The 139,818-nt window shown below is 44.1% G+C and overlaps 11 protein-coding genes across 19 annotated transcripts in view; 6 read left to right on the top strand and 5 right to left on the bottom strand.

Moving 5' to 3' along the window:
- The first annotated feature begins 8,004 nt into the window (after window positions 1-8,004).
- dll4 (delta-like 4 (Drosophila)) lies at window positions 8,005-18,161 on the top strand. The gene is made up of 11 exons (XM_062411864.1): window positions 8,005-8,463; window positions 8,602-8,862; window positions 9,273-9,330; window positions 9,997-10,260; window positions 12,370-12,430; window positions 13,849-13,979; window positions 14,204-14,373; window positions 14,490-14,709; window positions 15,157-15,895; window positions 16,351-16,459; window positions 16,920-18,161. Exons 1-11 carry the CDS (start codon window positions 8,410-8,412, stop codon window positions 16,923-16,925), a joined length of 2,073 nt encoding a protein of 690 aa, XP_062267848.1. The 5' UTR covers window positions 8,005-8,409; the 3' UTR covers window positions 16,926-18,161.
- Window positions 18,162-22,984: 4,823 nt separating this feature from the next.
- Window positions 22,985-24,745, top strand: chac1 (ChaC, cation transport regulator homolog 1 (E. coli)). Its single transcript, XM_062411441.1, has 3 exons — window positions 22,985-23,639; window positions 23,772-23,807; window positions 23,928-24,745. The coding sequence occupies exons 1-3, from the start codon at window positions 23,463-23,465 to the stop codon at window positions 24,330-24,332; spliced, it is 618 nt and encodes a 205-aa protein (XP_062267425.1). The 5' UTR covers window positions 22,985-23,462; the 3' UTR covers window positions 24,333-24,745.
- A 2,251-nt stretch (window positions 24,746-26,996) lies between these two features.
- Window positions 26,997-64,290, bottom strand: ino80 (INO80 complex ATPase subunit). 5 transcript variants are annotated; one of them, XR_009924568.1, is made up of 39 exons: window positions 64,149-64,290; window positions 62,623-62,687; window positions 62,058-62,249; window positions 61,523-61,680; window positions 61,298-61,365; window positions 60,963-61,109; window positions 60,739-60,859; window positions 60,440-60,648; window positions 60,259-60,312; window positions 59,905-60,108; window positions 59,591-59,795; window positions 59,284-59,351; window positions 58,964-59,179; window positions 58,310-58,390; window positions 57,757-57,852; window positions 56,897-56,956; window positions 56,642-56,784; window positions 56,143-56,227; window positions 55,930-56,047; window positions 55,641-55,726; window positions 54,336-54,503; window positions 53,931-54,064; window positions 53,616-53,683; window positions 53,236-53,329; window positions 52,774-52,990; window positions 49,751-49,891; window positions 48,848-49,073; window positions 40,605-40,732; window positions 35,155-35,249; window positions 34,598-34,670; window positions 33,537-33,695; window positions 33,282-33,384; window positions 33,066-33,154; window positions 32,344-32,502; window positions 31,742-31,913; window positions 29,172-29,390; window positions 27,895-28,675; window positions 27,209-27,326; window positions 26,997-27,083 (listed from the first exon to the last, which is right to left on the bottom strand). XR_009924568.1 is itself a non-coding variant. In XM_062411150.1 (37 exons), exons 3-37 carry the CDS (start codon window positions 62,207-62,209, stop codon window positions 28,464-28,466), a joined length of 4,722 nt encoding a protein of 1,573 aa, XP_062267134.1. In that variant the 5' UTR covers window positions 62,210-62,249; window positions 62,623-62,687; window positions 64,149-64,290; the 3' UTR covers window positions 26,997-28,463. The 5 variants fall into 5 exon arrangements, 2 of the variants coding, with proteins under 2 accessions (XP_062267134.1, XP_062267133.1); XR_009924567.1 differs by having other exon boundaries at window positions 26,997-27,326; XR_009924566.1 differs by having other exon boundaries at window positions 27,209-28,675.
- Window positions 64,291-65,415: 1,125 nt separating this feature from the next.
- On the bottom strand, window positions 65,416-70,942 carry vps18 (VPS18 core subunit of CORVET and HOPS complexes). The gene is made up of 9 exons (XM_062411433.1): window positions 70,520-70,942; window positions 70,236-70,377; window positions 70,025-70,116; window positions 68,925-69,175; window positions 68,411-68,764; window positions 67,047-68,309; window positions 66,698-66,907; window positions 66,378-66,614; window positions 65,416-66,267 (listed from the first exon to the last, which is right to left on the bottom strand). Exons 1-9 carry the CDS (start codon window positions 70,620-70,622, stop codon window positions 65,971-65,973), a joined length of 2,949 nt encoding a protein of 982 aa, XP_062267417.1. The 5' UTR covers window positions 70,623-70,942; the 3' UTR covers window positions 65,416-65,970.
- A 732-nt stretch (window positions 70,943-71,674) lies between these two features.
- rhov (ras homolog family member V) lies at window positions 71,675-74,917 on the top strand. The gene is made up of 3 exons (XM_062410700.1): window positions 71,675-72,166; window positions 72,466-72,524; window positions 73,057-74,917. The coding sequence occupies exons 1-3, from the start codon at window positions 71,962-71,964 to the stop codon at window positions 73,501-73,503; spliced, it is 711 nt and encodes a 236-aa protein (XP_062266684.1). The 5' UTR covers window positions 71,675-71,961; the 3' UTR covers window positions 73,504-74,917.
- Window positions 74,918-87,261: 12,344 nt separating this feature from the next.
- Window positions 87,262-89,538, bottom strand: pigh (phosphatidylinositol glycan anchor biosynthesis, class H). The gene is made up of 4 exons (XM_062410931.1): window positions 89,130-89,538; window positions 88,049-88,258; window positions 87,839-87,922; window positions 87,262-87,701 (listed from the first exon to the last, which is right to left on the bottom strand). Exons 1-4 carry the CDS (start codon window positions 89,304-89,306, stop codon window positions 87,630-87,632), a joined length of 543 nt encoding a protein of 180 aa, XP_062266915.1. The 5' UTR covers window positions 89,307-89,538; the 3' UTR covers window positions 87,262-87,629.
- A 1,065-nt stretch (window positions 89,539-90,603) lies between these two features.
- zfyve1 (zinc finger, FYVE domain containing 1) lies at window positions 90,604-96,851 on the top strand. 3 transcript variants are annotated; one of them, XM_062410927.1, is made up of 13 exons: window positions 90,604-91,080; window positions 91,183-91,794; window positions 91,881-92,124; window positions 92,242-92,502; window positions 92,604-92,818; window positions 92,944-93,050; window positions 93,172-93,280; window positions 93,359-93,456; window positions 93,663-93,780; window positions 94,061-94,231; window positions 94,606-94,786; window positions 94,884-94,994; window positions 95,293-96,851. In XM_062410927.1, exons 2-13 carry the CDS (start codon window positions 91,306-91,308, stop codon window positions 95,523-95,525), a joined length of 2,337 nt encoding a protein of 778 aa, XP_062266911.1. In that variant the 5' UTR covers window positions 90,604-91,080; window positions 91,183-91,305; the 3' UTR covers window positions 95,526-96,851. The 3 variants fall into 3 exon arrangements, with proteins under 3 accessions (XP_062266911.1, XP_062266912.1, XP_062266910.1); XM_062410928.1 differs by having other exon boundaries at window positions 91,244-91,794; XM_062410926.1 differs by having other exon boundaries at window positions 90,604-91,794.
- A 57-nt stretch (window positions 96,852-96,908) lies between these two features.
- wdr21 (WD repeat domain 21) lies at window positions 96,909-103,092 on the bottom strand. Of its 2 annotated transcripts, XM_062410929.1 has the most exons (13): window positions 102,627-103,092; window positions 102,381-102,526; window positions 101,931-102,088; window positions 101,423-101,505; window positions 100,844-100,946; window positions 100,548-100,691; window positions 100,308-100,357; window positions 100,035-100,114; window positions 99,674-99,766; window positions 99,164-99,261; window positions 98,836-99,012; window positions 98,353-98,467; window positions 96,909-97,560 (listed from the first exon to the last, which is right to left on the bottom strand). In XM_062410929.1, exons 1-13 carry the CDS (start codon window positions 102,737-102,739, stop codon window positions 97,295-97,297), a joined length of 1,626 nt encoding a protein of 541 aa, XP_062266913.1. In that variant the 5' UTR covers window positions 102,740-103,092; the 3' UTR covers window positions 96,909-97,294. The 2 variants fall into 2 exon arrangements, with proteins under 2 accessions (XP_062266913.1, XP_062266914.1); XM_062410930.1 differs by lacking the exons at window positions 100,844-100,946; window positions 101,931-102,088; window positions 102,381-102,526; window positions 102,627-103,092.
- A 445-nt stretch (window positions 103,093-103,537) lies between these two features.
- Window positions 103,538-125,884, top strand: dpf3 (double PHD fingers 3). 2 transcript variants are annotated; one of them, XM_062411843.1, is made up of 12 exons: window positions 103,538-103,695; window positions 111,618-111,778; window positions 112,812-112,919; window positions 115,473-115,606; window positions 116,435-116,530; window positions 116,840-116,909; window positions 117,411-117,452; window positions 118,933-119,070; window positions 119,183-119,311; window positions 122,018-122,130; window positions 123,032-123,113; window positions 123,275-125,884. In XM_062411843.1, the coding sequence occupies exons 1-12, from the start codon at window positions 103,664-103,666 to the stop codon at window positions 123,340-123,342; spliced, it is 1,173 nt and encodes a 390-aa protein (XP_062267827.1). In that variant the 5' UTR covers window positions 103,538-103,663; the 3' UTR covers window positions 123,343-125,884. The 2 variants fall into 2 exon arrangements, with proteins under 2 accessions (XP_062267827.1, XP_062267826.1); XM_062411842.1 differs by lacking the exon at window positions 117,411-117,452 and having other exon boundaries at window positions 103,555-103,695.
- Window positions 125,885-126,808: 924 nt separating this feature from the next.
- LOC133973282 (protein LEG1 homolog) lies at window positions 126,809-129,805 on the bottom strand. The gene is made up of 8 exons (XM_062411036.1): window positions 129,429-129,805; window positions 129,163-129,249; window positions 128,988-129,061; window positions 128,719-128,823; window positions 128,136-128,254; window positions 127,682-127,823; window positions 127,478-127,574; window positions 126,809-127,372 (listed from the first exon to the last, which is right to left on the bottom strand). The coding sequence occupies exons 1-8, from the start codon at window positions 129,724-129,726 to the stop codon at window positions 127,221-127,223; spliced, it is 1,074 nt and encodes a 357-aa protein (XP_062267020.1). The 5' UTR covers window positions 129,727-129,805; the 3' UTR covers window positions 126,809-127,220.
- Window positions 129,806-132,209: 2,404 nt separating this feature from the next.
- Window positions 132,210-139,818, top strand: part of stx7l (syntaxin 7-like) — an 8,033-nt gene continuing 424 nt past the window's right edge. Inside the window, exons 1-10 of the mRNA XM_062411038.1 lie at window positions 132,210-132,322; window positions 134,069-134,162; window positions 134,365-134,434; window positions 134,696-134,786; window positions 134,945-135,082; window positions 137,237-137,283; window positions 137,370-137,460; window positions 137,574-137,646; window positions 137,915-137,997; window positions 138,932-139,818. The exon at window positions 138,932-139,818 is cut by the window's right edge and continues 424 nt beyond it. Of these exons, the coding sequence (XP_062267022.1) occupies window positions 132,239-132,322; window positions 134,069-134,162; window positions 134,365-134,434; window positions 134,696-134,786; window positions 134,945-135,082; window positions 137,237-137,283; window positions 137,370-137,460; window positions 137,574-137,646; window positions 137,915-137,997; window positions 138,932-139,030 (870 nt within the window). The 5' untranslated portion in view covers window positions 132,210-132,238 and the 3' untranslated portion in view covers window positions 139,031-139,818. The remainder of the gene's footprint in view (window positions 132,323-134,068; window positions 134,163-134,364; window positions 134,435-134,695; window positions 134,787-134,944; window positions 135,083-137,236; window positions 137,284-137,369; window positions 137,461-137,573; window positions 137,647-137,914; window positions 137,998-138,931) is intronic.

Consider the following 139,818-nt stretch of genomic DNA (forward strand, 5'->3'; position numbering starts at 1 on the left):
CACGGACATCCCTGCATTTGTTTTGCTTTACATATTAAGCAGAGATAGACGTGTCCTCCTCTGGCTGTATCTGTTTAATCCATTATTTGGTTTAAGTCGCCGCAGCCCACTCCCCGCCGGTCTATCCGTGGTGTTTTCCTCGGCTAGCGGTGGGCCAGCTTGGTGCCGCTGCTGGGAGACTATTGGGATTATGCTGCCGACTGACACTAATCTCATTGTGGTAAAGCTTGGAGGACTGTGTTCACCCACTTCACTCTCACTCCCAAACACCCGCATTTGTGGCACCAATCCGCTGGGACGTTTGTGCCCGAGGAGGGATTTGCGTGGCGGGTTCTCTCGCTCACTGCTCATCTTATGGGTGTTGGATTGTCAAATGTGATGTATGAACTCTTTCATGGCTGCCATTAAAATCGATACTAAACACATGCTTTACATCACTGTCGCTTTATCTTTTTTTTTTACATTAAAACACCCAAATCAAGCCGTGACACCGCAGTTTGTATTAACCAAGTACATTTCCATTCACTGTATGCTAACCAGCAGGATTTCTCTCTAACCTACATACATGATCCTGGACTACAAGCTTCAGAAATGCATTATGAGCATCAATTATCAGAGAGCGGTGTGAGTCCTTCCATTTATCTGACTGCATAATGAAGGCTCTCTGTTCATGATGAATGATAGTCCGATGCTTTTAAGGTCTTGAGGAGCCGCCGTCACTGTATTTAGCCTATATATAGCCAGTGTTTCCATGGCTACAAGAGTTAAAGCTTGGGGAAGGGAGCAATTTACACACTATATACCCTGAGACATCATGTCAGTAATGACAGCGTGTGGTGTGTGTCTCTGACTTTTGGATTATTTCCATCCGGGTCCGTTGACACAAACCCTCCTCAATGTGATTTAATTACCAACATACTGCAGCCAATTTAAAGGGGCTTTCCAAAACTCTGTCAGGCCTCTTTCCCCTTCATACTCAGTCAAGATGCTCATTTTCCTATTTTAAATTAGTTCGATAAAACACTAAGCTTCGTCTACGCTTTACGCTTTCTATATATATGTATAAATGTATATATTTACTTTTCAGCCACAACTAAGCTTCAATTAAGACAACTTTGTCACAAATAACTCCATATGAATCCAAAGTCATAACTAACCCTTTTGAAAATGTTTTGCACCCCATGAACTGTACAAGTCAATTTGACCTCGATCACCTCCTCCGGATCACAAGGTTCTCAGAAAAGGTGAGTTACGGATGAAGATGACGCCTTCCTTGTACTTCACAGGCGACGGACAAACAGCCCTGTTGCTCATGTTGCCAGTGTACTCGTCAAAAGGCAGGTCAGTGCTGGTACAGCGCTGTTTGTAGTAAACACCAAAAAGTCAGAGAAAGGAAATAAAGTTCCAAAACAGAACAACGGTGAGCACTCGGTCAAGGCGGACGTCTTTTGAGGCGGCGTGCTCCTAAATGTCAAAAGATGAGAATGACGGGTTATCCTCAGCCAGCAATAGTGATTTTAATTATTTAGTAACAGGTCTTACATATTGATGTCACTTTTCCTCTCTGAAACGAGTCACTTTTATTTTGAAGGGTCCCCACTGAAACATGTTCATATCGGTTTGGATACAAAAAAGAAAGGTTTTCAGGTCATAAAAACACATTCCAACACTTAACTTCCACATTAATTGGCGTCATATTTCAAGAGGACCACAAATCTTTACTGTAGGTCATTTCCCCTTCACCTGCAACTGCGGCAAATGAGAATTGCAGAGAGACTCTGATCCGATTACCGATTTTCTCCGACTTCTTTCATGTGGGTCACCGGTGACTTCCTGAAGCGCACTCTTTACAGGTGTGGCTCAGAGGGACCCCGCGTTCGGCCGGGGAACCGAACCTGTGCCACTGAAGAGCAGGTCGTAAATCTACCGTCCCCCTCTGGTCTTACTGCCGACGTCACTGACAATCTGCTGCAACATATTGGCCTCCCTTCACTTAAATCAAGATTTATAATACTTTTTACGATAAAACCCAGCTGGACTACAAACATAAGCTTCAGCGGGGGATCAAATACAGACGGGGTCCTCCTGATCAATATAACAGGTGGCCCGACCGCCAGCTTTACGGATCAGATGAAATGAGCGACTGCACAGACGTGAAGTGCCAGCTGAGTCTGCTGTCACATCTCACGTTATATGAAGTCTAGTTCAACTATTGTGATTCTATTACTTTCCTGTAACATGTGTCCAAGTCATGTCTGCAGCTCATACGTGTACGAAACTGTCGAGCTTTAAATGGATCCACGTGTCGGAAGACGACAGGGTCTGCTCCTTTCTCCTCCTTCGCGTCTGTAGACCAGGAGGCCGGAGATGGTTATGGTTTTATGTTTACATGAGAAAGAGTTTAGTGACGTCTGTTGAACTGGATTCGATCGATCTGTCATGAAGGCAGAGTCACATGAAGAAACCTCCACCCATCCATCCACAATGATGCTTGTCATTTGAGGATCAAAAGGGGGCTGGAGCCAATCCAGTTAACATTGAGTGAGAAGCAGAGTACAACCGGGACAGATGAACATATAGCAAAAAATCCATACCACTTTGTTTTGCGTCAAATCTCCTGTCGATGTGTCTGATTCGTCAGACTCCCCTTCCGTTAGAAACCACCGGCATTGGCTTCAGTTACCAGTAGAACGTAACATGTATATCAATTACAAGCACCGCTGATCCTGTTGGCTTTGCTAACAGCTGTTGAGCACTTAAATTCTGCATTTTGCAATGACACAACTGTTTACATGGGTCGGAGACGTGCTATCATTCAAGCTACCTGTCACACGATATGCGTTTTCAAAACTGTTAGTATGAACAGGGATTAGAACTGATACAGAGCCCACACTGCTGGAGTGAACAGAGGTCATCTTGGTCTGAAAAATGCCATTTTAATACTAAAATGTAGTATGGATGTAACCACGAGACAAACGACTATTCACAACAACATTAACATCACTTTAAAGTCTCTTATTCACCTAGGAAGCAGAACACGGGAAAACCCAAACAGACGTGTGGAGAACAAGCAAACTTCCCACAATAAGACCCAGGCCAATGTGAAGAGCTGTGGTGTAATAATACACAAGACTTTGACCAATGAGCTCTTTGTGTTTGTATTTTGTGTTAATAGTTTTTATGTGTTTTATCTCAAGTTGCACAACCAGTTTCAGATGACTCATAAACAGCAGGTGACAAAATGGGAGGGCTGATGTCACGGCGGCGCTCTCGCTTCATATTTAATGCGGGCAGCATTCTTCGCATTCCGTCCTCAAGCAATAGATATTCTGGTGTCCGCTCGCTGACCAATAAACCGGAACTGTTTACACTTCCTTGTCAGAACATCGTGGTTTATTCATGAGAACGGGACAGAATGGTGAGAACAGGAACCGGCGCTCTCTCCACCGCAATCCAGTCGAAGGCACAAACAACCGCAGAGGCAATGGGCCAGAGCGGGCGGGAGCAGTCTGAGGAGGACCTCCGAGGCCCCGTGGGCTTTCTCTCTGAAGAGCAGAGACGAGGGGAAGCAAATGAGACATGAGACGAGATTCTTTCTTCACGGTCTATGACCCCACATACGAGCTTGTGTACACATGGACACACACACACACATGCAAACATCAAAGGTTTGGGATAAAGACTTGAGCCTGAACTAAAGTCTGATCAGTCAGACCCTGCTGTGCTGCCGGAAAGCAGAAATGGCTTTGATGGTACATCTTAATATATGCAAGGTCCCAGCCTGTGTTTAGTGAATGGGTCGAACTGGCCTTGGGCATATGAGCCACACCGGAGCACTTGGTTTTGCCGTAAGCTCCAGTTGTTGCCTGGCATTGCTGTGGAGCGCATAATACAATGCTTTTTCAGGGAAGCATGTTATAAATAAAACCACAGAGAGCTTTTGTTGACAGCAGCTCTCCCTCAGCTCCTCTTTTGGAAATGCTTGTGGGCGCTACGGACATCACGCAACATGTGTTTGAATTTTTGGAAATTGAGATTTAAAATTGCTTTGCCTTTGATTTTTGCCTTAAATTCTTAAACCTATTATTATTAAATACATACAGGGGTCGGGTCGGACTGAAGCGACCATTTACAGATACAGATCTAGTGTATTGACTTTAATAAAAGCAGCCACCATCGGACATTGATATGAGTTTGACATGAAGGGCAGCCAGATTGTGTTGAAAAGAACATGTAGGCCACGTGTCTTTCAATATCCCTCACTGCAGAGGGAGTTTTGTGTTATCAGCTGCCCTCACCTGCTAAACCCACTATAAACTGTTATTGCCACCTTTTTTATGGCAGTTTCATGATGGCTGGTGTGGAGCATGAGGCTATAAAAGGAGATAACCCGGGTAATATTCATCATTAGGGGCCATTACTGGCAGGACGGGCTGTGGCATAATGAGGGCAACCCTGGAATCACCAACAGAATCATCGATCCAGCGTGAAAACACTAACACATTAGATGCAGATGAGCGCCCAGTCATTCCCGAGGTTTGAAATCAACCTGAAATATCACTTTATGGTATCACAAAAGAATCAGCCAAAGTGCAGTGTCAACATGTAACAGAACCAGCAGCCGAGCGCATATAGACACAGAGGGGAGCTGCGTGGCAGGCAGGCCCGCCGGCCCAATGCCATTGTGTCTCTGTGGACCCATTGGAAGCACAACAGGTGTGTCAATATGACAGGCATTCAACCGATCCACGACGTCTGGCTCCCATAAACACTGAATAAATATAGATGCTCTCCGTTTTCACTCTCAGCACACAGCTCCTGTAAAGATACAACAAAAGAAACGCAAACGTTCGGGGGAAACACTCGGAGATCACGTAGAGGTCAAGGAAAAATCAGGATAATTATTTTCTCTTAAGAAACAAACAATTTTACGTTAACTTCGTCAGGTCCGGGGCCACACTGGATGCATGAGCATTGGGAGAGTCGGGGTTTGGCCTTTTTTCTCAGGGCACCGTGTCCAGTTCACGGCAAAATAGTAAAAATTATCTTTCACCACAGCTTCAAGGTCTATCTGGGGAATATGTCACCAGGATAAATATCTGCCACACTTCCTGTGCCTGCATCGGTGTAAAAGCATTTCTGTGGAATTAATCTATTAATTTGTTTTAACAAGCTTTTTATTGATATTACTGCAGGACCAGAAGATGCACAGCTTCATACCATAGAGTCCTGGCATTTAGTTGAGCACAAAGCCTTAGGTTGATTTCGAGGAAACACAGTATTCTTACCAGGAACCTCACATGGCAGCTCCACAGCAGACACGAACAACAGAGGAGCGCGAGACTGAGCGATGCAGCTGTCAGACGCTGCAGAAGCACTGTGGCCCAGGCTCAAGCATTATATCATCCAAATGACTGAGAGCTTCCCAAATGTGTCAGCCCTAAAATAACACGACCACAATTATTAACATAAAGTTACCAGTGAACACATGTGGAAATGTTGTTGCTGTAAATTAACCGGCAGCATTTGCCGCTCTCAATAATCTGTCATAATCACCTCAGGAGTCACATGGAGATGAAGAAAAACTGAAAGCAGGTGATTGTTTTGTGTGTTTCATTTTGAATTTAACATTGTTTGGATAAAATATGATATGGAGAATTCTTGTTAAATTGTGTTTGATACCTGGAAATCATTTTTACGACCCTCCTTCTTTGTCTCATTGCCCCCAGAGAGGCTCCCGACCCCGAGTTTCGGAAACCATAGAATAGACAATACAAACCATGACGGAGGAAGTGACAGTTTGCGTGTCTTTGTCATGTAATGTTTTTTTGATTTACACGAAAGCGATACAACTTCATTTTAACAAATTAACAAAGAAGAATGATCACAGTTCAAACCCCAAATTAGTCTCAGACACAAGAAACATTAAGTACAATAGGTGGATAGATTGACCTGATGAGATGAGTGTATCACAGAATAGGTGAAAGGGTTTTCCTGTCATTTTATGCTATTTATTAATAACATTTACATCCAAAATTTGGTGGACAACTTCACAATATTGGCTCAACAAATGTATGTTTCATGTTTTGGTCATGGATGTCTGTAATGACCTTGTTGTCATACTTACTGGCTCATTTCATGTGAAATATACACATTAAGTTGTGTGACCTTTCCAACAATATGGAATACAACGCATCCTTCTGATTGTCATCACTGGATTATACTGTAGCTCCTTTTTCATTTCTTTTTTATCCCCTGCAGCTGATGCCAAACAGAGTCGAGATGAACAGGTTGGAGGAAATTGGCTCGTCCCTCCCCGAGAACAGACGACAGACAACGGTGCACGCGTCGGGGGCTGCCAGTCTCCCACCAGATGGTAAATCAGAAAGACACGGGCGATCGAATAACAGATATGACCAATCAGATGATCGAAAACAACCCAAGTATAGACTATTGGGGGAAAGCGCGCAGAGGAAGTGCGTTTATTTGCCAAATATCCCCACAGTGCATCCTAACCAGATCTTATTTGTTTGTGATGGATTTCTTTGAAATAATTTGAGAACTCCCCTTAAGGCTGTACTGTTGGTATTTATTCATGCGTGAAATTCAATATACATATATTATACATTTGAAACGATGAGTTTGTTTCAGTGTTTTAACGGCACTGGAGGAAGTTATTTTTATTATCGTGGCAAACTGAAAAAGGGCGAAATCGTCAGTTTGGTGTTATATTAGTCACGCATATCAGTCAATTTCAGGCCATCAAATGAAATCCTTTATCTTCTTCTGTGGGACCCTCGCTGCGCACGAGCCCCCATTTCATTCCCATTAGCTGTAAAAAGGCCACGCGCCACAATCAGTGGAGAATAAACCAGTTTTACGCATGGCGCATGCAGGTGACGCGTGTATGTGGGGTGCGTGTGTGTTTGAGTGAGAGAGATGGAGATGGAGAGAGAGAGAGCGAGAGAGAGAGAGAGAGAGAGAGCTCATTTGCATACAGCTGAATAGTTTATGTCTCCCGTCCCGCACATCACACCCGCAAGACGGAGAGAGAGAGAGAGAGAGAGTGAGAGAGAGAGAGAGAGAGAGAGAGAGAGAGAGAGAGAGAGAGAGAGAGAGGGACACGCGCCTCAACAATAGGAGGCACACTGCCACTAAACCGTAAAACGCACGCGGGTGGGCATGAAGGAGCACACGCCACCAACGCGATGAACCACACCCACGATAACATCTCAGTAAAATGTGGGTTCAGTCACTCAATGTGGGCCTATGTGCATCCGTACGTAATTAAAAAAAATGTAATGTTTTTTGTTGTTTTTTTCATATATAGAGTATATAGGTTTCAGTGATGTGTTTCCATTCGGAAATTTGATCTGGTATTTTATGGATTTCATCTGTTTATAAAAACAAAAAACATGTAGCCTCTAAAGAAAAGTGAATCTCATCACCAACTTAAACAAATACCTTAAGATTGATCCGTCATATGCAATTCTGGTGCCGCTATTTAAGACAGGGCAGGAGGGAGAAGCACCTCGGACCCCACTGAGAGTTAGGGTTCGAAGGGAAACAGTGCGCACGGCTCTTGAGCTGCAGTGCGCGCTAATTAGGCGTGCAATTGAGTGGAACCGAGGGCAAAAAGGGGGTGCGCGGAGTAAGACAGTGATTGAATTCCTGCTTTCTGTTCCCCCTCAAGTTTTCGGCTCCCCTTCATTGTCCTGACCCACTGTCCATAATGTGCGAGTGTGCATCCGGCGCATTGTGCGCTAAAAATAAGTCAACAGATGTTGGGGCTTGTTAATAATCGCCCAGTATCCATGGTGGTCAGTCAGCACCGTGCCAGTGGGTATTAAATCTGGATAATTGTTGTTGGGTTGGAAGGGAAGGGGGTTGACTGTGCGGAGTGGGCGGTGTCACGGCGCTGACTGACAGTTTATGTAATGAGCACACGCAGTGCAAGTCTATATATCTGGGAGGAGACGCACCACGGTTCATTCACTAGTAATAAGGCGAGTGATGAACGTCCGTGGCGCACTGACGCACCGACTTCAGCACCAAAACAAGCTCCGAGCAGCGCACACGCAGCGACAGGGACCATTGTGGAGTACAGCACTATGCAGGGAGAGGACGCCTGCTGACACACAGACTGGATACTAGGCTTCCCTCACCTTTGGATAACTTGGAGCTTGGAGACGCTTTCTTCTCTCTGGACGCTTTTGACGCACAGGAGCTACAAGGAGAACTCCCTGGGAGGGACTATAAGGATTTATCTTTATTTTAGATTTTTTTTTTTTTTTTAACCCCACTCTCGGTCTCTCTACATTTGTTTCCCTCGGGGTAAATACTTTGGAATAGTGAGGTTTTGCTGCTTTTATTGGCCGGTGACGCGGCTGCCCTGGAGAAGCGAGAAGGATGGCAGCTTGGTTCACCTTTACCATCGCGTTCAGCACCACGTTAATAACACAGGTATGAAGGAGGATAAGGCATCTCCCCCCTGGTGGTCCTGCAGAACCCGCTTCACATCCAGTTGGGGGGGGGGGGGGGGGGGGGGGGGTTTATGTAACCATACCTGCGTTTCTTACATGATCTTTCCCTCTCTTCTAGGTGATCGGATCGGGCTTTTTTGAGCTCAACCTGCACGAATTTAAAAACCACAAAGGTTTGCTGGCAAACGGGAGCGCATGCAAGCCCAGCTGCAGGACTTATTTCAGAATTTGCTTGAAGAACTATCAGGCCGTGGTCTCGCCAGGTGACTGCATCTTTGGGAGTACAATGACACCGGTGCTGGGGACCAACTCTTTCAGCGCCAGGGACAGTGGCACGTTACCAAGACCCATTCAGATACCGTTCAACTTCGGCTGGCCGGTAAGAGTGTGGAGCAGTGCATCCACTTTAATTGTCATTACCCCCCCACCCCCCCCCCCCCCCCCCCCATGCAACCACTGTTGTGTTGTTTTCGTGGAGCTGCTGTGCATTTTGGGAGTACACCGGTTATTGGTCAGCAAATCTAATCCACATCATTAGGTAATACTCTGTGGACGAACAGATTGGACTGCCACCGCGTTGTTTAATTCAAAACCCAGAGGGCCACTGTGGCACGGTTCTCCACGAAGCCTTTACATTGAATTATATTTAAAAAAAACTAGAAGTCTTGTAAATGAAACAGGAAAAAAAGAGAAGATGTAAGCTGCTTTTCCTGATAAATTGTGAACTTTCTATGAGAAAAGAGTTCATATTAATTAGAAATTAATTATCTACTTGTGTTTTCTCGTCAGGGGTCATTTTCAATAATAATCGAAGCCTGGCATTCACCTTATGGAAATCTACCTGTAGGTAAGTGCAACCTTTTTCTGACCACAGGAGGGAGCTCTGTCTGTACATTTCACACACGAGGCTCTCCAGCCGTGTTACATGCAGTTTATATCCAGATATATCTAAATCAAACATTTAACTCTGAATTTAAATGCAGCTTCAACAAAGTTCCTCTGCACCTCTTGTTCAATTCCTCACGTTTTCAAACATTCTCCTGCCCATATGCACTTCTTTATTATGAACTTCAGAACACCTTTTTCATTCTTATACCCAATACAATTGAACTTCCTCTGGTTTATTTTTGGCGTGGGAACGAGCTGCAGGCTTCGGTGAGAATATGCAGTGGCTGCCAAAAACCCCTGACTGCATCTTCCTGTATTTTACACCTTACTCTGTTCCACCCTGTGGAAGAGGGGGCCGGGCCTGGGAATGTTTTTGCTGACGGAAAAGAAAGAGGAAATTTCAACCTGAGTTTATCTTTCATCTCGGCTGTATGGGATTTGATAAGGGATGCAGCTTGGCACCGGGCGGATTATTAAAGCGAAAGTGGGTGACTTTTGAACCCAAGGCCCATTTATGATGCAGTTCTTGACACAAACCCATATTTATCACAGGACATACACACATTGCATGCCTCGGTATCCCACATCCCTTCTGATTGCCCCTTGTCCCTTTTCCTCCCTCTAGATACCAACAACCCAGACTATCTGATCAGCTCTTTGGCCATCCAAAAGCAGCTGGGTGTGGGGACCGCCTGGACCCAGGATACGCTGAGCGCAAAGCTGATGGAGCTGAGTTATTCTTACCGGTTCATCTGCAACCAAAGTTACTACGGAGAAAGTTGCTCCCAGAAGTGCACGCCCCGGGACGACCGATTCGGCCACTACACCTGCACCCGAGACGGGCAGCTGTCCTGTCTGCCTGGCTGGAAGGGGAATTACTGCGAAGAACGTAAGGAAACAAGAAGTGGTTCTCTCTTTTGGCAGAGTTGTGTGTTGACACTGGGGCTTTGTGGTTCGATGTTGCTCCGAGCTTGTGTGTTTGCTGCAGGGTCACGCAGACGCTTGCCAACGACTGATAAATATTGGAATCTGTTTTTGCCCATATCCTCTCCTGACCTTAAAAGTGTTTAAATGCAGGGTCCTGACAATCCTCTACGATGTTTGACCCTTGACCTTCATTATGCGCTGTGCCTTAAAAGAGAAAGGACGTGTGAGCGTGCACTATAGTTATAGATCGCAGCAGTTAAGATATAAGACGTGTGACACACAGGTTGTCATCACCAAGGCCACAAGATGTCGAGCACTGGAAGGAGACATGGCGTAATGATAACTGGCAAGTTCCATCGGTCATTTTGGTGAAGAAAGAATTTCTCAGCGATATGTGCCACATGTAATTTCATTTAAGTCTCACGTGTAATTGCTTGTGGGTTTGTGAACACTCGTTGACTACGGGTTGATGGGCGGACAGCTTAGCGTGACAACAGTTACTTTATATGTGTAAACCCACTTGGCCTCACAGTCCCATGCTGTGGACAGGGCCTCCGCTCAAAGGGGGGCGTTGCCATTTGGCTTCACAATAACCAAGAACCCCCTTTTCTCACCAGAACAAATTAATCAAAGAGTGGATTGGAAGGAGGCCCCGGGAGAGTAATAGTTACCATGTGCCGGATACGTGACCACGCGGGTGACAGCGGATCTGTCATCCGTCGTCGCTCGGTGGCGAGAGAGAAATTGGCATGTGCTATTTCGACCATGGCGCCAAATTCTAACCAGATGGGCTCACGTGTTGCAATTACGGACGCATCAATCGTCGGCGACTACAGAAAATATACATGAGAAAGATAGATTGGGCATCTTTCAGACACTATAATTTCCCTCCTCTCACACTCCCATGCATCAGTTTGAAACCAGCCTTGTCATTTAGGGACCGGCGTACATTCTGGAGGGTTGAGGCACAGAGCAGCAGAAACACACTTATCATTTGAGACAAGTGGAGTGCTGGTGATAAACAAAAGCATGATAATTCACCAAAGGAAACATAGATAGACAGATAGATAGATAGATAGATAGATAATGGATGGAAAGAGAGAGAAGGATGGATGGATGGAAGATAGATGGAAAGACAGAGAGTGTGATGAGGGATGGATGGAAGGATGGAGGGATGGCGAGAGAGCAAGATAGATAGATAGATAGATAGATAGATAGATAGATAATGGATGGAAAAAAGAGAGGGATGGATGGAGAGAGAGTGTCACAAACATATCCTAAAAAAAAAAACAATCTTTTGGTGGCTTCAAGAACTATACAGTTCCAGCGCATGCCTAGGTAACCTAATCCGGAGAGGGCGGAGGACAGTGTGGGGGGGCGCGCGGGCACTAGCCCCTACAGGAGGAACGCGGGGCCGCTGCACGCGCCAAGGTTAATCGCGGCATTATTATCCGCCACGCGCCGCCGATGTTTCAGTGCGTGGCCATTGTTGGCTGCAGCGCGGCGCGCGGGCGGCAGCTGCAAATACGGACGAGCGGCGGGGCAGCGACAACAATGGTGACAGCTGTCTGCTATAGAGAGCGAGCATCTGTTCGGCTCTAACCCCGCCGCTCACCGCCAGCAGCCTGATATGCTGCATGGCCCTGGCCCTGCACAAATCAGTGTCTCACACACTCACACACACACACACACACACATACACACACACACTACCTCAGACTGGGGGGTGTAGTGGTTATCCGACAGGGTGAGATCACACCCGGGACTCACCCCAACACGTGGGAGGTTTCGAGGAAGTGATGCTCTGAGGCCTTGGTTGTTCTAATGGGAGTGTGATGTCTTTAATATGTTCCTTTTTAAATAAATAATAGATATAATAGTAATGATAATAATACAGTCGTTTGAAAAAAAGTTGCTTTAGGGGTAAATTGCTAATTGAAATTCAGAGATATAGCCTGGGCCCATTGAGAGTCATCAACTTTTATTTTTTAAATCTCATAACTTTAAATCTCATTCCCTCATTGTTAAGTATGTGCAGCAGGCTCATGTGTGTTTCTTTCCCCCCCCTCAGCTATCTGTCTGGAGGGCTGCAGCGAGAGGAACGGAAACTGCTCCAGACCTGGCGAGTGTGTGTAAGTGCTCCTTCTTCTCCGAGAGAGAAACTCATGTGGCAGCAGTGTGAGTTGCCTCCATGTGGAAACCTTCACTTGCCTTCTGTCAAACTCCCACTTTCATCTTGGAGTCCCATTTCTTTTTTCTTTTCTTTAGAGTGATGTTTATGTATAACTAATCAGAGCGCGGATATTTCATCATCTGAAGATTCACATCGGCCTCCATCCCACAGATCATTCGTCAGGTTTTCCCTAAATCAACAAAACCCCTGCTCTCGTCTGCCTGCATCACTTCTCCGCTTCCCATGTCGACCCCCCCCCCCCCCTCCTCTGTTGCTTGTCACTAGCCGTTCTCCCTCACTCACCAGTAAAGATAATTCACACACACACACACACACACAAACCCACTCGCTGTGAGAAAGTCCTCTTGAAATCCCATTTTGCCCTCTTTCTCAGACACAAATCCACCGTTCCCACCGCTAAAAACAGAGCCGAATCGAGGTTAAACCCTGTAGATACCCGACACGCTGCAGTAAAGCTGCTTCCATGTCTCTGCTCACTCATCAGAAAAATCGTCGGAACCCTAAAAGCACATCTTATGTCCCACAATCTCACGGTTTGTCAGGATTTCGCTGCACATCCTGGTGAGAAATGGATATTCATGGGAAACATACACAAAAAAAAGCTTCGACCGTTGGCTTGCAGCCAGAAATATTTAACATAAGGAATATATTATGATTATACATTCTTATACTGTACGTACCCCCAGCAACGTTTCTTGATTCACACTCTAATGAAGAAAGAGCTGATATCATATATAATGTTATAACTTATATGTGTTGACTAAAAAAGTGGTGGGAAAATGTCACGCTCCACTTATCGTCTGCTTCCTGAAAAAAAACCTAAACAATTATAATTTATTACCATTATACAGCACTTCTCTAAAACAAAGTTACGAAGTGCCTCATAAATTTGAAAAAAAAGAGTAAAAATACATAAGAAATAACTTAAAATAAACAACTCCTTAAAGCATACATCGAATAATAAAAACACAACAGTTCAAAGTTCCACACCAGAGGATCTCAAAGTGCGAGCAGGGTTGTACAAGGATAAAAGATCAGAGATCCACTGAGGAACCAGACCATTAAGTGCCTTGTTAGGAATACAAAAAATTAAGATAGATTCTAAAACTGGAAGTGATCACTCCAGGCCTCACGAAGAGCACGCTCGGAAATGTTTTCCATTTTCTTCAATGGAAGAAGTCTGTGATGCGTCCCACTGCGGAGAAGCCAGCTAATTCGTGACAGGCCTGTGAGGCATGTCGTCTGCTCCCATTCAGTTCGAAGTGGCCCGGCTGTTGTTGATTTTACTGTTTCTATCAACTTGTGTATTGAACGAAGACTCATGGACTGTATTTGCTCTTGTTTGTGGTTTTGCAGATGCAGGGACGGCTGGCAAGGCACGTTCTGCGACGAGTGTAAGAAGTACCCGGCCTGCAAGCACGGCACCTGCCAGCTGCCATGGCAATGCAACTGTCAGGAGGGCTGGGGAGGCCTATTATGTGACCAAGGTACACCAGACCACTTGGACCACTGCTGTTGTCCCTCTTTGAAAGATCCTCTCACGTTACTTGCACGCTGTTTTCATTTGAATGCGCTTGAAAGCATTAGTAAATTAGGTTTCCTCTGAAGTGCTCCATCCTCGTAGCTTCGACCACATCCAGGGGAAGATCTTCTTCTTTTTTTGTTTTCCGCTGCAGGCCCGCTGTAAACAAACCCTCCTCTGTTTCCCCAGATCTAAACTTCTGCACCCATCACCATCCCTGTGTCAATGGCGCCACCTGCATGAACACGGGCCAGGGGAGCTACACGTGCACGTGCCTGCCGGGTTTCACCGGGGTCAACTGTGAGCTGGAGATGCAGGAGTGTGACAGCAACCCCTGCAGGAATGGAGGGATATGCACAGTAAGGCTCCAAAGAAACAAAAAACCACTGATTATCATGATATGTATCTTTTTATACCCGATTTTATTTGACAGTGTTTTGACCAATTTTATCCCGCGTATTTCCATTTCCCCCAGAATTTGGAGAGCGGCTACAGGTGCTCGTGTCCCCAAGGCTTCGAGGGCTCCCACTGCGAGCACAGCCTGCTGACATGCGCCGATTCCCCCTGCTTCCACAGTGGCAAGTGCTGGGAGAAGGACAATGGCCGCAGCTACATGTGCGAGTGTCCCCGGGGCTACACCGGACTCAACTGTGAGAAAAGGGTGGACAAGTGCACGTCGCTTCCCTGCGCTAATGGTACGGCCTTCCTCCCCTCTTCGGCCCCCCCTTTCTGAACTTCCCCTCGCTCTTTCTCACCCCCTTCGAATTCCTGCAACTGGAAGCCGTGCGGAACAACAGGAATTGGTGGGAACTTGGTGTCTATTGTCCTCCGTATAAACACTCGGCAGCTAGGAGCAGCGGCCTGTAAATGTCACCACGGCTCGCTGGGGTTGTTGATGAAAGGGGACAGATTTCCAGCGTAGCTCGATTTCTGTCGTCTTGTAAACACGGAGGGCTCTGGGATTGGGAGAACAATATGCATTTAAGAACACAGTACACTGAAAGTGCTGCGGTCAGAGCAACTGAAAGGGCCTCCTGGGAAGGTTTAAGGACATATGGTGTCTCTAAATTATTAAATAGCTTGATGCAGCAGGTTTTTGTTCTGTACTTGTTGATGCTAACTGTTCCCCTCCTGTCCTCTAGGTGGTCTGTGTCTGATCCATGGGGGTATGCGTGTGTGCAGCTGCCGTGCAGGATTTATCGGCCAGCGCTGCGAAATCAACATCAACGAGTGCGCCGGCAACCCCTGCCTCAACGGAGGCACCTGCCAGGACCGAATCAACGACTACACCTGCGGCTGTCCTGCGGGTTACGGCGGACGGAACTGCGAAAGACTCCTGGACGAGTGCTCCCTCCGCCCCTGTCTCAACGGGGGTCTCTGCACCGGTGGCGGCGGGCCGGGGAAGCCTCCCGTCGCATGCATCTGCCCCTCCGGCTTCACCGGACCCCGCTGCGAGTTCTTTGCCGCCGTGACCTCTCCAGTGACCAACCCGGAGATTCAAGATGGCTTCCAGTGGGCGGCGGTGTCTCTGGCTGTCGGGCTGGTGGCCCTGCTCGTGCTGCTGTGCATGGTGGGCCTGGCTCTGAGGCACATCCACAGGCAGGCCCGGAGGGAGGGAGGGGACACGGAGACAATGAACAACCTGTCCAACTTCCAGAGGGATAACCTGATCCCGGCGTCGCAGCTGAAAAACACCAACCAGAAGATCGGCCTGGAGGTGGACTGCGATTCGGAGAAATCAAACTTTATCCATAAAAACTATCACTTGGACTCGTACAACTCGAAATCGAAGGAGTTCAAGGACGAGAAGTCACAAGAGGATAAAAGTCTCATTTACGACAAGTGTTTAGAAGACAAAATGCCCTTGAGTAGAATGTACAGGTAAGAGAAATCTCGACTCACCGTACTTAAGTTGTTCCTGACGTTTTTCACCATCGTGTAATTGTAACCCCCTGCTTTGCTCTGCTGTAAAAGCAACTATTTTTCCCTAGGCCTCCTCAGTTAATAGTGTGCATGCAAGTATATATATGTGGAGCCCTGCTGAGTGGAAATCACTAATAATCACTCACACATTTCCACTGTGAAGGTGTTTGAACCTAACACTGAGTTGTGCTTCCAAACTGGAAATTAGATCCTCCAGTTCCTCAGACATGTTGAGTTTATATACATGTATATATATATATATATATATATATATTTTATTATTGCTTTACAACAAACCTCCCCTTTCCTCCTCCATGTATATATATATATATATATATATGTGTTTGTGTGTGTGAATGTACCGACATGTGCTTCTCATTTGCGTTAACACAATGTGTGATTTGTGTCCGCAGTGAAAAGCCAGAGTGTAGGATATCAACAATATGTTCCTCAAGAGACTCCATGTACCAGTCGGTATTCGTTATAGGGGAGCAGAGGAGGGAATGCGTCATAGCAACAGAGGTAAGCCCCCCAAAAAAACAAATCACTTCTTCGTCAACATATTTGAAATGATAATGCACCATCCTTCACCGGTGCACCAACATGTATGACAGTGGGGTGATGCTATTTGTAGAAAGGCTGCGTTGTGGTGTTTGGATCTAAACTGGGCGATAGTTCGATCATCAATGAATTATTGGTTTGTGTAAATTACGCTGGCTGATCTTTATCTTGGCCGTGTGATGAACTAGAGTCAGCGCTTTATGAAGATTCCTCCCATGTTTGGCTCTGCTTGGTCTCCGAGGTGCAATTTTTTACCACCATGGAATTTTTAAGATGTTTACATCCAGGCCAAATATAACAGACAATACTGCCGATGAGATATAACAGTGATAAAGAGCAGTAAAATATGAGAGTTTTAGCTGTGGGATTATTCTGGTTTGTAACATATACCTAATTTTTTTCCTCTCTTTTTTATCTTTAGGTATAAACTGAGGGATGTGAACGCGAGGGGGGACGAGGAGAACGACACAATCGAGGCAGAACACAATATTCTGGATTGTTTACAAATGCTGAGAGGAGACTGGAGATTGTTTTAGATGTCCGCTGCTGCTCTGGAACACTTGAGAACTAGAAAGGGGCAGAAACCTCTTGCTCTGCAAAAAACTAAAAAACAGAACACAACTGAGAAAAAAAAACTCTGATGTTGACCGAGTGTTTGTATGCAGAACATGTACAGTGAAGGACCTCTCTTGGTGGTGACAATGGTTCAAAAAGGACTGACTGGCGAAAAAAGACGTTACAGAGCATCGGTGAAAATACTAATTTATCTTTTCCGCCATCCTGGACAGCGGGAAGGAAGCGCTGGTGGAACGTCCCCCCCCTCCCCATACCTTACCCGGCCTTGTGTGATAATCATGATGACTTTGACAGCCAACCAATCAGTTATAAAGGTGCCTAAGAAGTGACCCCTCCAAACATAACCCCCCTATACACACACACACACTCCCGCCAGCTTCGCCTGCTATGCAAGACTCAGGGTCGAGACGCGTGAACTCACCCACCGTCGCAATCCAACCTCACGAACACTGAGAGTTATGAATGTCTGAAACTAATCTTCAACTGTCAATCAACGTGAAAATGACTGGTTGGAATTTCTCCGTGCAATGGTGAAGATTGTATGCAGCCCAAAATTCACTAGAAGCCTTAAAAAAAAACGAGGGGGGGTCTGAATGCTAAATTTGAGCCCTTGTCTGTTCCTGGATCATTTGCACTACAAGAAAAAAAACTAAACAACAACGGGGGGGGGGGGAATACTTTTTAATCAACAGACGATTTGAAGAGAAAACAACAGGAGTCAGTGCTGTGCCAGCAACATCCAAATGAAGAGGCCGTGTGCATAGACGAGCGTTTTATGCAACCCGACCGAGGAAGACGAAGCGAGAAAGACTGTCACGCCACTGCCTGCCTATAATACGTTTCAAAAACAACTACAGAACCAATAATGTAATTTTTTTAAATGATTATTTCCAGAGTTTAATTTAAATATGACACACTGCTCTTTATAATGTTTTATAATATTATTTTGTATATAATGCATATTTATAAGGACCAAACTTCTGAAGAATAAAACTTCCTTGGAGACTGTTGTTAATTTGATGTCAGCAAAAAAGGAAAAGGAAATTATTTTTGAGGTGTTTTTAAAATAATGAAATTGACAAATGATGATCAAGTGTGTTGTGTATTTCTTCTTCATCTCAGGTTAATGAACGGGGAGGCTCAGAAACACCGTGCAGTTGTTTTTTAACAGGATCATGAATATGACATCCAGCTGTTTTCTTACATTCACACATCATCTGTCATGTTTTGGACTTGAAGAATAGAGACGTAGAGCTGCCTGCCTGTAGGATCACTACCTTGAGTAATTCCTGGAAACGCCTTTGGCCCCCCCACTCCACTCCCCCGCCCCCTTGTCCTCTCTCTGGCCCTAAATTGGCTTGAAATTCAAATCCGTTTCCAGGGATACCAGCCCCTCAAGCTGGAAATGGCGAAACAAAGCCAGGCGCAGGGCAAAGGGTAACACCCCCCCCCCCATCTCCCCGCGCACATTCCCCTCATAATGCTTGCACGCGTCTGCGCACAACCATACGCACACAGCCAATCAAACAGATGCCGTGGGGGGAGCACAGAGTGAATCTGTAGTGCCATAAAAACAGCAGCATATGCTAGGCCTCTCGCCCCGTGTGCATGACACACTGAGTGCACAGACCCCCACCCAATCATAAAAAAAGCACACACACACTTGAGCACTTACAGGCTCCCCAACTGCCTCTGCCTGCCCACCCTTCAGGGTTAAGAGCAATATTTCAATGCCCGGTTCTGTACCACCCACTCCTGCAGACAAAGCTGCGGTGAGGGCCTGGCACTGGGGGCAGTCAGTGGAGGGGTGGGGGGGACCAGATGGGAGCCAGTGGATTTGCTATGAATCCACATAAATTAAAAAATATCTCTATTTTTGAAAAGTTGACCTGTGCTGCACTATGCCCCTCCAGGCTTCTTGTTCTAAACTGTTGGCTCATGAGATGCACCACAATTCTGCAGAATTCTTAAAACTGGTTCCAATATATTTGAGATCCTTTTTTGTGTCTAGGCAAAATATCATCTGTGCTCGGACAAAAAAAACAACTCTCCTGCCTCCAATTAACAGGAATCCTGCGTCAACACCCCCTCGTCAGGAGCAATCAACACTCAGTGGAGAATCTGGATGCTTGTTCCCTCGCACACATCCTGTTTGCCTGTTGACCTATAGGCACCCTCATCTGTGTGTGTGTGCGTGTGTGTGTACGTGTTTTTGAACCTTTTTCAGTATAAACACTGATCACGTCAGGGGAACTAAGGCCTGATTTTGTGAGGTAAAGCTCATTTTTGAGGTCCTTGTTAAGCCTCGAGGTAAATTGTGAAGTGTGTTAGGTCATGGTTAAAGTTAAATTCAGGTTTAGGTTGAGATTAGGTTTAGGTTGAGGTTTAAATTAAGGTTAAGGATTGGGTCAGGTTTAGGGTAAGGTAAGGTTATGGTCAGGTTAAAGTTTAGGTTAGGTTTAGGAAACAGTCAAGGTCAGGTCAAGTATAAGTTAAGGTTAAGGTTAAGGTTAAGGTTAAGGTTAAGGTTAAGGTTAAAGTTAAGATTAAGGTTAAGGTTAAGTTAGGAAAGTAGTGGGTTAGGGTACAGCACTCTGTGTGTTTGTGTGTATCTTATCCCAATGATTAATCACCTGTTACCTGACACAGCCTGACGCGGCTTCAGAGTTTCTCTCTCGCACCTAACGCAGCCTCTCGCCCTCATTCCCACTCCATCCCAGTGCTAAGAAGACACACGCTTGGGGGGGGGGCTCTGCTCTTTGGCCTCTGGGCCTTCGTAGCACGGCCAGGCATTTTCATTGTGTTATAATCACAGCATCCTGTTTGTGACCCAGTGACATCAGTTCCTGTTTCCTCCGTGATTAAAAAACGCAGAGGCATGCCGGCGCTGCCCAGCTGTCTTTCTCACGCATTCGCTCCTTTCAGTCTGCACTCGCTCTCGCAGATGAATCAGGGGGGGGGTGGGGGGGTTGAGGAAACAACCTCGAAACAAATAAGACACAAACTAATCAGCACTATTTAATCTGAATACGAGGAAACAGGGGAAAATGACTGAATTGATGTCATGAGTGGGGAATCCGGAAGCAGATCTGTGATTCCTAACTTATCTGTTTATGCGGAATGCGGAAGTCGCTCTGCATAACACGTTTGTCCCCGAAAAAGATTGTGATGCTTTAATCACAATCAAGAAAAGGGCTGTACAGCTCTGGCCCCCGCGGGCTCCTTTAACAGCTGGAACATCTGCTCACTTGATTCAGAGTCTCATTTGTCTCATGCATGATATTGAATATGAACACACAGTGTGTATGAGGCTGTTATCCAGTATTCAGAGACCCTGCCCTGCCCTGGCCTCGGAGTTGTCTTATTAATTAACACTAGGTGTCAGTAAGAAACCCACATACAGGAAATAACTAGATGCCGAAAATGAAAAACTCCAGACACACTCAAGTTCAAGTCTACGTGTACAGTGACATGATTAAACAGCAGCATAGAACTATATAACAGGAGTTGTCAACATGTTACATTTTCCAATTTCGTCCACTAGCTTGAGCATATGGGTATTCTTTGTTGAAATGGTGAAAAGGTTTTTATTGTAAGTCTAATGTCTTCGTGGACATTTCTCTTGTGTTGATTGTTCACATAAATAAGTCTTAACGTCAAAGATAGGATATGTCAAACTATTCCAATGGGGTCACTCTCTGGAATATCCTCGACTGTGAAAAAAAGCAGAACCTCTGGTGTAAACCTAACCCATGTTCAGGTGAATTTAACTGTAAAACATAAAAAACATGTGGCATATGACACGTAGTTGAAATGAAGTTGTTTTGCAGGATCAGTTTTTCGACCTGCCCCTCAAAAGAATGTAATAAAAAGAACAACCTCCAAAGTCAGTGCTGCAGGGACATGTCTACAGTATGTATATATATATAGTGCTTCCCCTCCCCCTCTAGCCACACAAAAATCTTGTTAGTCCGGATATACTCCACCTCTTTAAAGATGGAAAAACTAGCTATGGAAAAGTTATCAGCTCAGATTAAGATTTGAGTTTTGGATTAGTGGGTCTATTTTAAAATCAAAGACAAAAAGACAGGTGAGCATGTGATAAGTCCACTAGTCAAAACATCGCTGCAGTGCACTGGATTAGATTACAGGCCGTGCTGTCAGTGAAAGCCTTCTGCGGCTTGTGGTGAGAGCAGCGCTGAGGAGCAGCAGGAGCGGACAGACATGAAAGGCCACGCCGTGGTAGGACGGAAGCTCTGGTCACGACACAGGGTCGCACAAAGGCCCTGGATCGTGTGGTGCGTTATATTCACGAAGAGCTGATACAGTTGTCTGCCCTCTTATCAAGGCAGGTAATGCCAGCTATTTATAGATAATCTATTTAATGAGCACAGATAATCCTCTACTATTATATCAGATCCACAAGGAGTGGTGGGCATTCCTGTATCAGGTCTGACGTCGTTGAGATCATGTTTGTGTGCGTGCTGCGTTTCCGATGTGGTCGACGCACACTTTTGACTTGTCTATTTTTCTGAGGACTTTGTTCAAAGTTCATTGGTTGTCAACACATGGTCCAAAAGAGCTCAGAAACACCTCTTGTCTCATATGACCTACAGCCAAAAATCCTTATATAAAAACGTTTGCGTCAGTATGAAAAACAAACATACTCCACCTTTCACTGCTGCAGGTGGAACATTGCCGTTCCTCCCTTTTCCTATAACCAGTGAAAGAACTTGCTCGTCCGGATCCACATAACAACTTTCAAGTTTGAAAAAGTACCTAAGGACATGAAAGGAAACGTTAACAACTAAGATTTTGATTTAAGATTTAGTTTATACTTCAGATCTATCTATTTAACAGTAAAGACACACTTCTTTGTCAGCTTTTGTGATGAATACACTTTGTAAAATGTAAATATCTGATTAAAATGAAAAGATTTATCAAATTATTTTCCAAATGGTGACAAGTTGACCCATTGGTGAACCAGCTGATCACACATGATCTGTCAGGGTGACCCTAGTGGCTGGATCAAAGTGTAAACAAACAACAAAATTGTACTTTAATACATAGAGTACATTTGAAAAGAAAAATTAAAACTTTCTTCAACATGTCTATTTCCCACGTTTCAGGGGGACTGACCTGAAGTGAGAAGAGGGATCCTCACTTGTTAACGTCTTGCCATTGGATCTTTGGGTGGTGGGGGGCTAGAGGTCAGTCCTCACAGGCTCTGGCATCCATGTAGGGGGGCAACTCCCCCACATGTCAGATGTGAGGCCCTGTGTCAGGACAGACAGAAATACTTTATTAGATATACGTGTTGTTCTATTTCAAAACAAATACATGAAGTTTATAGGTCTTGGCGTCGTGGCGTGTGAATCTCAGACATATCTTAGTCCTATTTGTCGTCTAGATACATCTCACAGATATAAATATCACATGAATCTTATATATCATGCATAGATCTAATATATATGTCAGATTTTATGTATGTATATGGGGTAGAAAGCCTCGCTCCTATTATGGCCTGTTTCCTGTGACTGATCTGATGCAATATCTCTGTGCGTAGCTGTTGCTGCGGCCCTGAAACGCTCAGGGAAGTTGCATCAGCCAGAGCAAGTAGGACAGACACGTAAATCTGTCCAGAGTGACGGGGCAGGCGGCCAATCACAAAACGAATAATTTTGACTGACGTCTTATTGGCCAATCACCTTAAATGGTCGATGCGTAGCTCGAGCCCGATTAGACCAATAGAGTACCTAGTTTCACTAGAAACCCCGCCCAATTTAGCGCACAGAATTGCCATTGGGTGAAATGTGATCTGGGGCGGGTGCTGTTTAAATGTGATTGGCTGTAAGCGCTCCACTGGACTCGCCCGCCCGCCCTTCACTGTATAAATACATGTACGCAGCTGCGCCATGTTGTGGAGGAAACATCGAGAGAGAGGCGGGAGCCTAGAAGAGAGACAGACCAGGGTTAACATCTAGAAACTGCGCCATCTCTAAACCACTTTGTTGTTAACTTGTATTCCTGAGTTCCTCCTCGACTCTCTCAGTAGCAGCCGGCGCAGAAGCTGGCTGCGGCGGTTCCCCAGCTTTCCTCCATCGTCGACCTGAAGGCCTCAGAGGCTGCCATGGATTTTTAAGGCATAATGCGGTGCATCTAAGGCAATGGCAATGCATCATGCAAGGCATCACCACCCGCGAAACTCCATCTTCGCAACTGCCAAGCAGTTGGGCTCGAATACCGTCCGCGGTATCCCAGCGAGCCAGCCGGTCCCCCTGCTCTTGGACAGGAGGAAGCTAACGCTAGCAAGCTAGTCGCCCCCCGCCCCGAGCTAAAGTAGCATCGAGTCAACGAATTATTCATCGCTTCATCAACTATCGAAACAATGAAGCCTAAAGACATCGTCGCTGGGAAGAGCAGCAGCAGCCTGTGGATCTTCGGGTACGGGTCACTGGTGTGGAAGCCCGACTTCAAGTTCAGGAGGAGCGAGGTCGGTTACATTCAGGGCTACAAGAGGCGTTTCTGGCATGGAGACAACTTCCACCGCGGGAACGACGAGTCGGTGAGATGCTTAATGTTTTTATTTTATCACTGTCATAAATGGTCGGAGTGTTTTAGCTGCTTCTTGTCAGTACAGACCGGAAACTAGGCGTTGTCCGTGACGTGACGCATTTCTCTTCCTCTTTCTCTGCAGCCCGGAAGAGTGGTGACGCTGATCGAAGATGATGACGTAAGTGCAACACTTGTTTCCTATTGGTTCGTGGTGTCTTAAACCCACAGGGACATTCCACCCTGAAGAATTCTCCTCCTCTCTGACTTGACTTAACATGTCTTCTGTCTGTTTCCACAGGAGAGCACATGGGGCGTGGCGTTCGAGGTCACTGGCTCCCAAGTCGAGGAGTCCCTGAAGTACCTCAACGTGCGCGAGACGGTCTGCGGGGGCTACGTCACCAAGATGGTGGATTTCTTCCCTCAGGGGGAGAACCAGCCGCCGGTCCAGGCGCTGGTGTACATCGCCACCACCGAGAACGCCCTGTACCTGGGGCCGGCCAGTCCGGAGGAGATTGGCGCCCTAATCGCCGTAAGCCGCGGGAAGACTGGCCACAACCTGGAGTACCTGCTCCGGTTGGCCCAGTTCATGAGGAGCTGCTGCCCAGATGTGGAGGACCACCACCTGTTCTCCATCGAGGCGGCAGCCCTGGCAGTGGTGTCCTGTCTGATAGCAACCAGTAGTTCGTACCCTTTGTCTGAGTAGCTTAGAGTGGATGAGCCCCAACACACAACTGAGGCTTTTCATCAACATCCCAGCTAACTCCATGTATAGCATTGTGACGGTTCAGCCTCAAAACACCATCCAGTGTACTGACATCCCATTACACACTACTGACATGATATCAAAGGAACGCACATCAAGTTCTTTTTACATCATGTTCACATTGCACCGGCTCCTTCACCTACAAGAGCACGATCACTGACTTGTTTACTGTAAACATCTGTTTTAAAGTCACCATACTGTTTTTATATATTTTATTTCACTTGCACAAACCTAAGTCCGTCCAGTACATTCAGACAGAACAGCAAATGAATGTGGTAGTTCATGCAATTCACCCAATGGCTGATGTGCTGTGGTAAACACCTGCAAATGTCAAATAAAAAAAGTAAAAGTTACTCTTGTCGTTTGTGGTTTTTGAGCTTTACAGTAACTGCTGTGTAGCTGGTGGGCTGCGACTTCAACATAAGTTAACTGTCTTTATAATCAACTTTATCTTATGCTGAATGGTACAAAAAACACTATACAGTGTTAAATAGGTTTTGATCTTCAAGTGAACCTACATTGTTGGGTTGATTTGCTCTGGTGAGAAGGTTACTGGCAGTGGGTCCTTTTTCACTTCCATATATGGAAATGCAAAGTAATATAGAGCGCACGTGGCCTCAACCAGTAGCTAAGATCCCCTATAAGGTCCGACAATAGCACGGGGTGATGACAAAGAACAAATCATTGGTCTCAGTATATTAGTAGTGCTGTCTATTTTCACCTACCGTTTTTTTTTAAATCCTCCAACTTAAAAGATACAAATTCCAACTTTAAATGAACATATTCACACTTCGACTCAAAGCAGTCGGTGAGTTATTTTTTCAAGCGTTAGGAAAAACAAAGCAATCACATTTTTGCAGGAGTTTTACTCTTTGCTCAGCAGCGTTCTCCAGACACCCTGGACTTGTGCACACACACACACCCAGATACGTTGGACACTCCCAGACGTTGGCTGGAGCAGCTTGTACCTTGGATGTGAGTCAAGTCTGAAGAGTCTATCTAGGTGCAGTGGCTTATACAACCACTGGACCGGGAACGAGCCCCAGACCCGGAAGTCCTGTGTTTATGTCAGAGTATAGGGGGGGGGGGGGGCAAGAACATGCTGCTGAGGCTGCTCATCCAGATCCTGCACCAAGTCTTGTGAACATAAACTGAACGGGGTTTCCGCTGCACTTCAGAATATTCATTTCAGACATTTTGATGTTTTTTGCTAAAGGATCAGTTCACCCAAATCACATGAGCTCAATCTGTTTCCATCTAAGCACCATCGAGGTGACTGGAGTTTGGCTTCTTGCTACTCAAAACACTTAAAATCTCAACATCAGTGTGTCCTACAAAAAACTTTACGACAACAGCTTTCACAGGGACTATTTCTTTTAAAAGAAAGCAGTTCCAACACAAATCGTCCACAATGAGGTTGGTAGATTGTCCTCAGGAGCAGGGACATTGCTTCATGAAACGCTGCTGTTGAAATCTGAACAGCGAGAGCAGCACAAATGAAAGATGAGATGTGACCCGTGGGTACATAAAGAAGTCTCATAAATGGAGCTTTTAATATTTGCCAAAGATGACAATATTATGTTTTTATTAAGCCACAGTTGATTCAATGCTTCAGAGATAGTCTCAACAGACCATTTGGAGACAATTCCAGCAGCAGCCAATGATTCAGGAGAAATTGAAGAAAGTAATATGACCTCACAAACTCTTTGTCACCTCTGTGCTGTATGAAGAACAGGGTATTTCAGTCACTGACTCCATAGAGCAGTTATATTAAGCCTTGTTTAAGTACTGGCCTCAGCAGTTTTAATACATCATGACCGAATACATACATTTTAAAGTGGCCTAGAATATCTCCACTGAACCATCTTTATAAATCATTTTCATGGACTTTATCTACAAATAGCGGGTTTCAGTTTCAAGCTGCGAAGGCTGAGGTCTGAATCCAGCCTGATGGACTCAAGCCTCCATGAGGCACCAGTTATTAAAGAACTCTCCAGATTACACCTTTGACCCCTCCATAGTGGATTTGCTCCTTATTTTAGTATTTAAATAAAATTTGTTCATGTTCCCATTATTTTTTCGTTAATTGATAACAGAGCTTATTAACCCACTGCCCTGTACTGTGCCAAACAAAGTTGCAGATATTGTATCAACTAGAAGGCAACCCAATATAAAAACACATTTTTATATGGATCTAAATTCCCCAGATCCAGACCTTTATTTGGATCTGCACCAAATTGCACACACACTCGTCAATAGCAGTCTCCTAGACGGGAATATATTTTCATCAAGATCCATGAAATTTATCGACCAGTATTTTTTGTGTAATCTTACTAATAAATAATCCAACAAACAAACGGACAGGGGTGCATCATTACCTGATAAATTCACAACAATGCCCACTCTCACAATGTCCGTGAAACTAAATTCTGGATCCACACCAACATTTTATGAGATTTTCCAGACCCATGCTAGATGCTTTCCACCAGGTTTGGTGGTAATATGTCCTGCAGTTTTTTCAAACAAACAAACGCAGACGAAACATGACCTCCTCAGCAGAGGCAATCAACAAAACCAGTCCAAAAAAACACGTGACAATACAGATTTCGGCTGATTAAGCACTCCATTTATTTCCAGTTGGCTCCTCCTGTTAGTAAATTGCAGATGCATTTCTTCATATGTACACATGACCTATAAAAATAGACAGGCGAATGAGGGACAAGCCAGAGGAAAAGTTGCTCTCATCATTATTTACATCAATATAGAACATCATATTTTAATCACACTATTAACACAAAAACAAACAATGGACAAACCTATAATATAACAGATGTAGTGCTCATCGTAGGACACTGCTGCAAACCTTTCTTTTTTTCTAAAACATCGATGACATCAAAGAGAACCACAGACGCCTCATCACAAACAAAGCAACTTCTGAAAAATAAAACATGGCTTCAGTACAATTTACACTGTTTACAGCTGAATATCCTCGTTCACCATAATCGTGAACTGCCCACTTAACAGAAATAACTTAAATATTAGAAAACCAATGATCTGAGTGAATTCATAAATTGACCATTAGCAGCGTTGCTGTATCAACCAGAACCCTTAATTTGGAATATCATTTTTTACATTATCCTTTCATTCATTTTCCTATCGGGCAAAAAATATATAACATCAATTCTTATTTGCATCTGCGCTGTGATACATTACTGTTTTTTCCCCAAAACATTAAGACCTGTCATGTTGATTTGGGTACTTGCATGTTTTCTTACAAAAATAAGAGCTTTAGTAGAAAAGCTGTTGTACGGTAGGTTGGTCAGCTGTGGGTTCACTTTACGCTCTATAAAATGCAGAATCATTCACCAGTTTGCACTGAGCTTATCTACAGGACAATTAAATAACCTAATGTACATGTATGAGGGTCAATAACACCAAAAACAAAGAAAAGGAAAACGGAAGACGTGGCTCAGTGCATTTGACAGAAGCTCTGTTGCCTCACCATGCTGGCAAACACAAGGAATCCAAAGCCCTTTAAGCTACGCGTGTTGGTTCACGTCTCGGTCTGTATTGTTACTGCTCGGCGGCAAATTGAAAGAGCTTCCTGTCAAGAATAGAAAAGTTCAGTTTGTCTTCTCGGAAAAAAAAAAAGCACTTGGAAATACTGTTGTCACGATGCAAACCAAATAACTCAAGGCAGATTTCCGTCCACTGACTTGGACACATTAAAAATGAACCTGACCAGGACAAGGGGAGGCTGGTGGGGATGTACCTTCAAACGAATGAGTGTGTGTGTGTGTTAGGATGAGAATGTGTGTGTAGAGGGTGGTTGAGCCAGCACACACAGCATGGTCCTTCAGGTAGTGAGCCTCAGTTACTATAAACACTGTTCGCTCTATTTTCATGTTTTAATGTAGGTTGTCTGTACGGATCACAGTGAGAGAAGGTCAGTTATCTCTGTGTGGTTATGTGTTTATTTTCTATAGTGAGACACTTGCAATAGTGTGTGTGTGTGTGTGTGTGTGTGTGTGTGTGTGTGTGTGTGTGTGTGTGTGTGTGTGTGTGAGTGTATCATCGCGCCCCAGGACCACCGGGACCCTTGCCCTTCCTGACTGCACCGGGACTGCTGTGGTGGTGGCTTTGGGCCAACTGTTTGTGGGGGCTCAGGGCGGTGGACGTGCCTCCTTTGGCCTGGGGGGACGAGCTCCTGCTGGGGTTGAAGGCCGGGCTGGTACCAGACCGGCCCAGAGAAGGCTGCAGGGGACTGGAGGCAGCGAGGCCAGCTGGAAGGGAGGGAAGTGTCAATTTCCATGTCAGCCTTATTTATAAAGCACATTTAAAACAACTCGGTGGACCAAAGTGCTTTACAAAGTACAAGGTACAGCAAGAAGACAGCAACACATCAAAATACCAACAGTTAAAATGAAATATGATAAAAGAAAATAAAATAAGAGTCACAGAGCACAGTTACTCTCATTGAAAAATACGCATGACAATTCCTCTACAATTTTAACAATACAAGCTGCTTTTATTCTGAAAAGCATGAGCATGTGTTGATTCAAGTTAAAGGTACCTCATAGGGGTCTAAGGATTCTGATATTAACTCCAAAACACATTTATATATGTTAAAGTCTTAATACACTTAGTTTGGTCCCATCAAGATCGAGTGGTCATGCCTGCAGTAAAAGTCAGGCCACTATTGGCAGTTTGGAAACACTTTGGTTATCCCCACAATACCCAACCTATAATCTGAATCAATACAACACAATATTCACAAACCTCCGGAAACACTGTAGCCGTAAGCAGCATAAGCAGCAGCTGATGCAGCTGCCGCACCAGCCATCGCTCCGGCCATTGCTGCCGCGCTGCCCGCTGTCGATTTGCGCCCACGTCCTTTTCCTCCCGACTTGGTCCCGCTTCCCGTTCCTTTGGGCCGTCCCCTACTCCGCCCGGATCGGCCCCCCCTGCCAGGACTGATGTTGTCCGAGGTTGAAACACCTAAAGACGGAAGGAAAACACATTAAATGAGAATTGCCACAATGTTAATCCACTTCTTTTAGCTTATTTGGATAATCCCCTTGGTAGACTGTTATGTCTCTTTTTAAGGGCGAACTGTCAAATTCATACTCCCAACAAATAGGGGGCAGCATTTTTTCCTGGAAGTTGAGCACTATTGTCGTAAATCCATTCCTCCCCGAGAAACGTACATGATAAACAGCTTAGATTTTAACCAAAACTCTGACATAAGAAGCCTTTGTCAGAGAGTTAGTGGCATGGGGCCCCATTAGGGAGGTCTTCGGTACATAGCCCATCATAGAATTCAAGGCTTTTTCCAAAATCTTGGTTTCTATAGATCAGCCTTTCCCAGGGCCCCTTCTCAGCTTGGGGCCCCAGTCACTTCCCTGCTCTGCCGGTCCTGTTCCAGCAGTGGACACTCACAACCATGTTTCAACCGTTACCCTCATGTTTAGCTAACGTTAGCTTGAATAATTGGGACTCAGCATAGCATCAAACCTGCGTGGATTGGGACGGTACAGGCCAGGGCTCGCTGGTTAGCATTCAAACCTCAATTGATATCTCTTTAAAAAACAGAGACACAGTATCTTTCAGATAACATCAAAACTTAATATCTATTTTGAAATCTTTTAACGTACACAATGCCCCTTTAATACTTTAAATACATTTTGAGTAATTGATCCGTTTCAGTCAGACTAGACAGAAACAGAGTTCGTCCGGATGATGTTCTGTCTGCCCTGGCCTTACCCGAGTCCTTTTTACTGTAATACAGAAGAATTATTACACGTTAAACTATTACTTATCATTACCACAAGTGCAGGCTCCAGCAAAAACAAGAACCGTCCTCTCATTTTCCATACTGTTTGCACAACTGGGGCCAGCGTCTGCCTCACTGGTAATGTGCCTAATCCTGACTCCTTGCGTCTCTCCACTCGTCTGCATGTTTTACTCCACAGGCTGCGGTGAGAAACCCCTCTATGCGGGGAGCTGAGTCCACCCTATCACTCTTACACATGCAAGGATGGAAAAAAATTCCACAAATCCCTTACTCTTCGTCTTGCCCTCCCTCCAGAGCCCTTAATCTCACTCTTCCTCCCTTTTCACGTTGTGGTCCAAGTTCACAGATCGCTCCCTGATTCTAACCGGTCACGCCGTTTTGCAAACCTTTCATTACGACTTTATCGGCATCTCTGAAAGCACCGACTTTCTCCCAGCTCGTTGGGCCTGGTTAGCATGGGCCATCAATAATCCTACTGGCAGCAAAAAATGGGTTTCAGTGAGGCAGCATGTATTTAGGAGGGATTAGCTGATTGCAAAGCGTCCAATACACAGACGTAGAGGAGAGAAAAAACTATACGTTCAGTGTTTATCTAGCTTTCATGGTACAGAACATCCTGACAAAATAACACCCTCATAAATCCAAATAATCAGCTGCAAAATACATATGAGATAACAGACTATTTGTCTCAGTGGACTGTAGCCTATTCATGTTTTCTTGTTATACCCTTGACTTTGTAAAGCCCTTTGGTCAGTCAAGTCGTTTTTTAAATCTGCAATATAAATAAAGTTGACATTGACATATTAAAACACGGGTCCTGATAGTGAGGGGAACACAACAAGTCTGACTTCTGTGTGAGGCGATGACCTTCTTGTAAGTCGCCCTGGTTTGCTCCTCCACCCTTGCTCTTACACGATAGCGCTATCTCATCGATAACACACAGGTCACGTTCTGTTTGGCAAAGTTGAAGCTTGTAGAATTAAGGGCAGCTGAAGAGATTACATGTGCAGAGATTATCTTTATTTCCACCATCAAGTATGACCATGTGGACAGTATGGGTTATACTATTCGTGATGAGGTATAGGAATGTCCCGAAGTCCACGTGACTTTGGGTATGTTGAGTTTAAGCTCCCAATTTGTGTGGATTCAATGGTGGAAGACCTTTATTCAAGTGAAAGTATAAATACCACAGTTTCTATAACAAGCATACCACAGCAGCAGTTGCAGTGGTAGTTCAGCAAAATAATTTTAATTTAAAAGCTATTTCAAGTACGACAGATATGAAGGAATATCAGAGTCCAACTCACTTATTTAGACTTCACCATAAACGCCAAGTAATCCTCGAAATGAAAAATTATTCAGATTATCGAATTTAAGACTCTTTAAGACCCGTTGGAAATCCCTGATTTATTGTGGTCATACACTTATGATTTGTTTAAAAAAGTGATGATGTAGCTGTCAGATAAATGTATTGGATTAGAATTATAGAATTGCATAAACTAAAATGTGCAAATTGGTCAAAGGTAAACATTTTAAACTTAATTCATTCTCTCACCATTCATGTTGTCCGAGACTGATCCAGACACGGAGGAGGGGGAGTTGGTGGCGCGTGACTGCGGCGCAGAAGACACCGGGTCGTCCACGATGACCAGCATGTCGCTGCTGCTCTCGTCCGCGTCGGCGTCCGGCGGCAACGAGCCAGGCTGCAGCTCGCTGCTCAGGGAGATCTGGCCGTGCACAGGAGCACACACAGACACACACACAGGCTAGGGGTCAGCACCGGAAGGAACGCAGGCAATCAGGCCGGTACAGTAAAGGGAGGAGAGTCGAGGAACGTTGCAAGGAACAATTAGGAGATGGAGGATAAAGGATCATCAGGATGTCAGGGAAAGACGGAAGAAAAAAGGGAAAGCAGGAGTGATAGAAGGAAGTAGAAGGAAAGAAAGAGGCAACACGCGGAAGGAAAGAAATCAATAACAGATATAAAGAGGAGGAGAGGATGAGAAAAGAAAAAAGGGGTAAGAGAAATTAAAAGCACGAAACGCAGAATAAGAGAGTTTGTGGATATATCATTTAATAAACCATTAACAATCCCCTGTAAAATCGATCACAGTCATATACAGCAGTTCCCTCCTCAGTCGGTTGGGATCCCCTCACCTCACTGAAGGGACTGGGCATGGCCGAGTCCATCTCCACGCTGATGAAGGAGTCGTCTCCGTCCGCAGAGAGGTTGGAGTTGTCGGCCGAGGGTGCGTGGGAGATGACGAGGTTCATCTCCTTCTTCCTCTTGATCTCCGACTCCTCGTTCTTCTTATGCTGGTTAGTATCAGAACATGGGAGCAGGAGAGACCACAGAGGGCCGTGTTAGTTTTGACATTTTTTAATTCCATTTCCTTCATGGAGACACATCTCAAATCCCCTAGTCTTCTCTTCAAGGCCTGTATCGAGTGCTTGGCCTGTCCGTCTGTCCAACAAACTCAGCAGCCATGGGCCAGATTGCTGTGTAATCTGGTCCGGGTACGGTCCCCAGAGGCAGATCTCTAATGATTCCATCGACCTCCTGACCTCACATCAAGCACTAATTTGGCCCATGACAAGGAATCTCAAATGAACACTTGGATTTCTATCAAATTCACTGTGGATGACTGTGATCCCCGGACAATAAATGCTTTTGGGGGCCACCATCTTTCCATTAGGGCCAAACTTACAACTTAAAACATACGAAATAATAAATCTAAGTCAGAAGTCTTATTTAAATGAAGAAACTGTTTTTGGAGAGAGATGGAAGGAAATAGCCTTTTCATGATCTCCTTTCCTTCTCACCAATTTAGTTTCTTCTTTTTTATCCTCAACATTCTTCCTCGAGCTCACACACATACCTTCTCGGCGTACTTCTCCCTCTTCCTCTTGCGCTCCTTCACCTTGCTGCACTCCTCCTGCTGCCTCTTCTCGTCCTGTCTCTGCCGCACTGCAGGAGGAGACACGATGCATTATTTTAGATTCTTCATTCCTCTGTAAGGTTTGGCTTTTGTGTAAAAAAGATATATATGTATGTGATGTATAAGTGTGTGTGTGTGTGTGTCTTTAAAACTCACATTTCTTCTCCAGCTCGTCATCGTCCAGCAGCAGGCTCACCACCTCCTTGGGTTTGAGTGCGTCTGGTTTAAAGTTTCCTCCAGAAATCACCACCCTTTGGATCTTATCACACAAGAGCAAACAGCCTTAATGCACTTGCATCATGATGTTCACTGTTTAAACACTGTCTTACTTATATGGGCTGCCTTTTTTAAACACTCAAATTCAAACTGTCATAGTTGTTGTGTTGTGCTGTGTTGGCTTGTGTTTCTGACCTCGCTCTTCTCCTTGGCTCGCTGCAGGATCCGCTCCTCGATGGTGCCCTGGCAGATGAGGCGGTAGACGGTCACCTGCTTGGTCTGACCCAGCCTGTGAGCCCTGTCCATGGCCTGTTGGTCCACTGTGGGGTTCCAGTCACTGTCGTAGAAGATAACCTGGAGGGGGGGGGGGGGGAAACGTACATGTTCAATAAAAGACGTCAAGAAAAACGCAAGTTCGGTCCGGTTTCACATTTTTCTCTTTCAAATCGTTGTTTACTACGTGGTTCGATTTGATTATTGTGATGATGCGAGGGAGCCACTCCCCTTTCTGTGACCTCTGAGCCTAATTACAGCGGCGTGTTACCCCATGTGAACTGGCCTTCAACAAGACAGATGTCCCGTGTTAACCATCACTTCAAACTCATTGTCAGGGAAAGCTAATCCCACTTGATCGGGGCTACAGGGACACAAAGGGACATTATGCTGAGAGATGTTGATGAGCGCAGAGATCATCATTTATGCATGCATGTTCACCCCGCCCCCTCAGCGCACACACACCCGCACTATATCATCATCACTTCAACGCGGTATTACTTCCGCCATTTTCACCCCTGTCCATTTGCTTTCGGTTGGTTTATTTGTAAATTGGCAGGATTACACAACGAGAACAGAACGGATTACCACTTGGTGAAAGGATGTGGTACGGCTCAGGGAAGAAACCATTCATTTTGTTCCCCTTTCCTTAATTAACATTGTGATATGGTGTTTTTCAACATATTTACTCCTGTCCCAGGGACTAATTCAGGGATGTTGATGAAAAAGAAAAATCATATTAATCTATTACTTTCTTTTATATATATTAAGAGAACTGATATCTATGAGTTTCATAAATCTGCTGCAGCTCGATAGAATTTAAAGGCACTGTTGGACCTAGGCGAAAGTATGTGGCCTAACGATTGCTAATTCTAATTCAAACGTCCTGAAACACTCTTTTCTGGCTCTGTTCATTCCAAGAAAAATACTTATGCTGTTATTTATGTGCTATATAAACTTCCTTGAGTGTGTCAGTGACTCACGGTGTCGGCGGCAGTCAAGTTGATGCCGAGCCCCCCGGCCCTCGTACTCAGGAGGAACACAAAGATATCCGTCCTGTGAGGTGGTGGTGGTGGTGGTGGGGGGAGGGGCGGAGGAGAGAAACAAAGAGGGAGGGAGGGAAAGGCAGAGACAAACATAACTCAAAAGGATATCGTTTACAGGTGGGGTTAGAAAACAAATACCCATAAATAAAAGGCATTAAATTAGGTTATAGTGGAATTTTAGAGCCGTCCTTGGGCATGAAATTCTATTAAAACTTATTGGAGTAGAGTGGCGTGGGAAACGGGACGTGCAGTTGATACCAACAGTGGAGTTCTGCATCTACACCCTCTACAACAAGAGTCAGGATAACGCACATGCCTCAGAGCTGCGTGCTAATGTAAAACAGAACCTGTGGGATCGATAGAAAATCCAAACGCACACACGCAAGATTAAACTGTTCTCTTATTGCCGCAATATTCGAAAAAAGGGAGATTTGCAGATAGTTGGTGAGAGAGGGAGTTTGGTTTCATGCACACGGTCGATTGCATCTACCCACCGACTCTGGAAGTCAGCCACCATGTCTCTGCGCTCGGAAATCTTGGAGGATCCGTCGAGGCGCATGTAGGTGTGCTTTCGATAAACCATGTACTCCTGGAGAAGAAAAGGACAACATAATTAGGAAACCCAATGAGACAGTTTCACAATGTTGACCGTGCCAGCGTGTCCGCCGTTTGCCAGAACTAGGGTCGAGCCCAGTACCAGCTCCGAGAGTTAATATTGAAGAATGTTTGCAATAACAAAGTGGTCACATACAATCAGTGTGACGATTTACTGAAGCTGCAGTTGTTGCTTTTCAACCTTTTTTACTTTCCCCCTGCACAGAATTCAGGACTAAAGCTTTTGAATTGTACCAATGATTGAGAAACCGACAAACCAAAGACCCGTCATCCAAAACCTGAGGAAACAGGAATCTCAGGCTGTTACTGCTCAGGGAAAATAGTCATTAGAAACTGTAATGTTGAATTTCTCAAACATGCAATTCTCTTCAAGTCACTCTCTGAGGAGCAGATACATCCTGAAGGTCTACCTCTTAAGTTCCAAGGGTTGAGAATTGTGAATCCTTATTGTTAGAATTTCTATCCAACAACAGGATTTGTCTCCAAAATAACAAAACCCTACATTTCATATGCATATTTACTGGAGCTGAAACCTCACTACCAGCCCACAGAGACACTGAGAAATGCAGAAACTGATATTCTATCCCCCCCCAAAGTCTGCTAAGCTGTGCTCTGTGTGAGCATTTGGGTGTGTATTTGTGCGTGGGTGTTGGGTCTAATGGGAAGAGGTTCTCCATCGCGGGGGTCAGGGCAGCGGCAGTGATGAGGTGCCGCGTTGATCTCTCTTTAACCGCTGCCCTGAACCCGCGACCTCCTGCCTGACACATGTCAGTGCCCCTTGACCGATGAGCCAGTCACAATTACTGCCGCACATCACAACGCACCTAACACACTCATTACCGATGATGTCAATGATTTCAGCGACCTCCTCAAGCCGGAGTCACGAAACTCGGGGGCCCGCCCTCTCCCCTGCACGTGTGCCTGGCTCCGCTCCCGCCAGCCCCATCTGCTCCGAGTGAACGCTACATTAGGGACCATTAGCCGCAGAGCTCGCCAAAATGCTGCTAACCTTGTTGAATCAGGTTTTGATATCTCGCCAGCAGGATGCTGCTCTCACAAAAAGCCTTACTCAGCCCTCCTAATGTACATCCAAGTCATCGGAATCAAAGTTTGAAAGATCTCCCCTGTCATGTTTTAAATTTGGTTACAGCTTTGCGTCACTTCTGCTATACGCAATGAAATCTATACCTCAGCAGCTGGCTAGTTTCTCTCACATGTTGTTTGAGTTGTTAGTTTATCACAAGTGACTCTGCTGTAGTGTACTTCTGCAGTTTGTAATGTGTTGCAAATGTTTTACAGATGCGGGTCCAACCTTTAACAGACCAAAATGTTCCTCTTGTTCAACTAACTGTCAGCAGCCTATTATAATCCTATTAGCAGAAAAAATCGTTATGGGTGTGATATTTGACAAGCAACCTGAAGTGATGTATGGGAGGAGAAAGACGTGGGAATACAGACGTTTCTTTAAAAGTGCTAAGAAACGTCCTGTTTCGGTCTCTGCATTTCTACTCTAGGTCTTTGGGGTTGGAGCTTTTAATGTGCATGAAAACCACCTCTGAGAATAATCAAAGAGTGGCAGCCAGGTTGAGCTCGACTTCCCAAACAATAACGAGTCCCACAAGTCCGAGAACTGTGTGGTCACATTGCGTATTGATTGTAGTTATTAGGTCGGGAACACAGCGTGCGTGGCCACGGTCTGTTCCCCTCCTCATAAATGGAATAACAATTGATGAGAAAAGAACATCAAGGGCTGGCTCTATAAATAAATGACTCAACAGTTCAACAAACTGTTGCAACATATTCAACTAGCCAGATCTCTGGGTGCGTTGCGTTGTGGGTAACATCTGTGGCAGATGTTGCCTTGGAGGAATGTGTAGAGTTAAAAAAATTATGTATTTGCTTCTGATATATTGATTATAGGAGGTAGATGCCAATACTTTAAACCTTTTATATACAGAACATTGTACCTAAAATGTCATGTCATGGCAAAAAAAATTTATTCGAGAGTTGATATTTAACAGTTTAACATCAAATAAAATTAAAAAGGAATACACAAATACAACCAAATATATAGATCTGAATTAAGAAAAAATCTAAAAAATGTTAATGTAAACATAAAAGTACCTCTTTTGTGCCTTGTTTATTTTGTAGGTATTGAACAAGGATGATGCTAAATTGGTCTTTAAAGTAATTGCAGATAAGCGAACAAGCACATAGTGGCCGGGGGGGCACTAACAGCCACAGGGCTTCTGCAAGGCTCACACTGTTGAATTTATAATATCGAGATAGGACTTTATGATTCCACATAGAATTAAATGGTTCGCCATTATTCTCATCGAATTATGAGGGGAAACCTTTGTCTATACCTAATAGTATTCATCACTATGTCACATTTTCAGTCTTTTTCAGTCAATGCACAGCCTCACATTAATTACTAATCTGATAATTAATTAAATCAATTTGTCCAGATCCTGGATAAGCAGCACAATGGATGGATTGATTAGCCAATTAAAAATACAGAATTCCCTCGGGAGCTGCCAAAATCAGCCAATTGATTGATTAGATAATTGTTTCAGTCGTTTCTCAAGGTCAAGTATCAAACATTTGCTGCTTTCAACATTTTTATTTTAAGATTTGGAGCCTGTTCCTTTTGCCAAATAAAAGCAAATGAACAGAGATTAACTAAAGGAGAAAAAACAGCATGGGTCACAGTTTTGAAACTGAACGTGTCCTGTAGACTTTTTGAAAACTGCACTGTTCAGATTAGTGTGTGTATCAAGGTTGACGGCCGCAAAACAAAAACCTCAATGACTCATGAACCCAATTGCATGGCTTTTCATTCACTGTCACAGTTTACACATTATGTTTATACACACAGCAGGGCAGATATATATGGTCAAATAATCATAATGTTTTAGACTTAAATCCATGTTGCATATGCATAATGAGTCACTCTATCCCACTTTGTTAGTTGATTGAATTCAATCAGAGCTGTAATCTAAGCTGCAGACTTGTCGTACAGTAAAGTGCCGTCTACACTGCCAGACACACAACTCAAGTGAGAGGGCAGTGACTTGGCGGTGCCGCTCTCCAGTCGACCGCTGCCAGAGCGAGCCAGCCATGTTATTTTTCCTCCGGGCCACCCGGATCCCGATGATCCATCACTTGACGACGTGATGTCACCAGAGGAACGGGCAGCGGACCGGCGACGATAACAATGACGCTAATGACAGAGATTAGCATCGACCTCTCCTCCGCTCGTTCACTCGGCCACAGTCTCGTGTTCGAGGAAATCAACTCCATCTGCAGAGGTTTTTATCCCCCACGACCAATAAGCGAGATGATATGTTGGGAGGACAACTAAAGCCAGATTGGACGAATACAGCGTATGATTTAATTTGTGGGTTTATTTAACCCATTAGAGCAGGCGACGCTGTCACAGACCCATTTAACGTATGAGGTCACTTATTTACATGGCGCTGCTGTATTGCCCCATTAGGACAGGAAATCATAGCTCGGAGAGACGACTGAAGGTGGAAGTTTGACGAAAACCAACACCGAAAGTCTGGCCTGCTTTTTGGTCCTGAGCATTCTCACCACCGCTGTTTTCCTTTGGCCTCAAAACACAAGGCATTGCCACTGTTTTCCAGACACACAGGAAGAGGATCCTTAACCACCTGGGCTGGGTCCATCAAAAGATACGGCCATGAAACTACGGTTCAGTGCTGCACCACTGTATGTGTGTGTGTGAATGGGGGAGAAATTCCTTCTGACATCATGCCAGAGGCCCGTCCCTAGATATGTTTGCAACAAATATGGAAGCCACCACGGAGCCCAGCACTCAGGCTGTCGAACACAAAATCACTGGCGGAATTTGTTTGCGCCATTGTTTTCTGACGGAAAACAGTGATGGAGATTTTAAGTCAAGATTTAGTCCGAGCTTAAATCAGATGAAAGCAAACAGAGAAGTGTAAAACGCAGAGAAAGTGTCTTTGAGTGTGGTGGAGTGGTATCCTTCAACGTGAATTCAATAGATCTTGTTGATAAAAGACCTCAAATTACATCAATGCCTCCCTGAGCTTACAGCACTTATCTGTGTAGATAAAAGTAACAAGTCTCGCAAAACAAGAAAGAGAATCATTCTGTATTTATCTTTATTTTGTCCACATCTTCCGTCCCCTCATCTAGATTTGTCTTGGGTTTCCCTGCGTTATTTGCATCTCCTCAAGGCTCTTGCCACTCCCAGCTCCCCCCTCCCCCCCCCCCCCCCCCCCCCCTTCCAGCCATCCCTCCCATCTGGCTGCCTTCCCTGCAGATATGAGCCCACTAATTTGCCCTGACCTGTTAATTAGCCGTCTAATGAGAGCACTGACGAGGGACAGGCAGGCTGATTAGAGGAGCTCGATAGCTCGCCAGCCAAACAACTTGCTTGGCGGATAATATGCAAATGACACGTTCAAATGTGTGGATGAGGCAATTTTATCTTTTTTTTTTTATTTATATGAAGACATTTTTGATGATTGCTATGTGTAAGTGTGCACTAGCAATTTGATTTTTTTGTCTATAATAATAAAATAATAAATCAACCGAGAAGACCAATGAAGAGTTGAGGGGGAAAAAAAAATAAATCACAACATTAAACCGTACAGTGAGTGTTATGATGTCAATATGATACATACTTAAATCTTTCAATATCAATACGGATACAAGATCACAGCAAAATCCAACAAACATGATGGAAAGTATTGGAATAATAAGCCTGCTCTCACTGGTTTGACTAGGCAGACCTCTGCCAGCAAGGTTTAATGAGTCATTTGTTTCCAATCTATTCTAGTGCACTACAGTGATGTGCTGGCTAACAAACCATTGCCTCTGCGGATGATTATAAATGAATCATTTGTAACTGTCTATGTAGGCTTCAAACATCTCTTACTGATGGGTTTTCTGGTGACCTTTCAGTGCAAAATAAAGTCAAATTTCACTTCTTGTATTTGCTTCTAGACGATCAGTATAACTATTTGTAACCGCAGCCATGCTCCTTGTCTTGTGGATGCGATTGAAGCTAATAAATGGTTGACACACCCACTATACCTGCAGGGGGTGGAAGCAGAGCACTGCACACACACATACTGCCACACATTGACCCAACTCATAGGAAATACAGTACTTGTTAAAACATCATCGTTCTTAAAATATCAATACTATTTGATTTGGGTTTGGTACTGGAGGTAATGGCAGGATTTTGAGATTATCTTCTGGTATAGATATACTGTACAACACTTCCTGTGTGTGTGTTTGTATATGTGTGTGTGCGTGCGTGTGTACATACCTCCAGCAGGTCAATCATGCGTGTCATTTGGGAGTAGATGAGGACTCGGTGTCCATGCGCTTTTAGCCGACACAACAGGATATCCAAGGTGTGGAGCTTTCCACTTTCTGTGATCAGACTCTCCTTATCTGAAACAGAAAGAGACAAAGAAGTGAATGCTCTGACCAACCTGAAGCCTGAGACTCTGGTGCCTACAGCTTTATTTTTACAATGGCAGAATGTCCGGCACAACATGGTTTGTTGTGGTGGTTGTGTCCAAATGTGTAAACTTGCACATCATTATATTTTTCTCATGTAAAGTAATCATCAACCAAAAACCTTTTCATGTAATTTTGTTATTCCTGATTGCATCTTCCACGTAGTCTTCAACATAATATGTTTTACATCTGCTTACTGGCACGATATATGAAAGCAGCCCACTCAATTCAGAGGTTATCAGGTGTTTCCTAATCAATACAAGTCTTCAATAAGACTGTATTCCCTTGGTTACAGATCAGCCCGAGCATTGATCCCCCTAAATCTGCCCCTGATTGGCTGATTGTTTAAATAAGGCTTGTGCCCTTATTGATTGGACTGCTCTCTGAAAATCACAGAGACCGAAAGATATTGCGGGTAAAGGTGATTTACACTCTGTTTCACACATCGGCACAAAGGATGAACAACCAGGCCTAACAGTTGGTGTCGGTCATGTTACTTCCAACAACACGTCAGGTGCTGTGCAGCCTTCAAGTGATTGACCATGGAGGACAAATGGGGAGCGATCTGACCCAGGGTCTGCTGTTGAAGTGGCGCAATCCTTGTCGAGCTGATGAGGAATTAACGTCATCCGACACAATAGGAGAAAGAGAAAAGCACCAGGGCTGCCATCGACCCGGTGACAGGCACACTATGGTGTTTGACCGAAGGGTCGTGACCCTGAGTGGGGAGAACCTAAAGGCCAGGTCCAGGGTCGGGTGACAGGGTCGGGCCAGGGCAACTAGAGAGTCCCTATGGGAGAGTCAGGCTTGGCCGCCTTGCGCTTGCATCTCGGTTCCCAAGCCCCCTTTTGTCAGAAAACTGGAGTTTATAAATATTTCCATGTCTTGTTTCCTTCCTTTGTCAGTGTGATGTAACCAACCGCGTTAAAATCACGCTCCGCTCCTCCAAAACACAAGGTCGGATCGTTCAAACTCGGAGGAGGCCGGAATAATATGAACATGACAAGGTTCAACCACAATATCAGCGAACCACTGAAAAAAACAATTTCTCTAAGAAAATCGAATTTGAACCATGATACAGCAAAACCCACTGGATCTCTCTGGACTTTGAACCGCTAGCAGTCAATGCTAATGAGCACTTAGGCTGAACCCTGACCCATGACCCTTCAGTTTCCCCCCCAAAAAAAGGTCAGGCCTTGCCGAGGTGTTAAAGAGGAGCTAATAGAAGAGACGAACACTCTGGGGATGTATTGGGAGACCTCACCTCCAGGTCACTGTGGAGTGTTGTCAGCCCTGACAGACACACAGACCTGAAGCTCGTGAGAAAGTGTTGACACGAAGCGGTTTGATTCAAAATTGTATTTATAGCTTTAATTTAGCTTGTTTTGGTTCCCGACCAGACAGCTAGTTCATTGCGGGCACAGTAGATGTGCTTTTCATTATTGGGAAACTGAGATGAACTGGGTTATGATTCTGAAACTCCACAGAAAAAGCAGAAGTACAAGAAATTGGAGGGAGAAAGCGGAAGCGGGACAGAGTGAGATAATAAAAAATGTAATAGCAAGAGACAATAAACTAAAGATACAACTTTACTGCAGATTTATTGGAAGATACACAGTTGGTAAGACATTGCTGTGGCTCAATCTGGTGCGTACCAGGAGACCAGCACACCACAAGCCCAGAGATACAAAAACACTGTATCCCACCATCAAAGGCCTATAATTGCCGCTGGCGTCAAGGAAGTGGATCAGTTTGAAAAGTAAAAGGAGGAAATAGTGATACATAGAGGGGATTAGACGTGTGCTTGAGAGGAAAAAACGGTCCAGACAGAGGGGGGACAGACGGAGAGCGAAGGGGGTCTGTGGTGGCTCCGGCTCCGGTGAAGCGGTATTAGTGCGGTGGTGGCGGTAATGTCGTGGCTTCGACCAGACGGGGGCCCTCTCACCACAGGTGCCAGTCTAACCAGGGCCTCTGCTTAGTCAAGGGCACCGAGCAGCGCTGCGGGCCCACGCTGCCAACCACCCAGATGCAAACCGCCGCTTGGCAAAGGTGCAAATGCTCATATAAGCATCAATCTGTTTCTGTTTAGCAGATTTTATTTCAGCCTCCAGACTCGGGTGTTATGTTTGAAGATGGGTTAAAATAATAATCGTCGGATTCTTGTGGCCTGACGAGACTAAATGTTGCATGTATTTAAATTAATTCTAGAAGGGCATAAACTTGAAATGTAAAAATCCCGCATTAAGCAGTTTGACAGTATTATTACATGTCCCTCAGGCTCAGATAAGAGCAGCTCTAATGTTTGACCACAGTGATCTGACGATATATCCAATGATTTGATCTGTGACGACATCTTCTGATCACCAACCTATTTGAATCTCAGTGGTATTCAAGCACTTATCAACAGGGAAATGATGAGTATAAAAAATATGCTAAATAATCAAATGAAGACAGGGAAACAGATGTCAAAAAGAAATGTCCAGATTGGTAAAAAAAATAAATAATAAAAAAGAAAACAGAAAAATCCTAATGCCCGGCGATGTGGCTTACACAGCGAGGTGGCCGGGTTCAAAACATTTAGTGCCGCATACAGAAAATCCCTACTTCTAAATAGCGCTGCCATACCCTACGAAGCCAAGCCAAGAGAATGAATAATAGTGATTTAGGGAGGGCGGATTTTGGTGGTCTGTCTCATTCCAACATAACACTTGTGGCTTACATTATAAGCTACATGTGGCCACAGGGAAATGCACGGCGATTGGTCCCAAATGAGAGCAAACTGGATGTAGTGACCACGCATGTAACGTGATTATGAATACGAAGGGATTACAGTGGATGTGTCTATACATGTAACTTGGAATGCTTCAAAATACACCGGCCAGTTGAGATTCAGTCCAAAAAAAACGAGCCTCGTGATCTCATATGAGTGGCACATTTAAGATCACATATATCTTTATATGAATTACTTACAGCGCAATAAAGTTTGGTAAGTCGGCGTAAAAAACAAAGCACACAACAAGAGGGGGAATAAGAATTAATCATATCAACAGAGAGGTAAAAGACGAAGGGTAAAAAGGCAAAGGGAATAAAAAAGAAAGGGGGGGGGGTCATAGTGTTTGTCTTAGAGATATAGATATTAATCGCAGTTGTATTTGTATGTGTGTAGGCACGTGTACCTGTGTGTGGATGAGTGGAAGGGTTTTTGGGTAGATGGTAGGAGAAGTAAACATAAATGTAGAGGGTAAGGGCAGAAGCTTGGAGACAGTATTTGCCGGAGAGAGAGAGAGAGAGAGAGAGAGAGAGAGAGAGAGAGAAAAGAAAGACAAGAGGAAAAACAGAGGTGGAGAAGAGAAAAGGTTGCGCACCGGTGACAGAGGGGAGCCGGGGTGGATCCGGAGGTGAACGAGAACATATATCTGTCTGAGTACATGTGCCGCAAAAAATAATTGTGGGTTCAAATGCAATGAAATGGAAACACAACAACTTAATGATCACACACCCCGACAAGGACATCGTTAACACCACACCCCCCAAAAACATGAGCAAATCCCATGTGTTGTCACACCACTCTGTCGTTGCTATGGATACGCGTATCAAGCTCTTTGCCACCTGCCCCGCTTTCACAGCCCCCCCCCCCCCCCCCCCCTCAACCAGTCTGACTGCGGTATTCCCCCTGCCGGCCCTCCCCATTTCTTCCTATCCGTACCTCCTGCTGACAGATTAGTCTGCACTCCCCTGTCCTTCATCTCTCCCCCTTTCTACCACATCCACTATGCCTTCTCCATCCTCCTCACTTCTACCACTACCACCCGGCTGTCCCCCATGCACGCCCTCTCTCCCTCCCCTCTACTGTCTGTCCCCCGGCAGTGTAATCCAATCCCTGTAGGGCCAGAGCCAGGGGCCTGACACGGTCCTGACCCAATTAGAGGCCTGCTGCCAGCTAATTAACCCCGGCCCAGCCCTGGTGCCTGGCGCCTGATGCTCCCAAACCAACTACTGCGCTAATTTCATTAATACGCCACTGCAATATTCTGTCCTGTCCTGTGCTCTCTCCCCCTCTGCTGGGGCTGCCAAAGCAAAAGTCAAGAGCGGAGCAACCCATCAACAGGCTGGGAGATGGGCCAGAGGCCATCGAAAAAGAGGAGACGCAGAAGTGAGACCGCGAAGCAAAGGAAAAAAAAGAGTCATCAAGAGCTGATAAAGAAGATGGATGGATGGTTATGTGAGAAAGAGAGACAGATGGGGGGCCAATGAGCAGGTCGAATCAACGATCGGACTGAGCGCCGGCCCCTCACTGTATAATGATACATTACACTGCACAATCAATAAGTCAATGAGCAACACTTGTTCAGCACCGCGGATGATGGAAATATTAGCCTGACACTACTTGGCTGCTTCTGCGCGTATTGACAAAAATCGGACTTAAACTTAATTTCCTCGCAGCGGCAGCATCAGGACTGCTAAGAGCCAGATGCCAGGAGGAGGCTTTGGAAATCTGGCCGACTGAAAACTGGAGAGTGTAGTTCCTTGTGAGGCCCCGATGAAGTCTTCACAGGTGCGTCACCAAAATCGGAACAGTAGCCCCACTCTGAGGAGCCAAACAGACAGACATGCATTTCACAAAGCCACAAAAATGTGACAGTGTGCGGTGTAAAGTGAAGGATGGACTCTGTGTGTTTATATATATATATATGGAACATGTACATTATGCACATACATCCCAGTCTGCCCTCAAACATGCCCGAGCAGCACTTCTCCTGCTTCTCTGAAAGCCGGGGAAGAGACACACAGTCTGATGCGCACCGTGGAGTCTCGCGGGGGGGGGGGGGGGGGGGGGGACCTGACCACACCACGCCACAGCCCCCCACTGTGAACTCTGTCATTAAGATAGATCACTGCTGGTTAGCCTTGCCCAGAAATGACTCGACACGCACCGCGGATGAAAGCGAGCTGGCTGAGAGACATGGATGAATTAGATATTCCTTGGCTTCCATATTAGAAGAGCTCATCAGAGGGGCATAATGCAGCTAATGTCTCCCCCTTCAGTCGACTTTGGGACTTTCTTACTCGCCAGCGAGCACTAGTTTTCCTTCTTGATGACATATTAGCAGCCATAAATTAGAGTGGGGAAATCAAAACATCTGCGTCCTTTTTCTTTCACTGGGGGTGGGGGGGGAAATAAAAGCTGCAGTCCGCAGACAGTGAGCAGTGCCAGTTTACTGCAGATTGAGGGAGGGGGGGCAGAGTCAGGCGGTGGTGTGGTGAGGCTGCCTGTCTGTGTTGTTTTGCGCCTGTCTATCAGAGGCCCGGGGAAGTTTCCTGCCATTTTGCTGGAGAGCAGGGTTTCTTTGAAGGGACAGGAAGGCAGGACTGCATTTCCCACAGCCTGATGTGGGCTGCAGGGCCAGACCTGACTGCCCTCCACCACCACCTCGCATACGCACACGCGCACACACACACACACACACAAATAGTTTGCAAAAGAAGCACACATAAATACCAGGTTCTTTACCATCTCCGTCACACTCTCCACAGCGGCGGCAGTCAATTCCCGGCTCACAATAAAATGTGCTATAGTGAGAAGGCCGTCATTTTGTGGAACGGCTCCTTCAAATTATTCTAAGTGACACAGGGGCCACACAGACGGCGAGGAGGGTTTATTTCTGTGGGACTGGACTGTTCTGCAAATAATCCTTCAGCAGAATCTATTCCCTTTCAAATAGATCCTCAACCTGACACAAAGTGACACAGTGTGAAACGGCTCTCTGTTTTGAGTCGGTTTGTAATTTCATGTGAAGTTTCCAGAGAGAGGCGGCCGCAGAAGAGCGGCAAAACTAGCAAACAAACAGGCCAGGAGCGTCTCTGTAATTACAGTGGAAACCTCTCTCTGCTGTCGTATCCTGGCGGCTCAGACTGGGCGACTGCATGGGTACACATCTTGGCTGACAGGACCCTGAATGCTTCTCGCTTTCTCAGGAGATCAACACGGATGGCGTCTCGGAAGAATATATGGCAGTATCACCTCATCTGTGTTAATATAAGTGAACCATTCAACCTTTTTTTTTTTTTTTTTTTATTAACAATGGCTTTCCTTCAGTGAAGTCCTACCATCACAAAAACATCATGAATAAAAAACATATCTGAGGCTCAAGACGTTGCTGCTTCAATTGTTTTTTCCTCCTCTGTGGCCGAATTCCTAATAAGTCTTCTGATTAGATTCCTCCGTCGATATCAGCGGGCAGCCGTACTCACGCCATGGCGCTCAAAACAAACAGTCATTCGGCTCTGCCATTTGTTCTAAAGGTGTGGGGCTGGGAGTGCGGTGGAGAGGGAGGGTGGGAAACTTCAGCTGAGCTACTGTACATATCTGGGCCTTGATGTGGCAACAATGTGTTCGGCGGAGGACGGGTGCCGGAGTGTTGGGTCACTTCCTTCCTACTGAGGCTGAGAAAGAAGTGGGAGACCAGACGGACTGAGCGGCTGAGGCCAGATACTGATTCCAGATCAGTGCGTGGCCCTGTCTGTTTAAGGAGAGACGGAGGTGAGGCTTGTCCTCGGCCTGTGTGTGAGGGGAGGCAACGCCACCGAGCGTGGGAGAGTGTGCGAGGGAAGAGGTGAGAGACACCTCGGGCCCCATGTGAGCACTGTACAGTTCCCTGAATGGAGTCAATGGTACACAGACACACACAAGCACACACGCACAGACAAGCACACACGCACTCTCCCGCTCTCTCTCCCTCACACACACACACACACACAAGTACGGACGGACGGGACCATCTATTAGTGTTACCTAACGAAGCACTTGAACAATGACCAGTAGCTAAACTTCCTCGCTTTGTCTGCCTCCGTATAACTTCACAAGAGCGCTCAGACGGTTCTCACACAGACACACAAATACTTGTTTTGTTTGTCACTTTTGCACACAAACACTTTCACAAGCACATGCACACAGGCAGGCAGTAGAAAGGAAAAATCGACTATTAGAATATTGCAAACTGTGAGTGTGTATCCACAGGATTTAAAGGGTATTTAACTATTCAATATTAGAAGTGGAAAAAGCTGCAGGTAATGGGTCTTGAAGTAAGACAATCTACAACCGTTGTGCACTGCAGGCTTATCAAACAAGTACGAAGAGGAAACACGTCACGCGTGTTTTGTGCTGGGAACCTGTGTTACCACACAAAACAAAAAGAGGGTCGTCATCAGAATCCCTGACAGAGACAGTTTATCAGAGGTGGAGAGGCTGAGCGGGTCAGTGAGAAGGGAAGTGTTGTCTGTAAAACTGAAATGGCCCCTCTCACCCTGGACATCCATCAGTCATCTGAATCCTGGCAGCGAAATCAGCCCCCACTCTGTTCCAGCTGAATCTTAACTCGACAAGCCGAGCTCCTCTGATAAAGCGCTCGTAAGCACACACGTACGCCCATGTACACACACACACAATTATGTATTCACACCTTAATGGGAATTGCTGGTATGTGTTTATACGAGTGCAGTGCTCTTTATCTGAGCCGTTCCATTAGACTGTAGGTTTTTGGCTGCCTGGCAGACAGACAGACAGAGACAGAGGAGGGTGATGTACCCGGCTCTGCCCCGCCGACCCTGCGCACCGGCCTCTGTGCATTCTCCCACGGGCCATTACCTCTCCCTTCGCTCCCTCTCCATATCCACCGTTTGATAAAACTGTATGTACAATTAGACGATAACAAACATGTTGACAGAATTTTCGAAATGTGGACCTTTGCAGTCTGTTCCTAGGGCAACACAGACTACTGCTGTGGACATACACTACACAATCAGTCACTATTGTTTCGATAACACAAAGAAAGTCCTCACAGGTGCATAGAAACCCACAGCTAACTCACATTTTGGCAGAATAATTGCAGTACGACAACATAGGCCAGAGTGCAGAGTGAACTGGCCTTAGTTATTTATTGGTTGTCCTGATAGTCACTTACTAGGGGATGCTCATTTATTTGTTTCCCTTTGGAGAAAAATGGAAACACACAAACATACACATGCACAAACACACACAGCTCCTACCAGGTATCTGAATGTAGGACCATCCGTGGCGAGGGTAAACTGCCATCGCACCCCCAGGGCATTGTGGGTGGAAGGTATTGGCCCTCGCACGCCAGTCCGACGCGAGTTCGGGGGAGCCGTAGAGGAAGCAGTGTTTGAAGACCGTGCCCCCCCCACCGCGTGTCACCAGCCACTCGTACCCAGCACTGCGGTCTGCACAATAACGCTCCATGGGAACTGCCGTCACCTAGGAAACCAGAGGAAAAAGGTTTTCTACATTTGAAATAGATAAAAATAGATGATATCCTGCAGAGACGAGATAAGGAGGATGACATTTAGGACAACGTGTTACAAATATGTTGACATGGGAAGGTTTTGACAGGAAGGTAATCATATTTTGACGCATTCTTTGTCATTTCTAATCTTTCCTATCATTTCGCATGTGGCATTTTAATTATAAATGAAAACAAAAACCCCACGGAACCTGGAAATCTTCCCATCTAAGGATTTGCATTATAGACGGAGTGAAAGCTCCACATGAAGGTTGGTTTCGATGAATCAGCAGGTTCTATGTATAAGTGTGTGCGTGTGTGTATAGCAGGAGGGCAACAAGACACAGAGCGACCTTAGCTAAAAGCCCCCATTTGTCTAAATGCAGCTGGAGGTCTCTATGGTCACCTTCACCCTCACCCTCACCCACACAATAAGAGCTAGCTTCTCATTGTTGAAAGCCTACAAAAGGCAATGTACACAGCGCTCCCCCTTTCCTTTTCCACGACCACCCAAATGCTCGTCCATCTCACACAGAACATCGCACACATTTACTCAAACTGTCCACATTAACACAGAGGACGTGCATGAGGGCCTTTCTCAAGCTCCTTGTCACTCAGACACACACAAACACACATACACACACGTGCGTACCCTGGGTGTTGCGGCGAGCAGGAACTTCGGTGGTGGTATGGGCCGGTGGGGCAGGATCTTGGAAGTGGTAGAATTTCTGTTAAGGATTTTCACATCACCGTGTCCCACCATGCCGGGCGTGACTGCTGTGAACACCAGATCCTGAAACAGACAAACACAAAAAATGAAATAACGATCCTGTTACACGCTCCTGAATCATTACAAACGTCCCAATTGATTATATTGGTGTGAGAAGTGATTTACAATGACAAGTGATGCCTGCGTTGATTTGTGTTAAAAACTTAATACTCAATAGAAAATAAGACAAACAGCTAAATCATCAGAGGTTAGTGAGTGCAGCTCAGCATATTCAACTTTCACTGGCTACAAGCTTTAAATGTGATATAAAATTTTAGCTAAATGCTTAAAACATTATGTAAAATGTACAATTAAGCAGCTTATATGATTTAAGTTGCACGTGTCACAGTAGCACAGGATAAACATCTTCTATGGCGTAAGCTCACATTTGGGCAGGACATGGTGTGATTTGAACATACATTTTTCAGAAAAGGTTCATCCTGAACAAATAATGATGAATTTGTCATGTACTAAGCAGGGGTAGGTGCCAAAAAATGATATCCAAAGTTTATGTTCATGTTACAACAGTGGTGGATACACAGTGCCACCTAATGGTAAAAGTTTGAAACAACATCCTCCATCTCTCACATCCAACGCTTGTTAGCAAGAAATTCTTTCTGTTTTTCAGAAAGTTTGAAAAGCCGGAAAAAAAAGCCTGCAATGTTTCAGAAACCATTTATTTTTACTGGGATATGACACTTGGATGCTAAAATGTTGGAACCTTGAAAGTTTCAACATCTTTGGAAAAACAGGAAGAAGTTACAGCGCTTTTGAAATTGCCTTCTTTTCTCAGTATCTAAAATGGAGCAGCAGGAAAGCGGAGAGCAATACTGAGCACACCGCGAAGAAGCAGCCAGAGAGAGATGCAGGGAAGAAAGAGGAGAGAGGCACAGCATGCCAGCTACACAGCATCGAAAGAAAAGTGAGGAGTTGAAATAAAGTGGCAGAAACTCTGGGAGCGAGAGATTTCTAGGAACTCAGCCGGGAGCCTGGGGTCAGCGTGGTGACACAGGGACACATTCAGAACCAGCTCTCCAGGTGTCTGCAAGTTTCTCTGTCTCTTTCTCTGTCTTGAACTTTCTTCTTATAGTTTTCTGCTCCTTCGTTCTTGCAGCCGCTCCGGGGGAGGGCAGCTGCCTGACTCAGTGGGATGAGGCCAGCAGAGGAAGAGGAGGATGAAATTACCCTGACGGCCTTTTCTCCTGAGTACGTTCCGCCCAACACGTTGAGTTAGAATCGGCGGAGGATGATAATGTTATACATGTCTGGTTTGCAGAGGGAAAGGTTCGATGAGATTTTCTTTCACTGATCTGCTTTTAACCAGGCAGATGGGCCAAAACACGCTTGAAGCCGTGACCCAAAAGAATCTGCAGGGTGCAGCTGTTTCTCTCTTTTTTTTTGGTAGTCTGTATATTTGTGTCCCTTTCCCGCTAACAACTCCATTTCCACATCGCCAGGAAGTATATCTGCTGTCTCAACATAATCCTGTTGTGCTCGGCGGCACGATCCAAAACATACGAGTGCAATTGAAATCTACCGTGGCGTGCTCCATTTGATCCCGTGTGATACCACCCTGACTGCTAAACTACAAGAAGGCTATTGCCAGATTATCAGGGGCTCCCAAAACAATGGTGCTGCATAGGAGCCTTTATTTCTCTAATCCACTCCAACTTCAACCTCTGCTACAGTGTCAGTGTCCTCAGAACCCACTTCCCCTTACAGGGGCATTGTCTCCGAGGCCCTGAGGGAAGAGTGGTAAGCCAGACTGTTTAAATATTACACAATAACACAAACGAATGGAGGTGAGTTTCCACCACGAGAGGCTTCCCCTGAGAACAAGGATTTTAGAGGAACTCAGCTCCCCTACACGCTTTTCCACCGGAGGAACAAGAGTCTAAATAAAGTTCTAGGTAAAATATTTCACCCTCCAGAAACTCCCTGCTAAGCGATGGTACATTCTGAACATCGCCGATCACTAGCGTTGTTACACACCAGGTATTGCTTTACAAACTAATGTTGTTTGTCCTATAATTTGTGGCCAACAATTATCAGGTTGACGCAAAGCCAAAAAATGTTCTTCCCAAGGCTTCATCCATGTTGTGGAAACACAAATCACAATGAGCTGGAGGAAATTTTTTCCCCTGGAAATGGTCCCTGGATATTAGTTCTTGAGAAATTAAAGTTCCTGGAACCGTTAGTGGAAAAGCACCTCCGGGGGATTGTTGTGATTTAAATAGCTGATTATTAAGCTTCGATATGTGTGAGAGATAAAACGAAAGAGGATGAAAATAGCATCCAAAACAAAAGGGATTCCATATTGATGGGAAAGAGTTAGAGCGGCGTGACATATTTTGTTAAACTTGTCACAAGTGTTTTTTAAAGAATTGCTGTTAATGTATTTTGAATTTATCTTTTGGCCTTTGAAAGAGACAGTGAGGGAGGGACAGGAAAACCGGGTGAGAGAATAGGGGAATGACATGCAGTACACGTTCTGGCTGGGTGGGCAACCTGCTGCTCAATATGTCTGGTATTCACTCGTCTTATCAGGTCGTCCAAAAGACATTTGATTTTCCATCTATTTAAAATGTGTGTCCTGATTCCTGGAGCTTGTGACAGCAGACACACAGACAGCCTCTGGCGTGCACACACCCGGGAGACAGGCAGAGCGAGGCAGGACAGTGTTACTGGGTCACGAGGCTACACAGGGATTAGGTTCCACACTGGAGCCCAGCGGAGGGAGAGGAAGCGTGGGGCAAAGAGCACGCTGTGTGGCCCAACACAGCCTCAAACCCTGGGGACAATGTCGGCATCGTCCGCGCCACATGCTGCTGTCACTCGCCGATATGTACCGCAGATGGCTACTTGAGTCTTGTGTGTTGTTTGAGTGCATCTTGTGTGTTTCCTACCTGGAGGACGGGACTGTTGTGCATGTTGGGGAAGGCGGTGGGTCTGTTCAGCCACAGAATCAGGTCCTTGTGAGACAGACACATAATCCTGGACTTTCCACTGCCTCCGTCCCCCTCGCCAACGCTGACTCCCTCCTGCCTCTCTTCTTCAAGGCCGAACAGGCGTTGATGGTGGAGCCGGTAGGCAGCTTTCAGGGACAGAAAAAGGGCTAACCATCTGTGGAGGAGGACAAATACAATCACAAAGAGAACTAGAGAGAAAAGTAGCCATCGCTAAGATGTAGAGCTGGACCTTATTCGATCGAATGTAATAAATATATAAAACACAGTATGATTGAATAATTATGAGAATCTCTACTTTAATCTCTTCTACTGTACAAGGAGAACAGAGTGTAGCCCCTCCAGGCTTGGTGGACAACAATCTGTGAATTAGGTCTGAAGTTGGAAAAACTTAAAGCCCACCTCGCTAAGGTGCCTTGCAGCATAAGGTTGCACATCTCAGCAGGTGACACGTCGATGAAGCGCAGGAAGGAAAAACAACTTCCTTTGTCATCACCTGGGAGAACAAATACACAGAATGAAGAAACTGTTATAGATAAAATCTGGAAATACTGGAGGAAGGCAGAAGCGTGACACTGGGGTTACAGCCGTACTACTGTGTTTTCAAACTAAAACACATCCGTTTTTATCCCAATCCATGGTAACACATCTGAAAAGCATTAACAAACAAAAACACAGCAGTATTGATGCAGCCTGAGTTTTGAATGTCAAATGAAAGAGATCATCCTCGTTCTATCAAGAGCCTCGTATGAGTCAGGGATCCCAGCTGGATTTACGCTCACCTTTTCTGTGGAAGAGAGACTGCTGGATGTGGTTTGGAGAGAAGGGGGACAACAGCACTTGCAGTAATCTGAGGAGGACGAAGCGAGAAAGTCAAGGTCACACCACTGAATATGAGGTGGGGGGAATAAGAGACTACATTTGGGCGATAATCTGATCCCCATCCAAAACATAACTGCGTGAAAGCTAAAATTTGGATAATTGGGCCTTTCGCAAATGTCCCAAATCAGCAAAAAAAACTTTGGTTCGAAAACAAATACAGTGGATGTCTGTGAATGTGTGGGCCGGTGCTACAGTATCTGTGCTGTACGACTTACTTGTTCTTGGCCTGGTTGTGTGCATGGAGGAGGCCGTGGCGGTAGAGGAACTTTGACATGATGTAGGGTTTGATGGACATGTGGAAAGGCGAGCGAGTCTCTTGGCGCTCAAACAAGTCGGGGTGATTACACACCTACAGAGAAACACACAGAGAGGGAAGTAAGTAAAACGTGCAAAGGAGGAAGCCTTGTTCAAGCTCTTGTTTATTCTGGGACAGCAAATTCATTTTTGAAGAGAGTTATGTTTCCACAGGCAGAATGTAGTGCCTTCATTACAAGTTCCCCTGTTGAAATCCACTATAGCTAGTGATCAATCATTGGGACAAAATAATCTCAACTTAATAGCTGCTATCATTTTATTTAGCGTGTTTTTTTTAGAACTGGACACCGAAAGGACAACCCTACCTTCCTGAACTGCATGACCAGGTTCATGAGGGACGAGGTGGTGTTGTGAGACTGCTGGGCCGTGCCCATGGAGGACTGCAGCAGGTCCTCGATGGAGATCTTGTTCCTCAGAGCCTGGTAGAGGAGCCTCTGGCGGGACGTCACCTGGCAGTAGGTCAGGATCTCAATCTGCGTGAGAGGAGGGTTGGAGAATGAGCCAACTGTGCTGCTATTGTTTTTGCTGTGTGGTGAACCAGTGAATACTGAAGTAAATGTTTGTTTGTTTTGAGTTCAGATCTCCAGTCACTTTACATTTTCATAGAATGTTAAAAAAAAAATCTGTATGTAAATGAGACATTAGAGATATTCCTGTTCCTTTTGAGGAAAAAGACAGATGCTTCAAATAAAAGTATAAAACAAGTTTTCAGCAAGAGCAAAAAATTCAGTTTTTGCACCTCCTTGAAAAACGCATAACAGCATTTTCACATGAATGAATTTATGGCAGCTGCCTTCATGGTCACATTGACCCACATTCTTTAAACGCACATTAAAATCTCTGGTTTATTGTACTGTCATGTTTTATTAAAGGCAGTGAAACTGAGCAAAAACATGTCCTGTGTATCGTCAGGAAAGTCGAACGGTTCCTATTGGTTTCAACGGGCCAGACAAAACACGAGAAACCAGCTAAAGTGCAGAGGAAAACTGAGGCGGCTGGCAAGGCTGCATGTGGGCGCGGAGCAGAGTGAAAGAGACAGATGTGGGGGTGTGGTGAACTCTGCCATTCCTCTGACTCTGCGTATCGAGACTCCCACAGCGCATGAGTGTGTGTGTGTGTGTGTGTGAGTGTGTTTGTGTGTGTGCCGCATCTGACAGCAAGAGACCCCGAGTCCAGCATCTGTCATGTGGATCTGCCAGCACAAGCATCACTCAGGGGCGTATTACAACACGCCCTGTGTCAGGGAGGTGTAGAGGGAGACAGATGGAGGAAGGGCGCCGGGAAGAAGCGGGGCTACTTTGGTCCTGATAAAGTGCCATAGGGCATTTTTCAGAAAATGATCTTCGTACCCTCCTTTTTGAACATCCAACATACTACGTTTAGTTTTTTTTGTCCATGAAATATCAAATTTTCTTCTCTAGGACCTAATCTTATAAATCTTTCCCTCAAATTATTTCAAAGATAAACCTCTTTTAGTCTTGAAAATAACATCTGAAAACTGAGAGTAATTGCTTGGGCTCCCGTTTCAAATGTTGTACCAGCAAAATGTGCAATTCTGGATCTGACGCTTGTTTTTCTGCGATTAGACAAACAATCGTGTGCTCTTCTACCTTGTCCGAGAGCTCGTTTTCCACGTCCTTCTTGATCCTGCGCAGCATGAAAGGCTTGAGGATCATGTGCAGTCTGGAAAGTTGGTCTGAAAAACAGACATCAAACAACTCTGTTTAGCTACAAAACATATTACACGCCCCAGTGAGCAGGAACAGAAAGAATTGGCGCTGGCACACCGATTGTCAAATTTCCGCTCAAATGAGGTGGAAAACATTCTGTGTCGTCAGCCGGAGAAGTAAGCAGCCAATAGTAACATTTCTTTTTCTCAGTGCTGAGAGTTGGACTCACTCTCGTCGATGGCCGACTTGTTCTCAGCGTGGCTCTCGATGTCCTTGGAGAACCACTCGTTAAACTCATCGTGGGAATCGAACAGCGTGGGCATGATGAAGTGAAGCAGCGCCCACAGCTGAGAGACAGTAAAAACATACCCCGGTCAAAACCAACAGCAGTTGTGTCTTGTGCAAATCAGCTCACATCTACGCACACAAACACACCGCCCACCTCGGCCATGGTGTTCTGGATGGGCGTCCCGGTGAGCAGGAGTCGGTTTCGACACTGGAACTGCAGGAGGATTTTCCACCGAACGCTACAGACGGACAGAAACAGTGACTGGTGAAACAACTACACGGGTTTATCATCATTGTACCTAACAGAGCTATAATCCCACACATTACTCAGAGTGCAGAAGATGGGTAGTATGTGTGGGAGTACGTTTCTCAAAACACTTTCTGTCTAGATAAGTCGATTCTGGCCGGCTTCCAGTCAAGCAAAAACTTTTGTCTACATTTTTCAGACATTCCAAAATGTTTCGAAAGAGGTTTTCTGTTCCGACCAATTTATCGCAAATAGTACTTTGAATTACTGATAATAACTCCTAAACAATACATTTCAACAGTTTTGAGGACAAACTACTGGGCTCTGTGCATTTTCAACGCTCTAAATTTCAAGTGAGACTTGAAATTCATCTTTACAGCAGTACTTTGTTATGCTAATGTTTCACCTGGTGCTGCTTTTCAGTGCCTGGGCCTCATCCAGGACCATGTACTGCCATTTGACCCTCTGGAAGTATTTGACGTCCTGGACCACCAGCTGGTAGCTCGTGATAACCACGTGGAATGGTGCATTTTGTGTATAAAGGGTTTTCTGCACAAATACAAATGGAAGGAGAGACAGAGGTATGAGAAGAAGAATAAAAAAGGAGCAAAGCTTCCATAGTCCAAACAATCATATATATATTTATTAACTTCCTCCTCACCTGGCTCCAGAATTTCCGAATCACCTTGCGATCATGAGGGTTTCCCCAGTATGGCAGCACCTGGCGGAAATATCAGTGAGGTTAAAAACAAGTGAACTATAAACTATATTCAAACTAACGTCTTCCAAAAACCCTTTAGTGTTGCACTGAGCAGAGTAATACAAACAGAGCTCGGCTGATGTTCCCAGAGGAAACATTTAGGCATGGCTTTCACATATGAATCACTGCTTCACTTGTTGAGTTGTTGATGCAGAATGTGATGTGAAAAGATTTACACATCATTGCATCACTCAACACAAGCTGCCATTCCATTGTTTTCAATCAGTCCTGCTTCGAGAGTTCAGGAAGCTTATCTGCAGATTGTGTAATCGGGTCTTTTCACACTTCATTAGCGAAAAAGACGGGAATTGATTTACTTTCATGCTAGTGCACAAAGTGGGCCAAGTTGAGTGCTGTGCACAAAATGGGTCATTTGTTTGTGTGTTCGTGTGTGTGTGTACAGCTGACATATTGATGTGTCTGATAAATTGTATTTAGTCTGGAAGAATGCTCAGAATGCAAAAGAAGGCAACAGCCACTCAAAGTATTAGCTCCTAAGTTTGGCGTCAACATGAGCAATGCTTCAAATGGGCTGATACAACACTGCCCCCTAATGGTTAGTTATAGACATGCTTGCACCTGACGACTAAGTGTGTTGCTTTTAGAAGTTTGACAGCATTTCTCCCTGGAAGAAAAAAAACACTGCGTTCATTGGAGGACTGCAAAAGAGCAGTGGGAATTATAATGCCAGGATTCCTTCCGACATGTTTTTGCAGGTGTTTCCGTTGGCGTGCTGACTCAGCAGCGCCGCAGGTCCTCACCTTGAATTGGGGCACGAAGCGGGTGAACTCCTGATGCCAGTTGTTGAGCGTGGACGCAGGAGAGATGATAAGAAATGGACCCCAGATGTTGTCTTTCTACACAGGAACAGGGGAGAGAATAAACCGTCAGCCACCACAACAGCTGGTCTTTGTGTGCGCCCTTGTGAGCAGCACCCAATAACAGGAAACCCCGGAAGAACGCAGCATGCATCTTCCTGTCAGTAAGAGCTCGACACTGAAAAAGCTCACAGTTCCACTGAATTCCAAGTTCTCTCCCTGTGGAGATTGGGGACCACAGGATCTAAAGAGCTTGCACATCAGCTGTTCACAACAATGGACGAAGTCATCGGACTTATTCAGTAAAATATTGCAGCACCTGCAAAAAAGCTCAGCCAGAAAACTGGGGTCTCTTTAAAGGATGCAGGTGCACAGTAGAAGAAACTGGTTGCCAAATGTTGTATTAGTCAGCATCAAGAGAGCAGACAATTTAATATTCCACACAGTTCTTTGGAAAACGTGGTGAATGAACCCATTTGACCCGGCGCTCTCTCACCTCTGCTAGGTGAGCCAAAAGGGCAATACTCTGGACCGTCTTCCCCAGCCCCATCTCGTCTGCCAGGATTCCATTGATTCCCTGCAGAGACAAAGAAAATGAATAATTTTGCATGTACAAATACAAGTTATAATAAAAATCATTTGAAAACCAAAAATCTGAAGTGATTTTAAAGCCAAAAAACACAACTAATAGATTCAGAAACTGAACTGAGCAGTATTGCAACGACGGTATTAATGACAATTAGGTCCAAACTTTCTCATTCTCTACAGAACTCAGCAGGAGATTGTTCGGGTCAGACATCTTCACAAAAACTCGAAAATCTCTGCAGCGTTCAGGTGAGGGGTGGCATCTGGGTAGAGCGAGCAGGAGGCAGGATGTATAAATTCTGTTATTGTCAACAGTTCTTTTCACCAGAAGCTCTTATATCTCTTTGTTTTTAGCTTTAGGTTTTACCTCTTCAAAGCAGCAGAGCAATAAATTCTTCAAAGGTTATTGGAGTTCCTGATTAGACAGTCACATTTTTTATCAATTTATACCTCTTGCCACAAAATAAGACGATACAATGTCAAACATAAGGAGAATCAAAACAACAGCCAAAAAGGCAAAATATTCCTATAATTAAAAACACAGACCAGGGACAGACGGGAGTACCTGTTCATAGAGGTTTGCCAGCCAGTTCATGCCTTTGAGTTGGTAACCCTTGAGTTTGCCATCGAAAATGATGGGCTGAGGAACTTCTTCACCAGCAAGGATGGATGGGTTGGCAAGGCTGTAGCTCGCTCCAAAACCAGAGCCCGAGGACGGGCCAACGGCCGCATGCAGAGACGCACAGCGGCTGTCTTTGGCCTCATCATCAAACATTCGCGTCTACGGGGGGACATTTAGAAATAAGAACAGAATAGGAAAGGTAGTGGTAGCAGAATGTGTGTGTGTGTGTGTGTGTGTGTGTGTGTGTGTGTCTTTCAACCTACTTTCTTCTGATGAGCCTGGTAGGCTTCTTTGGCGTTCCTCAGGGCCTGAGCCTTGTAGTATTCACTATCTGAAATGACACACAATCAACTTGTGTATAAAACTGTAGAGTTCAATTTAATCTGACATTTCTTTCCAAACAAACATAACCTAGAATTCTACAGCAAAGTATTAACATGTATTTCCTAACTATTCAGAAAAATTCTTGTATAACATCAGTGTTAATAAAGTATATATTGTAGCTGCTAGTAGTCAGTGATTTGTTTGTTGACACCACCAACACAACGAAGGTTACAGAGCCGTGCCTACCATAATCCTCCTGTCCCATGTTGACCATTACGCCTCCTCCGATATCTATTTTTCTCTGACCCGCGCTGTCGTCCAGCTTTTGAAGAATTTCCTCCTGCGCCTTGTCTCCTCCTGGACCCGCCAGGCTGGCCTTACCGCTCATAAAGTGAGCGTACAGCTCCGTCTGGGTGATGAGGAAATTTAGTTTGCGCTGCTGACGCTTGGCCTGAAAAAAGACAAAAGAAACATGGATGCAATTATTGAAACAAAATATCAGTTGGATAAAGAAAAAGACAAGCGACACCTCTGGAGAGAGAAGCTGCCTCTCGACCTACCTCTTTCATCTCCTCGTCCAGCTTGCGTTGCTCCAGCGCCTCCTTCTCTGCCCTCTTCCTGTGCTCCTTCTCCACTTTCTCGTATTTCTTCCAGTAGAGCATCATCTCCTTGGTGAGGCGCCGGGCCCGGGGCAGCGTCTCCTTACAGTTCTTCTGAGCCTGGATGGCCGCACGCCGCACTTCTCGCATGCACTGATGAGCCAGCTGTTGCAAGCAAGATGGACGTTAAGTATTCTGATGAAGCTACTGTTAAATCGTTCATATTCAAATCAGCTGAAAAAGATTTGATAGTTTTTAAGAATAACCCTTTAAAAGTTAGTTCCATCAACACAGCAGTGTGGTTGTTTGACTTACCTTTTTAGCATTGGTCAACACTAGATTCTTAGCAGAAGTCTTCTGCTTGAAAGTCTGTAAATCAAGTACAAATGGGATTATTCAGATTGTGATATAAATGTACCGAACATTTCAGCACAACACAAACATCTTGAGCATTCATGTGTGACCTCAGTGTTTCATTAGCCTCATGCACACTAACCTTGGGGATCTCCTTTTTGGCGATGGTGAGCCAGACCTTACGTCGTCGTGCATTCAGCTGCTCAATCGTCAGATGTTTCTTCTTCACCACGGGAAGCGGTGCATCATGGGAAAACTTGGCGAAGACTTTGGTTATGTAAGGTCGGCCCTCTTCATCCAGAAAGTCTACCTCTCCTCGTTTCTTCTTCTTCTTCACTTTTTTCAGTTTGGCTGAAAGACAAACAGTCACATCAACCAAAAAACCTTTAATTTCCAGAATAGATTGCAGAGATTGATTTATTTATTTATTTTTTCCCTTACCCTTAAATTTCTTCTCATCTTTGATTTTCTTCTTCTTGGGGCCCAGAAGGTGGCGCTGCTGCTCGTAGAAGGGGTCATGAGTAGAGAGGAGCCCAGTGCTGTAGTACTGATACTGGTGAAGCTGAATGCAGACAGGGAAAGAAAAACACAACGATGACACTTCAAAAACACACATCGGTTGTTTTCTGGATATCTGTTAGCACTGTGTTAGATGTTCCGTGTACCTCCCGCTCCGTGTGGAACTTGCTCTGATGCTGCCTGGTGTGGCGATGCAGCCTCAGCATATCATGCAGCTCCTCCCGAGACAAACAGAAATCAGAGTCATCGGAGTCGGTGTCCGAGTCTGTGGTGTCGTCACTCAACAGGACGCTCTGTAGGAGGCAGAGGGTAGGGAGTGAGAAAAGGTGTTAACATAAGAGGGAAATGTTCTAAACAAAATAGTGCAGTGGGGAGAAAACAAAGAGTAGGGCTGTGATTTAAGCCATTTCATTGCAAGTTATTTGTTTAATCTGACTGAAAGCTTAAATCTGCAGAATGTTGTGGAGTGTTTATACAATACCTTGAGCCATTTCCTGTTTTTCTTCAGCTTGGAGAAGTTGTAGAGGCTCGTTTTATCAGCCTTTGGGTCTACGGGGGTTTCAAGAGAAGAAAAACACTTTGCGTTTATAATCTGACAGAGTGAATACAGACACATTAACCATATCTGCCATGCCAGGGTAAATTAGTCTAGTACGCAATGGCGTCTGTAGTAACATATTATAACATGTGTCTGCATGCGTCTTACCTTTACCTTGCAGCAGAACTCCATTGAGGGGCTTGCCCTCGGCCAACCCATCCCCCTGTTCACATGGCTCACTCTTCACTGTCAAGGCTGCATGTTGAGCGGAGTGGTCCAGAGACAGCCCCGTCCCCAGCACATCATCGCTGTCGTCACTGTCTTCACTAGAACATGAGAAATATGTCACTGTAAGTCCACCATTTACATCCTGTATCTAATATTTATTCTTTGGAGATGTAACAGTCAAGCATTCTAACAGGGGGATATATTGTGGTAGATAATTAGATACTACTTTCATGATGTAATATAAAACAGACAAGAGTGCAAATCACATTTTCCTTCATGTATAAGTAAAATTGGTCAACAAATGGGATTAAAGATTACTAAATTGTTTTTTATCTATTTCGCTGGAACTGATTCGCTTTGCAATCCTGTAAAGCAGAATTGCATTTAAAGTTAAACTACAATGGAACCTGATCCCAGAATGTGTCCAGTGGTTCGGTGTGTAGGATGCCCACCACAGACTCCCCTCCACCTGTACCTGGTGATGTCTCTGTTGAAGATGGTTGCGGTCTGGCGGAGGAAACTGTCCAACCTCAGGGATCGTTCCAAGCGTTGCAGGTAGAGAGGTTTGGCCAGGCTAGAGCTCCCAGGCGCCCCAACCTCCAGCTGGCCATCCTGCTCTGACGCCATGCAACCCAGACACCACTGCCCAGCAGGGCAGCAACTTTTACTGGAGAGTAAGAGGAAGCAAGATAAGAATGAGATGCACAGGTCCCTGCAACCTACACGATGAGTAGTTGTGAGTATCTTAAATTGACTTATGAAGGTTCATCAAGTTTAAAATAGTTGGACGTGGACCATGTGAAGCTCAGAAGCGAAAGCCAGGTTTTGCCAGATTTTCAAGAAAGTCAAATCTGAGATACAAGAGATATTCTTCTTCTAGCCTGGTTCCAAAACCCTTAAATCACCACCCACAGCTCAGATGTTGTCAAAGTAATGAAACAGTCATTTATTCCAATTCACCCTCCTTCATTGGCAGCACGTGCAGAGAGGCAGCAGCTCATGGTTTGTACAAATCAAAATACAACACACAGTGGACCCACCTTCTCAGTACAGGATGTCATGGCTCCTCATTCCAAGATAATTATCAGACAAAAGGTGAAAAACCCTAAGAAACAAGACAACACACAGTCACACACTGAAACTGAAAATGTTTTTATTAAGGGCATTTGCTCTTTCACGTGTTATGTGCTTATAGGGAGATTGGTTCATTGCTGCAATACTGACAGTATGTGTTCATAATTTCGAATAAAATAAGTTTCTATGAAACACATTTTGATGACAGGGGTTAAATAATATATAGTATACTACTCATATATAGTAACATGTATACACATTATATTATAGAAAGTGTACTTGGTTGTGCAAAACATTTATTTTTCCTTATTTACCAATCCCATACACCTAGTTATTGCACTAGACAGTAATATAACTCAGCTCCATTTTATTGTATATTCCTGTAATGTCTGAGTAATGATTGTATCAATGATTTTAACTCTCTTAACTGTGCTATATTCATCTGTTTGTGCAATATCAATGGCTCATTTGCAATCCATTAACTGAACATATTGTCACGCTGCACAATGTTGTCCTGTTTTTACACAGTATAAATATATATATATATCAGTTTAATTCTAATTCAATTTTTTATATTTCTTAGACTTAAATATTGTTAATTATTAATTAGTGATGAATAGTTTGACTCTTGCTGCTGTGAAACTGCAAATGTCCCCATTGTGGGACTAATATTGATTATCAAATATAAATGTCTCATCTAAGTGAACTGATGGTTGTTTCACTGACATGTGTTATGTTAACTTGTCCTCTGTAATTACTACTTTCGGGAACCCGATCACGTGGAAGAATGACAACAACTGAGGCCCAGCAAGAGTTTAATTTATCGGGTTTAAATTTAACAAACGACCCGACAGCTGCATAGCCCTAAATAACACTTTTGCTATCGTTATGTTATCATTAGCTTAGCCGCTAGCTAGCATTCGCCGGGCTTTGCTAGCTAACCTTGGATGGTGCAGTGGGGGGGACTGCAGCTCCCGGGCTAGCGACCGTTAGCCGCGTCACTATGTGAGCTACATCGGCTCATTCAATGATAGTTAAGGGTCAAGGTGGCAGATCACTGGTAGAAGTCAACCACACTTTACACACCGGTGTTGTTTTCGCGCTAACGCGTTAGCCTTCGGTGCAGCACGGCTGCTATCTATGCTAACTCTAATGTGGCCGCTCATCACCGACGTTAGCTTATGGAACACTAACGCGTTTGACCTGGACCATTAATATGAAGTATTCAAATCGGCCCTGTCTCTTTAAGGCCACCGCCTCACTTCCTAAACCATGTATTAAGAAATGATATTTGTTTCACGGAGATTCTGTCGCTAAGTCGACGCGGCCAGCGCCAGGCCCGCCGCCCGCGCCTCTCGTAGCCTCGCTGCGGACACGAGCAGGGGGGACTCGGGCTGCCTGGTGGAACGAGTGATCCCCGTGTTTTAATTCTTTCTCCCTCCCGGCCATCTTCCCCCCCCATCGCCACAACAACCGCGGCGGAGTGTCTCACCTCGGGCCCCGTGTTCCCCCCTGGTCGCCTCTCTCGTCGCTGCTGCCGACTCTCGGTTCTCTCGCTCCAAAATGGCGGTTGGAGGCGCCGGGCGAGTCCGCGAGCTTTGAGTCGGCAGCGGCAGCGGAGAGGCGGCCACTTTCTGTTACTGAGAGAGCAGAGACACGACGCCATGGCGAGGGGACAGCAACGAGCAGGCGCTTTAATCGATCCCCGAGACAGGGACGCTCGCTCGGCGACTTCTCAAAGGTCGCGACGGTGACAACAAACAAAAAGAACAACTTTTACTGAAAGTCAAAACACATGTCCGCCATGTGTGTTGATTTGAGCTGCGTGTACACATATATTACAGGGGCATCGATGAGTTTCCGATGTCGATTAGTCGCGTCTGCTCATTGCGAAGATTACCGAGCTACGTCTGACGTCACCAGAAGGGAACTCCGTTTAAGGCAGTTCGATTCCCACAGAATATGAATATTATAAATGTATCCCCCTGACTTCAGGCGATGTCAATTAAGTTAAGATATATATTTTTTTAAATGAGCCACTTTATTTTCTATATTCATTTCATTAAAATTGTGTAATATATCGCAGTAATGATAGTGTTGTAGATCATCAGAGAACAGACTTGAGTCGAGCAGTGGTCCAAACTATTCCATCTGTAATCCCAAAGCACCAATTAACATGATCCACATGTGTTTATACAGGATGGCTCATATTCAGCCTTTTTTCCAGATGTTTTCTTTTCCTCCACTGAACAGGAAACAACCTTCTGAGGAACCGTGAGGAAGGTAACCTCTGAAGAGTCATCCAGGATGTTGTACAGTGAGAAATCTGAGTCCGAATTTAACTTTAACTTTAGCCCCAGCGTAAGCGTTTTGACTCACATCGTTGATTACAAGGCCGAAAACAGTTGAAGCTCAGGTGAACAACTCAAGTTATGTCCCTAACATCTGCTGGTGGTCACTAACACTTGCTAACTGATGTTTTCTCTTCTTCCACTGAACTGTAAACAGCCTTCTAGGGATCTGTGAGGAAGGGTGTCAGTGAAGAGTCATCCAGGTCACGGTATCTTCAGACATTGTAAAGTGAACATTGCAATGTCTTGCTTGTGTTTCTCGAAGCCGTCAGAACCGAAGATGTATTTTTGGACGAGAGGTGAATCGTCTTTAAGCACAGTCGCCTATGTTCACTTTTACAACTTCTGGCAATGTAATGAACGGGATTGATTTTATTACACTTCAAACAATCAAAATAATGTACTCCATTAGTATTGACAAGCTTTAATGTGCCACAACGGAGCTGCAGCAGGTATATGAAATAACAGTTTGTTAATTTATCGCACTGAATGCAACATGAACCCAGAGCTGGAGATCGGAGAGGATGAACGCAGCTAAGGCGACACAGACAATGTCCAAGTGCATGTTATGTTTTAAGTGGACCAAACAAGTGCATAAGCTAATGCAGTTAGTAAATGTATAGTGCAGTCATATCTGAATCTTTTTCTACCACGATATTCAGAGGTTCAGGCACATGTATGTAATGTACAGCCCTAGCGTTATTGTTTCACATATCATCATCATCATCTTGACTCATAGCCCACAGCTCCATTCATGTCCACATTTCACTAAATGCTCCCATACAAAGTGCAATGGTCTTAAAGCCGGCTTCGAAGACGACCAACAAAAAAGCTTTATTGTGTAGAGAGAGATTGAAGCGTGCAGTTGGCAACAGTAGGAATTCCCACTGTGCAGTAATTAGAACCCCCGAACGGGTCTGCCCTACGGATGATGCTGTTTCGTTGACACAAAGATTCACTCATTCATAGCCAGCTGGACTTTTCCTCCTCAAATTTAAGCGGGTCGATGAAAGGCTTGTCGATGGATTTGATCATCAGTTCGCCGCAGTACACGCACTCGGACGCAATGATGTCGTCAATGTCTGATTTGATCTGCTCCCGGCTCGTGCCCGCGTTGCCCTTTCCCAGGCTGGCAGTGTCACCTTCGTCCTTGGTCGCCGCCCGCTGGCGAGACTTGGACGTTTGCGTGGTCGCGGACAGCTTTTTCTGCAGCTCCTCCAGGCGACCCTGCTTGTAGGTCGACATATGAGGAGTCACTTCCTAGAAAGTGGGAAGGGGGGGGGAAAAACAAGCATATAGGGATTGTTACTACGCTGGGAGTGTTCAGAGATGTTTGAGTGAAGTTGAGTGATTTTCTATAAAATGGTTACCTGGAAGAGGCAGTCATAGTGGAACATGTGTCCACACAAGAATAGATAGAACTGCCTGTTGAGCAACGGGAAGTCACAGGCAGCACATTTCTCTTGGGAATCCACCACACCATATTTGTTCCTCATTTCTTGGATGTCTTCTCTTATTCGCTTGGCGCTTTCCGTAGCCTCCTCCATTTCCTGCTTCAGCTCCTCGATGTGCTTGTTGTACTCCTCCAGGGAGCTGCAGATGGCCTCCTGAGAAAGCAAGGAATAGAACGACATGACGTACAGAGCTCACTGTCCATAAAACACATTAAGGTAACTACTCTGTTACAAACCTTAAAGTGGTCAATGGTGACAAAGTCCGGGAAGAAGGGCAGGATGTCCTCGATCTTCAGCAGGTCGCAGCTGGACAGACAGTTCATGGCCTTCTTCACGTCTTTCTCCTCCTGGACAACGTGCCGGGCGATCTTCAGCCAAAGCTTTTTCCTCAGTTCCTCGTCATCCTCGGGCAGGTCAGCGCATGACTTGGCCAGGTCTACATCAACCTTTGGGTGAAAAAAGACATAATTATCTAAGGTAGTGGCATGGGAATATTTTTCAAAATCCACGATTAAAGAAATTTGGAATTCTAAACAAACATTTGCAAAATTTGTGATTATCTATTTAGATGCATTGATCACTCACTTGTAAAGCGAGATCCACTGCCTCCTCGTAGAGTTCCATAATCCTGTAAACCAGGACACAGGCGCGGAGGTAGCCATGTTCAGCGCACAACCTGAGCGCATACTTCAGGTCATAGTGTATCTCTGAGGCGTGTTTACCTGCCTGCTCCAGATACGCCAGCAGAGAGTCCGGCTTGTACTTGGCATAGAGCGACAGCAGGTAGTTGTGGATCGCCTCCTCGGTCACATTGAGCTCGTACACGCAGAACTCCATGTAGCGGATGGTCTCACTGATCTGCTGGGTGCTGCCCATCTGGCTGTAGTTCATAAGGGCCGGGATGAGTTTCTTTGGCTCCAGCTTCTTGCCCATCTGGATCCACGCGTCCACTACCTTTTTGGGAATGTGCTGCATGAGGACGGGGGAGAACTTGTAAAAGAGCTTCTCGTCACAGTGCTTGGAGAGCACGTCCAGAGCGGCGCTGTAGTCGTCGTGTTGGCAGTAGTGGGAAATCACCCTCTCGTAGTCCTGCATGACGACGGAGAAGTACACCATGTCGTCCACGTTGCCGTGGCTGGCCAGCAGGTCGTAGATGGTGCTGCGGTTGTTGAACAGGCACTCCTTGTGCTTGGAGCAGCTGAGGAAGTTGCGGAACTCATCGCGGGTCTCCTGGAAGATGATGCTGTTACCGTCGCTCTCCAGCTGGCCGAGACTGTTCAGATAGAGCTCTGCTAGCCAGGTGACCAGCAAGGTGATCTGCGTTCGCTCACTCTGTTTCAAGTTATTCAGTTTCTTCAGTAAGAACTCCTTCAAGGCTTCCTCTTGTTTGGCTTCGATGAACTTGAGCGCTATTTCCTCAAAGTAGTTCTGTGTCAGCGCGTAGCACTTGGCGCTCTCCAGGTATCGCTTATTCTGGAAGCAGTGCTCAGCCTCCTTCGCCAGTACCATGTCCATGCACTCGGGTCGGTCCCGGCAGTACTCCTTGGCCAGGTCAAATTTATTCATGCTCATGTACATCTGCCAGACGTCCCTGGCCTCGCGCTGGATGTGATAGCGGAAGACTGCCCGCTCGGTGTAGATCCACACCAGCCCACCAACTGGGTCCTTAATCATCCTCTTGAGGGAGCCAAATTTATCTGGGAACACATCCTCATAAACAACCTGTCCATTCAGAGTGCAGATGGCCTTGACCCGGTCATGGAGCAACAGCAGGAAGTGGAACTGTGTCAGCACAATGGAGATGGGCTTCTTGAGAGTAATGTCAATGTCCGGGGTGTAGTCCCATACCTGATTGCGAGGGAGAAAATAAAGGAGAAATATGAGAAATGAGGGTAGAACTAAACATTATTGAAACATCGGAAGATTGTCCCACGCACACAGACATTTACCTGCACATCACTTAGCAGAGAATCAGGCCTCACATAGTCCAGCTGACCATAAAGAACCCCATTACCCATCATCCAGGCAAACGCCTTGGGGGAAGTGCGCAGCTTTGAGGTGTAGAACGTGATCTCGCTGTAGCCCATGTTGGCCGGGAACTCCTGGAAACTGGGCAGCAGGTCCTGGTTCTGGTTGAAGATGGAGCTGAAGCCCAGCTGCTCTGACCCCTCGGGTATCTTACCCACAAACTGGAACAGGCGTTTGCGTGTGGTGGCGATGATGAAGTACTTGTTCTCCAGGCCGCGCTCCACCTCCAGGCAGCAGATGGGTGCTGGCTTCCCATCCTCCTCCAGGGAGTGGACCTGTCTCAAGATAACAACGTGATATTGTTTAGGATAGGAATAAAATGCAGATCGGTATATTTTACAGTTTTAGATTACCAACCAAACAGTATCACCAAACATAATATCTTAATTTTAATGGTAAAATAGTGCTTTCCCAGATAATCAGCCATTCTCTGACCTGTCTGAAGTACTGGTCTGGATTGGTGTTGAACAGGCTGCCCTCGCTTGCGGAGATCTCAGCCTCAAAGATGATGCCCTGACCGGTGCCAACCAGGATGGGTCCCGTGCTGGTCTCGTTGCCCAGCAGCTTGTTCCAGCCAACGCTCTCGATGAGGTGGCCTCTCCAGCGGGACAGACTGCGCACCTTCTGCGTGTTCCTGTTGAGGTACAGACACTCACTGGTGCTCAGGCTGATCAGCACATGGGCGCCTGCAGTGGGAAAGTATGGAGGTGGTTGTTAATAAGTCATAAGCATGACACAATCAGAGTAATGTCATGAAAAATGCAGTAGTAGCAGAGAGCCTGGGCCACCAGGGCTGATAGATTATCTGAGACCTGTACAGAACCCATTCAGTTCTGGTAAGCATCCACCCTGAGTATTCAAATAGCTAGTGGTCAGCACAAAGTTCTGGTCCGAATCGTCTTGAGATCTGATCACTCAAACCCTATTCAGAGTTGATCTGGGGAACATTGGATCACATTGTTTGCTTTGTGAAAGTAAATGCATCTTTGGCCACATATGAGTGATCAGCTGACGCCTCTAACACGCAACAGTTTCACTGGGAATCAAACATATTTTTAACGACTCTCTGTGTCCATAAGTTGATTTGTTGACTCCTCTCTCCCTGCTGCGCTCTCTTTCACTTGCCCTGACACACAGATTAACACATAGACAACAAATACGTCTGTGAACTCAGCTGGGTCAAAACAACATCATCTGATCTTGACAAAGAGAAATCAGACACTTGGTCATTTGCATATAGAGCAGGGGAGTGACATCACAAGTGGCTACAGGAGACACATTCACTTGTAATAGTTCATTGCAGTATGGATACTAGGTCTGAATAGGACCTCAGGCATTTTTGCTGGATCGGGAAGGGATTATATGCATATAATAATTTTGCATTATCCGAGGCACAACTTTAATGGGTGGTAATATTCAAAATGATGTGTATTTGAGTTCTAACTGAATACCCAGACATAAACAATATGTTGTTTTACTCCTCTAATTATAAAAGCAGTGCTTGAAATTAAAATCTGAATAAGCAATGGCTTCACCTGTGGGATCCAGGAACAGTTTGTGCACTTTGCTGTCGTCTTTTCTTCCTAATTCGGTCTGATTAGGCTGATCTGGCTTGGCCAAATCAATCCTGCACAAGAGAGAACATGGAAAACATTAGTATCAGCAATAGCAGGCTTCAACAAACAACGATGACAACAAATGAGCACCAATCGCAGTGACGGGCAATCAGAACCAAGTGTTATTTGCCTCAGCAGGGTGTCCTTCCCCAGACTCATGCACAGCTGATTGTTGCAGACTGCAAGATGGTTTATCTTCTCCGGGGGTGTGAAGTCGATCCTCTGCTTGTTGAATATCGGCTTCTCTTCCTCCAGTCTCACGTTCACAAAGCCTGGTGTCAGGGAACAAGCTGGTTATCAGTGTTATCTAGTATTTCAACAAAATGGCTTCTGAGTTTCAAAGATTTATCAGCGGTAATGATCCGGAAATGGATCCCTGTATGTATTCGATGAGCCTGGAGCATCTCGACCCACCTGAGTGTGTTATCCCGATGTTGGCACTGGACAGGCGGCTGTGCTGCTGCGCACTCTGCCTCGTGTTCTGCGAGTCCTCGTACTCGTCGAGAATCGAAGCCATGGTTGAATCTTCTTATTTCAACACCTATACATAAAATCGTCTCCAGACGAGAAATCGGGGCAGAGTCTGTTCTAAGACGACATAGCTGAACTAGCTAGCTAGCCTAGCACTGTTTACTTCCGTCCAGGGCTCACCAGCGCATTTCCTGTCGCCGCATCCGTCTGCAGTGACCAGGGAGATGTCGACTAGATGTTACACTGCAACATAAACAGAAGAATACTTCAGTTTTCACTCATTCAGTCCATCTTAACTGTTAGCTTAGCTTCCGACTGCACAGCACAGGGTGGACTCCAACAGTCAGGTGACACTAGGAATCATGTGATCACATTTGGTGTAGTGCCCGTCTGCGCCACTGGGGGGCGACGGGCACCCAACTTAAGAGCAAGGACTGGAAACATTCATTTAAAATTACATTAATGATAGTGATATCGTACTTTATATAGAACCTCTCAAAACAAAGTTACAAAGTGCTTCATCAATACAATATTTAGTAAGTGAGGATACACGAAAATAACTAATGAAAACAGTCATAAATAAGATCCATGAAAAAAAATCGATGGAAATTTTAGAAATGGAACTCAACTACATTCAATTCAATCAATTTTTTTATTAAAAAATAGAAGGAAAATTGAAAACTTTACAGTTGAATTATCGCTCAATTAAAAACACCAATCTCAAAATGAGAAGAGATGATTTATACCAGATTTAGCTATCATCTAACAGTCCTCGAGCAGGTACACACTAAATCTAAAAACACAGCAAACACAAAGACATTCAACAACAACATATACACACAACACCATCACAGCACACAAATGTTATTATAAGAACTTAAGTTTAGTGCATGGTTCCCCCCTCCCCCTCTCCCTATCTATCTATCTATTTAGCCATCCATCTATCCACTTTTTGGAAAGTCAAGGAACTTTTCGTATATGTGTGTGTGTATGTATGTATGTATGTATGTATACATGTAATGTAATGTAATGTAATAATGTATGTATGTATGTGTGTGTGTGCGTGTGTGTCAGTGTGGGTCAGTGTGTGTGTGCGTGTGTGTGTGTGTGGGACGTGTGGGTGCGCGTGTGTGTGTGTGTGTGCGTGTGTGTGTGGGCGCGTCTATGTAAATCTGCACCTGTGTGAGCTCCACCCCTCTCCTCTTCACGTCCCTCCGGCTCATGTCTCCAGTCAGTCCCAGTAGAGCAGAGGCTCAGGCAGAGGGAATGTGAGGCACATCGAACGCACAGCTGATCTTCACACTGACACACTCATCTGAAACAGAAGGAGCAGGGAGTCTGAGGCCTGAAGTTGTTGGTTTCTTTCTGTTCGTGTGCTGCTCGACATGCCACCTCACATGGATTACTTCTACCACGAGTCCCGAGTCCCCTCCGCCTGCGGGCTGACCCGGGAGGACGGGCTGGAGCCCGGCGCCATCAGCTGCATGCTGATCGGGGACGGAGCCGTGGGCAAGACGAGCATGATCGTCAGCTACACCTCCAATGGTTACCCGACAGAGTACAAGCAGACTGGGTTCGACGTCTTCACCGGTGAGTGGTCTCAACTCTCACATCGTCCATCACCAGATTGTACCAGTACAAGTTTATTATTACTGGGTAATACCAGTATGGAGCTGACATACCTGTATTATGAATTCATGAGCTGTGATGTGTGGCTGTTGAATACCAAGTAATGCAACATTTTAAATTAGTAGTATTGCAAAGTATTTTATTCTGAAAAAACGTTCTGATATTGATATCTGCTGATACCAGACTATCATGTGAACACTTTTAGACTTCATGTATTCATCAAAGTGAACTAAATTTGAACTGTCCCTGGTTTCCAACAGGTCAGGTCCAAGTGGAAGGATCACCGGTCAAAGTGCAACTTCTGGACACTGCTGGACAGGTAAGACAAATAAGACATCTTTATTATAAATAAGGTCACACAATGTTTGTCATAGGCTGGGACCCGGCCATGAAGAGCCTTAAAAGTAATTGTCCAAATTTAAAAATCAATTCTAAAACAAACTGGTAAAATGTCAAATGTAAAAACAATGTAACAATCACATATCTCTTAGTTCTAGTTAATAACCAAAGAATAAATTATGTAGACAGGTACCACCTTTTTAATTTAAATTTTTTAAGAATGAGAATATCTCAAGTGAACATGGTTACACATAAACTATAGCGTCAGCATTGTTGAAATACAGTTTTGTGCAATGTTAGATGAGATGAAACTACGAAGCTGGAAATGGTGTCACATGGTTGCTTAATCCGACATGTGACTCAGCAACCAGATTTCACCATCCATCAACATTTGAATGGATGCTCGTTTTTCTCTGAGGTTTTAATGAGTCAGCGACTCTTCCCATTTCTCAATTCTGTCTGTTCATGGTTCGCTGGACACTTACACATATTCTCTGTTTTGATCCGTTCAGGAGGAGTTTGATGAGTTCAGAGCTCTGTCCTACGCCCACGCCGACGTCTTCCTCCTGTGCTTCAGCATGGTCAACCCCACATCGTTTCACAACATCACCAAGAAATGGGTCCCAGTGATCCGGGCTCACAACCCATCTGCGTCCATCATCCTTGTCGGGACCCAGTCGGACCTCCTACTGGACGTGAACGTCCTCATCAACCTGGACAGATCTAACGTCAAGCCCGTCTTGAGCTCCAGGGCCAGAAGCATGGCGGAGAAGATCAGGGCCTCGGACTACATCGAGTGCTCGTCTCTCACGCAAAAGAACTTGAAGGAGGCCTTCGATGCGGCCATCTTTGCCGCCATTAAGAACAAAACTCGCAAGAGCAAGAAGAGGAGGTTTTCCGACAGGCGCACCAAAGCGTTCTCCAGTGGCAGCTGGAAGAAGTTCTTCTGCTTCATCTGAACTCTGTTATCTGCTAACCCTGTGGGTTATGGACTACAAATGAACTTATTTAAGTGTTTCACTTTCACTTGATGTTACAGGTACCACTTGTGGTAGTTTGACTTCTTGTCCTTGCAAGATATTTGGCTTCTTTCACACCGGGATGCCAAATGGTGCAAACCCCAACAAGTCATGGGCACAATGAGCATTGGAAACAAATATCAGCTGAGCGGGCAGAGAGGATTCTGGGCCTGGATTCATCCTCCTATAACTTTTCATGACAGCAGAAATATTTACATTATATTCATGCTATGTTCCAGAGCAACAGTAGAGCAGCATCTGCATATTAAATGACTGTATGTATGCTTCCATGTGTGTTAAAGAGAAAAGGGGCTGTGAAATGGGACTTGAGAGGAAGTGAATATATCGAGTGAACTCACTCCAGACCATCATGTTAATGATGTCATGTCAATGCTATGAATTTGCATGATGAGCTTTGCTACCGACCCCGACCTTTTAATTCAAGCGAGAGAGAAACAGAAAGTGTTGTGTTTGAGCAGAAGGGCGTTAGCCGCCTCTGTTGTGTTCTTGCTGTCTGGCTGCTGCAGCTTATTTATATGCAGCAGCTGCAAGTTCAGCTTGCAGTGCGAGGTGACACATTCTTACCTGTGTGTGAATGCTCTCCCGGCTGGTTTTGGGAGGGTGTTCCCTAGCTTGTGAGTCAAACAACTGACAATCCTGCCACCCCAATCGGAGTTTAATCAACTCTTGATGTGACAAATATATTTCCTCTGTGTGAATCCTCTGATGTGATCCCAGGAACTTGTTTGAAAATCCTCTTGTGTGTTGTGAAAGGTTTGCACGGGAGCAGTAACCTGTGGCTTTTTTGTTCCCGGCTCTCATCAATCTGCATCTGTAAAAGCAAGCCCTGCAGGAGTCCACCCTGCAGATCCTCCCACCACCTCCACCAGCCTCTTTGTTTATATGCTCAATACACTCCTTATCTCCTGAATAGCCCAGTGTGTACCGAGTGTGAGGATGCTAAACAGCCCCTGTGTTAATGTAAGTGTAGACCACGCACTTTTTGAAAACAAAAGGCTTTGTGCTTGTGACAAATGTGCCAAAAGAAAATCTTATATTGCAATGTAGTGTAATGATCATTGGTGAATATACAAGTGTATATATGCGACAATGTTTAAATACGCTTCTTGTGGAAGTCATTTTGATGTACATTATATTCTGTTTGTAAAAACAGTTAATTTTTCATGTTTATGTTTATGAAATATTCACAAATACATGGATTTTAAATGCATTTGTCTGCGCCATAAACTCTGTTTGTCAACTTTTGTATCACTGTCCATCTCCCTCTCTAAACCTGTTTGTCCTCTTTCTTTTTACATGTCGGAGTGATGCAAATAAATGAAGTGCAAATACAGCTTGTTGTTATGTATATTCTTTTTAGAACAGCATGTGTTCAGCAGTCATAATCTCCTCTCACATCTGATAGTAGCAGCTACTTTACATTCAGGGAAGAGCTTTCAAAAAGAGACACCAAACCTATTGGAAAAGCAACAAGCACCGTTCACCACAGGGAGTCTGAGTAATCCTCACCGCCCCACCAGGTAGCTTTCCTGAAGCGGCTCCCGGTCCAAGGATATGATAAGTAACCTCAGGCCTCCAGCCGGGCCGTGGGTCGACCAATTCTAATGCAATCCACATGACTTGCTGATTGGGTCTGGCAATGCCATACTGCGACTGATTGCTGTGTCATGTTTCTGCCTTTTTTTCTTAAAAGGGCTTGGATTGAGTCAGATTCACTTCTTGAGAAAAAGCAGCTGCATGGTGCTGGTTTATAACACTGGCGGCGTAAAGGCACATTGCTCCATAATAAAGTTACCCAGCATCGGGGGCTTTTAAAAAACTGATTTGGAGTCAGATGCAGAAAAATTGACAGGGACGGAGGATTCTTTACAAGACAGTGAGACACATAATAACAGAGCATCAAGGGCTGCTTGGACCCGGCAGCTCTGCAGTGCATTTGTTCTGGGAAGGGTGGATGAGTCACAGATGAGCGAGAGGCTTGAAAACACACCCCGATACATCAGCAATCTGTTTGCCATTAGTCAGTGAGCCCTCCATCATGCTGTCATGTGTCAGGGTTCTGTTTGAACGGCTGTTATCAATGGGTTAAAGCAGGACATCCTGCGTCTCAGCCGGGCGACCTTGTGTTGAGAGGTCACGGAGAGGAGCTGGTGTTTTGTCATCTGACACTACGGAGACAAGTGGACTCGTGATGAACTTTGATTTGACTCTGAGGGACCGGTTATGGCCGTTTGAAAAGCTCAGGGATGAATATCAAAGGTTGACAAGAATATAAAAGTTGCTCTGGTCAATATCGTTAACTTTCTCTTAACAGTGGATTAAATGGTTGTGTCTAAAAGAGCTCAAAGAGAATTATCACAGAGCTCTGCAATTTCCCTCAGTTTCACCAAGCTCTAAAAACCCATTACTACCTTCTCAATACTAAATAACAGACAACGTTAGCAGTTAGCTGGTGGACATACCAAAGCAGGTACTTGCTAAAGAGTGATAACATTTCCCTCAGGAGTTGGTGGAGACCAAAGCAGAGACAAAATGTCCCCAAATGACCAATAATGTATTCCCCTGACTGCTGGATACACAAATAAGCCGATGATTGCTCACGTGTTTTCCATAAAAGCTTAACAAGGTGACAAGTTCACTGTTGTGTTTGCAGCTCCTCGCATTGCTCCCAAGTGGTGGAAAGAGGTCAAACTGAAACACAAGTAGACACAAGGTTCTTAACACCAGGTTAGGCACGCAAACTTAGAATGTTCATTCAAGGTTTAGACCAACTTCCTGGTTCCGCTATGACTTCCTGGTTCAGTGATGACTTCCTGGTTCAGTGATGCCCACTTCTTGTGTCCTAACCTTTCTTTTTTACTTCCTTTTAAGTGGCTGAGCTAATCTGGACATAAACCATTGCTCTGTTTACATGACTGATTGTCTAGCTGCTCCTGTTTCGAGCCCCACCATACTTTGCAACAAGGTCGTTATTTTCCAAGATTTTAGTAATTATTGACTGGTTGACAATTTTGGGCAGATTAAGACCAGTAGTAATAAACTATGAATATCAAAGGAAGTCAAAGGACAGCTGTTTTGTTGATATGTAATGGATGTTCAGTTTGTGTGAGGTGACATGAAGGCCAGGAGCACTATGGTTATTAACATCTTGAAATTTAAAGCAGCTGAAGGTCAACACAGGTCACGGCTCTCCTCGGACCAACACACCTCACGTCTTAATCATGAGTCCGCGGCACTCAAACGTTTTTTCTCTCCTTCACTCATTCGTAGATAAAATGTAGATGCTTTGCAAAGTTATTCTTTTTAATGCAGAACAAAAATCATGTCTTGAAAACATTATTCAACAGTTTAGTATGGCTGTGGTCACACACTCACACACATGATGCAAGCACAACACAGACGCTCACACGGGCTCTGCAGTCACAGTGCGCTCATTGAGCAATCGTGGAGCCCATGTCAGACAGGTTTTAGGTTCCCAGGAGTTCAATGAATTGTTTTTTTCTTGTTGCATCGTTTCCTCCTCCTCCTCTGCTTCTCTTCCCAGGGTTAGTCATCTTATTATTCTCATCTCAACACTCTCGGCCGGTCCTCCTCCCAGGATCCCCTGCGTTGTAGCGATTGTGTCAGAAGTAGTCAACCTGCTCTTCCTCTGGCTCGCGGCCAGTTTCACTCTCGCTGGGTTTCACTGTAGTCACAGATTGGCAAGGAGGCCTGGGAATCAGCAGGTGCACCGACAGGTCTGCCTTGACAGGGGCGAAGCCGATTGGCTCACTGCTGCTGCTCCTGGGTCATCCAAATTGGCAGTTTGAACAGTTAGGCTGTTGGGGAGACTTGGCACCACGCACAATGTTCTTATTTTACACATTTTTACATTGTTGTTATTGTCGTTTTTCCACTTTCTCTGGTTAAAGGTGTGATCATGAGAATCATGACAGATGCGTGTGACAAAACGATTGTGCTGCACTGGGCAAGATTTAGATGTAAGCAAAAAAAATTTGTTCATAAAACTGAAATTGTTTTTTGTTGTTGTGGTTTACAGACGAGTAACTTCATATTGTCACCAGCGCACTATTGTTTTTTTGTGTTTGGTTTCATCCTGCATATCACTTACCATGTCTTAAGTAGTTATACGGTTCATTAGCATAAGAAAAGCCGACCTGTCACTCACAGTAGCAGTTCACATCCATTATATTTGTGAAAACATAAACTGGCAGTTTCGGTGTCAAGCTAAGCCAGTGAGAATCGTCCCGGTTCCTGACTGTGACTGTGCCTGGAGGCAACAAACGACTATTTCTGTCCCCACAGAGCTGTTGTTCTCCTACCTGAGTCTGCAGGGCTCGTCATTCATGCAGTTGAGTAATATAGACTGTACAGTGAGGCTGATATGCAAACAACCTCCAACATTTGCAAACTGAGTCGACATCTGCAGATGGTCGGGATCCTTCCGCTCCCTTTTCCAAAAAAGATCCTTTAATGTCTATACACGAGGTTTTGAAATACATCTGAGCTCCATGCAGCATTATCAGATGCAGCTCTATTACACAGTGCGTTGTGAGTTTGAGCTTTAATCTTAATCTTCAGTCGTCGGGGGGACATAATGAGTTCACAGTGGCCATCAGTGAGCACACATGATCAAAGAAGTGCGAGGCGCTAAAGTACAAGCAGCCCTTGAGACGGGACAGCCGAAGAGCACATGCAGGTCTCGGGGGGGAACGACCGTTGCATTAGCACTTCAATTAGGCCTCGTTTCAGGTCTCATTATGACCCGTAGACACGATGGACACTCCTCAAAGCTCGGGACACAAAAGACACTGAGGTGAGAAAGTACTTCAGTCAGCTGGTGTGTGTGTGCAGTTTCGAGGAGAAATTATACGGTGACTCCTTTAGTTGACTGACTTGATCCCAGTAAAGGGATTGGCCATGTGACCGCAACAAAGGACATACACGATAAAACATGCAATACAGTTGTAGCGAAAATGCCAACCTCACACATACTCATTTATAAGTATATATGTGTGTATTCACTTTTGTTACTTTTTTAGAACCTTTTCCAGCATAAACATTGACTTGGTGAGGACCAGCAGACCCTGTGAACTTTACAAAACTTAATATCAAGGCTCAAGCATTGCACTGAATAGATGTGACAAATAATGATCATACTGTAAAAAAACACTCAAATTGTACATATTTAACGTCCATTGTGTACTTATCTTTTTCTAGTGTTTAGGACATATATATATACTGTTCCCTATTTTTTTTATATGTTATATGTATGCTTTTGCAAGAAAATATCACAGCAAACCCCTCATATGTGTAAACCTACTTGGCAATAAACCCTGATTCGGATCCCGATTATGATTTGGTAATATCCCCTCAATTGAATCCCATTGTAAACTCTTGACTACGCTAACGCACAGTTTGATGTGGTTGTTCACTGCGCTCAGCCCTCTGAATGTCCTTGGACGCCTCTGTGATGAGAGGCAGCCAGACTGAATCCTCTCTGAGTGGTGCTTTACTCACTGAAGGTGTCGCGATCTTATCAACACACTGTCCTCTCTGCAGGACACATCAGCCAACGTATTGTCTCTGTGATCACCGGCAAACGGCGGCATTATCTGACCAGGACAGAGAGCGGGAGTGATCTGAACGACACCTTCATTCTGATTTGATATCAAAGGGCCAACGTCTATCTGTCCTGAATGGTTTAGTTGGGGGGGGGGGGTTGTACGGGCAGACACATCAGTCATCGTTATCAAGTGCGAGATACACATTGGTTGTGGATTAAAACAGCCCCAAAAAAGTGTCTTTGATTATGTAACCAATAGTTTATCTTCCCAATCAACTCCCTTGTGACTGTATTTTAGTTTGTAGCATTTAGCAGCACATGGTGTGTGACCTGTTCACAAGATAATGGGAGGAATTTCTACCGATTCGGATTGCTTGTTAATCTACCAAGACTTGAATAAGGGATCTTACCCAATAAAGATCCAATAAATAGTGATTAGAAAAACAGTAGTTTGGCCTAGAGAGCATTAAAAGAAAGAAAGATTCAATAACATATAATTACCTTTGCCACAAGGTTATAGTTTCAACCCTGTCTGTGTGTGTTTAAAAAAAAAAAACAAGATTACGCAAAACACACCAGACAGATTATGCAAAACCTTAGTAGGCGGATGTGGTTATTCTTCAAATAAGCACCCAGTACATTTTGGTGCAGATCCTGATCAGGGGCAGATCCAGAAAAAGTCTATCTCTGTTTTTAAATTTGAATTTTATTCATTTTTTTGTTGACATGATCAACATTTCCCAAGGGAATAATTCATGTATCTTGATGAAAACAATCAGACATATTTAAGGGACTGATGTCTATGAATGTGTGAGAGTTGGTGCAGCTTGATAGAATCTAAGGGGACTGTTGGGCCTTGGCAGAGGCATGCGCTCCACTGAGTCCTATCCTATGCTGACCTTTCCAATGTTATTTCATATTGTGTTGTAACAACAAAGGCAAAGTATTGTAGCCCTGCAAGATTTAGTTTGGTTTCATGCTTTTTAATCAAGTTGCATCTTAATCCGTAGCTGAGCCGCAGAAGAGATGGCGCGATGGACCGCGGGGCCGCTTAAATATGAGTGAACGTGTTTGTGTCAAAAAATGACAGTTAACCATGTTTAGAAGGGAACACTGTTTCTCATTTGCATATGGGAAAAAGTGGGATTTGATTGGAGGCCAATCTGTGCATAGGGTGTGTCCATGTCTGGGAATCAAGGGGGTGAGGTGTTCTCACAGTGGCACTGAGGGATGAAGAGAGAGACAGGAGGGGTGGGGGGGGGGAGTGTTGTGACATCTGTACAACACACATTGGTGGCAATGAAGCAAGCGTGCGGTGCAAGTCAACACAACTCCTCATGTACCGTGTGCCGCTGGTGCACACGTACAGATACGCACGCGCGGTGTCCGCATACACACAGACAAACAGTGCAGATGTGATAGAGACGACACAAAAACAATGCATGTGAGTGTGCAGTCAGACAAGCGGATGACTATTTGCCAGCACACGATGAAAGGGTTAATGACAATACGTAGCGTTTGCTTCGCTCGCATTTACGAGGGAACTATAAGTTTTGTCTGAACACGTTCAGCAGAGAGTGACTGGTTGCTGTCCGGTTACTCACAACAGAGAAAATCGGCTTAGTCAGGACTGTTTGTGTCACCAGCAGCCAAGGAGTGTGCCTCTGTGATGGGGGTATCGCATTGTCCATAGGACTCGGGATTACTGAACATCAGTGTGAAAGGGATAGTTCACCCAACAATGAGAAGTCACTCATCATCTTCTCACCACTATGCTGGTTATGTCTTCTCATAACTTGCCTCCATATGTGTCTGTAAGCCCCCCCCCCCCCCGAAACTCAAACTACTAAATTTTAGACTAAAAACATGTTCTGAGTATTCAAGTCAAATTTCAATGTCTGGGCTTATGGACACTTGGATGACACCACAGGAGAACTATGGAGGCTCTATGTGTTAATGTTTATAAGTAAATGGTCATCATTTTTATTATATATGGTTTGTCTACAACACTATTTACCCCTGAAACTCCAAAAGTGTATTTGTGGACTCCACCACTTCAACCACCCCTCCATCGGCAAAGTGGTGACTAGATAATGAGTGAATTCTCATTTTGGGTGAACTATCCCTGTAAAACACAATGAGCCAACATCATTGGGATAACATACAATACGCGGTAAGCAGCATTTATGTTGCGTTAACCTTTACTTCATTGAGAATGTGGTAAAACTGTTTTTAGTTATTTGCTTAAAAATGTTCTATAAATAACTAGTTGAGGCATTAAAACATGAAATAATTATGACTTGAAATCTTGAAAAATGTCTAGATTTTCAGTAAAATACTACTCTTGCAACAGTGATTAAATTAATAATAAATGATAATAATAAACATATATTTAACCTGATGATGAGACAGTTATTTCACTTAAAGATTCGGCAAAGGTGAGAAGCTTGTGGGTTTTCTAACTACAAGAGACACATAGCTGCTGAATTAATATATTCAATTATAATGTAAAAATATTGATCTCGGAAAAGCGCTAAAGTCGTAGTAACATCAAATTGAAATTATTCCAGTAAATGACTAAACACAGCACAGAGTACTTGGTGTACTGAAGAACCTTCCATCAACTAGTGTGTCATTAATCCATGATGCAACAGAAACCTGCCGCGGGGCTTCCCAAGGAATCAGATCATGAGACAACATCCTCCTGCAGGATGCACTTACATTTTCACACATTCACATTCTATTACACTTCATTCATGTTTACAGAGAATTTGGCCTTCACCATTGAGATGCAGTACATCAAGGAATATAGTTTTATATAGATATAGTCATTTTCATGTCAAACTAAGATATTTTGGGGGATATTTCCTATGAAGCAAAGTTCTACTATTCTGCAAAAGTTTGGTTTTCCCAAGGACATGTGTTGCACAGGTTGATGTGTTCCCACCTTTCATTTGAAGTGTGATACACTCTTCTTATCCTCTTTCACTCGTCCTGTTCCTCATCAGTTCCATGTGACGTCATGTCACATGTAATCGGCATGTGCTAACCATGGGGGTATTTCCAAACAGGTGACATAGCAACACTAATATGTGCATCTCTGCAACACCAGATTACAGAGCAGGCCAACGTATGCATGACACACATAGAGTATCTGCACATACCTGTCTATTATCATGCAGGTAACAGCGCTGTCATTACGTCAGCAGCTGGGAGTCTAGGGGGAGTTTCTGTTGTTGGAATGATTCACAATCATAAGTAACACAAAATTATAGATGAGGATGACGACAAAAAAAACATTAAATGACATCAGCACACATCCATGAAATCAAAGAGCCTCTTTAAAGTGGGACTTGTTTGCCGAGGGCCTTTTTTAATGTATTCCCTTTTATGAAAAAAACTTGATTTCTGACTCAGACACTGGTAATGAACCCTGGTGTGTAACACACATATGTACACACACAAGTGCGCACACACACAAACAGGGGGATAATCAAATATGATAATTCCAGATCAATAAAAGCATCATGCAGTTGGCCTTCTCAACAAGGCCCGGGACTCCCACCTGACTCAGACTTTTATTCCGCCCCTCAAGGATGTGTTAAATTATCTTTTATTTTTTATATATTTTTATTAGATTTGTTTATGTCTAAATAATTGTTACTTTGTATAAATATTAGAAAAAGTGAGTAAATAAGAAGTATATAGTGAGTAAATATATATTGTTTTTTTATTGCTTTTCTTATGTGTGTTGTATTTATTGTGTTTTTATGTTTCTATGTTCATTGTATGCAACTATTACCAGAGCTAATTACTGGTAGGTGTAAACCTACTTGGCAATAAATACTTTCTGATTCAGATTCTGATTCTAATCATTGTGTTAAAATAAAATGTGGCCAAAATATTTGAATATGGCAGTTTAGAGCATCCTTTAAACACACAGAGCGAGAGAGAGAGAGAGAGAGAGAGAGAGAGAGAGAGAGAGAGAGAGAGAGAGAGAGAGAGAGAGAGAGAGAGAGAAAGAGAGAGACACAGGCTTGGCTCTTTTCTATCGAGACACACTCAGAAACGGATGTGTGTTTGCAGGCAGCTCTCTGCTGTGAGCTCCCTGACAGACCTGTAGAGCAGGCTCCCTGCTCTCTTATCTGCTGCCAGCTGGTCAGACGAGAAGTTCGTCTTACTTACCTCACATGTGCCAGGTGACGCTGCACAGGCGTGGCCTGAGAAGGCATTTTCATTTGTTCAATTCTACTGAAATCTGTATTCAAACCAATTGGCAGATTGGAAATCTAAGAAGGAGGCAGCTCGGTCGTTACTCACAACAGCATCTCAAACTAGTTTCAATGAGCAGCACCAGTAGCTGGATTAGGTGCTAAAAGCCTTGAGTAAATACATTTTGACAGCCTCGTCGCTGAGGCCCAACAGTGACTCCTGTCAGAGGACAGAAAGAAGTTCCTCCCCGAGAGGGAAACTGGTTTCTGAGCAAATAAGAGCAAGTCTTTCGCTGCCGAAAAAAGTGGTTGCAGAAGCAAAAGCAGTAAAAGGTCACTGCCTTCAGTTCGGAGGTTGACAGATCACCTATGTCAACAAGTCTTTGAACATATATTGATGTATTACCACCAACATTTTTTACTTCCTGTGGCTCAAAGACCACCGACCGAACAAAGAGGGGTACGGAGGGGGATTTAAAAAATGACAAATGGTTTTATATCTTGGACTTTTTTGATCTGTAAAGCAGCTTCAGTGCTCATTCAGTGGGTCATGTTACTATAAATGTTCCGCGGAGGTTCATAAATGCTCCTTTGTGCCGAGACCGGTTCTGCCATGCCACCCAGCAGACCAGGATTATCCTCCGACCTGCTGCTCAGTCTTATCTGTTCTTCTGTTGTCATCAAACATGCAACAGTCACTTTGTGGTACAACATCTGCTGTTATTTCACTTCAAATGTTGCTATTTTACTGTGAATGCTGCTGTTTTGATCATCCTGCAGATGACTTGTCAAAACTGTATCTGCACATTGGCCATAACGTGTTGCAGTGCTGAATCTATTTAGCATATTTACGGTTTTCACTAAAATCATGCACAGCAGTTCATATCCTACCTACCCTGTGTCTTTTTGACTGCATACTTATATGTTGTGTACTTGTATGTGAACATATAAGTTCACACTGTTGAACTTCTGTTTTCTGTATAGTTGCAAAACCATTATACAATAGTTCAGATAGTGAAAAGGAACCGGCCTTTTTTTATTATTTTGCTTTTCTTACACCCAAATCTTTTTTATTTTGAAAAAAAGCTGCACTGGTGGGTCCACGCTGGATTCGGACCATAAACAAAGAGACAGAAAGGTGGTCAGGTACATTTTGGCCGTTAAGAAGAGGAAGAATAAGGTTCTGCAGTTAGAGTCCCCAAGGTAATCTCTAATGACAAGCCGCCAGGGTAAACCGATAGGGAACTACACATTATCGCTTGCCTCACATATAAAAAATATATAGGTTTCCCTACTAACTATGAAGAAAAATGTCCACGTGTCTCCAAGTCCTCAAAAGGAGGATATATCTTTCATGTGAATGTGCAAATACAGGTGTCCTGTTCTGCATGAAAATACACTTCCATGAAAGACCACACAACACTGTGTACATGTGCGTACACATTCACTGAGAGACAAAAAACGACAGGTAAAAAAACAAACTGCGACGTGAGCAGAGAGGCAGGGAGATTCAAATCCAAACAGACATCGAGTTACACCTGCCTGTCGGGGCCGGTAGTTAGAGCGCATAGACAAACAATGTTGAAAACAATAAGCACAATGCTTTTTGAGCCAGGAACCCAGTACACAAGAGAAACAGCACAAAGACACAACACTGCATAAGATTTGGCTTGTATGAAAAACAATTTCTGCTTTAAATGTTAATTTCTAAAATGTTCATTTCTCTAAACTTTACTGGGTATTTACATATTTTCCAGACACCCAGAAGGTACTGTCTCCCGATAAGCCATGAACATAAGCCATGAACAGTCACTTGGAATTTATATTTCTGGTAGTGTTGTTACATTTGTTATGGTCTGGTATTGTTATTTGTTATGTTTTTTATATAACAATGTATATAATGTAATAAATATGTATAATATAAGACTCATTCATCGAGAGGGTGAATGGATCTCCGCCCCATTTTTTGTTGACTGCACCTCGTTGATCGCTGAGATTATTTTGCATATGATTTGTGCAAATTTAAAATTTGTGGTGTTTTGTTTATCATTTATTTTTTCATTGTTAAAATCCCATTTTTGATGTGCTCAGGATCTCGACAAATCTCTTTCATAGACAACTCAGGCCCATCTCCAACTGCTGAGGAACTTTTTTGGGGGTTTTATTCCCTTAAACCCCAGTTAACTCACCAAATTATATTTGTATGCTTAGATTTGTCTACAGATTAAACAAAAATTATATTGCATGATAATTAACAAGGTGCAGACAGGCTAGTTATATGTTATTTGCCCTATTCTGGGTTTGTGTGTGAATGTGAGAGTGCACTGCAGGTGGTAGAGGGGCAACTCCCTCTAATCCCTCCTCTCCCACTCAATCACGAGATTCTCACACCCTAAAAGCCATAAGCTGATTTTACACAGTCACCATTAAGATAATGGGGAAGTACGAGAAACAAGCCCACATGTACTGTGCAATGAAAACCCGCAGTGACAAGTGGGTCAACATAGCTTTGGTCAATTTGGTATCTTAAGTGAAAGACATCAGCAGATACAGTGGATGTCACAGTATAGGCGGACCAAAAAGGATCATGTGGAAATAACCCAATTTCTATATAACGATAATTAACCGTCTGTCATCAATCTACACCTGAGGATAGTCTGTGTTTTTGCAGGACCAAACCTTCACCCTACCTATGATTTACACAGGGGGGGGATTTCTGCTGGTTTATGGGGCCTATTCAGAGGCCCTGAGGTGTCACCCCCTGGTCACTCCCAGGTCCCACCCCCCCTTGCCTGGATCCTGGCGATTTCGCACCTCCAGGAGGGACCATTATCCCGTCAGAGGGCCACTCTTCACAACAGAGTAAAGGCTTCGCCCCATTAAAATCACACCCCTCTGCCTCGTCTGTCGTCCCGTGGAGCACGGAGTTCACACACAGGTTTGACCTGAAGCCGCAGATGGTCGCGAAGCATTAGAGTGGACGGAAAAAAACAAGGCCTGAACTTTGACCTGCAGGCAGTGGAAAGACTTTACACTCTCAGTCACACTGTTATGAGTTACGACCACAAGTCAATTTTGTGAGGAACGCTTTCTCATCTCGGTGAAAAATACTGAACACATAATCAGAGTGAGGGGTTTACAGTGAAAGCTGTTTACACTTGTACGTCACTCAGCTCTGCTAAGCTTCTGCTTCTTTGCTTAGGTGCCATTCATTTAAATTGACATTAGTTTCAAGTTAAAGACAAACTTTGTTAACATCATCGCCATGACAATTATGCAAGAAGGTTGCCAGACAAAATGTAGTGCCCAGTGTTTTCTTGTAGTCCCTGTGCAACCACACTTATTCTGAATCTGATCGTACACGTGCCGCCATTGTTTTTTGGTCCGTGCGTTCGTCTCTAGTTTCATTTCTGAAAACAGGTCTGAAGATATCAGGTCACAAGGAAGGAAACGGACGGTAAACGTGACCAATTGTATCCGTAAGATAAAGATGCAGTTATGAGGAAGTGAACATATATCTGATGAGGAAGATGTCTCTAAAAATACACTGTGCACACAGCACGTCTGACATTATACATCTTATTCAATACATAAGCAGTATGTTTATGTCATTAACACTGGAAGAGCAAAGACAAGGATAAACTAGCTGTTCAGCTTAAGTGCTTTGGTCAGATCTCAAACCAAAAACAAAAGTTACTTTGATAAATACTGTAATGCAGTTTGATTTTGTTTTCTTTGGTCTCATTTACAGTAAATGAGACGGAGTAGGTCCGCTTCTGCCCCCTACTGTAGAAGGAAAGTATAGCTTGACCTGTAACATAATCTAAGCCCCGTTGTCAACATATCCTCAGCTGCCATTGGCTCCATATGACAATAATAATAAGCAGAACAGCAATTGGATGGATTATTCAAAAAGATTTTTATCAAAATATACAGTATGACAATGGTGTGACAAAGGACAATTGTTAAATACAATTTCTTTTAATACAGTGTAGTTAAAAAAGTTTGTCTCTTTAGGTAAATTTAGACCAGTGCTATTTGTACACAAGTTATTCAAGTAACTACAGGATTAAGTACAATACAAAAAGGGTTAAGACAAAAAAAGGAGACAATACATAGAAAAATTAAACTGGACATCAAATTAAACTAAACTAAATAATGCTCACACTTTCTGCTTTCGTCCACCGAAAATAAAATGACTAGAGTGAAGAAACACTGAAAGTATGTTGTGGAGCCCGAAACTCTGTTGTTGTACAAGTTGGGTGTCATCAGCATTTGGAAAGAATTTCTTGACAGCTTCTGTAAACCTTCTCCAAGCAGTTCAGTCGAGGCTTGGAACTCTGAAAGACGAAGAGGCGATGGTCATTAGAAAACAGGTTTCTCCGTCTATTAAATACGTCAACAGAGGAAGAAGAACTGAAACCCTGAAAGGGACTCGCCAAAAGCAAGATTCTGTACACTGCTCATTCATCCTCACCTGAAACAAAGGCACAACGCTGGACACTGCATTAGGTTCTGACGGGTCCTTCAACAGCACACAAAGGTAGTAGATGATTTGATGCTGAAATAAAAACAAGATCCGACATCAATCCATCATTTAACAAACGCAGAAACTGAAATAAGTTCAAGATTGAGGAGACAATAATGATGTGATTAATAAAATAAAATAAAAAATGCCCTTATTCACCATGTAAATTGCTTCATTGATGACGATATCCTTGATCTTGCTCTTCTCGATGAAAGTGGTGGTTTCGCGGCCCGAGGCGTAGCTGGAGGTTACCTGAATCCCCAAGGACCCGATGACGAGCAGGGACTCATGGTCCACCTTCACTAAGTGGATGTGAAGCATCATACCCACCAGGGTGATGATGATGGCACTGGACAGAACAGCAGTGTTCTGAAAGAGAGGGAATTTCATTTGTTACAGCAAGCAAAAATTCAGAATGAGGTACAATGTACAGATCATTTAAAGTACGTTATCCAACAGAAATATCTTGATGTGGTTTATCACAATCAATATACCATATCAATGGGTACCTCAAGCTATTAAGAGATAAATTATACTGGTAATAAACAAGTAATAAACAACAAGCTGGTTGTAGGGGTGCTAAGCAGGCTGCAGCATCCCCTATTGGCAGTAATCTGTGACTGCAAGGCCAACCAAGAACTTTTCCTTGATTTATGAGCATTCAGTGTATTGAGACATCAATATATAGATTTTCTCTCAGCAACCCCCCTCCCAGCACGGCGATTGCCAAGCTAAAGTAATCTGAGCTGTATAATATGAACAATTAGAAGTAATATAACATGAAAGCTGGTATAAAAAAAAGGTTTAGAAAATCCTGAATTGTATAATTTTATCAAATGCTAGCTGCATAGACGTTAAAGGTCCAGAGTGTAAGATTAAGGTGAAAGGGATCTATTGGCAACAATTGAATTCAAATAATACAGGTGATGTTTCATCTAAATTGTACCACTCGTTTTTTATTTACCCTAGAATGGGCACTTTATATTTAAATACTGGCTATTTACATCATGAGCGGGTCCTCTCTACGGTGACGGCCATGTTGTTTACAGAAGCCAAGGTTTCCTCAAGTTCTCTGTCATGTTTGAAAGGGGAAAGTGAGGCTGCAACAGGCAACTCCATCACTAGATGTCACTAAACTCTACACATTGAACCTTTAAGATGTCCGAGCGTTGGTTCAAGTAACCCGATCACAGTGTTTATAAGGAATAACAGGGGGTATCATGGGGGTTCCGAGTCTGACCTCTGTGAAGAAGAACACGATGTATGCGACCAGCCACACGGAGCAGGTGTACACCAGCACCTTCCCGATGGACACTTTGGGGGAGCTGACGGTGAACTCCCTGCAGAAGCTGGAGTGGGTCTGGCAGTCCAGGGAAATGGTCTTCCCACTGATGTCGGTGAAGGCATCAGCTGCCATGGTGAGAGCGACAGAAGCACAGGGGGAGAGCAGGAGGAGAAACGCTGCTGGGAGGTCCGGGACACGGTCAGCTGGGCTAACAGGATGGCGCTAAGCTAAACGTTAGCTCCCGGTTGAGAGGTCAGAGGCGAGGTGGGAGCACACAGCGGTGTTTCCTTAGCGACGGTGCAGGAGGCAGCGATGTGTCCTACCGTGTCGAGGGTTCCAAGCGCGTATCGGGGCTTGTGTTGATGACGTAGGCGGTGACGTTAAAGCTCTCGCGAGCCGGCCGTACCACGTGATAGAGTTAGGAAATGGTTTGGCGTGCGATTCGAAATTTAAGGGGCAGCCAAAAGCAATGGACCCCCCCCCCCCTTACATGTTGTGGACTTGGGACTTTGTTGAGCGTTTGTTTCTAATAAAAAAAAGAAACCGCCTGAAAAACAGCACTGTGGCAAATTTGTAATTTCTAAATAAAATGAATAAAATATTATTTCTACAATGTGTGACACAAGCACATTCACATCACAACCCTCTGCCCAATTTGTTTCCACTTTCCCTTTTGACCCCGCCATTGAATCATAAAGACAGGCACCATATTAATAAGTTCACAATTTGTGGATTGGCATCACAAACATCATTAATTCATTTATTCAATGCTCAGCCTCAATGCCTCATGAAGCTTCATGTCGCCAGACTCTAGCAAGAGGACACGTTTGTGTGTGAGCTAAATTTTCTGTAAAATACTGAATAGCAACACAAGCCGCGTCTTCACTGCACAAGTACAAACACGTCGGTGAGAAAAACAACAAAAAACAACCTCGACGTTAGCTGCGCGTGTTTTAACACACGGGGCTGCCCGGTTGAATACAGTTCAATCAAGTTGAATAAATAATAAGGTGCGGTTTTCCCGGCAAAACAAGTGAATTCAGAAAAAAAGCAAATCTGCAACCAAACAACATGTGAACCAGTAGTTTTAATTAATGCACTGTGTTGATATTACGTACTGTTTCCGCCCACCCGCATAAATATCGGTGTAAGCCGGGTTTAAAATTGAAACGTACCTCACAGCAGCTGGAAGGTGCAAAGGATTGTGGGTAGTCGTATCCTCTCCTAATATGCCTTTCAAATAAATAGAGTAGCTTTTATAAAAGTACATTTTGAAACCATGTGAGGCGCGTTAGTTAATATGTGAAGAAAAAACCGACGAAAATAGTTTATAGAAAACAACTAATGCGTTCGTTTTGAGCGTATCGCCTCCATTACCCAGAATGCACTGCGCACTCTGTGACTTTTGACCTCTGGATCAAAACAAGCCGATCAGCTGATGTAAAAGCAACAACATCTATAAGGTCTGAGGCAACAACAGCTCGGCAAGCTAACTTTATATGTGTGTGTGCGTGCGGACGTGTCCAGTTTTAGACCGTGCTGAGGCAGCGGTTCACTTCCGTCGGGCTCGTCACCGCTGCTGGGTCGGTCGATTTCAAATGAAGGTTGCTCGTTCCTCCACAAGTGAGTGTATTTGTGTTGACGACAGGAGCCAGCGACTGTTTATTGAGAAGTTTCACAGCGTATTTATAAGACATTTTGTCGAGCACGACAAGCTAGTTTCAAATAGCGACCTGGCATCGGAGCACTGAGGGGAAAGCCAGGGATGGGATGCAGGGCAGCTACTGTTAGCTAACACACTGTTGTTGTGCCAAAACATTAAAGTAATCACCGGTCTGGACAAGTGTGTTGGAAGCTGTTTTTCTCACCAGACACTGAATCATCCTCCACAGTGAGCAGTGACAAGGTCAGTTCAACATCTTCTAGTGATTATAATCCCGTTACACTTGAGGGGATCTACTTTTTGGGGGAATTTTAACATAAAATGCTCTCTCACATCTGGGCGTAGATATTTGCTGAACCGTGCCATGACCTTGTGTCTTCCACCTGCACTGCTCTCGCAATCCTAGACCCTCTCAGTGACACTTAAAGTCACCACCAAAAGCTTGCGTGTGGGTCCGTCAGGTTTGAGATGAGTGGTCAGGGTCCAGCTGTAGATAAAGGGATGAACACGGTCCCGGTCTGCCAGGAGAGCTACGCCTGCGGGGGTTCAGATGAGGCTGCGTTTGAGTGCGACGAGTGTGGCAGCTTGCAGTGCGCCCGCTGTGAACTGGAGCTCCACCGGCAGGAGCGCATGAGGAATCACGACCGGGTTCGGATTGCACCGGGACACGTCCCCTTCTGTGACTCCTGCAAAGGTGACAGCAGCTGCTCGGCGAGCGGCGGACGCCTCAGGGCCGTGGTTCGCTGCCAGGGCTGCAAGATCAACCTGTGTCTGGACTGCCAGAAACGCACCCACAGCGGAATCAACAAGAGGAAGCACCCCCTGACGACCTATCACATAGTCAAATCTCCCCAGGAGAACAGCGAGGCCGCAGAGGAGTCGGAGATGGAGATCCTGAAGGCCAAGCTGGAGCAGGTGTGCAGCTTCCTTCTGGTGGACGACAACGAGGAGATGCAGGTGAGTGGGTGTTGTTATTATTGTTTTGTTGACATCCTGCTCATGTGACGTTCTGACGATGGGGCTGATCTTGTGTGGACTCTCAGGTGAAGGACGAGGAGGACTTTGTCAGTAGATTGGGCTGCCGAGCGGATGAGCTCCTCAAGGTCGTCTCGGTCTTCGGGAACACTGGGGAGGGCAAGTCCCACACCCTGAACCACACGTTCTTCCTCGGGAGAGAGGTGTTCAAGACCTCACCCACACAGGAGTCCTGCACGGTGGGCGTGTGGGCTGCCATGGACCCTGTGCACTGGGTGGTAGTCATCGACACAGAGGGACTACTCGGAGCTGGTATGGAGCAATCAAATAATAGATGTTCTAAAAAAATCATGAAATAAACACGGGCCATAGACCATCTGTTTCCCACTGGTAACTGGCATTCGTTACTCTCTTCACATTGGTCACCAGGAGCCAATCAGGGTCAGCGAACCCGGCTGCTCCTCAAGGTCCTGGCTATCTCGGATCTGGTCATCTACAGGACCCACGCTGACCGTCTCCATGACGACCTCTTCAAGTTCCTTGGCGATGCGTCCGATGCCTACTTGAAACATTTCACCAGGGACCTGAAGGCGACCACCAGCCGCTGTGGTCTGGACGTCCCGTTGTCCACCCTGGGCCCTGCAGTGATCATCTTCCATGAGACGGTCCACACCAAGCTGCTAGGATCAGGTACATCATAACCCTCATTCAGGATTTGGACCGTACTGGAAATTATAGATGATGCTCCAGTTACACTCCTCTTTGCTCTCGGTCTTCCCCTCCATCTCTAGACAAGCCGTCTGAATCAGCTGACCGTCTCCTTCAGGAGCGTTTCAGGAAGCTGGGTCTGTTTCCAGAAGCCTTCAGCTCCATCCAGTACCGCGGAACTCGGACCTACAACCCCCCCACCGACTTCAGTGGCTTGCTGCGCAACCTGGAGCAACAGCTGGATAACAACACCACCCGGTCACCCCGTTCTGCCAGTGTCATCTACAAGGCTCTCCAGGTGCTGCTGCTTGCTCATATAATGAGATGTGGTTTGTAGAGTCATGTATCTGAGCCAGAATCAGTTTTAAGTGAGTATTATTGACTCTGCCTGTCTCTCCATCTCCCCCTCGCTTCCCTCCTCAGGCCCTGAGTGAGCGCTTCAGCGGGGATATTTCAGATGAGCACATGGCCAGTAACTCCTTTTTCCCAGATGAGTACTTCACCTGCTCCAGCATCTGCCTCAGCTGCGGGTACGTGTCTCCCACTTATTTATCACACGTGTAATTCATGTATCTACAACAGGTTATTATCATTAAATCGTCTGATTGAGTATCACAGACTTTTGGACACTTTGTGTGCTCTCACCTTCAGTTCAGGCTGTAAGAGGAGCATGAATCACCTAAAGGAAGGGTCCGAGCACGAAGCTAAACAACGCTGCAGATACTCTGCACAGTACGACAACCGCATTTACACCTGCAAGGCAAGTGCACACTCACAACCCCACACACGGGTGTGTTGAAGCTTGCATGTGTCTGAGTGTCTGTGCTGAACTCCGCAGGCCTGCTATGAAGGAGGGAAGGAGGTAATAGTCGTTCCCAAAACGACGGCCTCGTCTGACTCACCGTGGTTTGGCCTGGCCATCTACGCCTGGTCCGGGTGAGTCCATCTGCCATGTGGAAAATGATTGTAAATGGCTTCCTTGCGAGCATTAGAGTCATATAAATACATCCCTGTTCATTATGGTAAAATAAATTTAAGTGTGGTCCAGCTTTTTGATAAACTGGAACTATTTCTCCATTCACTGTTGGTTTTTCTGAACTGTGTCCACATATTCTGTCCCCTTTTTTTGTCTTGGTGTGTAGGTATGTAATCGAGTGCCCCAACTGCGCAGTGATCTACAGAAGCAGGCAGTACTGGTATGGAAACCAGGACCCAGTGGAAACAGTGGTCAGAACGGAGATCCAGCACATCTGGCCTGGGGTAAGGCCTCAGTGGAACAGCCTAAATGAGATTCTCCTTAAACCAATTAAACAAAGTTGCAAGCCAGGAACTGAAAGGTTTTAGGTGGAACGAATGTTGTCACATCTACTGTCGGCTCTGTTTGTTTTAATTCATGCTAGTTGGTTGTGTTACCATTTCGAACTGGGCATATTAAATCAAAAGTGCCGATAAGTGAAAGAGAAATGCCGGGAATTAATTCCTGCCACATGTCAGCTGGTGTCTTCACGCTGTTGTCTCTCTCTCTCCCTCTGTTTCTCAGTCTGATGGTTTTCTGAAAGACAACAACAACGCGGCTCAGCGGTTGCTGGATGGAGTGAAATACATTTCTCAGTCTGTGACGGATCTCAGCTTCAAGCCTGCCAAGGCCGTCACCTCCTGGCTCACTGACCAGATCGCTCCCACCTACTGGACCCCCAACTCCCTTATCCTGGTACCTGACTGAAATAACACTAAACCACTTTTTCATAAAAGTTCTTGTCTAGCATTTGTCTCTCGTTATTTGGTCTTCTTACTAGTATTATGGCAATTTACTAAAACTTTATCTAAAACAATAGTGTGACCATGAGGAATATTTGTTGCTCAGATGCAGCAGAGGTTGAGGGGGAAGTTAGGAAATATGGCTTAAGGTGGTAGAGTCTTTACCCACATGCACGTGCAAGAGATACCCAGACTACTCATTACCCAACAGTTACATCCTGTGGCCCCTCAACAAACAGAACTTGATGTACTGTCCATATCCTGAAGTCTGTCTTCTTTCTACCTTCCAGAACTGGATGTGATTTTGTTTTTGTGTGTTGTATATAGAAATGCCATAAATGTGCAGAGGAGTTCCAAGCCAACGACACCAAGCACCACTGCCGGGCCTGTGGAGAGGGGTTCTGTGACGCCTGCTCCTCCCAAACCAGACCGGTCCCGGAGAGGGGCTGGGGTCTGGCACCTGTCCGAGTCTGCGACGCGTGTTTCCGCAACAGGGGAATCCCAACTGGTAGGCAGAGGAATCCCACTTTTAAATGTGTGATGTGATGTAACGTTTCTCATTGTGAATGTGTCTGATTTGATGAGTGTGTGTTTTCCTGTTGCAGAGTTGCTGGACGCTGCCTTGGAGGAGGAAGGAGGCACAATCGCCAGGAAGGTCGGAGAGGCCGTTCAGAACACTTTAGGAGCTGTGGTCGGTGCTATCGACATACCTCTGGGTGAGAGTGAGACCCGTCTGTACTAAATAATCCACTGAGTGTAAAAATGGTTGTCAATTAATCGATAATAATTAATCAAATAATAATTTCTGATTTTAATGTAACTTGTTATATATCAATTTACAAAAAAATGTACAAGTCATGGAAACCTATCATGAGCTTCGGTGTAAGAAGACTGTTGGCTGTGAACAGATGTCGGATATTTCCCAGATTAATAAATAAGAAATTGCTCTTTTTATAATAAACCCTGTTTGCTCAGTTACACTAACAATCAGGTTCTCTTCTCTCACGTGTCCAGGCCTGGTGAAGGACGCAGCCCGGCCGGCCTACTGGGTCCCAGACCAGGACATCCACTCTTGCTGCGAGTGCCAGAAGGAGTTCGCCCCACGTCTCTCCATCCACCACTGTCGGTCATGCGGCCAGGGTGTGTGCGGCGACTGCTCGCAGGAGCGCCGCTCGGTGCCCTCGCGTGGCTGGGACCACCCCGTCAGGGTCTGCAACGGCTGCAACCAGAAACCTGGGGATCTCTAGCAGGACCAGGGCGGGGACCGGCTAGGGATGCTGACTTCTGCGAAAACTGGAACTGACACCGTGTAGACTCCGGCTAATTTAAGACTTCATATGTTTTCAGCGGCCTCACTTGGCTGCCACCTGTTTGGACTGTGTTGATTGTTTTTGTCTTTGGTACCGCTCCTCTATGTTATTTCACTTTAACATGCCTATATTTTACACTGTGAAGAAAGACAGAGTGAGACTTGAAAATCAAGCCTGCAGCAGAGGTAAAGAGATAATAACGACACTGAGTATCATACAGAACATGCTCCAACAATGGAGTTCAGGTAAAGTCCCATTTGCCCCTTTTAGACCCTTTCAACCCTAGACCTTAACCCCTTTGACAAGCCCTACTGGTGTGATAAACTATTACTGTCTGGGCCTGCATGTGTAAATCATATAATAACAGGAGTACTAACTGTTTCCAGGTAAGCACTTTGAGCCGAAGAACGTTTCTTCAGGAGACCTGGATTTTAACATTCGGAACCGGCTTTGAAGGAAAAATGATCCAGTTCAGATGATTCTGATCAAAGATCGACTGTAGTCTTCCTCTGCTCCGGCCAGACTAGCTTTTAGCTTTTCCTGCCTCTTTGGCTTCAGCAGGATGGAAACAATCAGAAGTCACTGATGTACTGTAGCACCGAGATGCATTCCAACTCATAGAATTACATAGTATAATAACGACTTGTATAACCCCTTCATCCTTTGTGATTGTTGGTAGATATAATGGACGGATGATATTAGAGCACCCTTATTGACGCTGTTGACTGTTTGGACATTTTACATAGAATATACATATATGGGGAAAAAGAGTTTTAAAATGGCCTCGTTTGTTTTTAAAATATCCGAACTTATCTGTTAACGAGACAAATCTGACTGCAGGGGGTGTGCATGCAACAAAGAGAAATGCTTTTCTTGTGTGGCTGGCTCACAGCAGCAATAAGATACAGAGGGGACTTCAAACTTCAACTGTTTTTGAGGCTGGCCCCTCGAAACGTTTATAAGAAGATAGTTAATCCTTTACTCTGTTAACTCAGGCTGTGTAGAAGGTCAAGGAGGAGCTTTTAATGAGCTGCATGGTTTGAGATCATATCTGAGGCGTTCGGCTGAAGACCCGGGCATTGAAAAGTCTGTTTCAATTTTGAACCTGAATTTCTTTTTTTTTCCCCAGTACCTGACTTGAAGAATTTGTTAAAGCTGAGATAATAGACTTTATCTTGAATAAGTGAATACTCTACAAATATCACAAGGAACAAATGCATTCATGTATTCTCATACAGTATGTATTAAACTGCAGAGACTCTTTTTGTGAGTTTGTGTGTCATTTACAAATCAGGAAATAAATCAATATTGTACTTGATGTAGTGTAAAGTACTGCGTTTAATGGTTTTTGACAGCTTTCCGAAAAAGTTGCATCAATCTACAGTATAAACACAACATATTATTTTTCAAATTCAGATCAGGAAACATCATAAGTACACATCTTAAAAAAGGTTTCAGTGAGTAAGGTCTAATGGTAGAAATCATGTACACTTCTATTTCCTTTTGGCACAAACATGTCTGTTAAAGTAACATTCCCCTGAGATATAAATGCAACTTTTCTGAAGTCATCTTCAAATTTAGAAAGGTCACAACAACCTTGTGGAAATCCACTGCATACACGCCTTTCAGTTACACAGTAAGTATTGGTCTTGTATGAGAATATACTGTTCGTGCATTTGGCAAAATGCAAAGTTTGTTTTTAGATATCATCTGTGAGAGGAAGCGTTTTCAGTGTTTTCATAAAAATCGTTGTGCTGCTCTCCTCCCTCCTGGTAGTCGGTGTTGTATGGGAAGTAGTACAGGTCGTGTTTGACGGCCATGAGCAGGCCGGGCAGCCCCCTGCAGCCGCCCAGCTTGGAGGAGAAGACCACGCTCGGGATCAGGTCGTTTGCGGCCGGGTGGGGGGACGGGATGGTCCGGAGCAGGTGTCCGTCCTTCAGGCTCCATAACCTCGTATAGCAATCCTGACCCACTGTGGAGAGAGCAGTTTCGAGAGGCAAACTTAATACTGGGTTTCCACCACATGAAACTTTGCACTCAGTTACACTTATTTGCCAGCGCTTGTTCTTACCACAGGGACCAGGGTCTAAATTAAGGCTTGTGGGAGCTTTGTTACCTTCCAATAGTGCCTGGTGGGTTGGTACATTAAAAAGTACAGGAACTTATAGGGTGGGGCTTTCAGCGCTGAAAATGCGCGATTGGTCGGGTACCACAGCTTTTTATTTCAGCTGCACAATCTGTTGAAGCGCGTTTCATTACTTTGAGCCAACATTTCTGGAGTTTTAAATACACTTTGTGACTACTACTCGTCTCTTTTCCAATCAACAGCAGCACGATTTTACTCTCCTCCATGTTTACTGGCATTTTAGTGTTCCTCGATTTATACAGATCATTTAAACCACCACCTAGTGGACTGGAGTTGAGCCGCTTGTCGTAGCATTAGGTGTTGGTACATCAGCAGCCATTTGCCTAACCACCCCTGGTCTTTAGACCGTGGTGGAATGCAGGAGAACGGCAGTCTGCAGGAACAATTTTAGTTCCTTGAAAAAATGTCTTAGACTTACAGTTCCAGGTGGTTTTCTTGAAGAAAATAGTCCTTTCCTTGATTCTTGTTGTCATGGGTTTATACCCTCATGGTTGAATGCACTTATTGTAAGTGGTTTTGGATAAAAGCGTCAGCTAAATGAAATGTAATGTAATGTTTTGATCAAAGTGTGACTACAGTAGTGATCACATGGGCAGAAGATGTTTTGTTTTCACTTACCTGCCAACAAAAGGCCCTCTGGTTCATTGACATGAATAGGAAGGTAGGCATGCTCATTATAGTGCCCTTTGTACTCCTGCACTGGTTTTGTCACTCGCACATCCCACAACTTGATCTGCACGTGAATGAGGAAAACAAAGTTAAAGCATGAAAAGTATCCATTTGGGTTTACATGTTTATATCTTATTTTGGAGGGTCATGTTCTTAAGTTTGAATTTGGGAAAATTTTATAAACTTCCCCCTAAAGGTTCCTTTCTGTCCTTTTATCACTTTGACAGGTCCCAAAACACAGAATAAACAGTGATGTGTATTATAACAAGCATTAACTTATTACGTGTCAACTTGTTTCGCAGATGCCAAACCTTTCCTCTTGGGATATTATCCTCATCTCACCACTAAAACATTTATGCCTATTATCCTCATAAATATATTTCACATGCTAGTCATTTGTGTAGTGTTTATAGAATAGTTTTCAACCCTGACCTGGCCCAGCATGTCCGCAGCCAACAGGTAGTTCTCATCCTGCATGACGCGGACGGAGGTGATGGCCGATTCTTGATGGAAGCGGCTGGCCTTCCAGCTCTGATCCCTGCGGCCGCGCTGCCGCAGGTCGATGCTGAAGATCTCCCCGGATCTGCAACCGTTAAACAGCACGGGGACCTGAAGAAAAAGAGCGATCTTTTTTAATTTTCTTGGTTCTCTCCTTCTGCCTGGGGTTATTCTTAGTTGCGTCAAAAAGAAATCTACTTGAAAACATTTCCAGTGAAGTGAAGCATAGCTCTCGCTCACTTTGATGTTACAATTTACTCACCCTGAGGGCAAACTGCTGAGCCAAGACATCGCTGCCTACGCTGAACGTCTGTGTTCGTCCCGTCTCCGCATCTTTCACAATAACCCTACGAGACAGGCCTGGCAACACATGCGAGGACAGTTATTTAAGATTTAGAACTTCTTTTCTATGAAATCATTGTAGCTGTCTTTTTTAATCCTCTACCAGAATAATCAGCTATTAGGTAAGTCTCTACTCCACTTAAATACTGCAATCTATCTATCTATCTATAAGCCAGTCTTTCAATCATGTTAGAAGCATCTGTGATGTTAAAAGAACTCTGAGTTTGATTTTCTGTAGCCTGTGAAAAACTACTGATATATTCAATGATTTGTTTTGTTTTATCCAAATAGAGTGATATGATTTAGAAGATTCAAATTGTTCAATGACTACAGCCAACATCCTCCGCAGGTTCTAGTCATTGTGGCTGAAGAATGACTGTTATTATTATATTTGATTATGCGTTGGGAGGATGATGGCAGTGTAACTGACCAGTGCTGAAGGTCTTGTCAAACTGTGGGTTGAAACACCAAGCACAAGACCAGGCTGAGGATATCTTAAAGCTGCACAGCATCCCGGGCTGGTCTGAGAAGAGAGGGGGAAGAATTAAAGGAGGAGAAATGTTAATGTGGGGTAAACCAAACAATACAAACATTAAATAGGTCATTTCTGATCACCTTCTGTCCACAAAAATTACTGACCCAGTACATTGGGAAACCAGTAAGGAGTCACAGATGAATAGGCACCATAATTATCCTAATAAAACTATAATTTCCTAAACAATTCTTTATGAAAACCAGTGGTTTGAAAGATCTACACACAGCGACACACTAGAGAATCTGTTTAATCTCACCTGGGTTGGAGTTGCTGAAGAGGGAAGCAGGAAGCAAACTGACACAGCCGGGGGTGTCTGCCACTCCGACCAAACACAGCCTGATAGTCAGCTCAGTCAAGGGAAACAGAATCACAGGCCACTAAATACTGAGAAGATACTTGTGGACGTAAGAGGACAAAATTAACAAAGGTGTTTGACGTAGATCACACATTATATCATAATAAATACAGATCCACCCTTTGATCATAGCAGCGCTTAAGTTTCAGCTCTACTGAAGCTGAAGAAGGATACAATACATGGGAGTCTGGGTAGTTCACCGAGGCCCAGCAGATGGAATTCACCTGAAACACATGTAGCCAATGCAAGTGTCAAAATTCACTACAGCTGGGATTAAAAACGCACATTTACAACATAAATTTGGTCAGAAACTGACAATACTGCAATTTACTAGATAAATGTATATACTTTGACGTGAAAAAAAAAGTAATACACAGGGAACACCAAGCATACAGCTCTAATGCAGTGTCCCACCTTGCGATTGGTAAAGTAGAGGTTATCACACATCTCCACCGAAAGAGAACCCCGGCTACTGCTGCTGAAGTTCATGATGCCGTACTTGCAGCCTCCGTGAGCGACATCGTTGACTGTAAACACTCGTTCACAAGCCGAGTCCCCCTGAGACAGACAAGGAACGCGAGGGAGGATTAAGCAAAAGTAAGCCACGGACACCTGCAAGTGCATCAGGACAAACAAATAAATGGTCTCCATTTGAAGTTATGCAGTCGCCCTGGGGTGTTCCGTTTGTGTCTGTGTGTGCGCGTTCTCACAACTATAATTCTGAAGTTGTCAGTGTTGGGGTTGCTGCTGTCTGAGCTCTTGATCTCTACTTTGTGGCGTCTCATTCCGCTGACCTTCACTTCATGGATCAACCTGCAGACACACAGTAACCATGGTAACTACTGCTGCCACTGTCTGCAGACAATCCACAGAACAAGAATTATTGACTCACTCCCCTTCAGTTATCTGATAAATCAAAGGCTTCTAGCTGCCAATAGGCTGAACATAAATCATTTTTGTTGCTGTTGCAACTGTTAGTGAAATATACGCATATAATTCAAAGTATCAGGCTTCCAAATACTTTGATTATGATTCATCATGGTTTTGTTTCTATATGAAAGATTTGAAACCCACATCAAAAATGATTAGTGTCATTATTATTGGCCAGCAACTCTTGAAAGAAACCTATCGCTACACATACAGAACTGATTAGCAGTGAAGTTAGTCTTTGTTTCATTGGGGTTGTTTTCTGTAATGCATCACAGCTGTGGATATTGAAACCTATGGGATCCAAGGGGAACAGCTATATATCCTTGTGTACATGTGCACACAGCAGTGTGGAACAATACCTGCAATAAGAGTTCTCAGGCAACAAGCCGAGTTGCCTTTTCTGCAGGAGAAGTGACGAGTTCAGTCCTGCTCTTGGCGCTTTCTACAAAGAAGATTATATCGTTAAACAGAGACAAACAACATGTCATGACCTATCTGTAATCATTTAACAACAGAGAAAATATGCTACTTCTCTTGAATTAAACCAGACGACAGGGAGTCCACTTGCTTTTCTAAAATCAACAAACACTGAAGTCTTCTCCTCTTATTTTCACAGAAATCTCAATTATTGAGTAAACAAAGTATTCACACACAATTTGCAGTCTGGCAGTTTCTCCCTGCTGTGGTCGATATGATCCAGCTCAGACAACATAATCTATTCGTACTCATGTGACCAGTTTTTACATTGATGATGATTAAAATATAGCTTTTTCATTTGATATAAATTGCTCCTAGCGAAAGGTGGGTTTTAAATATAAGAGAATCATACAGAAAGATGGAGATTATTTCCCCCTTCAGCAGACTCACTTTTTTGGGCTTTTCATCCTCTGCGATCATCTTGTTTCTCTGTTTCTCTCTTTCTTTCCCTTGCAACTGCTCTCTGGTCAGCGGGTTACAGTTGTTGTGTCCCGGCAACAGGCGGAAGTAGCGGTTTTTCTCCGAGTCAAAGTAGAATCCAGGAAGCTCTTCAACAAAACAATCACACACACGTTTTTCCCCAAACCTCACAATTCTCATCACCCAGGCGTATTTCCCTTTGAGATGTTGGTTCAAACCTAAAGAGTATGGTCCTATTTTTTCTGCTGAAGCAGTGTTTGCCGATGGTGCTTTCTCATGTGATTGGGTTACCACTGTTCATGAGCTTTTGTATTAGTTACTAAACTGTACTGTACAAACCTCTGAGATAGTGTAATAGTGATAGATAGTAATGAGATAGTCTCCTATGTATGTGAGAAGGGAGAGGGCTATAGCACTGACCTGGGGCAGCACTGCTGGACTTGGAGGAGGAAGATGAAGATGATGAAGATGCTGGAGATGAGGAGGAAGCAGACGATGAGGAAGGTTGGTTGTCACACCTCCTCTCTGACGCTCTATTTGAAGGCCCTGCATTTCTGTGATCATACCTGCGAGGTGAAAGCAGAGAGGCTCAGGGACAAGCAGTCTCAGCACTGACTTACACGTCTCACATTCTTCAAACCAGTGTCACCATTCAACTCAACGCACCAGTCTTCGTCCAGTGTAGATCTTTGCCGGTTGTCTCTGCACCAGCCGCGGCGTTGACCGGCCCCCTGTCGCCGGTGCGGTCGCTGTCCCTCCCGCAAGGTCCACTTCCTCATCCCCGCTGTTTGTGCCCCCGAGATCAGAGGTCGTCACACCGCGGTGTCTGGCATCCACGTCACCGTGTGTGACCGCGTGACGCAGTTTGAGGAAGCGTGTTTACCTGTTAGCACACGTTAGCTGTCCCTTAGCATTAGCACCCGAGCTAATGTTAGCTAATAGCCACAGACCATTCTCGACCCTGTTTTCTCGACACGTCAGGCGCAGCACATTTAACAGAAGTGTTTATAAGCAGGGTTTCAATATGTCAACAAATACGCCTGGAATTAAGTGTTAACAACTTCTACTTCCTGTTCAACTAGCACAGGTTTACAGTTTTAGCCTATTACTACTGTATATGAAGTTCCGGCCATTTTGTCCCGCCTCCACGCGTCATTCATTGGCTCCCAGTAGCCTTTGACGTATCACGCATTCATTGGCTGGTATCTTGCGATTCATATCCGCACAGGAATAAAATAATAACATTGATATAATTTAAAGTGGAACATTATGATAGAAAAATCCGTTTTCTCTCGAGTCTGTACATTTTGTTTCGAACATGTATGATTTAAGAATAATTGAAAACAATGGCTGTAGAATCAAGTTGTTGATTTTTGTCCAAACAGCCGTCAAATCCCTTATAATACACCAAAAGCTACCAAAAGTAACTCCATGAAGCTGCTCGCAGTGTGTAATCATGATGCTATTTCAATAGATCATAGCTAAATCAAGTTTATTTGGTGAGATCATTAGAATCTAAAGACGGAGGACATTGGTTTTGACAGATTTCTTTTAAGCCACGCCCAACGTCTTGATGCTGGGGTTGTATTGGTGGGGGAGCACATTGCCCAGGACCGCATTGGCTCTGGTGTTTTTCTTTTTTTTCCGCAAGGGTCCCAAACTATACCGAGATTTGGAATATTACGTTACAGTCCTGCAGGAAAATGGCGACTGTCATTCAAAATCCTCTAAAATCGTAAGTAATTCTTTGGAAAGATTTCATGCAATGGCTGCTCAGTTTGACTGCACGCGCGTGTAAGATACATCTAGGGTTAAATCGGGTGCACGATAGTATCAGAAAACCAACACTCTTGCTCTGGACAGCATTTGCGTGCGTGTATGCGTGTGTTGATGTGTGTTGTGTGCAAGTACTTGTTTACTGTGTCGGGTAAAAAAAAGCATGCACTCGGCTCCAGCCCGCGCGTAAACATCTCCATTCACTCTCGCGGACGTGGTTCCACTCAGACAGAAAGTTGCCATCGTGCACGTTTCTGCAGCACGAACGCAAAAGTTTGCACGCGGGGCTCTTTGTCCGCGCGAGACGTGCGAATTTGAATAAAACAATTTCACGCAATTAGCGTCACAATGCGCAAGATGAGAGGACGACGGTGGCGCAGCGCGCGGCTCGTGCTGTCAGACGGACGCACACAAAGCATAGAACAGATTATTATCATGCAGCACTGACCTCCTTTCATGTATGGTAGACCTGCGTGTACCAGTGATGTAATGGGTCTGCAGTCTCCCTTCAGTTGATAGTGTAAATGAATGCACACGTTTGGATTTACTAGGAGCATCTACCTCAGAGCTGCATGCATTATATGCTCTGAAAACGACGTTATGTTGATTTCATGATGTCAAGGGGTTACACTAAATACATGTATCTAAATCAAGTTCAAGATTGTAGTATGTTGTAGGCTGTTTTTAGTATATGTTGGCTTCCATGACACATTAAAACCAGTTAAATAAACCAGACTGAAAGATGTAACGTTTACTAGTGCTGCTTATAGATGCACTGTATGTGTGTGTGTGTATGTGTGTGTGTGTGAATGGATGAATGGTAAAACTGAACTGTGAAGCGCTTTGAGTGGTCATCAAGATGAGAAAAGCTCTATATAAATACAAACCATTTACCATTAACAAGGGGTCAGAATCATTTTTTCACCGGCCTTGTGAGTATGAACAAATTGCCTTGTTACATTATAAATTATTCATGAACTATAAAAGTAATAGAAGGGATTTATTCTTAACTTTCAGCTCAGTTTCTAGGACCTAATGCGTGTTGGTCTCTTTGCTTGATTTGTTTGGTGGGTGTGTTAATAGTAATGTTTTAAACAGAGCATGATTTGTCCAGACTAATTATTTGCTAAATTATTTAGTTGTATTTTCGAAATGTGAAGTGGTGTCAATGACTGTGACACCATCTATCTGCCTTCTCCCAAGGCAGTTTCATATTGTTGTGCCATTATACAGGTTTTCCCTCCTGGAAATACTGTACAGCTCATTGTTTGCAGCAAAAACAAATCAGACAAAAACATCCTGTAATCTCCTGTATTCCATCAAACCGGATTAGGCTGCCGTAGAGACTGTCTGTAGGTGTGTATGTTTGTCTTTGTTTTTTGTCTGCAGTTGTGCATGTAGAGCAGATTATAGATTACTGATGGACCCAGTATTCTCCTGGGTCCATCTGTTGACAGAGAGGTAAAGAAAGACAGTCTGATGCAGGGTCAGAGGGAGAGGTGGAGGGAGGGAGGGAGGGAGGGAAGGAGGGAGGGAGGGAGCCCCCCCCATCTGCCCTTCATATAGGCTATTGCAGGACTTTCCCTTCCTTCCCATCCAATATCTGCACACACACACACACACAAAAAGGGGGAAAACAGTGACTTCACACACCAGAACAGACAGACACGCATAAGCGCTTGTCCTAATCACTAGAGTGTGGGAGTGTACAAGGTAATATCAAGTAACACGCAGTGGGAAATGATGTTGCCGTCCACTTTTTTCCGGACCAGTTGTGTGAGTTCCCTGTCTGGTTGAAACAATGGGGTGTGCTTGTCATTCGGTCCTCAGGATGTGGCCGGTAAATCATGTGCACTCAATAAGGACATGGTAGTGATCCGGCCCTCCTCTCCTGCCGCGCAGCGCTCAGCTCCGAAAAAGATGAATAGCAACCATCAGCAGCTGGCAGTAAACACGTCTGGCTTCCTCGACTCATTCAATCAGATTTAAACTCACATATTTACTTGATTCATTTAAAGCTCTGGTTTCTTTTTTCCTTTTTTTTTTATTTCACAAAGACGTCTTTGTGATAAGAGGCCGTGTGTGATGGGACTTAATGAAGGGCTGACATGAGAAGTATTCAAATGAGCTCCGTAATTCATATGCAGGGGAGTATTTATGTGCATACTATTATATATCATTTTAAGCTATTTCTCTCCTCATTAACTTTGGATTTACAGTGAACCAAAGACCTCAGGTTGGAAACTGGTTCGACCGCGGTTGCAAAAAGGATTGAAATCATCGGGGTTACACGGACAAGGGGAGGAGGGTCAGTGTGTTTGGGGTTGTGTGTTTTTATTGTGTATATTTGTTACATGCATGGCCGCTTGTGCAAAGGCGCGCCCCTCCCCCAGTGTGCGTGAGAGGGAGCGTGAGTGAGTGATGGAGGTTGGGGTGTGTGGGGCGTATGTGTGTGTGGGGGGGGTGTGGGGGTCTGCCTGGCTGAATTTACTGCATACATTTATACTACACCCTCAGCACAGGGGCAGAACCCTGGCCTTTGTCTATCTGAGGGAATGGGAATGTTGGGGAATGGTTTCCAGGCACGGGGAATTAAATGTCCAGGAACATGGGTTTTCTTTTTTTCATTCAGAAGGCAGCCACATGTCTCTCCCTATGATTTTTGTATGTGCGTGGAGGTGAGGTGTGACTGCATGTTGTTCCAGTATAAATAAGTAATCTGGTGCGTTGGAGACACATATTTCCTCCATGTTACCCCATGCTAAGTTGAATGTATCGTTCAGCCCTCGGCTCCCACCCCTCCCCTCACCCCCTACAGTAACACAACAGCAGCATCTGAATCAGGGTTTCCCCTTTTGCACCACCCTTTCCTCTTCAGCTGCTCGCTCTACCTCTCTCTCTCTCTCTCCCCCCCCTTCTCTGACTGCGCCCTGCACCTTTCCCTTTTATTCGCTTTGTGTGTCTGTTTGCACACGGACAAGGGCTCGTGCACAGGCCTACACACATCCGTGAGTCGGGGAGAAAATGAGTGTGACAGGGTTTGAAAGGGAACACGTGTGCCCCAGGATACATCGGACCCCTCCTCCCCGGCCTCCTTTGCCCCCCCCCTCCTGTGTCTCCCTCATCTCTGCTTCACCCACTGCTTTGCCTACTAAATGTCACAAAGACGCCTATCAGTGCCCATATGCCGTTGCCCAACCCTGCACTTCCTCTGGGGCCCCTTACTTATTCCTGGTCCAACTGACTGACCAAACTTTAACCACTCTCATTATCTTGTGTCCATGCTTTTTGTGATAAAAAACAACACCATTCCCCCACACTATTAGTTGTGTTTTTAAAATGTTCCCGACAGTAAAAGGGGTGTCGGTGAAAAGTAATGTGTGTCAGTTGAAGGGAAATCCAACATTACCAGAGGCTGTTGTAGTATTTCAACTTTATGTTCGGAAACATTAAAGTTTTTCACGTAGTATTAAAACTTGAAGAGACTATTTTTCCAATTGTATTGTTCTGTCAAACCTTCCTCCTTATTTATTTATTTATTAATTTATTTGACAGCCTCCTAAGAGCTTAAAATTGTCTTGCTGATGCTATAACCACAGCCATCGACTGAGAAGTTGTTTCAAAGCAGGGAGCTCATTAAAACGATGGACAAAGGTGTGATATGTGAAACTGTGGGGAGGTTTGCATGACTGACAAAACATCTCCTGCTTGGGGGCAAAACGCTGATGTGTTTTTTTTCTAAATAAAATTGAAAGTGAAGCAGGGCTGCTCATTATTTTCTCAACTAACTGGATCGTCTAAAATGTAATTTATGCCCTTAGTAATGTTATGGAGCTCAATGTGACATTTTCAGTATATGTCACAACTCGCTATCAATCATATTTAAAAAAGAAAATTTTTCATTAGATCTACATGATTAGAATCATTTTTCCAGTTATATTTTCTCTCAACTGACAAATCAAATAATCAAGCGTGAAAAAAAACTTGGGGGGTATCCAATTAAACCTTTCTAAACTTGTTGAAGTAGTAGTAGAGTGTAAAGAGATGCGCATGAATGTGGAGAGAAGTATGACTGATTTATCATACTTCTTAAAAGTTCTTAATGTGATTAATTATTGCATTTAGTCAGTAGTAACAGAACCTGTGGTAAAACAGTGACAGAGAGATATGGCAGATAAGAGAGGAACGACAGCTGACAAGCAAACAAAAAGTGTGTGTGTGTTCATAAGCTCTTCTTTGCTACTAATCGGAGTCTTTGGAAGTTTGTGACCTCACTGGTTCACCTGAAGTTCAGTGCAAATTAAGCTTCATACCTCTCCCTCAAGTTGGGAATCCATTCTTATCTATAAGGCTACTGATAGGGGGGTTTCTTTTGGATTCAAGATTCCTCTCATGGAACGCCCCTCCTTGATCCAAATCAGTCAGGCTGCAAGTGGCCCCTCCACTGAAACATCTTTGTTACCTGGAACAGGAGCTCCACAAACCGCCAGAGCTGCAGCTTAGTCATCCGCCCTTATCTTGGAGGAACTGAAACGGATCAGGATTCTTAGACATAGTGAACCACCACATCCTGCTATCGTTTCTCTACAATATGGGCCCATTCTTGTTTTAAATCCGATCTAAATGCCCAGTTATCTGCCAGCATAGCTTCTCGATTCACCGCTATGCAGATGACACAACAACTCTTCCTGTCATTCTCGCCAGATGACCTCACAGGCTGGACTCTAATCCGCTATTTGGGGAAACGCCACCTCCAACCAAGCCTCTCTAAGACTGAACTCTGTCATCCCAACCAAGCAATTCCTCCTGCATGACATCAATGTCAAAATCGCTTCATCCCTCATCTCAACCGAGGCCATGAGAAACCTACATGTCATATTTTGCGACAGGCCTCTCATCTCAGCTACCGCAATGCCATTGTGGTGGGCTTTCCTGCATACGCAGTGAAAAACGTACAAATGTTACAGAATGCGGAGGCACGTCTGGTCTTCAGTCAGCCGTCACTCCGCTGCTCATCAAACTCCACAGGCTACCAAAGGCTTCCAGAATCAAATTCAACTCAGATCGATGTCTGGGTCTGCACCCACCTACATGGACTCAATCATACAGCAATAGGCTCCTTCAGGGCAAGTCCGTTTCATCCAAGGAATGTCGTCCAGCACTGCCATCTTTGTACACAAGGCAATCACAACAACCCCTTGAAGTTTCATCCCTACGGAGAGCCCCGTGTCACCAACACCGCTTAGCCAGTACCTCGTGGAGCACGACCTGATCCCTCATACTTTTTCTTACAACAGTGTCAGCACTTATTACTATGTTCAAGGTCTCCTGCTGTACTGAAGCTCAGTGTTGTCCCTAAGAAAAATAAACAGTCTCTGGTTGTACCTCCTGATGTCCAAATAGCAAACAGAAGGTATGAAATGCCGAAAGAGCTTTGTTCTCCTCTCCCTTTTACCTGGAAACATAGACCTGTGAACCATTAGCATTAGGTGAAGAAATGGCCCATACTTGTTTAGATAAGAGTGACCATCAACAACAGAGCCTTTCTCTTTGTTAGTATGTGAGCACACACACACACACACACACACACACACACACACACACACACACACACACACATAAACTCCTTGCAACTGCAGATTCCATCAGTATCCAGGAAGCTGTTGACCAGGAGGAATGCGTTCCCCGACATGCAAAACTGGACTTACACAAGCAAAGTCACTACAAACAGCCATACAGTGGACTAATGGGTGCAAACAGGAGCACAGCACACTGTCTAACGGATGAGGCGAGTTCAGAGGGGGATGGGGTCAGGGGTTTAGGGTGGGATGTCCATGGGCCGACATGTAACTCATAGACAGATGGTCCTACACGCTCATGCATATGCCCACGCATGCAGTGTGTCTGTGGTCTCTCTGACCCAAACACAGGAACATACCACAAAGACAAATTCGCAGCAGGCAAACAAGTAGACGCTAACATCTGCTTATGTAAGAGGTTATGATGCTGCCGGAGGATGTTATACTCGCGCTTTGTAGCTGGAAATGGGACATACAGGCAGTATGGGATGGCACAGGGAGGAAAATAGGGAAAGACGGATGAAGACAGAGAGGTTGTAGGTCTTAATACACACACACACACACACACAGGCACACATGCTTCAGTTCAGGGAACAAAGAGTGGCAGCAGGACATTTTACCTCTGGGAATGTAAGTTATGTGACAGGCAGTCTCTTCTGGAGATTTGGATATGACTAAATCACGGTGACAGCCAGTTTGTCATACTTTAAAAAGATGTAGCACCAATAACACCAGCTGCACTTCTCGTTTCTTTAGAGTTTCTTGACAAAAATAAGTATGCAACAGCCACGTGTTTGAGCCCAGGCATTATACATACACTGTTGCACACAGAGCCAACAGAAGTTTTACTTTCTACTTGTGCAAATGCAATTCATCACTACTGCAATAAATTGTCAGAATAAATACATCAGTGATTTGGATGATTTCTGACGTCCATCACCACATTCCTCTTCTAATCCTGATTCATCTGCGAATCCGCTCAAAAACTAAATTCATGACCACAGCAGTTATTTTCTGGAAACAGGCTTTTTGTTAACAGTAAGTTCAGAAGATTTGAAGATACCACTGCATGTGCAGCATGATTCTAGGGCCAGAAGACAGTTGGTTTAGTTTAGTTCAAAGTCTAGAAACAGGGGAAACAACTAACCTAGCTCCCTCCGATGTCAGCCCCAAACTATAAATAACAAACTTAACCCCTCTCCCAATAATATGCCATGCAAGGTAAATGAACAGTCCTATTAAATCATACAGCCAAGTGCTATTCCCCTTTCCTTTAGCACATCTCATCGCCTATACCTCCAGCAACAAATCACCCATTCATCCCTTATCCTCGTCTGAATGTAGCAGCAGCCAAACCTAAGGTGCAATTCACATTTTCAAGCGTGAAGCGGACCTTGAACCGTGCTGCATGTGTCCAAAGTTTCCATTTTCCCTCTTTTGTAGTCACATTTTTTGAGAGTAAAGTACCTGCAATGTCAACCTCTCTCCTTCATCTTTGCATGCAACACCTGGTTCCCTCTGCCCTCTCACCCTCTCCCTTCCCCCCATCCCTTTCCTCCAAGCTCGCCGCGATCCCTCCGCTCCCAAACACTGCACATCTTTGTGAGATTCAGTGTGACCAGAATGCTGGTCTTTGTCCAGCTTGCATTCTTTACATATCTGTGCAGAGAATCCACAGAGCACCCATCTCTGCTCGGAGTCGTAGAGACAGGATGTTGGGCCGGCTGATGGACGTGTGTGCACATCAACAGAGAGAATATCCCCAAGAGCAAGAGATCCAAGAGCCTTGCTCCCTTTTTTATTTAACCTTTTCAACCCCCCTGCCTTATCTGAGCTTAAACAAAGACAATGTGTGGAAAACACATACCAGGACTGAATCCTGGTTCATTCTGTCTGTCTCTGATTATCTGGGCTGCAGAAATCTCGCCTGGACTTAGAAGGTTATTAATGGATCACATCTTGGTCAATAGTAATGTTTCTGCTGTGTGGACAGACCATAACCACTCACGTGTTATTGTTATTGAGTATCCAAAACAAAATGCCAACATTTAGGACTTCCTGACACAGTTAGCAGAAATCAAATATGCTTGCAGCATAAAGCTCAGATCATTAGGAAATATACTTTCGTGGGTAACTTGAGTGCCACAGAGAAATTTATTTGACTTTACTTCAGATGTTGAATGAATGGGGGAGCTGCTGTAGTAAACGATAATTAGCCTGACATGTTACATTAAAGGATTACCTTCTGTCTGAGAGTCAGTCTGCCTCATAGTTAACCTGCTTCTTGTTTCTCTGTGTTCAGGCTCGGTGACCAGTTCTATAGGGAGGCCATTGAACACTGTCGCAGCTACAATGCCCGACTGTGTGCCGAGCGCAGTGTGCGCATGCCCTTCCTGGATTCGCAAACGGGCGTTGCACAGAACAACTGCTACATCTGGATGGAGAAGCGCCACCGCCAGCCAGGTGAGAAACACAGCAAGCGCTAAAATGAGTTACTCCTACTTTTATTAAAGGTTCAGTGTGTCGGATTTAGTGGCATCTAGAGGTGAAAACATGATAGAGGAAAAAGCCACCCACTCTAGAGCCAGTGTGTCTGTTCTGGGCCACTATAGAAACATGCAAACTGGAGTAACCAGAGATTGAACCCCCAACCTTCTGGTTCTCGGATCCTAACCTATGTACAACACCTGACATGAGGGTAGTATCAATCCTCTAATGTTACTCTCAGACAGAAAGCGAATACGCAATAGAAGACGGATTATTGACCTCCTTGGATTACACAAAAGCAAATCAACCCCTCTTGTGCTTTTGATGATTTATGTCTATACCTACATGCTGACTTATCCTGAGACACGCAGTCAGCAGTCCATTTCTTCACATCTGGGTCGCCTGTACGGCCGAAGGGAATAAATCTGCTCTTCACTGAGAGCCGGACACAAATAGCCTGCTCTCCATCTCATATGCAAAGCCCTTCAGGCCACACCCTATACTTTGTGGCAGACCTAACATTATATGCATGTATTATGGCTTTATGCCTCCCTTGCTTATCCTTGGCTTTGTTTCTTTGCTCATGAACTCATTAAAAAAACAGATTTTTTCAAGCTAATGGTAGATAGGATTGAACACAAGGGCAGGTGCCAAACTATTCAATTAAAAAATAGGAATCCTAGCATGCTTCATTTGTGGCAATTATTACAATGGTTAATGGAGTTGACATTTCTAGAATGATTCTATACGTGTGATAGTTTACTAAATGAATGGGTTACTTTATAAAAGTTGGACATTTCTTAATATGTGAACCATCAGACTGATTTTTGGCCTGAGATCTGGACATATAAAATGTAAAAGAAAACGGGATAGTTCCTGTGTGTGTATGTTTCTATGTGTATGGAGTTTCAGTCAAGGTTTTGTTAAAACTGGCTTGCCAATTGTAGTTAAAAGTCTTCCTGTGTACGTGTGTGTGTGTGTGTGTGTGTGTGTGTGCATGTGCATCAAGGCCAAGCAGCCGGACAGATGTATACCTACCCTGCTCGATGCTGGAGAAAGAAGAGGCGACTCCACCCTCCTCTGGATCCCCAGCTCCGCCTGTGTGAGCTTCGTCTAGGTAAGACAAACAACACACACATACACATACACACACGCCACACACACAGCCCAGCAGCACATTGACATGCATACACAGTGAAAAGCCAGGGCCTCAGCAGTGCTGACCATGAAACACGGTGCGCCCTCTCGTGTTTTGCCTTCACTCTATGTTCGCTAAAACGCACATATATGTGTCACGTCTGTGCCCTCAGTGCTGGTGTGCAGCTGCACAGAGCTTTAGGCCGAGTGGCATTTATGCTCACTATCTGACCATCTGGCTCTGGTTAGCCCCGTCTCTCTCGCCAGGTCTCTAGGTTCATTCTCTCCCCTGAATCAATGCCTCCTCTCACTGTTCTCTGGCAGCAGACACACACACACACACACACACGCACGCACCACACACACATACACAGAAGTACACATGCATAAGCACACAAACAGCCCCACACATGACTCTGGCTCTCCGTTATAAGCACAGAAGCACCCTAACTGGGCCTCTATAATCATTTATCCATGCGCCATCAGAATGTAAGTGAGTCCTATGAGGTTGAAGTGTGTGTGTATCTGTGTGCCGTGTTTGTGCATACATGCATGCATACGTGTGTGTAACAGGGTATTTTAGCAAAGGAATCCCCCAGGAACCTGATATGGGGGGGACATATAGGCAGGTCTTTGTTTCTGCTTTGCCACACCATTGTCCCCCAACCCCCCCGCCGTCTCCCAGACGCAATTTAATACTCCACAGCTTTAAGCAGAGGACAGAGTCATTTTCAGGAAACAAGAAAGGAGAAGAAACTCTCCAGAGCTGCACCCAACCAGCAACCAAAGCACATTAAGAGAGAAAGAGAGAGAGAGAGAAACCTGGAGACATTATATATACTGGAAAGCCTTAAATGTAGAAGTCTACAGTTTTGTTTTTCTGAGATCCGATTCTGCCGTTTGGCTCAGATATCTATCATAACACGACAGAAGAATGTGAGTGCTCCTCTCTCGGGCTTTTGGGAAATGCTTTATGTTTATTTAATGCTTCCTGGGCAGAGGGGTCCATCTGTGTGTGTGTGTGTGTGTGTGTGTGTGTGTGTGTGTGTGTGTGTGTGTGTGTGTGTGTGTGTGTGTGTGTGTGTGTGTGTGTGTGTGTGTGCGTGTCACTGTGTCCGTGAAGATACGCAGAGGCTCGGTCGTGAGGTAACTTTGAAAGAGTTTGAGACCAAAGCTCAACTCCTTGTTTTTGTAGATCTTCTGTTTTTTTTTTCTTCTGCATGTCACAGCTCAAGTCAGGGGCCGTACCTCAGCAGCCATTTTGCTCTCCACTCGTCATTCATTGCAATCAGAGGTTCAAAAGGGTGCAGGCAAATGCATGAGGGTAGATGACACAGAGGGAAACTGTCTACACGCATTTTTGTGACGTTGGCGAGGAGGGTGCCAGACGAATGACGTTTAGATCAAGAGGAAATTTAGATACATTGTGTGTGTGTGTGTGTGTGTGTGTTTGTGTGGGTGTGTATGTGTGTGTGTGTGTGTGTGTGTGTGTCAGGAGTGGAAGATGTTTTTCTTGCTTATTACTTGCAGAGCAGAACATTTAGCCCTACTTATTCGCTCCCCTGTTTTGCCCCAGAGAGTCAAAGGAGAGGTGAGGGGGGGGTTTAAAGGGGAATAAGGATGGGTAGGAGGACGGCAAAGAAAACGGGGGAGAGGGAAAGCAAAGGAAAGAGGGCTTTAGTGTAAAAGAGGAGGGAGGAGGTGGGAGGGTGTCAGATGAGAGCAGAGGTGAAGGAGGAGGCATGTAGTGTGTGTGGTGCGGAGAGGAGGGAGCAGAGGAGACAAAGCGGTACAGCAGCTCTGTATTCAATAAGAGTGTCTTACAGCCGCGGCTCATCCGCTCCCCACCCTCCTTGTCACATCCCTGCTTTCATTCTGTATTTATCCGGGTATTAGGAGTTCAAAGACGAGGACAGAGAGTCGTTGCTGCAGGAAGTTCATCTCGGAGGAAATGAAAAGAGGGAGGAAGAGAAAGAAAGATAAAGCCGAATGTAGGAGAGAGCGAGATATCATTCAGGCTTACAAGCGAGTTTTTTTTAGATTTTGCTTCATTATTTCCTTTATTACTAAGCACCAGGTGCACCTATTATTTATTATATGTTGAACCTGGCAGGCTGCCTTGTCACTATTATTAAACTTTATTGCCCTAAACAGAAGGAACAATGACTCCCTGTTCACATTGATGCTCATATCTTTGTCTTGCTCTGGCCTTCACGCAAAATTTGGCATCTTGTTGACCCAATCCTGAGCTATTTGAAAGTGCTCTCCAGTTAGGATAACTTTAAAAGTCCTCATCATGGGATTCTACATAAAGCTGGTTACGCAAGTGTTCTGTAGATGTGTATGTGTATGTGTATATATATATATATATATGTATATATGTGGTATTTAACAAGCTGTTTTATATGCTCTGAAAACTAGAAAAAATAAAAGACACTAGATACGAGTGGTACATTTGACTGAAGATGCACAATATTGCACCCACACACACACCTACCAAATCTAATTCCTTTTTATTTCTCGTCTTCCTCAGAAGCTGAGCTTGCCCCAAAGCGGGAGGTGCCCCCGGGGGAGGCCACAGCCTTGGAGGCCCTCCTCAGGGGGGACAGCCTGCTGGAGAAAAAGAACAGCATCTGTAAGGAGGAGGAGACGTTGCTGGAAATACAGGTATTTGATTGGATGTTTTTTTGTGTATCAGACACCGCTAAGTTGAGCTTTGTGTTCTGTTTTAGTAGCTGAAGACAGTTAGTAAGTAACTGGAAAAGCCAAAGTCACTCCTGGTTTTAGGTTTAGATTTTAGGAGACTAGAGTTATCTCACTTTGACTTTAAGTAGGTAAAATACATTAGGTATGACAGTAAGTCCTGGAATTAATTCTAAAATGTATTTTGTATTCTATTGATAACCAGGGCTTGTGTAAATTTTCCCACAATTGTGTGACGCTTGACATAAGTTGTGTAATAGTTCAACAGTCTGATTACTATGATTGGAGAAGTCAAAAAGATACAAAAAATCTCGATCTTAAAAGCATAGTATACTTTTGATTTTCACAATGTTGCATAGTTCATTTATCTCCCATTCAACCTTCATTTAAAGAAATTGTTTTTAAGGTAACATTTGCTGCTCAAAGGTCCTTTGATGAGAAGTTTCATTTAGTTATGGTTAAATTTGAGGAGCTCATCCAATACCCACTTCTTGATAGCTTGATATTGAATAATGTCACATGGGTCCTTGAATTGATGAGTTTTGTCATGGGTCAACAGTAATTTAGTCAGATTGTGTCATCCTGTCCTTGAATATTGATTTATCTTTTTACCACTCAGCACAATTCCGGTCGAACTGGATCCATAGTTTCTTGCTGCTGTTGTTCATGACTGTCCACACTTCCCTCAACAGCAGTCGGAAAGTCACTGATACCTCCATGTTGAACTCTACACCTTCTTTTCTAACCTGTTCATGCCTAACCCTGTCCGTCCTGTGCGTTTGCTCCCTGCAGAGAGTACTGGATGCGGACGAGAATGGGGACGGTTTCAATGATGAGGACGACTTCGAACTGGACACTCCAAAGAGAAAGAACAGAAACAGAGGCAAAGTGAGTTCCAGAGACAAAGGGACACATTTTATATGTATGTGTCTGTGGCATAAATGAGAACAATAATATGATTTCATTAACACACACAGCTTGACTCCTACGCATGCAAACAGTTGTATCATTGTAGTTGTATCGCTTGTACACTGATAACTGAGGTCAATGCCGGTCGTTTTCTTCCGCAAGGGGTCATGTGATAGGAGCCTGATTAATCAGTGAAGGGCTCTGTCGAGACTACGTCATTTCTGTTTTGGCCCGTCCAGTCTCAAACGTTGGGGGATTAAATATCAGATGTCTGCTGTTTAATTTCAGAACAGATCAAGTCGCAGGAGAACAGATCCCGTCAACACCGACGACCAGGACAAACCTTACGTCTGTGACAGTAAGAGAAAAGGAGTCTTGACCCTTTGTCCTTCATCTACCATCATGTGTTCAGGTCATGAGTTTGTTTTTGAGTCTACAATCACTGTGTCTCCTTATGCTCAAGGTAGTAGAGAAACTCTCCTTAGGCCTGGGTCTTTATTATCTTAACCTAATTTCTTGATGGTGTATTTTCAGGAAACCTTTCTCTGAATGCCTGCTCAGCATTGTTCAGCAAACCTATCAGACGAGCCATTTTCTCTCTCCTTCAAATGATAGCCCCTCTCCTCCTCTGTTTCTAAGAGCAGTCCTCTGCAGCATGAAGAAAGAGTCTGCTGTTAATCCAGACCTGACTAGCATGCCACTTACGTACCCGGATAAATCCCTCTGGGAAGGGATCGCCATGGGGATGCAGTCAGAGACAGCCCCACTGACTGAGCCTCAACCAAATGAATCTCGTCCTCATTTTGTGTCTTGTTCTGTCTTTCCTTTATCGTTTGCTTTTGTGTCTTCTCTGTTCCAGATAGACACAAACAAAAGCATAACTCAAAAAAGGCTGAAGAAGGTATCTGACCCTGTCGCCATCTTGTCTCTCTAGGGGTCTCCATGAACTCTTTATGATTGGCGTTTTTGCTCATAGGTATTTGCTTCGGGAATGGCTTACTGAATGCTAACCCTTTACAGATATCTAATGCTTCTTAAATGCTTTATGCTAGAACAGGCATCCCCTCCTACAATGCAAGCATTGCATGACACTAACGCTTCTCCATGTGCCTTAATGCTTGCTCCTTGCAAGGCATGCACCAAATGATGCTTCAACAGGAGCTCTGGCAAATACCGCGCTGAGGGATGCATGCTTCTTAGTTCACTCTATAGCTGTGATGTGATCCACATATGTAGCCATTGTAGAAGTGTTTTTAATGTTATCTTTTTATGATAATGAAATTGGGAAGGAGGAGCGACAGATGTCAAGTAATAAACAGATGAACAGCTTTCCAGCCTCGTGATATTTGGTCTCACTAACTCAAGATGACCCAGAAATGGCTGCATAGCACCACAATAAAGCACCAGAGGGATAATGAGAAACTTCTACAATGGCTACAGCTCTCGTGTGCTCACTGTGAAGAATCCTCAACAATTCTCAAATCTAGCACAGTGTTTGACTAAAAATATAGTGAGTGTAGTTTTGTTTTTAGCAAACAAGCTTCCTTCTCTTTTTATTTTGGCATAACTTATATTTTAGTGAAAATACCGTAGTGCATTAACAACAGAGTAGAGTTAACCGACAGTAACATTAGCAGTGGAAACAGCAAGCAAAACTAAACCAAGAAGCCACTGTTAAAATCAAAGCATTTGTATTTATCTGACAAATCCCGGTGGTCTCCAGCTTTTGTTCATGGCCGCCGTTTGATTGTCTTACTGTGGATATATGTTTATGTTTACATGGACACCAATATTCCAACTAGTGACCTTATTCAGAATGCGTCATTATTTTGAATATGGTGTTAACATATTAACGTAAACGAATATTAAATTGATATTCATGTTTAAATGTTACAGAGAATAGCCTTATGGACTCATGTCATAAGGTCCACTACGCTTATTACATCCCACTTTATTCCACCAGTTTTAAAATCTCTACCTTAATGTTCGAATGCTGCTGTAAACCAGTTTGGGTGTTTTCTCTCCAGTTTTGCAAAATCTTTGAATTTTTTTTTTTAAACTCTTCTTTCTTATTTACACAAGTCAAGTCATATGTTCACAGCTGAGGGGGGAAGTACTTCTAACCTGTTAATATACCTGAATGGGGAAAACTAATAGCAGCTTGGCGTGGACACATTGTTGCAGTCACTATCCTATTGTGTTACTAGTGTGCACTGACAGTGAGTTGAAGTCGCTGACTTTTTGTCCGAAAACCTTGCACAAAATCACTTTACTTTAGCCATCTTTGGAAAGCTGATTCTGAGCAGACTCTGAAGTCCACTGTACTCGCTCCTCACAAGGCTTTGCACCTTTCTAATGGATCTGTGATGTCTTATCTTTAGTCTGTGGGAAGCGCTACAAGAACCGGCCCGGCCTGAGCTACCACTACACCCACACTCACCTGGCAGAGGAGGAGGGCGAGGAGGAGAAAGAACCAGAGATGAGCCCATCTCCTCCACGGAGCGCAGACAACCACAAACGTGAGACGCTACACAGGGCCACGTAGGCTTTCTGTTCACGCTCGCTAGAATGTCCTCATGGTGTCCGAAAACTTTCAACAGCTAATATATCCTTGTGTGTTCTTGTCGACAGCTCAGAAGGCTGCAGACGGTTCCATCATCCCCAACGACTACTGCGACTTCTGCCTGGGAGACCAGGACTCCAACAGAAAGACAGGCCAGGCCGAGGAGCTGGTGTCCTGCTCTGACTGTGGACGCTCCGGTGAGTCCCAAGCTTTTCCCGTTAAAACTTCTGGCTCTTTGTTGACATGGGCATATCGACCACAGGTAATAGCTTTGTTTCCCTGCCAACCAAATTTGTGTACTTGAATGACGTACGAGTGACGATACCACTCTTAATTATAATAGTTCACTATGTTGTAAAATACACTAATATGATTTATTGCCAAGAGTTAGGTGGAAAAACTGATACCACTCCCATGTCCGGGGATAGTTGGCTTAGTTTTTCTTACCATAAAGACTGGAAATGGGGAGACAGCTAGCCTGCCATTGTTCAAAGGCAACAAACACACCCAACATCAACTCTAAATGTCACTGTTTGAAGGTGCAGTGTGTAGAATTTAGCGACATCTAGTGGTTTCCCCCTGTTTCCAGTCTTTAGATAGGTTAAGATTGGGCTAAAATAATCTAAGCTAACCCTCACCTGGCGCAATATTTAGCATGCAAACATTAAAGCGACAATCATCTTCTCATCTCCCCTTTCCCCAGTGGGGGGATAGGAAAGTTATTTACTTAGTTTCTTTTCTTTAATTTGTGTCTACTGCATTTCTCATTTTTATTTTCTCTTTACCTCCTTTTACCCACAATCTGTTGTTCATGTGTATTCTTCGCTTCCTTGCGATGTTTATCTTTGCGGCATGGACATATAAAGGTGTTTATCCGATGCAGTTTAAGTTGCTGCATCAATAAATGTAAATATTTTGGTTGTGCAGTCTAGCTCGACCTTTAGCGTTGCCACAGTGTCTTTTCAATGGGTTATCAATGAGCCTCCTAGACCCTGACAGTTGAGAGCCTACTCATGGAACTCTTTGAAACTTTCCATTTAGAATAGTTATCGATCCATAGTCTCCGGCGCTGCTTGCTTCCATCGTGCATGCTTCTCCATGTCAACCTCATCCATCAGCAAGGTCCTCTCCTTTTTGACGGCCTAGCTTCACTCTTTGGTTGCTCAGTTTTCATGCATCACCCCACATCGCACAGTTGGCTGCTTTTTTTTTGGTTTCCTTTCCCCGTTTTTTTTTTTTTCTCTCAGACTATAGTCAAAGCCACACTTGCTGGACATCTCAGCGAAGCATTTTTTTTTTCCAATCAGCTCGACCAAGAGCAGGGTACACAATTCGGCGAGTGCGATGTTGTTCTTGCTGCGGTAAGAGTGTGTGGCCTTGTCTGTGTTGCTCTGACACTGATGTTTTCATGGTAGCTGGAAGAGGAGGAGCGAAGAAGGATGGGAGGAAGATGAGTGCTCTCGAAGAATTGTTCGGCACGGCGTCAGACAGCGAGGCCTCCACTTTTCATGGCTTTGAAGAAACACAGCTGGAAGACATTTTGTTATCAGAAGATGACGATGATGCTGTGGCTGACAGCTGATATCAGGACAGCTTTACTAGTTGGACCGCGTGGCGAAATTAAAATCCTGATCCTTTCCTGAACCTTTTCTTTGGGGGAACGCTGACGGCTGAAGGCACAGACTGGACTACAAGACACAGGATTATTCTAAAATCTTTCGTTCATGCATAAGGCCCAACGCTTCTTGAAAACCTTTTCTCTCATGGATAAAGTGACTTTTTTACCGCTTTTTTAAAAGACATTTTCCATTTTTCATAAAAAAAGCTAACTTCCTACACTCGACTCAGATTATCAAGATCATAGGTTAAACTCCACTGGCTACGTCCTCATAAATTCTGGACTTTAAAGTTTAATAGCTGGCATGGTGGATTAAATTACATGACTGGCCAGTGGCCACTAAGGGAGGGATGAACCTGGACTGTTGAATCCCTCCATTGGCTAAAGAGGACAGGTTGCCGAGAGGTAAGAGCCAACTCTGCACTCAATTGCTCCTCTCTTGTTCAAGGACTTCGATGGTGAGTGGAAATACTTATTGTCAAATTGCCTGCAGCTAAGCGCTATCCAATAAGATCACATCTATTAATCTATTGCTTCCCAGCTTTAATTCCCCCAGTTTGATTTAAGAGACCATTCAATTCTCCTAAGGTCACATTGATTCACTCATCGGAGGCTAATAGGGAGTGTTCATCGTTTCTGGCTGCTTTCCCAGTCTTGATATAAATCATCTCATCCCGGATTGTGGCTCATTCACGGCTCATTGATATCCCATTGATACCGGGGCGGGGCAGATAACAGTGATCACAAGATGCTGACGGTACCGCAACTCGAGGGAGGCTATCAAAAGTGACAATAGCTACAAATGATGAGGATATAAAATGTATGTGCTATGGACTGTCAGCACTGTGGGTTGACACTTGCGGCTGACAATACTTTGTGTTTTCTGAATCAAGGGAGAAATTATGTTTTCTGGGTCTCTCCTATCCATCTCAACCGGGAGAAAATATCGTTCCAATAACATACAAGCAAAATGATTGTCTTTAAAAGATATTCCAAACCTAATCACAGCCTTAGAATCCAATGACAAACTTTTGGCATAGTAGAAAGACTATTTCTTCCTGTTCATTGATCTAGAAAACTGAGTACTGAAAGCCTGAAGCCAACAGATACAGCTGCAGATTATATAAATAAGCCTTTTATGCATGATGTAAATGTGTGTCCATCAAGTCGGACTTCTGGCACACGTCTATAAACGCTTACATAAGAAAACACCACTGACTTTGCTTTGTAACCACTTTCATTCCTTCCCTTATCACTGTTCTCGCCCCCCCCCGTCCCTTTGTAGGTCACCCAACATGCCTGCAGTTCACCGACAACATGATGACGGCGGTGAGGACGTACCAGTGGCAGTGCATCGAGTGCAAGTCGTGCAGCCTCTGTGGAACCTCAGAGAACGATGTATGTATAGCAGGGGGAAAGGCTTTGGAGGGGATCTGTTATTACTAGGTTTCCTTTTGAATTCCATGTGATCTGGATTAAATTTGATGTGTTTTTTTTTGATGCTGTGACCTTTCCACAGCCAGCGTTCAGCCTGTCACAGGCAATGCAATACCGAATTTATGCCAGGCTGATATTTTAATACTTGAAGCAAAATGGTTTTTTCGGTTTCATTCCATTTCTACGACTCGGTGACTGACTTGATAATGTATTTTCTTTTGGGTTAAAGCTGTATTTTCATTTATAATATTAAACGTAGAAGCCACATAAGTTCCAGATTCATAAGACTGATTGACAGGGCGGTAAAAGTGATCAAAACATATTTGATTGATAATGGGTTAAATATTTATAAAAAGGACATTGCAAAAAAAGTTTGACAATCTTTGGTCCTATGCCAATAAACACATATTTTTCAGGTCTGTTCTAGTGTCCAGGTCGTGGTGTTTAAAGAGGCGTTGAGGGCAAATGGGATCTGGGGGCCCTACACTGAACTAGAGCCGTATGACCTTAGTGACATGGGGGCCTGTTGGGGGTTTCTGACCATTGTGTCATTGCATCTCCTGTACATCGCCAATCACAGAATTTAAGGGGGCTCTCAGATTTCTCTAAAAACCATCATTGCTGTGGACTAATTCAATCAATGGTTCTCGGGGGGGCCCACCGCCTTCTCTCAGCTCGGGGCCCCGGGCAGTTTCCTGCTTCACCTACCCTGTTGCAACAGCCCTGTGTACAGGATACAGGACTCTTGGAAGCTCCTTTAGCTGCCTCGTGCCTTCAAAAAGAACAACAGTTAGACTTGTTTTGCCCCCTGTGCACATTTCATATATTATTCATGGTTTTTGATTGTGTGCTGCCCGTGTAGGACCAGCTGCTGTTCTGCGATGACTGCGACAGAGGATACCACATGTACTGCCTGAAGCCTCCGATGCATCAGCCTCCGGAAGGTATAACAGGTTTTACTATACATAGGTGGACAACGACTGTAGATGTGAGAGAAGCTACAAACAGAGGCTATATATGGAAAAGACATTGGATCTCAGTCTCTCTCTCTTTCTCTCTCTTTCTCTCTGTCTCTCTCTCTCTCTCTCTCTCTCTCTCTCCACAGGGAGCTGGAGCTGTCACGTGTGTCTGGCCCTGTTAAAGGACAAGGCCTCAGCCTATGGAGAAGCATAACACAACGTCCTCAACCATTTCTCGACACGCACATATACAAGACATATATTTGTCTACACACATATAACTGCCCACACATAAGCAAAAGCTTTATCTCATATCAAACACACACACAAACACACACACCCACACACACATGTTGAAACACACACTCCAGTTCATTAGCAGGCTCAGGGCAGTTTCCTGTGTGAGGCGCAGGCATCCTCTACCTCTCATGAAGCCACAGCAACACGCCAGATGCGAACGCCACGACACGACACGCGATCTCGACCAGAAGACAGCGAACATGCCATTCAGTCATCCCTCTACCTCCCCACTCGGCAATCAGCAGACAGCAAGAGTCCCAAGCAAGAGAGTAAAAAAAAGGTGGATACACAAATCGGCCACAATGTTAGAAAACGCGGGGGAAATGAAAGATGAAAAGCGAAAGTATTTTGTAAAGCGACTGATATTGTGGCTGAGCTGTGTTTGGAGCTGTTTCATTTGCCTCCCTCGCTGCTCGGACTCTACAGCGGGGGAACCTGAGTGGGTTTTGACTGATTGTTTGTTTAAATCTCTCCTTCCAGCTCCAGCCCCTCTCTCGTGTTTAAACTTCACGGTGACATTCCTACAGTATATGTCCTTATATCTGGACAGACTCAGTGTTGGTTATGCCGTCTTTCACAGTATTTGTCAGGCCGGGCGGAATTTACGTCCGATGCTGAGGGGAAACGCGCAGTAAAGCGGCCTCGACTGTCACTCCGTACGGATTGTGTTGACATGTTCAATCCGCGTCTGTTTTCTGTATCCTTGTAGTTACTAGGATACCACGGTGCTCACATGTAAGACTTTACACAAGATTTAACATGTCTTTAAATAGAATGAAACATGTATTCATGCGTTGCTGATAGTGCACCAATGTTACTGTTATGAAGATGATGATTACTGTAAATCAGTGGTTCCCAGAATTTTACTGTCACGCACCAAATGGACAACACAAAGCTTATATGGCCTTTACCCCACCACAAGCAAACATGCACATTAGAAGCATTTCTGTCATCTGGTAACAATACTGGTGACAAAAGAAGAAATGTATTGAAATAACAATATGAAGATGAACTATATTTTCTTGTGTTCAAATGAATAAACAAGAGCCTTTTCACTGTCATATCATAAAACCTTGGCTCCAATAAAGTTAATGTTCCGGTGCTGAAATGGAGTTTTTGTAAGCCGTAACACCACATCAAGTCGTTTGGAGGGTTTTAAGTAATTAGATTACAACTAGTTTATTTCATAGAAAACACATAGACATGCTAATTAATCCTTTCTTCTGACTCTTGGGTTTTGGGTTTTTTACAAAGGTCACGGGAAAAAAGTCTAGTTTTCCAGACTCTTTGTCTACCAAGTACTGCGAGTGCACCGTTTAAACAGCTTCAGCATGAGGAACCAGAAGAACCCTCAGTAATGTGCATACCTCTGCGGAGGCCCAACACTTAACCACATTTAAATTCACTAGATCTGGATTTTTATATGAATCTGCAAACAAACTGCACACAATCGTAGACATTAGCCCCCCCTAAACATGCTTGAATTTCATGATCTGTGAATTATTCTCAGAGAAGTCAGTGAACATGATGCAAAAACTTGCAGAGTTAAAGGAAGTGAAAACATTTTCCTCCACAACTTGATCTGGATGTGTGACAAGATTTAGTCGGTTTTGCTAAAAGACAAACAACAAATACAGATTAAAACATAACTTTATTTGACAGGGGTAAAAATCCCAAAGCTACAATAGGACTATTTATATTGTAAATTTCATGATGGGGGTCAATTGATGTTGTTAGTTACACTTGTGTTGGGCAGGTAAAATACTGTGCTGTGAAAAAAGGCTCTTCACCTTTGCACATTCCACCTGGGTCCTATTCGCCCCTCCAAAGGGCCCCACGCCACGGTTTGGGAACCACTGCTGTAAATTCCTCAGTTCAACATGTGTTCATTCATCCAATCTCCATTCATCAGTGTTTGGAGGAGGCCCTCCATGTCCTGAGGAGGCAGTATTTACTGGTGTGTTGTATCTGGAAGTTGGCACAGTTAATGTAATAATATTTTTACAGTTTTTTCCATTTTCATTTTGCCGTTTCTACCATAAAATAAAAATCTTCATCGATTCAATGTTTTGTTTTTGTAATGTGCAAACATTTGTTAGCACTAACTCAAAACATCCCGTAAAACATGTTTGCTCATAAACATCCGTATCGTACACATGGTGTGTAAGCCTTGACAGGATACCAAATTCTGCATTTGGGTGTTTAGCTATTGTGAATTTGTATTTGATCTTGCTTTTCCACCGACAATCATGAGCAGATATATGGTGTTCATAACATACAGAGGTTCTTTTTTTTTTTTTGTATTGTGTTTTTCAATTGCAGGCATAATGACCCTATGTGTCTTCCTTCCTTCACTATTATTTGATGCCATCACCTACAGTGATTCAAAATGTATGGTGTATTTTGTTAAAGTAAATTTTATGTTTTGTGCCGAATTAAAACACTTTTCAATCGTTTGCTTCCTCGCCTGGCCTCGATGGACTGGAACTTTCCATATCTCTTGCCTTTCAGATATATTTACAAAAATACTGCAGTATTTACAGTGCTTCTGTTCCTTTTCAATAATCCAGTACCAGGAAAGCTTAATGCTGTATAACTGAATGTGTGTGTATGGCTCTGGTCAAGATTTCTATTTCTGATATGAATCGTTCATAAGTGAATGGGCGGATAAGCCGTCATTTACCCCAAATGACATGGCTGCTGTGTCTCTGTCTGATCTACATTAACTACTACAGCAATACAAATGCATTAAACCTTCAGATCACAAGCACATGACAGAAGCACTGTTCAGCTAATCCAGTGGCTCCAGTATTTTCCACAACTTTATGACGAGAAAAGGCTTATAACTATTCTTGAAAAACACATCACTTAGCATATCCTGAAAAGTTATGTTTGTGTTTATATCTTATGACCACTAGGGAGCGCTATTGGACTGGGATGGAGCTCTGGATGACTAGACTCATAAACACATTTATACATTTTTATAAATTAAATATTTTGTATACATACCGTTGCTGTGACATAAAGTCTCTGTCAGACCTGACAGCAACAATTGATAACCTTTAAACCCATCTGCTGATGATGGATGGAATATTCAGAAGTAAAAGTTCACATACTGCAGGGTAATTTTTTAATACGTTTATGTCCAATTAAATATTTGTACTAACCTAACCTGCATTGAGGTATTGATATGTTTTTGTATTTTATGTTTTGTCTTATGTGAGTGTTTTTTTACATGTGAGACATGCTCTGGGTACTAAACTACACTGCACAACATTAAATTCTCCATTACAAACTAATTTCCTGTTAATATCTAACATGATAACTATCTTTACAAAGTATTGAATGTGATTTGTTAAAGAAAAGATAAATCAACAAAATTTAATTTAAAATTAAGATTTTACTGCATTTTTGGACAACACACAAAGTTTACTATTGGTTGATTATAACATTTATCACAGACTAAAATGAAGTGACAGGATATTTAAAAAAACATTTGTTTTATAATGACAGTAAAAGTAAGGGATTGTTGATGATCGTCTGGGACATCACATGAATATGCAATACAGACTGAGGAATACCTACTTTTCAGCTTAAGGCCAGTTGTGTCTTTTTGTATTACATGTTGTCTTGTCTCTGAGTTTAACAGTAATCAATACAGTCTTCCTATATGCATGAATTCAGATTTATTATAGCATGTCTATAACTTTCACATGGTGGGAAAGTATTGACTCTTGATTGTAACTGGAGTTTTATCTCTGTCTCTGTTGCTGGTGTGTCGCGATTTTTGTCTCAGCAACTGGTCGCCATCCCGGTGACGATGGACAGGAAGGAGCTGGTGGCGTAGCTGGGATTCAGGAGGACCTGCTCCAGCATCTCTTTGCCTTTCTCTCTTGTGTTCATCGAGCACATGGCCTTTCCCCACATGCGCACCAGTGAACCACCTGCAAGACAACACCAGCATGAGCATCTTCAAAAGCTCACACAAAAGCCAATATAAAAAACACATGTTATGAACCACGTGTGTGTGTATGGTGTGTCCAACCCACCGAGAAGATTGTTGATGTTCTGCATCCAGGAGAACACAGACAGGGTGTGGTTCTCCTCATCAGACAGATCGGGGATGTTAGGTGCAACGTCGGTGACCTACACACGCACAAACAGGAAAGGGAAAACCAACAAATAAATACGAGTATACTAGCTGTAAGAAATGGCTTGAAAATCAATGGGTGGAACATGTTGGAAGTTTGTACCTGTAAAATTCGACCTGGCAGAGGGTTCATGAACATTGTAGATCTTTCCAAATTGGACTGGAAATATGCCGCTGATACGTACTCTGCTGCGTTGAGCCAGCACTGAGCAAAGTACACCTCCGTGGAGGAGTAGTGGCTCTGCCTGAAGGATGGAGAGAACAGGAGGTCAACATGAGAGATGTTACGGAAATTATTCCTCCCCTGATGGATAGTTGAGAAAATTCATACATTGTCTGTCATTGTCTGACTTAGAAACACTGGTTGTCGTAGTGAGAACACAAAGATGTCTGGAGTGATACAAGAGGTTAAAACATCCACACAACATTAAGATACGAACTTGAGTAAAAAAATGTAAGTGTTGACCGATGGATGGATCGTTGTATGGACGGACAGACGGACAAACGGATGGATGGATGAATGTACAAGTGGACAGATGGATGACCGCTCGATTTACCTGGCATTACAAACGGCAGAGGCATGAGATGCAGCCATTTGGGCCGCCCAGTAGAGACCGAGCAGAGCGTCTTTCTTCTCAACGTCGGGCAGAGGAGACTCGGACGCAGACTTGAGACCCTTCGTACACACACAGAGAGAGTCACTATGGTGCACCAGTACAAATCCATCATAGCGTTTAGGGACACAGATGAGACAGGTTGAAACAGAGGAAAATGCAGAAACTGAGAAAACCTGACTTTTAGATCCACTCTTCCTTATCAGATGCATTTGTAACACATGTGTGTGTGTGTGTGTGTATGCGTGTGTGTGTGTGTGTTTTATTTATTCTCAGTAAAACTAGATTAAATGGAGCTGAATCTGGATTTTGTTGTATTGACTGAACTCATTGACCTCAATATTGCTTGCCTGCTTGGAAACGGATTGCGGTAGTGGTCTATTTGTCATTGCCCTGCTGAGTTTGAGCGTTTGAGATACTGAGTCAAAGTTTGCTGTCTTTGAAACACGTGACACTGAAGCAACCCCCCCTCCCCCCCTCCCCCCTCAGTTCAAAATCAAACCCCGCTGCAGTGCACTTCACATACCTGGAAAAAGGCATCCCACTTGGGCATGACCTCAGGGAAGCGAGCTGAGCAGTCGGCATAGGTGGTGCAAAGGTCCTCGACCCCCTCAGGCATCTGCATCTTGACCTAATGACCAGAGCTTATTCGTTAGAGCAAATCATTCTCCTCGTCATTAAGCGTGTTCATATGCATGTGAGAACATAGAAATAACAGCAGCTATCCCATGAGTGCAGCTTTTTATGTTGTTGATTTCAACTGTCTCACTTTGTGTTTGAGATGTGCACGAGTACCTGAAGTCCAGGTCCCATGATGCCTTGCTGTGCAGCAGAGAGGAAGGGCAGTGCTGAGACAAAGTAGTTCTGACCTGGAGAGAAGCAAAGAGGTAGTTTGTGTTCGCTCTTTCTGTGTGTGTGTGAGTGAGTGTGTTTGTGTGTGTGTGTGTGAGGGAGTGAATGTTACACTTACAGGCCCACCAACTCTGAGTAGAGATGCACATGGTGTCTCCGGTTTGCAGGCCGCAGGTTGAAGCGCCGGTCGGGTCTGCCAGACGCCCTACGGACCCACAACATTACATCATCAGCTTGAATCTGGATTCTTTGAGAGCTGGTGTCATGACATTACGTTCACTCACTTTGGACATCTGACATCTTGATGTCATCTTTTTTTTTTTACTTTACAGGGAAGAATTATTTTAGTTTTCTTTCAGAGAAAGAACGTATCTTTCAGCTTACCTGACGTGAGCATCCATCCAAGCTGCAGTGGCAGTCCCCAAAAAGGGCTGTCTGTGGCGTTGGTCCCCATGCATCCCATAAACGGGTCTGTAGCAGCAATCAGCAGCCGATAAAGGCTCATACGGTGAAGAAAGTGCCAGGGGTCAGGGGTCAGGACGCCATTCTCTACCGGCAGGTCTGTGAGTTGGCCGGCCGTGTGCGCCCACAGGATGGGCATGCCATTTTCCAAGATGACGGCGGAGCTGCCGAGGGACGCGACGCACGCCAGGAGGAGGCCGAGGGCCGTCAGATGCTGCATGACTGAGGAAGGCACGGTGCAGAGGCACGGCGCAGAGAGGGATGGAGAGGGATGGAGTCAAGAGCTAGTACTCTGTACTGAGGTTCGACAAATAGATGCACAGCTTTTATACACTGCGTTGGCTGTCAGATTATTTGACCCGTGCAAGACAACAAACACACACACACACATCAGCCCATGTGACATGTGGTTCACTGGACCCTCACACTCAGATAAGACCTAAAGCTCAATACTTTTTGAAGTACTTGGAAAACAGAGGGTCCCCATTGTGAACATACAAATCAATAAAGAATCAATATGAGGTGAAGCTGAAGGAAGACCTATAACCAGGTCTTGTTAAGTTGAAATGGGGTTTTGTCATATCTAACGTTATCAACTCACAAATCAAAAATTATGTTTAAATTGAGAGGTGAACGGCAAAAGGACAGAGGCTTTAATTGTGATTTATGTTGTATAATCAAGATAACATCATTCGTCTCTTTTGGTTGACAGCTTCTGTCTTACAATAAATACTGTTGATAATGTTCCTTTGTGCTGATTCGGTCTGTCAATTCGACACATTCACATTAAATAAATCAACATTTTTTAGACTCTTAACAGGAGGTGAAGCCAAACCTGCGGAACACAGAGCTACAGAGTGTTCAGTGTGTTCTCCTCATCCCTCAAAGAGGTGAGCAGAATATTAGACTCCAAGAGTTCACTAAGCTTAGGTAACACAAGTTACCCTTGTCCCGATTTCACCACTCACTTACACTTGCAAGCGTTCCACGTGACTTTTATCGATGGTTACAGCACAGCAGCTCATCTGCTCATCTGAGCCATACGAGCTCCCTTATCTGTGGTTGGTTAGCATTGGTTTGACATTTTGTTTGACAAACTGTTTTTAACCAATTGTAACACACGTGTTTGACTCTTGATCTGCAAACTGACACCGGAGTCGACGAACCCATCTGAACCTCGGCATGAAAAACACACATATCACACAGGTCAACGCAGAGGCCAAATTAAATCACTAATCTGTATATGTTGTGTTTTCACGCTGAAAGCTGAAATCTGAAATCTGAAATCTGAACATTGTTGTAAAGTTTATACCTATACATGGCTGTAGTGAAGATTTTATTAAACCTGAGTTCCAAGTCTAATCCAGTCAAAACATGCAACAACACTGGGAATTTTTATCGATAAATGATACATTTCACTAGTAAATTCTTAGATCTTAATGGTCGAACATAAGATAAAATGCAGATTGTGAAAAAAAAAAAAAACGGAATTAATGGGACGGTTTGCTGTTCTCATGAAAGAAAGTCTCAATCGAATGCAGTATGCTTATTATTCACAGCAATCTTTGTAAAAAATGTCTAAGTGTTGTTGAGTATTGTATTGAGTATGATTCACAGCAATCTTTATAAAAGATGTCTAAGTGTTGTTGAGTTACAGCATATCACTTTACGATATTGATCAGATCAGTGATCAGATACAGAAGACATAAAAAACATTTCATTTAATTGAATTTTTTTTTCAATTTATTTATTTATTTTTGTTTTTCAATTTACGAAGTGTAAGATATTGTGCAATTTATCATTATTATTATTATTGGTTATTATTGTTGTTAGAGGACTACCCAGTAGTTAACAAACTCGGCTTCTGACGCCTTACAAGAATCTAAGTGTGGGACACATTTAATTTAATATAATTCTGAAAATTCTGTGATCTAAATTAAATTACATATTATTCCAATCAACTAGCACAAGGAGTAAGGGTCACTCATTACTCATTTATCAAACCTCCGGCCTCCTGAACTTTTACTTTGAAGGTGAGCTGTCTCTCTGTCCCCCAGGTTGACTTCCACTTCATGCACAGACCAGGTGAGGCCTCACTAATGCACGAATCTACATCAACAACAAATCCCTGGATCTTTGCTGCTTAATTTCCAGGCATTCTGAGGCTGCTTGTTTCCAAGTGATCTCCTGAGGCTGCCCCCTGCTGGCTGCTGGGTTCCTCTCCTGCGCTTGCTTGGTTTCTGCAGCTTGTGATTAAAGTTGTCCATAAAAGAAAATCTTTATTATCCTTCAAGGACAATTTGATGTACAACCAGCAATCAGTGCACGGCAAAAATAAACCAACATATATGATGTAAAAAAAACCAATATAAAAACTCTTCAGACTAAGTAGCAGGGGAAAATGAGCTTTTTTTAATGTTGTAATCATATACTACTGATTTTATTGACTTTATATCAATGCATCATATTTTGTATAGTATGTGTTTTCTAATTCTGAATTGGCAAAGTTCGCAGTGGCCTAACTGAAGCTATGAAATACATTTATAATAGAATATTTCTGTAAGTTTCTTGTTTTAAGTTATTTTGGTGTTTTGTAAATGTTTTTAAATAGTTTTCAGATACAGAAAAAACAACATCAACAGAGTTTGATATCTTGATTGAATGTCTCTTTAAATTATATGGTTCATTCTTGGTGTGACCTCATATAGTGTCGATACAGCAGTGTGATCTTCATGTGCTGCAGACGTCATGTGACCGTGGGAGTGGCAGAAAATCCGGAAACAAACAGCCCAGCGCAGCCGAAAGTCAAGAGAAAGGTAGAATGGCTATAACTCTGAACTTCTACACACAGATCGACACATATGTTGACATTGAAACTGTCGCTCGTTACACATGATCTCATGATACGGTTCCATATCCAGGAACAGAGAGAGGAAAATAATTTGCGCTGACAGAAAACGTTGGAAACGAGCTGCGTGTTTCATTGTGACCTGGCGGCTGATGCACGTTGGAGTCTGTCAGTCGAATCAATCCATGAAATGCGACTTTATCTCAGATCAACGTGACAAAGATCATTACTCTTGTCACTGTGTACTCTAGTGATTTCCGCATTGCCCTTTGCTTATCCAGTAAAGGGACACATGTTTGCACACAGGGAGGCGATCAAGCTGGAAAGCATCGATAAATTATTGGTTTATGTATATATATTTGGAAATAATAATGATTATAACCCTGTTGTGCCATTGACACGTGTGTTTAGGTTCAGTCTGACAGATTCTTAGCAGAAAAGTCCCCGTAGTTTCCAACCAGCTTCCGCTCGAATCTTTTGATGCGCGACTATTAGCGATGTTACGGTACGGGGGCTTGGCGCGGCCAAAAAGCACAAAACTCGTGTGTCAGGGAAGTCCAGTTGACCGTGTCGTAATCACATTAGTTCAAATTTGGTACATTTTGTATTTTTTTGTTATTCTTTTTGATTATTTCGTATGTTAATGTCACTGAATATCATGTTTCTTTAATTGATCTACTTCTTATGCTGCTGATTAACACAAAATAATCCACAGACTTTATAACTTTAAAAAAACCGGTTAGAACTACACTAAACTAAACTAAATTACCAATTCCAATTATATTAAAAAAAAAAAATGTTCCTCATCCCTGCAGTTAGTCTAATGCAGTCCTGTTTAAAATGACCCTGGTTATACCGTATTCAACAGCACATGGAGTCTGCATGACCCAACCCTGTTGACCTACATTTTACTCTTTGCATAATAAATAAGATGCAGTGCACCTTGAGACAATGGATCACAACTGTGGGTGACTTAAAACGGACAAACTCCGTGTTCAGCCGGTTTCACCTGGAGACTGGTTGATCTTTCGGCTTTCAGTTCTAAAAATATCTTTACACTGGGGTCTTATTTTGAATGGTTTGCTTTAAGGTAATAAGGTAAATCTTCTTTAACTGTTTCAAATACACTGTCCTATTGCCCTGCATTATACTGGATAATACGAATCTGAATTTCCCTCGGCATTAATAAAGTATCCATCTATCTATCAATCTATGTATCTAGATAAGCATGGAAGCTAATCACAGCATCCCGATCCCCAAACTCTTGGCAGAAGAGTCAAGGCTGTTATGAGAACGACATCATTTTGGTGTGGAAAATTAAATAAATAAACATACATGAACTACATCATCAGAACATTTATTTATATGTTGCTGCTTCATTGCCTCCCTTAAAGCCATCCAGGGAAGCATAACCACTAAAATGCTGATGTAACAGCTGCTTCATGCAATTTATACATTTTTATTTAATCAGGCAGCGTCCTTGAGATTTTCAATCTATTTTTTCAATAGAGACTTCTTGTGTAAAATGGAACTGGCATAAAATGTTCCCTGTTCAAATTAATACAAAATCAGCATCATCAACCTGACTCCCAGCATCCCTGATACCAGATACACCCGGAAGACACTGTTCAGATAAAGCCACTGCAGTAACCATGATAATCGATACACAATCAGTGAATGAAGTTGTCACTGTGTCGTCATTGTGTCCCCACAGCTCTTCGTCATGGCGTACCAGGCGGGGACTCCCGAGGAGCTCAGCGCCTTAGTTAACGACATCAGCGCCAACATACAGAAGATCACACTGCTGAGTAATACCACACACACACACACACACACACACACACACACACACACACACACACACACACACACACACACACACACAGACACAGAGACACAGACACAGACACACACACACACACTTTGCTGACTCCAGATTGAAAATCATGGTATAAACATGGAGACACGACAGTAGATAATCAAATATGTTCTCTCTTTCCTCCTGACCAGCCTCCGAGCTGCAGAGGGCAGTGTCTCTCCTGGAAACGGAGCAGGACAGCGGTCAGCTACGACACACATTGTGAGTTACAGGTTGTGGGTTATCTCTTATCGTGTAACAAGCACATGGGCTGTTGCAAAAACTGAGAATTTTCAACCATATCTGGCTCACGGTAGTCAAGTGATTGTTGATGTTGATATTGGCTGTTTGAGCAGCCTGATATGAAAACTGCTGAACACTTACAACATCAGAAAAATCTGTCCTCCAAATACTCTCGATGGTCTGTTGGTGTTTCGACCAAATTAAAATGACCCCCGACGTGATTTGTTCTCCCGTCACCAGGCAACAGAAACAGCAGCAGGGCAACCACCTCGCCAAGGAGACCGACCGACTGATGAAAGTCTTCAGTGCACGTCCCGTTGGCCCCGATCAAGTACGCAAATCTTCAATAACTTCTTTCTCAACAGCTGCTTAAAGTCACAATGTCCCTTTTTTTTTTCTTTCTAGTTACTACCACAAGAGATTCATTAAAGGAGGCAGACGTTAACTCTGTGGTCACTCTGGTAATGTGTGTTTCTGTGTGTCTCTTAGCGGCAGAGAAAAATACAGAGAGAGCGCCTGTTGAACGACTTCTCCGCCGCCCTGAATAGCTTCCAAAAGACCCAGCGGAAGGCGGCCGACAAAGAACGAGAGTTTGTGGCCAGAGTCAGAGCCAGCTCCAGGGTGTCGGTGAGTAATCTGCTGCATCTGCAATGTCACAAGGGCACAGAACACAGAAAAACAGAAAACCCTGAAAACGGTCAGATCATAGAAACTATTCCAAAGACGGGTTTATGCCCTTTGATATCACAGCTTCAGGCCAAGGGATGACCTTTCTTTAAATTATGCATAAACATGATGGCTGCCTCACGTATCCTGCATCTGTTTGGCGCTTCAAGTGTTTACAATTTTACGATACATGTCCGCAAGATGCAATGCGCAAATGAATGGTAGAGAGCAGCGCGGAGGCAGCACGTAACCATCAGTGTCACCACGTTTTTTTTTTTATTTACAGAACTCTAATCCAGAAGATCTGTACAATTAGTTTTTTTCTTATCTTTATTCAAAAGTGCCAAAAGTGCCAGTTAGAGGGCATTACTTATTAATTCCACTTTCCGATTTTGCTCTGCTTGTGCTCCAACTGTGCGTTTGCGCTCAGATTCCCTTTGCTCCAGCTTCAGCTCTTCTCCTGCATCTGTGCAAGTGAGAAAAGACTGCTCTCAGATTTCTCCTCTGCTCTTGGATTTCTTTTATGCACCAAGTCTGTCAAAACTATTCCCCAACCAATAGAATCCCAGATGTAGGGATGATGATTCAAATTGATGAAACTGTCCTGCAAGTATATTTCTGGCTTGAGGTGGAATGTAAGAATCTGGCAAAAGAGGCTGGATAGTTTGCAAATCCAATATATAATGGCTACACAACTAACATTGTGATATACTCAATGATGCAACATTTGTGTCAAACACCAAAATAACTTACTCATCAAAGACTACAAAATGTTTCAGATCCTCTTTAAACCGTACAGATTTGTGCATATTTACAATCTTGTAAATGTGTCAGAGAGTAGAAAGCTGGCGTTTCTCTCTAAGACTTTGTGACTCACTGCTACCGAGATTTTCCTCCTTGATGCAGCCAACCAATCATAGAAAAGAACTTATCATGACTCAGTGCAGATATCAGTGTCTGCATTACTGCCAGCAGATAAGAAAAAGAAACAGCCTTTTATATAAGATTGCACAGGCTACAATTTCAAACGTTTCTCATGTCATTTTCTAGAGGAGTGTACAGATCGAAATGTCCTGATAGTTTATATTTTGTATCACCTCATATCAGTTAATATGAATGAGTCATGCATTTCTAAATGTGTTCTCCGTCTCCCGATGCGCAGCGACACACTGGCTGAAACCAGAAGCACCTCAAGTTAGTCAATAGAAAATCGAGGCTGGAGAAATCTACAAAATGGAGTTTGTAAATCACTGGATTAAAAACTTGAACTGCTTGATTAGCGATGGAAGATGATGAATGACACAAATATTGTACAGAAATAAAAAGCAAAAAAAAAAATGACCCACCCTTTACTTGAGGATTCTCCCTCAGCCAAAGCTAATACACCTTGGTATCTAATTATTCATCTCTCTTTTCTTTTTCCTCTCTCTTTATGTTCCATTTTGGTTATTACAGTCATGTAACTTAAATGTCTTATTTCAGATGTAGAATAACAATGATGAATTATTATTATTGCTATTATGAGTTTTATGATTATGATTATCATCAATCTTGAATGAGATGTAACTGCTGTAATGGATCGGACTGATTGGTTATGGATTCATCATTGAAAAAACACTAGTTACATCTATTCTGAATTAAGTGTAATGTTCTACAAAAAATGAAACATTTCGGGGCCCCCGCCTTTTGAAATCCAAATAATACAGAATATCATATGCGAGGTGCTACTGATCTTGTGTTTTTGTTAGACTCTTATTAATGTGTCAATTACTCCAATTACATTTCTGCCTTAAACAGGTTACTCCAGGTTATATATTCAAATGTACTTGAACTGAAAAGTTTCTCAGCACAGTTTCACAAAAAGCTGTCACCTCGCTCGGACGGTTTTTATTTGTGACTGTTTTAGAAACCTGTTCCCTCGGGGGGGGAGTTAGCTTGCTTGGCAACTCTGTTCCGTTCCCTCACCAATTATCCCAGTGCACAGAAAAGTGGGTGTACCTGCTGTTTTCATACTGAGGAGCAGGAACAGTTCCGTACTGCTCTCCATGTTGCTGAGGAACATAGCTGGGAGCAATAATGGTCATAATTATAACACCCTGTACCTTCCTTCAACAGGGAGGCCAGCCTGACGACAGCTTTGGAAATGTGGCTGCGTTCACAAAGTCAGTCTCCCGATTCTGATGATTATTATTTCATTATCATTAATAAATAGTCTTATTCTCATTGCATCTATATTTGTTCCCTGCAGTGAAACCCAGGTGCAGGCTCAGGCCGAGGCCATCACCGAAGACGACCTGAGGCTGATCCAAGAGAGAGAGACGTCCATCAGGCAGCTGGAGGTACAGACGACAATTCAAATGTCTCCAACTGCACTGCCGCGTAAAAAAACTCTGATACATGAACACCTGTAGGTTCACGTGAGCATCAACTGTCTCTATGCTTCTTGGTTTAGTCTGACATCACAGATATCAATGACATCTTCAAGGACCTGGGGATGATGGTGCATGAGCAGGGAGACATGATAGGTGAGCGTCCGTCCCCTGTTCATACTTAACATTACCTGGTCTGTTCTGCCTATGATATCAATTTTACAATGAAAAATCCACCTACACATGGTGTGAGCCTCCATATTTTTGTTGTCCTATTTTTCCGGTGCTTACATGTAGGTTTCCATGTCTTTTTCTGGACCACATATTTGCATCTACCGTGTTTATAATGGCATTATCCCATGTATTCATTACACATGCCGCCAGCTGCATGTTAAACTGGGCATATCTCCTGTGTACTCTGCAGACAGTATAGAGGCCAATGTGGAGAGTGCCGATGTGAATGTCCAGAGCGCCACCCAGCAGTTAGCACGGGCTGCACAATACCAGGTAAGTCATGTGAGGCCGGAGCTAGAACAGAAGAAATAATAGAAGAGAGTAAAGATGGATAGAAAAAAGACAGGATTGAAAGAAAAAAGGAGAAAAAGAGCAGACAGGCATTTAAGGCTTCATCCACATTACTAAATTAATTAATTTTTTGTTTGAAAAAGGCTTTTCCGAACTAAAAGGATCTCTCTGCACAGCTGGTAGCCGTGGCTAATGCTTGTTGTGTCCTTCCGGAGGAGGGTCATGTGATAAGAGCCTGACCAATCAGCAAAGGCAACGTAGTGACAGATAAGGCCTAATCAGAAAGTGGTTGTGTCTACATCATCATTGTCAAACATCTCAGTTTCTTCCAATACAGACAGAAGGTGAATATGAAGCTCTAATAGCCACGCTTCGATTTGTCTCGCCACAGGAAGCGATTGTTTTATTTGACCCTTCGCTCAAACAGATTGGGATTGCATATGAGGTGAAGTTTTGCCACTTAAACATATGACCGGGCCCTCAAACCTGGAATAAAATGGGGTCAGTAACATTTACAAACCTCGACTTCGTTTTAACGGCTCTAAGACTCGAGAGTAGTGTTTGGACACCAGGCGTATCCGTAGCAGAGTTTTCAAAGTAATACCTAGTGGTGTTGATGTAGCATAAAGGTTTAAACGTCAGAGAAGTTAGTTTGGAACTAGCTAAATGAAGACATTAAGTCTGAGGTCACAGCATGTGTGGATACATGACCAACTGCAGCCTGCACGTGGACTCATTGTGTAACCAAGTTTTTATTTAGTTTGCTTATTAAAATAAGACTTGAATAAAGAGGCAATGTAAAAAGTCACGCTATGTTTGAGTCACTTCAAAATCTCAACTTGCTTGAGTGAAACTAAATTTATACGCCTTTATGTTGCTTTGCTACAACAAACACTTTTGTGCTCCACTCCCGCAGAGGAGCTCACGGAAGAAGATCTGCATCCTGGTGGTAGTGTTGGCGGTAGTTGCTGTGATAGTAGGACTTATCATCTGGGGAGCCGTCGGCGGCAAATAAAAGGCTTCTTCTCCTCTTCAGTCGTCAGCCTGGACAAAGAAGGAAGTATCGTCCTTTCACTGCTGCGCCTCCCATATTTCTCAGCCCTTCTTTTTGTCAAATCTGCCTGTCTTTATTTGGAATGCACACTCTCTTCACTTTAAAAAAACAAACTAGCGCTGGTAGCTTTATCGTTACAATTGGCTTTAATTGAATTTTTTTGTGTTTGATTTTACCAATTATTTTCTGTAAATGTCAAGATTTTTATCCTCAGCCATTTGTCCCGTGAAACACAGAATTTTCATTATCTCCATTGAGCTACATGTTGAATAATGTACAGAATAGACAGAGCTCCTTGATGCAGTGGAGCAGCACAGAGTGTCTGGAAGCAGGTACGAGGTATTTAACCTACAAGATCTGCTCCTATCAATATGCCACATTCCTGCAGCAATATGCCACATATCAAATGCTACGTGTTTCTCTGCAGTTTCACTGTGAATCAAGTGCACTATGTACATTTCTTGCACAAACACAAACGTAAACTACATTTATCTTATCCTGACCCTGTGGCCTGGGACAAATCTGTTTTTTCCTCTTTTTTTAAATCTCGTGTTCTTGAGTTCATCATAAATGAAATGTATTGTTATTTTCTGTTCAAATTCATGTTGTTGTATACTAATGTTAAATGAAGAAATACTGTTCTTGGAATTATTACTTAAAGTTGCACTCCACTATCAGATGGTAAGTGGTGTGTTTCCTGTGGCTGCACCAACTGTAAGTGTGTAGCTCAGAGATGCAAAGCATAATAT

The sequence above is a fragment of the Platichthys flesus genome, chromosome 18, assembly GCF_949316205.1.
Source record: "Platichthys flesus chromosome 18, fPlaFle2.1, whole genome shotgun sequence".
In the NCBI taxonomy this organism is placed as follows: Eukaryota; Metazoa; Chordata; class Actinopteri; order Pleuronectiformes; family Pleuronectidae; genus Platichthys; species Platichthys flesus.

Bases quoted from the DNA above. Each gene is read 5' to 3' on its own strand.
- dll4 (XM_062411864.1), top strand. From the start codon at position 8,410: ATGGCAGCTTGGTTCACCTTTACCATCGCGTTCAGCACCACGTTAATA. The intron at 12,431-13,848 runs GTAAGTGCTCCT...GTGGTTTTGCAG, and splicing joins TCCAGACCTGGCGAGTGTGT to ATGCAGGGACGGCTGGCAAG. The intron at 14,710-15,156 runs GTACGGCCTTCC...CCTGTCCTCTAG, and splicing joins GTCGCTTCCCTGCGCTAATG to GTGGTCTGTGTCTGATCCAT.
- chac1 (XM_062411441.1), top strand. From the start codon at position 23,463: ATGAAGCCTAAAGACATCGTCGCTGGGAAGAGCAGCAGCAGCCTGTGG. The intron at 23,640-23,771 runs GTGAGATGCTTA...CTTTCTCTGCAG, and splicing joins ACCGCGGGAACGACGAGTCG to CCCGGAAGAGTGGTGACGCT. The intron at 23,808-23,927 runs GTAAGTGCAACA...CTGTTTCCACAG, and splicing joins CGCTGATCGAAGATGATGAC to GAGAGCACATGGGGCGTGGC.
- ino80 (XM_062411149.1), bottom strand. From the start codon at position 62,209: ATGGCGTCAGAGCAGGATGGCCAGCTGGAGGTTGGGGCGCCTGGGAGC. The intron at 59,352-59,590 runs GTAGGCACGGCT...GTGTCATTTCAG, and splicing joins CATGGGACAGGAGGATTATG to ATAGTGAATACTACAAGGCT. The intron at 52,991-53,235 runs GTGGGCTTTAAG...CCTCCTCCACAG, and splicing joins CTGCAAGGCACCTTAGCGAG to ATGGTTAGCCCTTTTTCTGT.
- vps18 (XM_062411433.1), bottom strand. From the start codon at position 70,622: ATGGCTTCGATTCTCGACGAGTACGAGGACTCGCAGAACACGAGGCAG. The intron at 70,117-70,235 runs GCAAATAACACT...TCTCTTGTGCAG, and splicing joins GGGAAGGACACCCTGCTGAG to GATTGATTTGGCCAAGCCAG. The intron at 66,908-67,046 runs GTGAGTGATCAA...TTTCACCCAAAG, and splicing joins CAGTGGATCTCGCTTTACAA to GTTGATGTAGACCTGGCCAA.
- rhov (XM_062410700.1), top strand. From the start codon at position 71,962: ATGCCACCTCACATGGATTACTTCTACCACGAGTCCCGAGTCCCCTCC. The intron at 72,167-72,465 runs GTGAGTGGTCTC...GGTTTCCAACAG, and splicing joins TGGGTTCGACGTCTTCACCG to GTCAGGTCCAAGTGGAAGGA. The intron at 72,525-73,056 runs GTAAGACAAATA...TGATCCGTTCAG, and splicing joins TTCTGGACACTGCTGGACAG to GAGGAGTTTGATGAGTTCAG.
- pigh (XM_062410931.1), bottom strand. From the start codon at position 89,306: ATGGCAGCTGATGCCTTCACCGACATCAGTGGGAAGACCATTTCCCTG. The intron at 88,259-89,129 runs GTCAGACTCGGA...CCTCTCTTTCAG, and splicing joins TCGTGTTCTTCTTCACAGAG to AACACTGCTGTTCTGTCCAG. The intron at 87,923-88,048 runs GTGAATAAGGGC...TTTTTATTTCAG, and splicing joins TCAATGAAGCAATTTACATG to CATCAAATCATCTACTACCT.
- zfyve1 (XM_062410926.1), top strand. From the start codon at position 91,306: ATGAGTGGTCAGGGTCCAGCTGTAGATAAAGGGATGAACACGGTCCCG. The intron at 93,781-94,060 runs GTAAGGCCTCAG...TCTGTTTCTCAG, and splicing joins TCCAGCACATCTGGCCTGGG to TCTGATGGTTTTCTGAAAGA. The intron at 94,232-94,605 runs GTACCTGACTGA...TGTTGTATATAG, and splicing joins CCCCCAACTCCCTTATCCTG to AAATGCCATAAATGTGCAGA.
- wdr21 (XM_062410929.1), bottom strand. From the start codon at position 102,739: ATGAGGAAGTGGACCTTGCGGGAGGGACAGCGACCGCACCGGCGACAG. The intron at 100,692-100,843 runs GTGAGAACGCGC...TGTCTGTCTCAG, and splicing joins ACAACTTCAGAATTATAGTT to GGGGACTCGGCTTGTGAACG. The intron at 100,115-100,307 runs GTATCCTTCTTC...GCTGACTATCAG, and splicing joins TACCCAGACTCCCATGTATT to GCTGTGTTTGGTCGGAGTGG.
- dpf3 (XM_062411843.1), top strand. From the start codon at position 103,664: ATGGCGACTGTCATTCAAAATCCTCTAAAATC. The intron at 112,920-115,472 runs GTAAGACAAACA...CGTCTTCCTCAG, and splicing joins CCTGTGTGAGCTTCGTCTAG to AAGCTGAGCTTGCCCCAAAG. The intron at 123,114-123,274 runs GTATAACAGGTT...CTCTCTCCACAG, and splicing joins GATGCATCAGCCTCCGGAAG to GGAGCTGGAGCTGTCACGTG.
- LOC133973282 (XM_062411036.1), bottom strand. From the start codon at position 129,726: ATGCAGCATCTGACGGCCCTCGGCCTCCTCCTGGCGTGCGTCGCGTCC. The intron at 129,062-129,162 runs GTAAGTGTAACA...GCTTCTCTCCAG, and splicing joins TACTCAGAGTTGGTGGGCCT to GTCAGAACTACTTTGTCTCA. The intron at 127,824-128,135 runs GTAAATCGAGCG...TCCATCCTTCAG, and splicing joins TCTGCCGTTTGTAATGCCAG to GCAGAGCCACTACTCCTCCA.